The 121,896-nt window shown below is 45.1% G+C and overlaps 5 protein-coding genes and 1 long non-coding RNA gene across 8 annotated transcripts; 4 read left to right on the forward strand and 2 right to left on the reverse strand.

Annotated features, from left to right (window-relative positions):
• Window positions 1-6,954: 6,954 nt before the first annotated feature.
• Window positions 6,955-13,069, reverse strand: LOC135904457 (uncharacterized). Its single transcript, XR_010565120.2, has 3 exons — window positions 12,678-13,069; window positions 10,282-10,424; window positions 6,955-9,182 (listed from the first exon to the last, which is right to left on the reverse strand). It is a non-coding gene; the product is annotated as an uncharacterized lncRNA (long non-coding RNA).
• Window positions 13,070-42,494: 29,425 nt separating this feature from the next.
• LOC139047484 (uncharacterized) lies at window positions 42,495-43,388 on the forward strand. Its single transcript, XM_070521295.1, has one exon. It carries the CDS (start codon window positions 42,495-42,497, stop codon window positions 43,386-43,388), a length of 894 nt encoding a protein of 297 aa, XP_070377396.1.
• Window positions 43,389-51,184: 7,796 nt separating this feature from the next.
• Window positions 51,185-84,741, forward strand: LOC139047684 (adipocyte plasma membrane-associated protein-like). 3 transcript variants are annotated; one of them, XM_070521608.1, is made up of 8 exons: window positions 51,185-51,413; window positions 51,671-51,828; window positions 57,536-57,648; window positions 61,468-61,557; window positions 64,644-64,760; window positions 65,563-65,869; window positions 77,419-77,692; window positions 80,566-84,741. In XM_070521608.1, the coding sequence occupies exons 2-8, from the start codon at window positions 51,716-51,718 to the stop codon at window positions 80,761-80,763; spliced, it is 1,212 nt and encodes a 403-aa protein (XP_070377709.1). In that variant the 5' UTR covers window positions 51,185-51,413; window positions 51,671-51,715; the 3' UTR covers window positions 80,764-84,741. The 3 variants fall into 3 exon arrangements, with proteins under 3 accessions (XP_070377709.1, XP_070377708.1, XP_070377710.1); XM_070521607.1 differs by having other exon boundaries at window positions 51,186-51,449; XM_070521609.1 differs by lacking the exon at window positions 51,185-51,413 and adding an exon at window positions 51,456-51,594.
• Window positions 84,742-89,509: 4,768 nt separating this feature from the next.
• LOC135904439 (adipocyte plasma membrane-associated protein-like) lies at window positions 89,510-104,560 on the forward strand. The gene is made up of 9 exons (XM_065435248.2): window positions 89,510-89,771; window positions 90,111-90,245; window positions 92,479-92,591; window positions 92,788-92,877; window positions 94,160-94,276; window positions 94,777-94,948; window positions 96,948-97,082; window positions 98,724-98,997; window positions 101,606-104,560. Exons 2-9 carry the CDS (start codon window positions 90,133-90,135, stop codon window positions 101,801-101,803), a joined length of 1,212 nt encoding a protein of 403 aa, XP_065291320.2. The 5' UTR covers window positions 89,510-89,771; window positions 90,111-90,132; the 3' UTR covers window positions 101,804-104,560.
• A 4,119-nt stretch (window positions 104,561-108,679) lies between these two features.
• LOC135904407 (nucleolar and coiled-body phosphoprotein 1-like) lies at window positions 108,680-111,697 on the reverse strand. The gene has a single exon (XM_065435196.1). It carries the CDS (start codon window positions 111,604-111,606, stop codon window positions 108,910-108,912), a length of 2,697 nt encoding a protein of 898 aa, XP_065291268.1. The 5' UTR covers window positions 111,607-111,697; the 3' UTR covers window positions 108,680-108,909.
• A 305-nt stretch (window positions 111,698-112,002) lies between these two features.
• Brr2 (U5 small nuclear ribonucleoprotein l(3)72Ab) lies at window positions 112,003-120,938 on the forward strand. The gene is made up of 3 exons (XM_065435195.1): window positions 112,003-112,861; window positions 113,644-117,054; window positions 118,587-120,938. The coding sequence occupies exons 1-3, from the start codon at window positions 112,037-112,039 to the stop codon at window positions 120,795-120,797; spliced, it is 6,447 nt and encodes a 2,148-aa protein (XP_065291267.1). The 5' UTR covers window positions 112,003-112,036; the 3' UTR covers window positions 120,798-120,938.
• The last annotated feature ends 958 nt before the right edge of the window (window positions 120,939-121,896 follow it).

The following is a 121,896-nucleotide window of genomic DNA, read 5'->3' on the forward strand; positions in this document are numbered from 1 at the left end:
AGCCTGTTTTATGTCCACTGCGGTAAGAAGGCCTCTCCCTGCGCCAACCGATTCCAAATAGCGCCCGCGAATTTCCTGATTTCATCACTCCACCTTGTCTTCTGCCGTCCTCAACTGCATTTCCCTTCTCTTGGTACCCATTATGTAACCCTACAGGCCCAACGGTTATCTAACCGGCACATTACATTACCTGCACAGCTCGATTTTTTTCTCCTAATGTCAATTAGAATTTCGGCTATACCTTTCATCTTTCAGTGGCTGCCGGGACATTGTGGCGTCGTTGGTAATCACCTCGCCGATGACGCTGCCCGACGTGCCCAGGCTGGCGCACCGACACTCGTTATGCCTTTATCGAGAGTAGACGCTGCAAGAGAGCTTCGCATGCAGTCTCCCTCGTGCCATCATACCATCACGTTAAGTTACTGGCATACACCACAGAACTCTAAGTGTCGTTTACACAGCCTCGACCCATCACTGAAACTTACATTACCAGCGAACCTTCCACGACGTGACGCAACACTGCTGTGTCGGCTGTGGGTAGGAGTAGCATTCACCAACTCCTACAGCTATCGTATTGGAATGGCGAACTCACTAACGTGCGCTAAGTGCAAGTGTGAAGAAACCATCAGTCATCTTCTGTGCCACTATTCTCGCTTCGATAATCAACGTCAGACTCTCCAGTGAGCCTTGAATAGACGGCATGACAGGCCATTTACGAAAGCGAAGATCTTGGGAGCCTAGCCTCACGGTTCATTAGCCCAGAAAGCAGTTCGAGCGCTTTTTCACTAGCTGAAGGCAACAGACTTGAGTGCCCGACTATAAACATCCTACACCCAACTTTTCTCTCACCCTCTTTCACTCCCCATTCCCCTCCCTACATGTAGGGTAGCAAACTGGACTCAGTCTGGTTAACCTCCCGGCCTTTCCTTCTTCCCGTCTCTCTCTCTTTCTCTCTCTCTCTCTCTCGGCTATACGCGTTTGCTCTCTGATCCAAACCGCCCTCTTTCTGTTTCTTAACGTTATGCCTAGCAATGTTCATTCCATCGCTCTTTGCGCGGTCTTTAACTTGTTCTCAAGCTTCTTTGTCGGTCTCCAAGTCTCTGCCCCACATGTCAGCACTGCTAAACTGCACCTATTGTACACCTTTCTTTTCAATCATAATGGTAACCTTCCAGTCAGGAGCGGACATTGTCTGCCACATGCGATGCAAGCCATTTTTATTCTTCTATGAATTTCATTCTCATGATCATGGTTCCCTGTGATTAAATGACCTTGGTAAACGTACTCCTTCACACTCTAGAAGCTGACTGGCGATCTTGAACTCTTGTTTTCTTGGCCGGCTATTCATCATTATCATTGTCTTCTACATATTAATCTTCAAGCCCACTCTCACATAATCTCTCTATTGAGGTCTACAATCATTAGCTGTAATTCGTCTGCAGTGTCGCTGAATAGAACAATGTCATCGGCAAACTGAAGGTTGCTGCGATATTCGCCGTCGATCCTCACTTTTAAGCCTTACAGTTTAATAGATTGAATATTTCTTTCAGGCACGCAGTGAATAGCGTTGCAGAAATTGTCTCTTCCTGTCTGACCCCTTTCATTATAGGTATATTCCTGCATTTCTTGTGTGGAATTAAAGTAGCTGTGGAACTTCTGTAGAAATTTTCCAAGGTATTTACGTAAGCGTTCTGTACTCCTTGATTGCGTAATGCCTCTATAACTGCTGGTATCTCTACTGAGTCAAATTCCTTTTCGTAATCTATGAAAGCCATATCTAGAGCCTGATTGTACTCGGCGGATTTCTGGATTTTCTGATAACTGACATCGATGTGATCCATTGTAGAATGTCCCTTGCTGAAGCCAGCCTGTTTCCTTGGTTGACTAAAGTCCAGTGGTGCCCTTATTCTATTGTAGAATGTCTTGGTGAATATTTTATATAATACTAGGAGTAAGCTAAAGGGTTTATAATTTTTCAGTTCTTTAACGTCTCCCTTTTTAGGGATTAGTATAATTTTGGCATTCTTCCAGTTTTCTGGGCCACTTGCAGTCGATAGACATTTCGTACAGAGACTCGCCAGTTTTCTAAACATTATGTCTCCTTCATCTTTGATTAAATCGACTGTTATTCCATCTTCTCCTGCCGCTCTTCCTCATTTCATGTCTTGCAAGGCCCTTCTGACCTCATCGCTAGTTATAGGTGTTTCTGTATTCTGTTCATTATTGTTTCTAATTGAGGAATTCTAATTATAATTTCTAATTGTATCCTGACTCCTCTAGATATTGTACAGGTCAGTATAGATTGCTGATGATATTACCCTACTTATCTTTCAGTGCATAGATCTTGGTTTGTCCTATGCCAACTTTCCTTCTCAGTGATTTCATGCTGCGTCCATTTTTTACGGTTTCTTCAGTCTTTCTCACGTTATAGTTTCGAACATCACTTACTTTCGCCTTGTTGATCAGTTTTGACAGTTCTTCGAATTCTATCTTATCTCTTGAGTTGGACACTTTCATTCTTTGTCGTTTCTTTATTAGATCCTTAGATACTTGGGAGAGCTTGCCTACTGGTTGCCTTGGTGCATTGCCTTCCACTTCAGTTGCTTCCTCTGAAGCCAGCCTAGTTACGGATTCACGCATTGCCTCTATGTCATATTCATCTCTCTGTTCTAAGACTGCATATTTGTTTACAAGTGCCAACCTAAATTGGTCTGCTTTTACCCTCACTGTGTCTAGGTTGGCCTGTTTCTCCTTGATCAATTTTCTGTTTCTCTTTCTCTTTCTGTCTTCAAATTGAAGTGAACCCTAGACTTCACTAACCTATGATCACTGCACTTTACCCTACGTCACTTCTATATTTTGCACTATGCTGGGATCGGCACAAAGTATGAAATCAATTTCATTCCTTGTTTGACCATTACGGCTTTTCCAAGTTCACGTTTTGTTCCAACGCTTCCTGAAGAAGTAGTTCATTATTCGCAGCTTATTCTTTTCCGCAAATTCTACCAACATCCCTCCTCGAGTGTTCCTAGAATCCACGCCGCAGTTTTCAATTGCTTGTTCACCAGCCTGCTTTTTCTCCACTTTTCCATTGAAGTCACCCGTTACTACAGTATACTGAGTTTGCACTTTTCGCAGGGCTAATTCAACATCTTCATAAAACTGTTTTATTTCTTCATCGTCGTGACTGGAGGTTGGAGCGTAGGTTTGTGCTACCTTCATTCTGTACCTCCTATTAAGCTTTATTACAACTACAGCTACCCTCTCATTAATGCTGTAGAATTCGTCAATGTTGCCCGCTATGCCCTTATGGATAGGGAATCCTACCATTAAACAACCAACGGCCTATGGATGTCCAGCAGAGATTCGAAGGGGGGGCATTCGAACGTCCCTAGGACATATGTAAGGAACAGGTGGGTCATTCTTAGATGTCCATGGGATCGTCCTATGCACGCGAATTAACGTTCATAGCAACATCCCATGAACGTAATAATCGGATATTCGGGCGTCCAAGAGATGTCTAAACATTATTATTGCATAATCCCGAGTACGTCCTAAGGACATTTTTGTCAAAATGTACGTCGCTTTTGCCTAATTAAATCTCAGTAACGAAAAAAATTACTGGCGGCTACTCCACTGCACTGGAAACGATATGTACTACGTTTCTTCGAGCAACGCCAATAGTATACACTCTAAAAACAAAGGGAGTACCGGGCACTCCCTTTGAGGGAGTAGCGGCTTGTCCCATATTTCACTCTCTTTTCGAGAGTAGATCGACCCTCTTTGAGAGAGAGTAGGTCAACTCCTGTTGACAGAGTTTTGTTACTCCACCGCAAGGGATTGCTAGTACTCTTCCGCAGAGTGATAATACTCTTCCCACAGGGAGTGCTAGTACTCTTCCGCAGAGTGCTAATACTCTCACCGCAGGGGTAATGGCACTCCACCAGACCGAGTACTTCTACTCCCCCAAACAGAGTGTTAGTACTCTTCCCAATACCCTCTTAGCGATGTCCTGGCCACGCATGCAGGCAGGAAATCAGATCAAATTAGGGTCGCTGATATACTGTTCCCTAGGCGGCTCCTCAGAGTCAGTAGCCCAATTCCAAGCGGCCTACAGAATAGGCGTGAGCAAAGTTATGCAGGATTTTAAAGTCATTTTTCCTGGCTATTTGCTGCCTACCATGAGGCGTGACTGCTCGGAATCGGCCTATGCGTATGCGTCGCGAACGCCACTGCGGAGAAAAAAAAGGTAATCAACATTTAATCTGCAATTATCTTCGCACATTTCACAATCAGGAGACACATCGTCTAATTAGAACAGAATATAGTCGAGGGAATCACATAGTTATGGAGAACCACATTGCTCTATACATCACGTGGATTCGAACCCGCGTACACTCGCATCTATACAATTCAAAGCACACATCCTAACCATTACACCACAAAGCCACCACGCTCAGACGTGTTGTTTTAGGGGTTATATATATAACAAATGTATTTGAGGAATCGGCTGCGGTGGGTGGAGTTTCTCTGCAGTGTGCTGTGATGTTGTGTGCTGGAATACGTTTGCGTTTGCATCATTTCCATTCCTTGCTACGACTAACGAAGGAATACAACGTAGACGACGACGTGAGAACTATTCACGGCTTGTCGTCACCCCAGGAAAATAACAAATGTGCCGTTCAGCTCACGATCGAGTGCTTTTCCAGTCCATGCATTATATGTTCTCCGAAAATACGCGGATACAAAGTATCGTGCCAACCATCCACGTATGTGAATTTAAGTCGCGCGTATACTGGTGAGCATGTCTGTTTATTTTTTCCGCCAGTTCCATTCGTATGTGGTTAACTGCGACGCCAGTACCAGGCATTTCGACGTGCCTCACGCTGCCGTGTAGGCGTTCTTTTCAAGTGCATTAGTTTAGAGTTCGGTTCAGTCCGCTGTGAGCTGTTGTCCTGCATTAGCAGCGGATCGTTAGCGTTTTGAAGAGCATGCATTCCAGCATTTGGAGACTGCTTATGCCGATAGCCGCGTCACATGCATCGGCACGCATGTTTAAATGACTAATGTGTCCACTTGTTACGCGTGCACTGCTCGTATCCTGTGGCAGTGCTCGTTCTAAAAGCTTCGAAGACCATCTACATTCATACGTGTGTTCAATATATATGCACAGGATGGACTTGTCGGCTAGTTGGTTGAGCATTTTAGAAGAAACAGCACAACGCAAGGACGACGCAAAAACATGGACCACACCACGAAGCACTGCTGTGGTTGATGCTTTTTTTCGTCCTGGTGTTTGCGCTGTTCCTTCTTGCACGATACACGCACACCACAGGTAGGCAAAAGTTTAGGAGCATAGGGTGTTAACTTTGTTTTCCCCGTTTCCTCTCAGTGTCAATGGCACAATACGCTTACCCTCATATTCAGAAATGCATCATAACTTGAAGCCCATGCTTGACTTGATCTAAATGACGCAAGCCGTGAACGCACCAAAAGAAAGGCATTGAGCGTCTAGGGGACGTTCGCACCAGGCGTCGTTTATATAAAGTCAAGCATGATCTTTGTATTAAGATACATATCTGAATATGGGGGTTAGTCATCTACTTCTCACAGAAAATGTCGAAGAAACGCCCACCAAAACCAGGCACATTCGTAAACTTAACTAGGCAATACGAAGCTCCATAGAAAAAGAGTGGTATTAAAAGCTTTCAGTATTTTGCTTTACTCCAAAATGGTTGCGCTCTCGCGGCTTCAATGTATAGAGATAGTGCAGCGTTAGCTAAAAAGCATGAATTTCCAAACTCCGCGCCAAAATAAGCTTGTAAAATTATTTAGGTGCTAGAATCCAGGGTTTGTAGCTATCCTTGAAAACCCTTTATTTCTAAAATGCCATTTTCAAGGCATTGAAAACCCTGGAATTTTTAGAAGTACTGGTAAGTCCTTAAATTTGTACACTTGGCTAGACTTAGCAGACATTGCCAAGCGTTTTTTTTTTTTTCCTTCTGTGACACTCTTCACATGTCACAGAGAATTGTCTGTGGAGGTAATAGAAAGAAAGCGACATCCTTAAAGTTGAAATTACAAAGGAGCAGCAGATACCAGTTTTAGGCACACGGAACCGGCGACAAATGTACTTGGAGGAGCAGAAGCAGGAAGCTCAACAGTTGAGGCATTCAAAGAAAAGCCGTGATGAGTAAATCGAGAGCTACAGACACAATAAAAGGAAATTACAAACGACTTGCTTATTTGGTGGTGAAAAGCTGAGGCAACAGATGACATCACATGCACTGTCAAACCAGACAGTATTCAAAAACTGCAAATGTTGCAGGTCCAAGTAGTTAATTGTGCTATTGCAGAAAAACTTTGAGCGCTTTTTTGAAATGCTTCCTCGTGTGCGTTTAGTGTGAAAGGCAAATTAGCAGTCTTTCAAATGTTTGAAATCAGTGAAATGCGCTTTGTTTTGTTTTCTTTTGTTTGCATTAAAGTTAACGATGTTGTTGAACAAGTTATTGCCTGTCCAAACTACTAAAAAAATCGCACGAGGTCCTTGAAGTTACTGTGTCGGGGCCTCGAAAGTTCTTGAATACCATTGCATTTTTTTCTTCAATATCGCTACGAACCCAGTAGAACAACTGTCATGGAGTAAAAACCTTTGCTGAACAGGGGCTTATACGAAGAGCACAGGAAGACTAGAAATGCAGTAGTAGGCATGGAGGGCCCTGAAAGAAATGTGCCACATCTGCTCGTCTGCCTTATGTTTCCGCATTTACTGTCCCATTTTTAATAGAAGTGCACTTACTGTTCTACTCCAATAAACGCAACATTACCAACTCCAGTGTGGGGCAGTCCTTCAGCCAGTGCAGAACTCTTTCTGTACATCCCTGTCAGCCCTGTCATTTTTCCAGCATTGTAGTACAAGATTTGTTAAACTGGTTTCGCAGAATATGAGCAGTATACTCTTAAACTAGCTGTTTATTTGTATGCAAAAGTTCAGGTCCTCAGTTTGGTTGCATGACAAATTGCCATACCTCAATAGATACAAGAAAAAATGTTATTAGAGTTCAATAAAATCCAAACAGTAATAATCACAACAATATAATGACATACATTTCTTTGGGTACGTATACAGCCCATGTCTTGGCACTGTATAAATTCAACTATACATCGCAAGTACTGTGTCCTGACCACTATTATTCACATGTGTAAAACCATCACAGCAATTCTTCAACAAATATCACAGTGATTAGTGACATACACTTTGTAACTGCTTTACATGAGCATAATGTATACAAATGGTCCCTGTGTACCTACACATGACTAGTGCCACCCGAGTACTATTACTCACAGGTGTAAAACTAACAAAGCAGTTCTTTAAAAATATCACAGCGCTTAGTGACGTACATGCTGTAACTCCCTTGTAAAAGCTTAATACAAACACGTGAGCACACAGAAAGCTAGCAGTGCGCCTACATGGAAATACCACCGCCTCAATACTAATTCACAAGTGTACAACCAACCAAGCAGTTCTTTAAAGAATATCACAATGCTTAGTGACATACAATTTGTAACTAGCTTATATAAGATTTATACAAACATAAGAACATACCCAAAGCTATCGGTGCACCTACATGGAAGTGCGGCCATCTGAACACTATTATTTGCAAGTGTAAGCTCAACAGAAAAGTTCGTTATAGTGACGCCCATTTTGTAACTGCCTTATACAAGCTTAGTGCAAGCACAAGAATGCGAAAAAAAAATTAAAAACTTGCTCTATGAATACACAAACAGATCAACACAAATGGTAAACACCGCTTTGAAGACACGTGACCGTGACAAAGCGCAGTGCTGTGCCGGTTGAAACTGCCATCCACAAAAGTATTGAGCAATGCTTAAACCACACGCAATAAAGTGCTGAAAGACTGCATCTGTAACGTACCTATTTTACTTCAAATTTCTTTGAATATAGGGCTCTCTTGCAGATAAGGCATCTAATCCAACTGACCTGATTTTACACCTGCTAAATGCATACAATGCACTCAGATATAACTGGTAATAATAATTATAAAAGGCATTTAAAAACTTGATAGCATGATGAAGATGCATAACTAGAAAAGTTCTGTCCCCCTCGTACTTGTTAAAAAGGTGTAAGTACGACACATGTTCTTTTTTTCCACAATTTTTGCATTAATGGACACCCGGGAACCTCGAACCCACAAAAAAGAAGGTACTGCTGTGTTAATAGTGTTGTGAATAATTTTTTGTGAAAGCTTTTTACAGACAAGTTGCAGTCTCGTTTCTGGAGGTTGAGCTGTATCATGCAAAATAACATGGAAAGTGGTCACATGGGAGCATGACACTATGCCATAATGTTCGTTTCAGTTGACTCTCTTGCCCTACAAGTCAGTGCTCACTGTGACCAGTGATGGAACAGCAGTGTCTGTGTGATTTTCATCACACTTCTGTCCTATGCCATCTTTACCAGAGTTGGCGGCACATAGATACCCAAATTTCGATAGTGTTGCTTTCTCAGGTAGTTGTTTTTGATTTGCTCAATATCAGTTGGCACTTCAGCTGCATCAAACTTCTTTTTTACCTCTTCAACAACAACATAAACAACAATCTTATGACACCTGTGTTGTCCTTCTAGTTGCCTACAAAGACCAGTTAATCTAGCAACAACACTGAGTCTGTACTATCTTCTAATGGGGAAGAGGTGTGTCCCACCATGTGTTACACGTTGTTGTCGCTATGTGGGCTGGCTGGGGAGGCAACAACTGTAATATGTTTGCATATTTTAAAGTGATGCTTGTACTGTGTTATAACACCTAACTTAGTCTTGCACTTGCTGCACAAGAACACTGGCTCACAGTCGTGGTGAAAAGCTTTTGTATGTTGAGCAAATGAGTTGTATGCACTACAAAAAAAGTCACAGTGATAGCACACATGTTGCTCTACCGGGCCTGGTGCGGTTCCTTCTGTCACTGCTGCTGATGCTGACACACTGCTCCTTGCCTCGTACACTGTTGCAGCTGCAGTAGACATGGCCGTCTCTGTATCTATTGCTGCCGTGCCACCTGTCATGGTAACTTCTGGTGGTATCGGGCTCACTTCTGCAACAGAGATGTCGTTTGCCCCTTGAGGGCTCTCTTCATCAGGGCCAATAATTTCGTAGGCATTGTCTCCTGCATCGAAGAACCAATAAGAACAGCCTGAATTAATAAACATAGCTCTAAAAAGTACGGACATCAAAACTTAACCACAATCTTTGCACATCAGTGACCAGGCTTAAGGAATAATACTTGCAGGAGGAGTTACACAATTGTGTGCGTACATTACAGTTAAGCCTCATTAGAAGAGATACTCAAGAGGCACGGGAAACATGTCTCTCGAAACCAAAAATTTTAAAACACTGAGGAGCCAGACTAGATCACCTTATTATGCATCATCACTAAAATATGTTTAGATATATCTGAAGGAATAATTGCTCAGGGTGGCTTAAAAAGCCCCTAAACCACTTCTTGACATTTTTTGAACATTTCAAGTAAACATGCGCATCAAAATCAGAATGCCGTCACAATTGACGATGCCAAACGCCACAGTGCGTAGCACTGTGGGAGCACCACAATATGACGAAAACGACCCCGTGCGCCTCTCTGGACCTATCCTGCACCCTGCAGTTTGTACTGACATCACCAGGCTGTCTCTGATGATGTCACCAGTTTCCGGTGCTGTCGATTGGTCGAACGAAAGTGTACGACTGCCGGCAAGGCCTGCAAGCAAATACACACTCCTCCCTCGTCGCGTTGCTCGCGATGCCATTGTGGGCAGCCAATGGGGGCAAAGAACAGAAACGCCAACAGACGGGTCTCCCTATGAGGCTCTTCAACTAGAGTCACCATACAGTTCCATTGTATTGGCGAGGTCATTAGCGCCACCCCTCGCAGGATGACGGGCCTGCGCGGCAGCAACAGAGCTCGTTGGTGATGGCCTGTCCCGTAACATTTGGAGGTGTACTAGGCGAGGAAAAGACGATACTGTCCAGATGGCGTGTACCAGATGAAAGAGTAAAATGAGCGGGGACTACTTTTCGATAATCAAACACGTAGCTCCACTATTACTGCACCGTTTTGAAAAATTCTCGTGGCTACGTGTTCGTTGCCTTAACATGTACAACTGCAACTAAATTTCAACCTCGGTGGTTTAGGGGCCCTTTAAAGAAGACATTCACAGCTTTTTAGTCACAACATTTGGTCAAATGGCACACCCAATATACCCACATACTAGTTTTCTTGTCCAAATTGCATGGCAATGTATTTTGATTTTTTGGCATTGGCTCCTCTGCACTACGTGAAGTCGCCCTGCACTGGCTCTTTCACATCCTCGTGTCCTTGCAGCTGCCTTCTTGAGTTATATAAAGCGGGTGCCTGAAAAATATCATATGCAAAAGTCAACACAAGGGCATGGTGCAAAACAACATCAAGACAGTCAAGGCCATGGCAATAAAAGAAAGTCTTAGCTCTTAGTCTTTTTAGTGAAATGCATGCAAAACATCCAAATGACTGCAACAGTCAACTGCTAAATTAACTTCAATTTTAGATTTACACAAAAAAGAAATAACGGACAGTTCATCCTCGTTCGGCACGAATGTTAGAATACTCCTGCTAATGAATAGAATATTGGTCATTTTCAGACATCATAGGTCTGTGATGAGCCTGGTGTATCGCAAATACCATTTGTGACACATCCTAAGCACGTGCCCAGTGTGCCCCCCGCACCATCCCTGGTTGTGCCACTGCTGAAGCCATAATTTGAGGATTATAGCTGCAAACATGATGCTCAGTAGGGATGAAAATATTGTCCTTCAGTTCAATGGATATATGGATGTGCCTATAAAAAAGGGCAACGAGGCTTGTTATGGCAAGCTTACCCACATTTCAATACTAACAAGAAAGTTCTCTGCGGCCTGCATCTAAGCTTACTAAAAGGCATGAACTTATTTTCATGTATGAGGTGCACAATGGAGTTCATTTTTGACAGACCCGACTACTGCTGCACTTTGAAATCTAGCATTTTAGATTCCCGAAGGCATGTAAATGTTGCAGTTAAACCGCAGTTATTGGTTTATTACACCAACCTATTGTTCTGTGTACGACAGACTGGTAACACGGAATTAAAGCAACATTTTATTTTGATATTTTATTTCTCTACTAAAAATATTCAAGCGATAAACATATTTTGATCTGCCATGCAATAGCAAAATGCACACATTACGCTTGTAACCCCCAAAGGAAGGCTGATTTAGCTATTCATATGACATAACTCTGACACGCCAACTCATATTAGTAAATGCACAGGCATGTCCAAAACAATAAGCGTATGCAAAGCGCCCTTGCAATTGTGATTCCACACAGCAGCCGTTATATTCGATGCCGATGCATAACTAGCTGTTCGACAATTCACCGAGTTCGTAGACATAAGCATCCTTTCAGTTTCGCACCGTGCACGAAAACCGCAACAGGAGACAAAACCAGACCTACCTATAATCACACCATTTCAATACATGAGCAAAAACAGTTCAGTCTTAGGGATAAACACTGTGAGAGCGATTTAGTGCGCGACGGCTTCGAGCGACAAAACGGGCCGTCGCTTGAACAGATGGCTCGGTTCTGGAAATTTAGAAATCATCGCTCGTCGCCCGAAAGTGCTATGAGCGACTAGCCAATAGCACGAAGCCGGAACTAGATGTATACATCGCTCAAATACTACCGATTGTAGCGCGGAACGAGCAAATGATTCAATTTTTATACGTGCAAGGATAAGAACCAATGGCAAGACCTCCGGAAATATTTTATGCTACTTTTTTAGTAAAATACATCAACGTAAATTACTAAAGCACGCGTCACGCGATTGCAGCCCTCATGCCGGCAACACCGGGGAGGCGTCGCTCAATATCGTCGCTCGCACGGAGTACGACTTGTAGGCGACGAGCGAACGCGACAGCCATCTCCATCGCGTCGCTTGTAGCTGCCGCGCGCAAGATCGCTTATATGGGGTTCATACTCTTTTCAGCATAAAACATGGATTCCTCATGCGTTTTCAGTAAGTTCAAGATAACGCGCCCAACTGACCTCTTGCAGCATGCAGCTGAATGCCTGCGGCAAAGTTTCGAACTAGCACTGGTGCTGCACGTAACTTCAGTGGTCGCAGATTCCCCCTGCGCGAGACACCGTCAAGCGCGTGGTTTATTTATAAAAAAAGCATGCTGCCAGCAATATGACGCCTTCTGTTATGCGATTCCTTAGTTCAACAGCGTTCCGTACACAGTAGACTGCTAAACTGAATAAATTCAAAGACACAAAACGCACGCTAATCATGCTCCGCATAGGCTCGGAATCACGGGCTGGTGAACGAACCATTTTAAGCGTCCTCTCGCCTGGCGTCTTATTGAACATACCATAGTACTGGCAGCGTTTGCGATCTTTAAAGCTCTTACGGTCAACGGCAACGTGATAAAATCACATGCAGTTATCGCGACGACTGGCTTTTTCGATTGACATGGAGAGACACAGCGCGTATGCCTAGTCCTTTGTCAATCGCGTCGGCTAAGCGCAGCGACGACTTCCTGGCGATAGCATGACATATACGGAGAATGTGCACCTAAGTTAGCATTCACTTACCGTGGAGGATTTGCTGTTATATCCAAGGCATGACGAACGACTGTCGTATTTTCGTAGCGACGCGAGATGGCTGACATACGATCTCCGTTGGCTGGCCTTCGCGGCGGTGTAGCTCGCTGTACGGATCACCTTTCTCCGGTGCTGTGTTGTTCCGCGATCTTGAGCGCGCGCGCGCGGTGGAGCAAATCCGAGTGAAAAAGTAGAGCGCTCGCTACGCGTTCCTTTGAACTTCGGCGGCCTGTTCTCTTAGAAGCAACTGCATGTAATAAAGCCACAATTAGGTTTCTGGCCTCCTGTAACAAAATCCCGCCGGACAGATGTCCTATTCTGCCGTCTAAGAATAGGACACACTTTTGGCACACATAACTTCTTACACACGGGAAACGAGCCTCCAACCTGTGGTAGATGCGGGGAGAGGCTGACCGTCCTCCACGTCCTACTGGAGTGTCGGGAAGCCGAATCGGAAAGAAAAAAACATTTTCTCTTAGCATACCGGCACCACATCCCCCTTCATCCTGTTATGTTACTTGGCCCAGAACCACTCTTTGACACCAACGCCGTCCTAGGTTTTTTGAAAGATGTTGTGTTGCATATTATTAGCCCCACACGTTCGTAGCGCTTCCTCTCTTCAGAGGATGCCGCTGCGATAATTATTTTGAATAGCACATGCCTCTAGGCCCTTGTGGTTCAAGGGCTCTGGCGAGGCAGTAGTGCTGTAAGCAACTTAACATCTCGCATATTTTAAACAATGCATCATTCCTTTACGATGGATTTTAATGTTCATAGTATTCGTCATTAGTCATCGCCATAGTTTTATAGCACGTAGATTTTACGCACTTTACAGCGACTATTTTTAGGCCACTTTACAGCCAAGTCACATCTTCCATAATACATCGTTAACATTACCACTTGTCATGGCGCTCTTTGGCCAAACCTGGCCCTTGCGCCACAAAACACCACACAGCATCATCATCTTAGAAGCAAAACGATGTGTTCTTTGCTCAGCGTGCATGAATGATACATTGCCATGTTCGGGGCCAGCCACCTACAGTTGAAGCAGAAGATTACGCTACGTTTTGTTCCCTATTGCCGCAAGAGTAGTTCTACTCTCTCTCTCTGAAGGGGAGAGTGAAAAGCACATTTCACTCTCTCCTTGGTGACAGAGTGAGCAATGCATTTCACTCTCCTCGACATTTTGCGAGAGTAAAACGACGCTTTGAAGAGTGAACCGGCCGCTTCACTCCTGCGATACCCTTCCTAGTTTTTAGAGTGTATATTGATGTCTTGGTGCATGATAGTTGGAGAACACTGTATGACTCAGTCAGTAATCGAAATGAGGCTAAGCCGCATTGACTCGAAATAAGAATCAACAGCAGTCATGCGCACTAGCGCTTATACTTGGACTCACACAGGAAAGAGTGAAAGAGGGCGCCTGCAGTTTCTCCGGAAAGGCAAAGCAGTATTGGTGATAGAGAAGTATATGACAATTACATGATGGTATATTAAACCACCGAGAGATGCCAGATTCCTGGTGGTGAGAAAGGACTCAGGATGTGAAATTCAATTGTCTCCTACTATGAGCTCTTGTAAATACTCATGTGAGGCCGTCACTTATATGAGTATTTCCTGGGAAGGGAGCAGCCCCCCTCTCCTCCGCCTCGGAAAAATGAAAACCTTCCACCTATGCGTGCCAATCGGACCCTTTAGAGACCCATAAAATAAAAGAAAAAATATCCAGGCGAGGAAACTTTCCTGCATATAAAACCCCGATTTCGTGGATCCTCGATCGCCGGGAGGTTGTGGCGTGCTCCTGTAATCCAGCTACCTGAAGGCTTGCACTAGAGGACGGGTTGAGGCTGGGAGTTCTGTCCCATGTTGACCTATGTTGATTGGGTGTCCGCGCGAAGCTGGGCGTCGATATGGTGACCCCAGGCGAACCCGACGGTGGCCAGGTCGCCTAAGGAGGAGCGAACCGGCCCAGGGCGGAAACGCAGCAGGCAAATTCTCCCGCGTTCTGCAGTAGTGGGATAGCACCTGTGAATGGGCGGCATGATGTAGCCCAGCCGATAAATTCAGACCTAGGGCTATTTTTTTTTTTCTGGGCAATCAGTAGTATAGTTATGCTTTTAAAAAACATGGACGTGCGTGGCAGCCCTGTGACGCGGAGCTTAAAGTATTCACTTGGGATTGCTATCGCGGGCAAGCTAAGAGGCGTGCGGAAGTTACATTTCTCTCGCTAATCGCCTGCAAAAAATAGCGCTGTTTCGCTTTGCCAGGAGAATTTTGGGAACTGCCGGAAAATGAAAATGACGATTTCAAGGTAGGTAATGCACAAGATTCCCTATTTAACTTTCGATTTAATACCGTTTTCCGCATCCTGAAATTGGGAAAATAGATCAGGACGTTAGTTAAGTAATACCTGCTTTGAAGAAACCCAAGGTTTAAAGTGCCAGCGTGCGCTCGTACACACGTCAACAGCTTTTCTATAACTCAATAGTTAATTTTGCTGCAGCCGACGGCCTTCCTACTTCGTTAAGCGTAGATGTTTATGCATGTATTTGCATATGAGAGGTGTATGTGCGTGGTCATTAAACTATTAAACAAGAATCCTACGAACACAAGAATATCTTCAGTCGCTTTATTGTTCAGTGTTCATTTGCCTTAATTCTTACTGGTTAGGATGAACATACAGGTTCTTCTTGTCTTGTCTTCATACCACAGCAGGTGTGATGGTTTTCACAGAGGCTGCAGGATCATTATTCTTCTGGAAAGTTAGGCAATAAAAACAGTTATATCTTCAACGGGATCTTTACATCCCATTTTCAATATGACTTCTTATCTTTACACCTTTTCACGAGTACATTTCAGAGTTCAACAATTAAGTTTGTCGCTTGTAAAACGCAGCCAGTTAAGTATTCGTGTGTGGGTACATGAGTGCGTTTGTGTGTTTCTGTGTATGCGTGGGTGATGGGGTAGAGAGTGGGGCAATTAAAGGTGCGGTGAAAAAACATATCTTTTCTATTTATCTTTTTTATTTCCCCGTTGTAGTCCTCACCGCTGGGGGTTCAATTCTTAAAACAAGGCACAAACAAAATCGCTTTCGCATGGGGGAAATCTTCGTTTACAGCACATAAAGAATATCCCAAGAAACAAAAAGTTTCTATTTATCCATTTAAGGCATTCAATTAAGGAATAAAATCCATTTAAGGCATCACCCTTAAAAAGAATCGCACACGGACTTTCAATTTATCTCGTCTTTCAAAAGCATAATTGAGTAGCATAAAATACCACTCGCTATTAGTGCCGCTTTTAACATATGCATTACGAAAAAAGTTTTACGTATGAGTTCGGCGACTGTTTTCTAATTTGTTCCAATTGATAGATTCCTTTTTTCACTATCGGTCAGACTTAGCCTTCTGCCATAATTACGAAGGAAAAATGGCATCATCATATTCTGCACTTACTTTGTCTTCGAAATGAGTGGTATGGACCCCGCAAACTTATAATCGGGCGTGCACATGTGGAGGAAATGTAACTGTTGCTTAATTTTCATTAATAACCGAACTGTCTCCTTTTTAACACGACTGACGTGTTTGCTCAATAAAAGATAAGCCGGGAAAATCGCCCAGACTCTACCGCATTTTCTAGAGCAACATCGTCCGTTCTTTTTTTTTATTACTTTTAATCTCGTGTGAGTTCTTCCCCGTAAAGGTGGCCTTGCACACTTTTTCACTTTCAGGGACGACTGCCATTTATCGCACCATAACACAGTGAAATGAAAGTAATGTTTAAGAGCTTGTTTATCAAACTCAATGTATATAACTATGTATACTATATGCAATCATCAGGAAATGCTTTAAATTAGGATGTGATACCAGAATACATATATATATATATATATCATTAAAGACCTCTACATTATAATTTCTGCGGAATATTTCTGCGGAAAGGCGCCACCCGTCTTAAGCGCTGCTAAGTGCCCGGCAATGTAAGAAAAAAAAATTGCGGATGCCATATGCCAAAACTTAATTCATGATTTCCTTAAAAGCGCTGCACCACGAGTGGGGTCACTCGGATTAGCCCACACGAAAGTAGGTCGTGTTCTTTCACGCAGATATGCTGTTACACAGTGAAAAAAAGCGTGCGAAATGCACCATATCGTGGATTCTATAGGGTCCTGCGCGGCGGAAACATTTCGCGCCCAATTTACCTATACAGGCACTAGAGCACTTTCTGATTTTCTCGTCACACTCACCCTTATTTTTTTGCTGATTTTCCATCACAGTCCGTGCTATTTCGGCCCCTATAGAAACATACAAAACCAGGTCTGTTATTTACGTTGCGGTTGCTACACACAGCACGTTCAATCTATCCTACGCACAACTGGCAATCATCTTCATCACTTAATGTCACATAACTTGCAGTCTATCATGTTATTGAATTCAACTCTCGCAGCGATCGAAAATATTAAGGTACTATCGAAGTTGTGTTATACTCGAAGCACAGTCGTTTTCCATCATCTGCCTGGACTAGTTTCTGCTATAAACTCAGCATGAGAAGAAGCCAAACGAAAAGAGATAAAGGTAAAGTGGCGATAAGTCGATTTGCGTGATTGAAATTTATTAAACGGGTTTTATATAAAATGTTGTGTAATATTTATTATCCTTAAAAAGAAGAAAGGGAAACGCCTGCAGCCCTCTGAGTGTCGTTTCCGCACCAGAGTGATGGTCGAGAGCAGGGGAAGAATCAACACACTTCTATGTTTAAAGACAATGTCTTTATTGGTGAGAGAGCCCCACTCTTCCGCATCAGGTTTCAGGCATTTATGTCTCTCTCATCATTCGCGGACCACTAAGGGGATAGCGCAATCTAAAAGTGTGGGCCGGTGCCGGAGATGACGCCCTCACAAGAACTGAAGCAGCAGTCCGACACTCCTTCTATACTGCCCTCACGCGAGAATGCGCGACATGATAGAGTACAGTGCGCAATCAATCCGTTCCTTTCACGCTCTCAACACACTCTGGAAGATTGTCTTTGATCGACTTCAACTGAAGGTTCAGCGGCCTTGCAACTTTTTTTTCTTTCAATCAAGCGGCCCGTTATGGTTGTGCTGTATATCTGATCAGATGAGCGCCACACTGGGTGACCGCTGAAAAGGCGTGTCGGAGAGAAGTTTTGCTTCGAGTGACACCAAAAAAAGCTCACAAAAAAAACTTGGAACTTAAAGCAACTTCGGTTAAGAGGACAGTTTCACGATAGGGAACAGATTAAGAAATTAGCAATTGGCCCGTTTGTGACCTAGGCCCGAATGACGCCTGACAGAGCGCTTGCATTGCAAGTTACCTGTCAATGTATACTGGGAACCAGAAGACTGGCAAATGGTGTGCCGGTGGGAAACAGGCAAGGTGGCTTGCAACCCTAGGGTTTCGTTCACACTTGTGGCGTGGCAATTGAGAGCCAAAAGGCCACATCGGGCGGGAATTCCTTACACCGCATGTCCAACATGCCCACATTTGTTGTTGCCGCCGCCATATTCGTCACGTTCACTATAGAGGTCACTGCACGGCATATCTCAGTAAACCCGCAAGTGTTGCTACAGGACTCGACTGGCCGCGCTGTGGTCTGGTCCCCTGGCAACCGAGCCCTATTTTTGGCATTCATACGGATCTTCTTGTTTACGCAACAAATTCCTCAGTCGTTTTATTGTGCCTTACGACGTTAGTGAGCAGGCATTCCGTGTTACTTGCCGCGTGTCGCCTTTTCCTACTCATTCCGATCGTCGTTTCCCGAGGGACAGCCGACTAAGAGGAAGCTTTAGCTCGAGTGCCCCTATATAAATACATGTAAAAGGAGAATTCGTTTTTCTCGGCAACCACTGCACCAAATTAGACGAAGTTTGTTGCATTTACAAGACAAATTTAAAATCTAGTGACTGTTGGTTTCGAATTTTTGAGTTAGGTCGTCAATTTTTTATTAATAATTGGCAAAAATCCAAGATTTTCAAGAAACGAACCTATCAAGTTTACAGCTCTGTAACTCAACCACTAAAAATGATAATACAATTCTGTGAATGGCATCTAATAGTACATCTAAAGCGGACAACATTGATTTGTTACACATGAATATAAAAAAAATTTAATCATAAGGAAATACAACTTTTGCAAAACCGTTGTAACCAACGTAACAAATTCACGTAAGATGTAAAATGACATAATGAATTTGTCCGCTTTGAATGGTCTAATGGATGCCGTTTACAGAACCACGATATCTGTTCTTCACGCAGAACTATGAATTTGTAAACTTCGTGCTTATATTTTTTTCAAACGGTCAAATATTTGAAAATCGTTTTAAGAAAATTCAAGCCCTAAATCGAAATTCCGCTTCCAACAGTCACTATAACTTAAGTTGCTCTTTCAAATGCAACAAATTTCATCAAAATCGGTCCAGGGGTTATCTCATATAAACGTTTTTGCATTTTACATGTATTTGAATAGGCCGCGTCGGAGTTGGGCCCGAGCTAAAGCTTCCTCTTAAGCCGTACACTCAACGTTTCATATAAATACTCCCACGCTGCCATGGAGCCATTTTCGCCGTGTAGAGTTAGTGTGAGCGCAGTATGTGACTTCCGTCTACCTCACCTGTACACATCGTCATCACGCGCAAGTGTTTCTCATCTGTGCAGACCATCATCAGCACGCGTCTAGTCTGCTTCGTCGCCACAGGTTGAGCTCGGCGAGAATAAAGCGATCCTGTTCGCTTCGGTGGCTGGAATCGAACTGCTAATATTCGAGACACCGAGCATTTACTGAACAGTTCTTAAATATAATCACCAGCAACGTTCAAGTATTCAAAAAATGAGAAACGTAAAACATCGGGAGATTCGTTTCTCTAGTTTCCATCATTCGGAAAAACAGAATCTGACGTGTAGCCCAACCATTTATCAAACCACTGTGTGCTCAGTGTTCGTCGCGAGGCGGCGCTGCTCTTTAATGTTCGTATGACTCCGATGAGCATGTACCACCAGTCGGATATTACTATAATGTAGTCAGAAGATCAGCTTATCTATCACACTCCATGGCGGAGATTTCTCTCGACCATGCTGTTGTCGGTACTCTGGTTCTCTCGCCTTGCTCGTCAAGCTGCCATGTTGCTAAACGTTCCCTCAATTTTCATGCCTAAATTTCATTTCAGGGATGGTGACAGAATAGCACCTTGAATTCTATATTCTCTGCTGGATAGAAACATATCTCAGTTTACAGTGATCTGATCTTTATTTGTTGTTGGTTGAAATTTCCGAAAGCTTCAATGTAATGTTCGCGCAACTCGAGCAATGTAATAGAAGAATTCGTCTTATAGTTCCAAATGCAACTTAAAGGTACCCAATTCACGTCCCTATTCGTTTCATTGTCATTGCTATTCGATTCGTATTTCATCCTGCTTTAAATGTTGCTATTCGAACGCCCGTAATGTGTAGAGCAAAAGAAAGAGCATGCACATTTAGCTCAGAACGAAAGCAACAACATGGCAGTGTGTGATCGGAAGTAACCTGCGCTGCTGAAGCACTTCGTTGTAAAGTTATTTGCATCTATTGTAAATGACAGTGAATTTTCCTTTCGTAAGAAGGCGATCGCAGTACTCACCTGCACTTCCCAGTGAGGCCAAAGCACCTGTGGCGCCCATTCCGTAGTTTGCCGCGGCGGCGACCCCTAAGAAATAACATTTATAAACAAGCATTAGCAAACCTTGTTAGGTTGTGAATACCCTAGAGACTAGGCGCAAGAAAGATCAGTGTTGAAAAAGGCCTTAGTTATTGAAGTAAATTTTTCGACTGCAGATTCACTGTACGGCACGGTCAACGTGGCATTTGCAATGGGTGCGCTGAACTGGCTCAGCGGCTAAGGTATCGCGAGGATGCGGGTTCAACTCCAGATAGTGGAAGCCGGATTCCGATGGTAGCTGACCTCAGAAAAATTGTGTAGATTCCATGCACTGTGAGAATCGATGTAAGTGAGGCTTTCGTGCTGGATGGTTTGATTGACGATAATTAGCAGTGGTCTTGACGGCTAAAGCTTAATTTTTTTCAACGTTTACTAGTACACGAGATTGGTGAGTTAATGCTAAACGTCACCTTGCGTGCACCACTCCTGTTTGTCTGCGTAGTACACAGAACACACCGGGAGAGGTGTTTGCTTGAGGCGTTGTTGCGCGGCATATTTCATAACCTCTGCGAGGGTTGAGCGTTGTCATTGTCTCACACGGCACATCCCACCGTCGCAGGAGTATGCAACTTGAATTGAATTATGGGGCTGTACGCGCCAGAGCCACAATCAGAATATGAGACCAGCCGTAGTGGCGGACTCCGGCTTAATTTTGACGCCGTGACGTTCTTTAACGTGTCCCAAAATCTAACTGGACGTGTATTTTCGCTTTCGCACCCGCCGAAATGCGACTGCCGCTGTCGGGACCAAATCCGCCACCTCTAGCAATGCCATAGCTGCAAAGCTACCGCGGCGGGCACAGATGTGTTGATGTGACGGTCGACCTCTTCCATAGTGTAGCCTGGACCCTGAGGTGCGCTTTAATTAATGCGGCTCTGCTTCTGCACGCCCTGCGTAGTTTGTCCGCTTGACATATTTGCATGTTGTTTGTTTTTCAGAAATAGCAGCAACGTAGTGTCCCGTACCTTGAGCTTCAGCTTATCCACCTTTCACGCAACCGCTGTCATGTAGTAGGATTTCCTTGCCTTCTCACGTCACCTCCCCCCCTCCCTTGTATGGGAACTGCCTATTCTCCTCTCTACAATTCTGTCTACGTCTCCTCTGGACAAGCACCTTAGTTGAAAGGGAAGCGCTGCAGTTTCTGTAATGCTTCTGAGGAAAGTCACAAACAATTACAACTGTCAAGAGGCTAATGTGGCGATGTCCGTGGAGCTCCAGAGGGCATTCTTCACATTCGACGCGGTGGGATGAAAACTACTTTCTCGCGTCACTTTTCCTATATGACTCGTCCCAGTCATGCATACACACGCTCTGAACCACCCCCAGGACAGTAGCTGCAACAGCAGCCGCAGCAGTGGGAAAGTCGAAGGAAGAGGCAAAGAAAGCTTCACTTTAAAACGCTCGTGTTTGTGAGAATAAAAGCTCCTAGACGTCTAAATCGTTCTGGAGCCCCTTGGTGGTGCGTCTGTCGTACCCCTTGTGTCTCTCTTCGGCACCTTCCAAACCTATATTTATTGTGTGTTTTTACACGCCGAAACCGCAATCTAATTGATTAGAGACGTCCTAGTGGGGACCCTGGATTAATTTTTACCACCAAGGGATCTTTAACGTGCCCGCCAATGCACAGGACTCGGGCGTTCCTGCATTTCGCCCCCATCGAAATGCGGCCGCCGCGGCCGGGGTTTTACTCCGTGACTTCGGTCTTAGCAGCGCAGCACCATAGCCGCTAAACCACTACGGTAGGTACTTCACACACCCATATTGCAATTTTAAGATGAATATTTTTGTTTTATCCCAACGTATCTCCGCCAAAAATGCTTTAAGGACTGTTGTCTTTTTCGGGTTGGCTAGCCAGGGTGAGAGCTTCATGCCAATTTACGTCAATCCTCATGGAGGCAGTAAGCACGCTACATTACTAAAACGGCAATATCTCGGAACATGTGCTGCTACACAAAATATACTACATAACGAACACTAGGTTCTATACTGTTGATCACACAGTGTAAATGCGCCAGGATCCAGATTATCGTCGTCGCCCAGAAGTAGGGCGAACACGACGTCCTCCTCAGTTGCGCCGTCTTCCTTATTTATCATTTCGAATATTCTGGAGCACCCTTACACTCTCCGTTCAAAACTAATTGACAGCTCGTGTCCTCGAGATAAACCGACACTAAATACAAACCCTTTACCAGCTATAGGTTAATAAAAGGTTCTTTCAAAACCTGATTTGCGTCAATTTTGCGATAATGTCGGTAGATTTTTGATGTTGAAAATGAAGGTGGAAGTTTCTTTTCCTTTCCTTTTTTTCCTCAGCGCAGATCCGTAAGTGTGACGTCGCGAATCCCAAAGTATTTTTTTCAGGCCGTTGTGGCCCAATAAGTGTTCTCGAAACTTGATAATGTCAGTATTTGGTTCTCTTAGAATACAATGTCAAAAATACATTTTTATGACAACATAATCAACTACGCCCGAACAGACGCCGTCAAGTTCGATGACGTCATAGCGAGCTAGTGCGGGAACTTCAAGGCAGTGTCACCACCTGTCTTGTTTTCGTGCAGTGTTTACCTTACGAAGCCTTTTCTCGAGGTGGTCTTATTTGCACTGTAGAAACTAACGTTGATGATATAGAAAGCTCGAATAATCCCTCTCTTCAGTGCCTTTTTAGGAGGCTGTTACGTTTGTGTAAGTGGCGCCAGGGAGAGTTAGCGGTCTCCTGTAAAGGTGTCAGTTAGAGAACTTTAGCGCTGTGCTATGACGATAAGAGCACGCAGCACGCAAGCGCTTTGCGGAACGTGGCAGTGCACGTCACGACTAGGCTACATGGGAGTACCCACGTACGTAAACGTATGCAAACATGTTGTGTCATCTAGAGGACAAAAGTAAAAGCGGTTGTGGTCTACACTCAAGACAAGTCATTTCAAGCGCGCTAGCCGGATCCCTTGCAAGATTACGGCACATTAGCCTCCATTTTGCGGAAACGAAGAGTCTCGCTACAGTGTAATAGAATATAAGGGTAGTGTGCTCACTGCGCACCGCCGCGGCAGCGGGGAGAGATGAAGGCGCCGATGTCAACTGAGAAATGCAGCCATACATTGAAATCGACGGTGCGACACCTGGTGTGCCACAGGGAAAGCGCATATTGCTACACACGCAAAGAAGAGACGCCGCGAACACGCACAGCGAGCACCGCGGCGTCGAAGCACAAACGCAAAGGGTGCAAGCGCAGTCTCGGACGCTACACTGATCTTGACGGTACGACGCCGCTCTTCTTTCGATGTGTAGCAATATGAGCTTTCCGTGTGGCACACTAGGCGTCGCACTATCGATTTCAGTGTATAACTCCTTTTCCATGTTGACATCGGCAGCTTCACGCGCCCAACGGTACACGGTATAGTCTCGCGCAGTACCGAAGGAAATAGAACTGCGTGAGCAGCCCACCAGAACCCCATGTACATGCGCAAGAGTTGGGTGCGGGCGTGCACGGAGACTACCTGGGTATCGCTTACCGTTTTTGTTGCGTTCTGCAAATGCGCACTATGCAGAACGTAGCGATCTTAGGTACGCAACGTACACGCTAATAGAATTGCCTAATAAGCGGTGCCTGCAATCTTCATGGTGCCCTAAAGGTCCTGCGACAGCTCTAGGTAAGCGCAACTTAGCGTTTCCTTGCAAAGGGCTGAATAACAGCCCATGTGGCAAAGCTCTACACACAATCACAAGTGTTGTTTATGTTATATGAGCAAAGGCAATGAAAGCGCTAGCGCAGGGAACTACTCATATCATACACTAAGCATGATTGCATGAAGAGGACCTAACCGTTTTTAACAGGCTTTGTCTACCGAAAAAAAATAGCGACGTATCGGTGCAATATGTACCACATATGAGCGTTTGCTCTGAATGAAAGCGCAGCTACACATAATTACGATTTTGTCAGTCACACGCACCCGAGAAAGACCTCTTTACTCAAGTCATCGTTTCAGTTGCTAGACCTTGCAGCAAGAGTCTAGCTGTACTCACTTGCACGACTTGGTTTACGTAGCTTGTGGACTTTTGGCACGTGACCTGAAAATATAAGTGCAGCGTACGTGATTAGCTATATACAGTGCTTACGAAATCCCACATCTAAAAAGCGTCACACACTTCATAGGCAACAATATTTAGCATACTCACATAGGCTTGTCATTTCATTGTGCACATTGACATGCGTTCATTTCAACTTACAACACGACACGCCTTCATAATATAAACACTGTCTTGTAGTTGCGCTTCCAATAGAAATGGTATGCGCGCTTTTTATTTCTAATACCTAACCATTTCATCATTATAATATGGCTACAGAAATGACATGGACACTGCAGGCGAACTTTCGCCGTCGCCGTCGCCATCGCTGTTAGCTTCCGTATAAAATTCAAGTGCGATAGCATCCTATTATACCCCGCGCGCCTTGTATGCTGTGTCTGTGAGGGTGAGCCGAGAAGCATAGAGGCTTGATGGGCGCCTTTTTCCCGCACGCCTAGCGTTGGGGGTCACGTGATCGAGCATGCAATAAGCGTAACACTAGGAGGAGAGGCAGGCGAGCTAAAGCCCCTGAAACTCCGTAAAGTAGTGCCACTCTCCTCCTCCGCCTTCACTCCTCCTCGTTTCTCCTCTCTTTCACACTCCCTCCTCGACCATGGCGCCGCCTACGATGCTCGAGCGCAGCAGACGACCTTTCACTGAGTGAATGCATGCATAGCAAGGCAGTGCTCTTTAGGCGTTCACGTTGGCTTTCCAGCTCCGCGTAACTTCGTGTGCAGCATAGAATTTCTAGTCGGATGCTTATACAAATTCGGTAACGGCAGCCTTTGTTTCTTTTTTTGATAACTATTTATTAAAAAAGTATCTGAAGGAGTGTTAACGCTGTGCGTTGACGACTGCGAATGTATCGCGCGCCCTACAATTAGGTACGCAACATTTGTCAAGGGCGTGTCGCAAGATCTTGTTGCGAATGGTTGTAAATAACACGTTTACCATCGAATGACAACCTCTTGGCTTCCAGCAAGCCCTCAGCCTCAAGAATCCGCGCCACCCTTACCATGTGAATTCGCGGCGCGTATCAGCTATGGCGTACAAAGGCTGACGGAGATCACTGCTCTGGAGGTTCGAAAGTGTATTACAAGCTACAGTGCCGCCAACGTGCGTGCTTGCCAATCTAAGCGCGCGCAAAGCCTCAGAGGTGTGCGCTGGTGCTATTATGTTTCTCGTGTCTCAACGCCGACAGAAATCCCGCGGCCGATCATCGAGTCGGGACTGAGCGTACACAAGAAAATAAAGTGAGTTTGTAGCATTCGTGCGCGAAGCGGGAGCGCGATAACAATGCTTGACTCAATCTCAAACAAGACCACTGTGGCCTTCAGTAATTTTTTCAGGTTAATGACTTATCACGAATAACACTTCATCGTGCGTTGGTTCGTCCGTTTACTAAGCGACGTACTTGTCGCGAACCGAGTTGCACTGAGGTGCATGCATTGACGATGGTTGCACTCCCTTCGAAGTAACATTTGCGAGACATGACTTCATTAGTGAAGTCATGATCGCGTAAAGAATCCCCCCGCCATGACGCGGCCGAAATTGTGGCAAGTGAAATGATGTTTTATCTATAGGTTAAAATGATATGAAACGGCATTCGAGTTGCAAGTTAACAGTTTATTTTCACATAGATGCATTACAGATTTGCCTTTGCAGTCAAAAGTCCGTGTGCACCATTTATTGTCTCATTGCGTAAATAAACCCACCAGCCTAAGAGTCCTACAGCAAGCGCGTCTCAATTAGGCATAGTGACTGTAGAAACTAATAGCGGCATAGACGAGCAAGCGAACGACTATATGAGCGCGCGAACTAAACGAGCGAGCAAACGACTAAACGAGCGTGCGAACGAACGAGCAAACGACTAAGCACGAACGACGACTAAACCAGCCAGGGAGCGGGCGGGCGACCGCACGTTTTCTTTACGAGTGCTCCACCGCCGCATCTTAAGCTTCGCACACTTTAAAGCTCACGCGAATTAGCACATACGTCTCAATTACCTATGATGCGGTCGCTCGACGACGAACGCACCGCGTAACATGGTTTCGGGAGAGAACGCACGCTTTTCATCGGTGCCTCTGTATCGCAAATCCACCGGGCGACCGCCAACGAGGAACACGAACAAATGTGGCAAACAAAGCTAGTCTATCTAAAGAAGGCTAGTAAGTAACCACGAAAGGCAGAGAGCTGCTCTCCTGAGGCGCTTTTATGATCGAGACTGAAATTTTATCAAAAGGACTGCGCTGAATCTTAAAAATTTCGTAATCACGTTATCGCACGCAACCTCGCGTGCCTACGAACTCAAGCCGGTTGGCGTTCAAAACGATTAAGCGCACCAAATATGACTAACACGATCACGTAGTGCGCGTATAAGCAAAGCAGACGTTGCGTAAAAATCATGTTAAAGCGTGCCTACAAATGACAGCATGCACAGTGAAATGTGCAATATACTACTACGTTATTGCCCGCAGCACAATACGCAAGCCTGGCACATACAATACTCTGAGAGAGCCACAACTTACATCACATAGTCTCGCGGAGGAAGTTGGTCGGAAGTTCTCCCTCCCGATTCGGTGAAGCCATGTCTTTCTTCTTAACCCGTTACGCTTACCGGACGGTATCGCGAACATATTCTTGCCTTTGCTAAAACTATATTGGCATCCAAACGCGCAGCACGTCATGGTAACAGAAAATGACGTGAAGCGACGACGCACTTGCCACAAAACATCCGTCAAGGCGTTCACAAGGTCAAAACAACACAGAATAGGTACGGAAGGAATGCCGCCAACAAGCGCCGCTTCTCGAGCAAAGATGGCACTGAAGCGCGACTGTAAACAAACGAAGCCGGCGCAAGGGGCCACGGGATGCCATTAGGCCAATAGCGACGCGGCGTCGGCTTCGGGCAGAGCGCTCGAGGAGGGGGCGGCATTCTTCAAAGCGTGGCAGTACTTTACGAAGTTTAAGGGGCTTTAAGGCGAGCGTGTGTATCCTCCCCTACAGCCCGGCCGCGGCTGCGCATGTCTGCCCTCGCGGATGAACGCCTGCGCGACCCACACGCCGTATATCTTGGACATAATATCCGGGCAGGCGTGAAAATGGAGCCGTTCTGCCTTGTGGCTTCATGCGCGCTGTGTTCCTGCGACCCTATTGTGTCGGAGGTCGCCTGATTTCAACTTTCGGAGACACGATGAACCGAGAGGTAGCTCGAAGAGCTTGCGTCTCGCTGCTGTCGCTCTTCATTACGCCATCGTTGTAACAGCGAGTGTTCGTTTCGTGGTCATCGCGTAAGATTTGTTTCTGTTTGCCTGTGCGCCCGTGACACCATGCTTCTGAATTCAGATGGCAAAAGATTACTTACTGCAATTGATACTGCCAATGAAACACATGGACCTGGACCTTCCTTCGTGTAGTTTTCTGCTACCTTGCACTTGCTATCAAACAATTTACCTTTAGGGCTAAATCCGAGTTTTGTTTGTCATTTTAGCGAACGTTAAACCCACACATGTTACTATATCTGGCGCTCTACTATAGAGCACACCTACATTCGTTTTTTCAGTTGATTTCTTTTTCATGTGGGCAAAGAGAAATAAGGAACTGATACATAAGGTGTTTGACGTCATTATGTATATTCTAACCTTGCTATGATGATGACTGTAGGATCCTGCTATTCCTTCTCCCCGGCATTATATTACTACGTACTCGTAGTTATCGCTTTCATGAAATCTCTCAATTGTTTACGCATCAAGCTAGCAATAGCTGAAGAGCTAAACAAGCCCAATGAAAGCATTCAGTGTACCGCAACTAGTACATAGAGAGAAAATAAGAAAAGGACAAATCCTAAGCGCTACGATATGTGTGAGAGATTTTTGTCTGTTTTTACAAATTCCTCACTCAACTGAACTTCTATGCACGTATTTGACCAAATATGCTCAATGTATTAGGATCGTCACTTGCGATTGTAGTTCATTTTATTATAGAGAATGTTAAGCTGTGTACCATTTTGGGCCACATTTGTCTTGATAGCAGCGTTCAAGAGTTCTGCAGTTTATCCGTGTTTCATAGATCGCACTAATTCAAACGAAGCTTGCGCTGCTACGAAAGCCAAGTTTCCAGCCTGTTACATGCACGAGTTAGAGCAAGCTGCAGTTACATGCACGATTTGCAATAAGAAATCCACCAACCAATTTATCAAGCGGCTTCTCTACTTTAGATTTCAATACCAAGGTATATGAAAATTCAGTCTCAAACCCAAAAGAGAGCAAACTGAATTCTACTGCATAGGACATAAATACATTCGACACCTTTCTTTCAGACAAATGTGTCTGTTGTAACCGGCTGCTCTCGATGTCCGTATCTGCTCTCTTCACGAGCTTGTTCACCTTGGACGCGGGCATCTTCCCAAGCGAACAAAGGTCATATCGAAGCGGTGCTGGATTCAACATCCATGCTTAGCAGGACCCATTTGAACAATGGACAACAATTGCACAAACTCAATTAGTTTCATCACAGAAGGCTGCGCACGTTCATTGGATGCCCTTTTGTTAATTTTTGCTACATATGCCTTGCAGCAACATCCCTAGAATACAAATAAAGGTGACCTCATTGCTCTGCAAAGCCAGTTCGCTGCAACTCGTAAACTCATTATGCAACTCGCTGCAACTCGTTATGTTCAGCCGATTATGAGACATGTCTGGCTACTCACGGAAAGCATCATTTGCTGTGCTACAGGAAATTTTCCTCCATATTGCTTTCAAGGAATTTCCCGGTAGAAGATGGAGAAACAAAATAATGTTGCAATAGGTACAAAGAGCATAAAAGGATGACTGCGATGTTAGGCCTCAACAGTGGAGCGAGTACTGCAGAGGCTATTCGAGGAATCGGATAACCAGCTTGACGAGACATAAAACCAACAAAAACTCTGAAGAAATAACTTTTTAAGTAGATGCGCCAGAAAGCAATAATACCTAATCGAAACGCACAGAATATTACATTCATTTCTTCTTGTATGACTTTTGTCTTCATAGCGCTAGTTAGCAGGTCTCGGTCTCAAAAGTGCAGAAATTACGAGAGCTTTCAGAATCGGCAAGGAGGTCAAGAAACCTGCCTATAACCATCAAAACCAAGTGCTCCTGAATGTATTGGCGACATCCGGCGATAACACCTTGCGCCAAACCAGGTAGATGTGACCAAGCGTGTCTACACTTGCGATATACCCTGTCTTCTCGTTCCCTACTTGTCACCTCGTGCTCAGAATCTGCGCTGTGTTTGCCGGGAGCACGTTGTAGACAGATGTCTTGACCTCTGCACGACTGCATGTTTCTACACAGAGGCTGCAGCAGTACTCAGACCGTGCGCTGTTCTTATGTGACGCGTGTACTAACAATTTAATTATCTATAACGTGATTCTCACTATGTTATGTTGGTATTATTAGTAAACAACCTAGCATGTAAAGCTAGATTTGTGAATTTATGACTCGTGTGTCACGACCCATGAATCATTCGCGGGAACTCGTTCTTGGGTGAATCTTGTATCGCCACTATGGCTTCGTTCTTCTCAGGCTGTTTCTCTTTTTATCGCACGTCGAAGCAGACAAGCAGCTGCCGCATATACGAGGCGCCAGCTGCCCCTTACGTAAATTTATTAAAATGACGATAAATGATAAGTGCGTCAAGCACGTTTCAGTAGAAGCGAAAAAAAGCAGATGTACTCATGCTGGTGTTGAGCGTTTCAAGAACACGCATGCAAGCTTACTTACAGCATTCGGCCAATAATCTTTTATACAGAAACACTTGTCAAGACATCCTAGTAACGATCACTTATTGGTGAAGTGTTAGCTTTTGCAACAAGTCAGAAATGGCACTTACGATGTGGACGTGGAACCTTCGGCCGCCGGCGAATCTTCGGAATTCGAACTGCAAATAAATGAAGTGTTAGTAATAATTTTAGTATAAGTAGTAGTATTAGTAGTAATAGTAGTAGTAATAGTAGTAGTAGTAGTAGTAGTAGTAAAAGTGACATGTCATTATCTGTAAAGAAAACAGTAGCACGTTTTCTCCTGTGCAGCATATTACGCAAGGGAATCGCCGCATTCGCTTTCTGTTCATTGTGAGGGCAAAGTTGAATTGATACTTTAATTTAAAAAATATATTGAAGAATGCTTGGTATGGCTGCGGCCAACGGTTAGATGAAAATTTATTTTCATCGTCGGATTTTCCTTCATTTCAGTCGTTATTCAAGCAAGCTCTTCGTAATTTTCGGAATAAACAATGCCGAGATAAGTAGCCCCGCAAGTTTTCAGTGACAACAAGTGTTTTAATGTTCCTCGTTCATCATTTCAGCATGGTGATGCACGGCGATGTGTCTATGCGCCAAAAAAAAAATCATTAATGATTTGCCAGTTGATCTTTTTTTTTGGTCATTCACAAAAGCTTTTACAGAAATTATAACCTTCTGTTGGATGTCTTTCTCGGCCTATTGTATGGGTGTTTTATTTATTTGACGTAATTTAGTTTCCTTCACTTGTATAATTATACAAGTGGGAAAAATCTTTACTCTGTTTTCTTCACAATTCTTTTTTGGACACTAAAGAAACGCGTGTATGTACTCTCACCTTATCGCTATGACACAAGTCATTCAGGCTTCGACAGGCCCGCCTACAATGTATTTCGTATATTGTGAATAAAGTATTATTATTATTATTATTATTATTATTATTATTATTATTATTATTATTATTATTATTATTATTATTATTATTATTATTTGCGCAGCCAAATGTATTGTCGCGGGCTTTATGTAACAGCGTCATTATTTTCTTTGATATGTGATTGTTCTCCTATCTCAATGTATTGCCTTGCCAATTCTGCAAGGCCATGTCCCACAAGCCCTTGTAGGCTTAGACAGGCCTGATTATAATGCTGTATATGTGTTATGGCAATAAAGATATTATTATTATTATTATTATTATTATTATTATTGTTGTTGTTGTTGTTGTTGTTGTTGTTGTTGTTGTTGTTGTTGTTGTTGTTGTTGTTGTTGTTGTTGTTGTTGTTGTTGTTGTTGTTGTTGTTGTTGTTGTTGTTGTTGTTGTTGTTGTTGTTGTTGTTGTTGTTATCGTTATTATTATAGTTATTGTTATTGTTATTAAAAAAGGAGTGACGCGTGCAGACAGGACACAAGTGTAAAGAAGTGGACAACACGAACGCCGACTATCAACTGAAGGGAGCACTGAGGCGAAAAAAAGAAAGGACACAAAACTCATATGCCCAAGCTCTGGAATGGTGTCACCACGTGTCAGTCGGGTACATGTGCCGGTCTATGTGAGATAGCTGTTAAGGCACTTAATCTCTTCCTTATGTAAAGTAATCGAAGGCTTACTCAGGCACGCACTTCCACCATTATAGATATGCCATGCCAGGCGTGGCATATCTATGACGGTGGAAGTCAGATTAAAAGTGGATTCAAAGATATTTGTATGTAGTACCATATTCAATATTAATTTTATTGAAAACATACGGAGTTGGAAGGGGAATTACGATGAGTAAATGAAATTAACTTAGTTTTAGAATAATTGAGCACCATCAACCATGCTAAGCACCAATTGCTAATAGTGTTAAGAATGGATTGCAGCATTGCACAATCAGAATTACAGGTGGTCGGACGGTATACCACAAAATCACCCGCGACAAATCTAACACGTGAGAGCACACAATTACGCAAGTCATTTTTATAAATTAGAAAAAACAACGGACCTAGAACGCTACCCTGAGGAGCTCCTGATGTTACATCTATAGGGGAGAAATCAGAGCTGTTAATAGGTGTAAAATGTGTTCTAAGGGAAAGGAACACTTTAAGCCATGCCAAGACGTTAGGCTGCATGTCAAGTTCCGTGAGTTTCTGCAATAGCCCCTAGTGAATGAATTCTGGGGTGTTATGTGCCAAAACCACGATGTATTTATGAGGCATTCCGTAGTGGAGGTCGCCAGATTAATTTTGTCCGCCAGGGGGGTCTTTAACGTGCCTCCAGTGCACGGGACACGGACGTTTTTGCATTTCGCCCTCATTGAAAAGTCGCCGCTGAAGCCGGGATTTGATCCGGTGACCTCGTGCTTAGCAGCGCAACACCATAGCCGCTAAGCCACCGCGGAGGCGTAGCCTGAAGAAATACGATGAAAAGCTTTTGAGTACTGGATAAGAATGGTGTGTACTTGAAATACAGAATCTAGTGCAGTGTGTCAGTTCTGTATAAACCCAGCGAGCTCAAGTTTAGTTTCGCACGAATAACCCTGATGGGAATAGTGCTGTTGATTATAAATGATGATGTGCTCTACAAGGTAGTTGATGACCCGAGTGTATATGTTCCATCCCTTTGCAGATCGTGCTGGTTAACGAAATGGCAAGACAACTAATTGGCAATGAGCGATCAGCATATTTGAAGAACGGAACAATTTTAGCCACCCGCCAATCTTGAGGAATGGTGTGGGATTATAATTATCGAATGAAAAGGACACATGGAAGTGGTGCAAGAATAGCCGATATATTTCTTAACGTCTTGTTGTTGAAACCAAGCTGCTCATATGGCGAAGATAACTGAAGAGCGTTTAATAATGAGTGAATTTCGCCGTCTGTAATAATTAATTCAGACATCACTATATCACTGCGAATGTTCATGACAGGGCATGACGCTATGTCTTCGGGCGTAAAGACTGACCAGAATATATCGTTTAATAAATGAGTACTTTCTACATTGGAGAGCACGTCATCGTATGCACGTTAGCAATTACGATGACAGGATGGCTGCTTGGGTTTAGTACGCGCCAAACTCGTCATGGATTTCTAACGAGGAGCGAAGAGACGTCGCTAGAAAAAAATTGCGTCTCGTACTTCATTCATTTCCGCATATTTTGTAACGTTGCCATGAACTAAAAAGAATATTTTTTGTCAGCGTTCCTATAGAATCGCTTTTTCTTATAGCAGAGGCGTCGAAGCCGCTTGTTGAACCAGGGTGTGGAGTTGGAACATTTCACTTTGATGACAGGAATGTACACGTTAGTCAGAATAATAAGTGTGCTTTTGACTCACGTACAGTTATCTATAACTAATTTATGTAAATGATCGTCAAAGAACAGGTTAGAAAGTGCTAAGAGTTCTTAATTTATTCTGTCGAAGTTAGCTCTTTTATAACACTTGATGTACTCGTCCTTAATTTGGCGTATCCAATAGGTGAGATAGCAAGGTTACCGATAATAACGTAATGGCCAGACAGACTGTCAGTATATGGATCAAGTTTAAGCAAGAGTCGGGATTCCTTGTTAAAGTTAGATCCAGAGATGGAGCCGCCTTCCATGTAGGACACGTGATCATTTGGGTTAAAGAAAAGTCGAGACAGACTTGAAGAACACAGTGCTCTTCTGCTACATTCGTTATAACAGATAACATCGGCCAGTAAATACTCGGAAAGCAGAAATCTCTGAAAATAAGCAAGGCACGGGTTAAAAAGTGATTGAGAACAAGGTTGAGTACTCTTTGTCTTTGACATTCGTCTGAAAAGCTACTGCCCATATTAGGGGGTCGATAAATTACACCAATGAGTAATAAACTGAAATCAAATTTCACCGTTACCCACATACATTCTAAAATATGCATCAATTGGAACAGTAGTGGCAATGAACTAATTTATTTCGAAACTTCGCTTACAGTTGCCTTGAGAGCGTGTATTTCGATGTAGACGACAGTCCGGTATGGACGCGGGGCAAGAAGAGAGACCTGTTTTTTTTAAATTTGCCCCATATGCCTGCTCATATACTATTATGTTCTATTTGGCTTTGTTATATAGCTCCATGCTGTATGTACGTTGCCTTACTGCACCTCCTCACACAATGGCAAAACGGACTTACTTGGGCTTGTCGTAAACGTTGCTAAATATAGCAACAGCGAAAATGGCATTATCAGTGTCAGAAACGATCGAGGCGCTGATAGGCCTAACGCCAGAGCTTCACGAGTCACATACTGACATTATCTTTGTTCGATGTTTACCTTTCTTAATGCCTTTTTTTCTGGCAAGAACCTGGCATCCCCCTTGTCAAAAGCAAATGCAACGGTTCGCAATAGTGTGATAATTAAAAGTGATTGTTGGGGTTCCTAATGTTGTCGTGCTCTTTTTTTGAATATGTCCTGAAGATAATTGTACAGTCATCCACATTGTTAATCCAACCTTTAATTAGACAATGCATTGCTCGACACGTCCTCTTTTGCTCAAATTTATTAACAAGGTGGACTTCCGCATGGTTTAGTAAGGTAATTGGCATTTTTCACTGCCTCCTTCATGCCAAAAACTAAAGAAACAACTTTCCAACGACTAGCCCGCAGGGATACGAGCTTCTCCGAAGACGTGGACTCATCTCTCTGGACGTTAATGACTAATGACTGCAGTTAATCGGCTCTCTTTATGTAAAGCTTGCAATTACATCTTGAAGATAATTTGTACGACACATGTAACCGTGGGTCAGTGATATAGGGTGGTGCTTCTCGGCCTCGAGGTTGTGGGTTCGTTTCCCGGCCGCAGCTGGCGCATTCCGACCGGGGCAGCACGCAAGCACTCTGTTCCGCATGCAAGCTCCAACACGCATGCAAGCTCAAGCTCCATAGACTGCAAGTTCCATAACAAATTGAATGTATTTATTTGTAATTAATTGCATTTTTGTAGTTGTGTAACTCATCGATTGTTTTTGCACTTCCTAACGCACACGGTAATTCGAATATTTTATTTTTATTGTGGTAGCAATTACATGGACACTCGCGGCACATTTCTTTCATCGGCATCAGTGAGGTTCCGTGTGAGGTTCCGCATAAAGTAGAAGGGCGATAAAATTGTAGCAGCCCCCCGTATCCTGCATGGGAGAGTACGTGAACTCATGCGATAAAGGCGGATCGGAAGCGTGCCGTCTTCTGCCACTCGCGAGGCACGGGGGTTAGGCGAGGAATGGGAGGGGGGAGGGGGGGGGGTGCTGTTCTTCTCCGGCAGCTACTGCTTGCGGCGCGGCCGTGTGGGCTCTGATCTTGAAAGCGATTCATAGCAATCTGTGACGTGGCCAAAGTACTCCCCCGCGCGGGCCCCATGTTCAGAGCGATCTGCGATCTCTGCTGAGTGCGCGTAGTCCTGGTAGTTTCGTATGCTCTGTGCTCTCGACATATCGTTCGCGTTAAAACGAGAGATGCACAAAGGTAAATTCGCTCGCTGCTGCTAACGCTACTCCTCACTCCATCATTTTGACAGCGAGTTTCTGCGATCATCCAGCGAGGTATGTTTATGTTTACCTGCGCGCGCGTCACACCGTGCTTGGTAATTTAGTTAGAACACGCTGGCGGGCTAGTTGGTTCGAATCCATGATAGAATGTGTAAGTACGACTGAACGAATACGCAGAAAAAAACAGACACTCACAGACAGCGCTGTCTCTGTATATATGTTTCTTTCTACATCCTCGTTCAGTCGCGCTTACATATTCTATAATTATTAATTTAGTTAATAAGCGAATGTTTACACGTTTATACTGCTGATAGCACTACTATCCTTACTTCGCACAGCTATCTGCTACTTTGCTACCGCAATCGGTGCTTCGCCTTTCCGGCGAAACTGCGACCTTTTATCATAGGCCAATGTCATGTAGCCGAAACACACTCTAAGAGGCGACAGAACTTTGAGACTTCTAGTTTGGTGGAAAATTGCAACAAAACGCCCATGGTTATGCCGTGCCTTGCAAATGCGCAAGTTCAGGACGGCAGATGCGGCCGCTAAGTTTTTATTTCCTCTGTTTAACGCACCATTTATACAGTTTGGCCGACAAATGGAACAAACGCTGCTACGACTCGATTTCGATGTCCACTTCCGACGTTATTGTCAGGAGATCACCCACGGATTATGTTTCCCACCTTTCGTTAGTCCTGCCCGTAGCGGCATCTGCGAGCCTCATCAACAGGGAAGCACTGCGCTTCACAGAGGAGCCAGACGCAAGCATCGAGGCATCGCGTATCCGCAGTTGTGTGCGCGAGCTGTTCGTAGGTTAGACCACAGCTGCACTCCTCATTGAGCACGTGCGCAAGCTTTGTGCCACTGCGGATGTCAGTGCACGAAAACGAGAGAATATCAGCGAGAAAAATTTAGAAAGGCAATTTTTATTCGAGATTAACATCCTGCGAAGGGCCGCGGAGAACGCTTTGAAAGACCCAGGCCAGCCCGTTCTGTTGACTGCATGTATTTGCGCAACGTTAATAAAAGTTGAGAGGACCCAGTTGAAAAACACAACAGGAAATTTTAAGAGTCTGTCGTATTTTGGGACGTTGTTTCTGTAGTTCTGTTGCCTGTAGTTCTGTTGCCTGTAGTCCTGTTGCCTGTAGTCCTGTTGCCTGTAGTTCTGTTGTCTGTAGTTCTGTTGTCTGTAGTGTGACGTCCTGTAGTAGAAAGTTGTGTAGTTCTTGATCAATATTTAATTAAAAATTGACAGAGACATCCGTAAGGTTATGTAAATTTGTTAGTACAAAAAAGAAAAACATAAAAGTAAAAAAATTTAAAAAAAAACGTCTTCGCCTAGGATTCGAACATGCGACCTCACGATACCGAGCCCGGCATCTTACCACTGCACCACCGCTGACATGCTTTTCGAGTGTACGTTTTGGCCATGTGAACAGTACGACGAACCGATGTGCTGATGTTTACATTTGCATTTTGAGAGCCAAGATCCGCTATCACTCCACCGCGTCAAGTGCCGCATCTCTAGAAGAGCAAGAGTGTTCGTACCATCGACAGGTACATCTTGCAGTGCTAGAACATCGATTTTGATGTACGATATCCTTATTAAATAAGAAATTCAGAAATAGACAACGTTGACTTTTAGGGTTATTACTGCTAGTTTCGACAGTTGTATCTCGTTCTTTACACTTTTGAGCGCGCATATAATTCGTGTGTTCAATGCAAAATAGCTACATGAACATTCGTGGATGAGAGTTCTTTCTGACAGCATACTGGCTTCTCACGGCAGCACTGTACCAGATTAATGAGACCCGAGCGAGACAGCTTTTCACGCAACTTTGTGGAACAACCCAAATCTTCTTTTCCGCTTCGCATAAGCTTGTGAAATATTCCTGGGAAATTAACTAATGTGTCAATGTAACAGCACATGTAAGTCCACAGGCCTGTGTGCCACATCTTACCAAAAAAAAACGGATACGCAGCCATTCCCGCAGATGGTATGATTTTGATCAGCGGCCGATTTTGAGGAGGCCGGTAGGGCGTTGCTGGTGCCGCGTCGTCACGGCACAATTGTAACTATTCGCCACGTCGACTTTATTACCGGTGTCGGTGCCATCAGCATTGCCGGCTTCAGAGAAGCGCGATTGAATACCGCGCAAGAGAAAAGTACAGTGTACACCACCGATGCGAAAACATACAATTTTAAAGGACCGCGACGGAAAGCGCTTCTGTTGCGACTTCGGAACTCTTGGCCGTCGCGACCGAATGTTTCTGCTGCGACGTCAGAATTGGTGTCGTAACGTCGGAGTCGCTGTCAGGATATAAAGCTGTTGTTCCGACTTCAGAACTCTTGTTGTCGCGACAGAATGCTTCTGTTGCGAAATCAGAATTTCTGTCGTAATGTCAGAAATGTCTCCCAATTAAGAAATGTCAACAACTTCTGTCGTACAACAGAATTTCTGTAGTTGCGACAGGAATTCCTTTTGTCTTTTTCAACCGGGCACTACAGAAGCTTGTCGCATCACACAATTTCAGTGCACTTCTGTTGTCATCGTTGGGTACATGTTGCGGAGATAGGTTTCCGTTGTGGAACAGTTCTCTGCAGTACAACAGCAGTTTGTCCATTACTTCAGGAACACTTCCGTTATGACAACTGGGGGCCTGTTGCAATGATAGGCTTCTATCGTACAACAACATTTTTCTGTAGTACAACAGAAGTTGGTCGCATCACTTCAGGAACACTTCTGTTGTGACAATTAGGGGCCTGTTGCCACAATAGGTTTCTGTAGTATTTCAACAGCTCTCTGTAGCACTACAGAAGTTTTTCGGGTAACTTCAGGAACATTTCTGTTGGGACAACAGGGTGTCTGTAGTGATGACAATTTTTTCTGTAGTACTACAAAAATCTGTTGCAGAGCTTCAGCTTTCTGTTGTAACAACAGACATACGACAGACTGTACTTCTGTAGTAGCAACAACAAATGTCTGTTGTACATCAGAAAAGTCTGTCGCTCCATCAGGAATCTGTTGTTACTACAGAAAAATCCTGTTGTACAACAGAAATTTCTGTAGTACTACAAGAATCTGTTGTAGAGCTTCAGCTTTCTGTAGTAACAACAGACATACGACAGTCTGTACTTCTGTAGTAGCAACAACAAATGTCTGTTGTACATCAAAAAAGTCTGTCGCTCCATCAGGAATCTGTAGTTACTACAGAAAAATCCTGTTGTACAACAGAAATTTCTGTAGTACTGAACACAACCTCTGTTGTCATTTTCAACTGGGGAAAGTATCATTAAAGTAATCGATTAGTTTTTTTAGTAATTGCTGAGTTACTTTCATGGAGCAGTAATTGGTAAGTTTCATCAATTGTATTTTTGAAAGGATCTATGTAATCGTAATCCGTATATATACATTCTTTCTGCCACGTGTACAAGTCTGCCCATAGCCCACGCTGCAGCTCGGTAAAATAAACCCTAATATTAAAACTGAAGCACGCCACCTCGAAAAAATTACTAAAAAGCTGATGACAACGTAAAACAAGCTCCTGCCCCTCGCACCCCCGCCCCCACAAAAACAAAGAAACAATTATCGAGCGACGAAAGTCCTTCGTCATCACGTCGTGAAAAATGCGCGAACATAATTGACTGCAATTGCAACGGCGGCAATATACAATTGCAAGTGGAACTGACGATCACGGCTTAATGTCACGCGCCGTATATGGAGCAAAGCGGGGTGGTAGCGCGAGAGAGAAGAGGGGCAGCTTCGACTCCGCCAACAGGTGCGTAGTTTGCATGGCTGCGTGCGGCTACACGCGCCGTATATTGAAAGGGATCTGCAAACCGCTCAGACCTTTGTGCGTGGTGTGTGCTCGCCGCTCTTGCGCTGAAACGAAAGACCGTACGAAGGTGACTTCGCCCGCTCTTGCGGTCGCGCTTGCCCAAACCAACGTTTTGAGAGCGAATGCCCGCGCTTATATTGAGTGCCATGTGTTCATGCTTGCTCGTGCGACCTGACACCATATGCTTGTTAATTCAAGTAGTAAGCGAATGTTTCCAAGTTTATACGGCCGATAAAACTTCTATCCTTACTTCGTAAAGCTGTCAACTAATTTGCTATCGCAATCGATGCTTCGCCTTTCGGGCGAAGCTGCGACTTTTTTTATTCCGATAGCAATTATATAGACACTCACCTCACCTCGAGTGAATAGTGAGGTCACATCTCAGACCTGCCAGCTTGGCTGGCTGCCGACATTCAGCAAAGTTTAGTGCTTGTTCTCGTGATAGTTATCGTGAGTTGTGCTCGCAACATATTCCAAGACCCTCATAAGACTAACTGCTCGAAGTTATTAGTCTTCGTTTGGAACGTAAGATAAGATCAATGAAAACCAACACACCCTTCTCTTTAGTGGAAACACTGCGAATCAATTATGTTGCTGTTATCATAACAATACCGCCTATTAAAACTACCCAATATTACGTAAAATACACTCACTTCTTCCTTCAGCGAGCGGCAATTCCAGCCACACGAATGCAACAGCGATAAATATGAGAGCAACAACGGCGGTTCTCATTGTTCCCTGCCTTGCCAGAAAATGCGTTCACTTTATGTAGCGTTACGCAGAACCGAACGGCGCATGTCGTTGCGAGTGCAGCTTGATCTACAAAGATTTCACCAGCTAGAGATCAGCATTGTTCCATAGCAAACAATACGGCTGCGGTCCCTTTATTACTTGCTAGAAGAATGTGTTCTCTGGGGAGGTGAGGCAAGTTTCTTTATAACAATTGAAAATTAAAAAAGAAAGACTTACGGAATCATGGTTTTCGGGCTTCCAAGCAACTTTCTTACTGGTTATATCCAAACAAAGCGATGATATGAGTTCACATGAGCGCGCGCAGCCACATCTAATGACCCATCAGCCGCCCATCGCCGCAAGCCGCACCGTATATGCAGGCGGTTCGTGAAAAGCGGGTGGTCGTCGCGATCGGTCACAAGATTGCATTTACGTTGAAACGCATGGTGTGGTGCGGTTCGCATGCGCCCTCTGGTTGTGCAAACAGGTAGCCAGCGACTGGCAACATGCAACAGTGAGTAGGCAGCCTCGTGTGCTGGTGACCAGCAAAATTTCGCGCCACGCCAGGATTTTGTTATTACGTTCGCTCTCTTATTAGTTATTTTTTTATTGGATAGCTCGAGTGGTTTGCCGGTGCCGGCATCCACACTTCGATTTCGGAACGCGACTTCTGTTGAAAGCTGGCAAACGTTCGGCAGTACGCAGAGCAAAGCTGTTCAAAGTCGGCAACTATCGCCAACAGGAGACGACACTGGCATATTTTTGTCGATATAGGTTGAAGCTTCCGCGTCATGGTGAAAACGCACTGTCACATTCTATGCTGCGTGTGTGGCGCTCACGTGGTGACCCACCTTTGGAACACTGAGCAATCAGCTTACCTGTGCCGCTTTTTTTGTTTATTGCTACCGCATAATGTTGCGACAACGTACATCACTATGTACTCGGTTGTGTCCGGCATAATGGCGCACTTTTTGTAGCTCTGCTACCGAAAGCTTATGTTGTGTACAAGCGACGCACCATCGCTTGTTGTGACGCCGGTTACTTGAAGCTCGACAGGCGTTACTTTTGGGTAGTGTATCCCACCGCTGCCACCAGTTGTTGCGTTTTCCAGGGTAGCGTACCCCACCGCTGCCGACCAGTTGTTGCGACGCCTGTTTCTCGAAGCTCGACCGACGTTACCATTGGGCAGCGTGGCGTTGTCGTCGGTCTGCAGGCGTCCGGTAGAGCATGGCAATCAGGCAGGGACGAGACGTTTTCTAGTGCGAAACTTGCACGGTTTATTCAATGGTTGGCGAAAGATAAGAAGAAAAGAATGAAGTGAAAAAGCACATTGCGGGGCCCTTTAAATAGGTCCACGAAAATCGTAGCGGGATCTTGCTCCCGTCAACGTCACGTGACATGCACTGAGTCTGGGTGTGGATGGGCGGCGGATCCCTTCTCCCCGGTAAGCTGGCACGAGCCCGCCTCCGCAAGTGGCAACCCACAGGTTCGGGATCGTGGGCGCTGACCCTTTCTTTTAGGCGACGTTGGTTTGCGGTAAGCGTTCTCCCTTAGAGTTGGACAGTTCGTGGAAATGGTTCTTCTAAAGTCGCACACACACAAAGGGGCCTGTAAGCACTGCGGGACACCAGCCAGACCGGCAACCCCTCGAGACAATCATACCAAACCAGGAACCCATCCTCCGTCCCAGTTGAGCAGGGTCCCCTGAGCAACCTATTTTCCCGGGGTGTTACACGCCAACTGTAACACGCTCCTCAGCTGGATGAAGCACCTGCGCGGAAGAAACAGGAAACGACGCCATCCCGAGTCGGGTTCTGAGAATCCTCCGTCGCCCTCAGCGTCTCGGCTACCGGGCAGAGACCGAGAGTTTGCGCCCTAGAACACATGCAGCTCTCGCCTGCGTCTTTTGTGAAAAATAAACTCAGTCTGTTTTCTTCCACCAACCGATGCGCCCTCCTTTCACGCACGGTGCCAGACACCATACGTAACACTGGCGACGAGGCAGGAGTAGAAGCGCATAAGTTTTTGAAGTTGAGGCCATGGCTACGTACAGGACCAATGCACGGCGCTGTTGAGCCTTTCTTGGGTAAATCTTGGGAATCGTGGATCCAGCACCTCGACTTTTACTTCGTGGCGAGCGACGTCAGCGATGAAGCGAAGAAGCGGGCACTTCTTACGCTTCGTGGAGCCGACACCTTCGAACACTGTGTGTGCGATGATAGCACTGAAGATCCCCGGAGAAGTCAACTTCAATGATTTAGTGACACTTCCCAGCCGGCACTTCGACATAAGGACACCCGAGCTTTACAGCCGGTACGTGTTTCAAAGACGCAACCAACGGCCAGACGAGTCAATCAGCAGCTACGCTGCGGTCCTCAGAACCTTGACAGCCGACTGCAACTACGGAGCGCTTCCTCCGGCTACAATATCGACGACGTCACCTGACACCCTAACAATCGCTTCAGCATCGAACCCAACAATGCCGCCCCAAGATGTGATGCTCCGGGACAGGTCCGTCTACGGCGTCTGGGACGAACATCGTCATCAGATACTGTTCACAGAAAACGTTCTGACATTTAACCGTGCTCTGGACTTAGCTATATCAGAGGAAAGTGTGTCAAGGCATCAGCGAGGAATGAAAGGAGTAGCAAACGCAGGGGAAATTGACAGGACGTTGCAAATCAAGCCAGGAGGCAAGCATACCTCTGCACGACATTGCTATCGATGCGACGGCTTGCACGACCCTCAAACGTGCAAATTCAAGGTAGCCGAGTGCTGTTTCTGCTCTAAGAAAGATCCCGTCGAGCGTGCCTGCACCTCTAAGAAAAAGAAAAACACGGAACCACGCTCCCACAACAAGCCGCAACAGGCACACAGTGTCAACCCACTACCTGTCAGTGAGTCCTGCTGCAAGCTGCACACAGTGAGTGTACGTACACACTGCCCCAAGTTCCTCGTGGACTTGAGAGTGGAGGAAAAGCCAGTCCAGTTTGAGGTGGGCACAGCTGCGGCATGCTCCTTTATAGCGAGGACACGGACTACAGAACGTGAAGAAAAACACTGCGTGGCTTTAAAGCGAGCTGCTCCATTTGCGTACATGGTCGGGTGAAGACTTACGCGTCCTGGGCACCGCAACAAGTTCGTGTGAAGTTGAGATCAAAGGGCTATCTGCTGCAGTTGTTGGTTATGAAGGGCAACGGGTGCATCCTCCTAGGAAGAGATTGGTTTTCGGCACTTCACATTCAGGTGAAGGGGATCAACCATATTGGAGAGCCAGAGATTACAGTGGTCCTGAGATGACACCCAGATGCCTTCAAGGGAGACATTGGCAGCTATACGGGTCCTTTAGTTCGCCTGGAACTCGAAGACGGTGGTGCGACGGCGAAGTTTCGCAAGGCTCGTCCGATTTCAGCGGTGCTGCAAGCGCTTATGGAACACGAGCTCTTAATCGTGGCGTTAAAACCAACGCAGCGCACCAAATGGGCAACCCCATTGGTACTTGTATGGAAGATCGATGGTGCACTCAGTGTCTGTGGTGACTACAGGAGTACTGTTAATGCAGCAGCAAAGAAGGCATCGTACCCGCTACCAACTACAGATGAAGTGTTGACAAACCTACATGGTGGAACCCTCTTCTCAATATTGGATCTTTATCGACCACATCAACAACTGAAAGTTGAAGAAACAGCAGCACTGCTCACAGTGAACACCACCAAACGAATATTCAGGGTGGAATACCTGCCGTTCTGAATTTCCGCTGCACCACCTATCTTCCAGTGCATGATGGAGACAATGTTACCTAGAATTCCAGGGGTGAATGTTTACCTTGATGACATAATTGTCAACGGGAATGATGCAAATGAGCATGCACAGCGTCTTAATCGGGTTCTGTCGAGGCTAATTTAGAAACGCCTATGCCTCAAGAAAGAAAAGTGCAGGTTCGGAATTACGTCAGTTGAGCTGCTGTGACATTGAATTTACGCCAATGGTGTTCGCACCACCGAGAGAAAGGTTGAGGCTGTGCTTCAAGCACCCAAATCATCTGACAAGACATCTTTAAGGGCTTTTCTGGGCCTTATTTCAATTGATGACTGCTTTTTGGAGAACAGAGCGATGGTCGCGATGGAATTGTATAGGCTCCTAGAGAATAACATGCCCTGGAAATGGAAGAGCAAGCATCAAGCCGCTTTCGAGGCGCTTAAGGAGATGATCCGTGCATCTACAGTGCTCGCTCATCATGAGGAGACGAAGCCCCTTCTTTTGTCCGTGGATGCATCGCCGTACGGCGTCAGTGTCGTCCTCGCTCAGGAAGACGCTATTTGCTGAGAGGCGACCATTGCATTCGGTTCGTAAACACTGGAAAATGCGGGAAAGAACTACTCCCAGCTCAACAAAGAAAGTGTAGCAGTAATCTATGGCATCACTAATTTTCACAAGTACATAGCTGGCCGGCATGTGACCATAATAACAGATCACCAGTCATTGATTGGAATAGTGAGTGAAACAAAGCAAGTACCCCGGGTCTTTTCATCAATGGTGACACGATGGTGCCTTAAACTAGCTATGCACGATTACTAGTTGGTGCACAGGCTTGGCCTACTGTACCGAAATGCGGACGCTCTAAGCGGATTTATACTACCAGCACAAGTTGATGAACCTTATCCCCCGGGAGACTTGCCGATGTTGGCTACCATGCCCAGCTTCGAGATTTCACCGCGTCAAAAAGCATCAATGACTCAAGAGGGCTCAGTTTTGTTCCAAGTGCTGGAGGATGTCTCAAACGGCGAAGTTCATAAACTGCCAAAAGAACAGCTTTTATCGTGGCGGAAACTGGAGATTGAGCTTTCAGCGCAGGAAGGGTGCCTTGTTAGAGGCTCCCGTATGGTAACTCCAACAAAGGCGAGAAATTACCTTCTTAAACTAGCACCTGCAAACGAGCGCGCAATTGTGGCCATGAAGGCGTGAGCGCGAAGGTACTTTTCGTGGCCAGGCATTGACGCTGACATTGAACGGCTCGCTAAAAACTGTGCAACTTGTCAACACCAAAGGGCACCAGTGCCCAAATGGGAACGCACAAGAATGCCTTGGGACACAGTTCACGCAGACTTCGCTGGTCCCGTAGAAGGCAGAATGCTGCTAATTGTTGTGTACGCATACACCAAATGGTTGTAAGTGTGCTCCATGAGCAATACACAGTCTGCCATATTGACTGAGGAACTCCGGAGCCTTTTCACAGCGTTTAGGCTCTCCAAAAAGCTTGTGACTGATAACGGACCATCCTTCATTTCAGTAGAAGTTGAGAGCTTCCTAAAGAAGAACGAGGTGACCCATGTAACAAGCGCACCGTATCATCCTACAACGAATGGCCAAGCAGAAAGGGTGGCTTTTGAAACGAAACAACCATTAGCCGTAAGCAAGGGCGGAACATTCGCGTGTAGGCTGGCCCAGTTCTTGCTAACGCAACACATCACCATCTGCGAATCAACGGGTGAAATGCCAGCTGCACTTATGTTTGGGCGTGAGCCTGATCCCTATTGAAAATCCCAGCATTACCCATCATGAATTTTATGCTGGACATGGTGGGAAACATCGTGAGTTTGATGGAATTCATAATGGTCTCGATTTGGGCTCCGCAAGCTGTGCATAAAAGGTCCACGTCTTCAAATTTAGCCCTGTATGTTTTCATTCTCAAAACTTCCGTCCTAGCTTCGAATAATAGTGAGCTGTCCCGTGAGTTATCAAATAAGAGCTCTCTCTATATCTCCTGTTCTTGTGGTTGTGATTTTTGTGTTTGTGCTTTTTGTGTTTTTGTGTTTATCTTCTGTTTTTATCTTCGAATGACGTCCATCCCATGTCCGCCTGCACTCCCTCATTAGGGGTGTTCCCGTGCGCTCCTAAGGCCAACCTGCCTACACTTCTCTGTCTTGTTTCCATGCATGCCTTGCACAGTACTGATTTCTCGAATGTGAGGCCAGGTACCATAACCCCTTTCCATGCCCCTCTAACCACCTCGTACCTATTACAGTTCCATAGTGCCTTGTGTTTCATTACAGCTGAGTTCCTTTTCACTTTTTCAATCATTTTTTTCATGTTTTTTCATGTATTTTTTGCCCTCGTTTAGCCATATGCCCAAATACCTCTATTTTTCAACATGATCTATCTTAGTGCCTTGTATTTCCAATGGTTCCCCCCTTTCTTCATTGTATACGATTATCCCAGACTTCTCTCTACTGAATTGCAGTCCCAATTTTTCTCCCTCCTCTCCACATATCCTCATTAGTTCCTGTAGCCCTATATACTCGGGTGTCAGCAAGCAGTACAATATCATCTGCATGCACCAGTCCGGCTACTACTTGAGCTACCTTCTGCCCTTCCAGCTTATAGCTTATGTCGGTTCCTATTGTGCTCTGTTCTAGACTTTTTTCCACTTGGCTCATGTAAATCATAAAAAGCAGGGGCGACAATAGACAGCCCTGCCTGAGACCACTTCTTATTTTAGCTGGCTTTGTAGTTTCCCCCTCCCATGTTATCTCTGCCTCATTATCTGTATAAACTTGTTGCAGGAATCCAACCAACTTTCTATCTCGACAGTATTCCTTCAACTGGCTCCATAGCTTTTCTCGGTTTACATTATAATAGGCTCCTCTAATGTCTAAAAAAGCTATCCATAGCGGTTTCTGCCTGGCTGCCGCTATCTCTATGTACTGTGTTATAACAAATAAATTATCATCTAGCCTTCTGTTCCTTCGAAATTCATTCTGCAGCTCTCCCAAGATCTCTTCAAATTCTGTCCATTCCTCCATTCTCATTTTCACCATTTGCATTGCTACTCTTTATATGACTGATGTGACATTTATTGGCCTGTAGGAATTAATGTTGTCCTTGCTTCCCTTACATTTGTAAACTAATAACATTCTGCTTGATTTCCAGTCCTGTGGAACATCTCCCCCTACAACTATTTGTTCAATAATTTGTCGTAATTTTAATTTACTTTTTCTGGCCTAATATGCTTATCAATTTCAATGGTATGTCATCAGGTCCTGTTGCTGATCCCGGGTACCTTGTGTTCAATTCTGTCCCATTCCTTACTTGTCATCCCACTGTTCTCCTCCTCTAATTCTGTCCTGCTGTTGTCATTGTTCTCCATTTCGCTACCCTCTGGCTCTGCAAATGCTGCCTCTATTGTTAACCTAATATATTCCTGAGCTTCCTCTCCCTCTACCTTTGTTCCTTCTGGTGTGGTTAGTGAGTGCTGAACCACCCCTATCTTCTGACTCTGTTGCCTTATGTGTTCCCAAAACTTCTTAGAGGCATTTCTGTCTTTTTTTCGTATCTCTAACAACCACTGTACCCCAACTTTTGCTATCTTGGCTTGAATTAATGGCGATGCTTCTCTTTTCATTGCAAGGTAATTATCCCATTTTGTCTCCACCTCTTCTAGTGGGGCTCCCCTTTTCTTTGCTGCTCTGAGTTTTCTGCACGCATCTTTGCGTTGCTCTATGGCCTCCTTAACTTCTCGGTCCCACCAGCTTTTCGGTTTAAGTTTTCCCTGCTTACTTCCTAGTTTCCTAATTTGTCCCTTCTCTAGCTCTCGTTTAAAAATGCCCATTAACTCGTCGTATGTCCATGCCCTTTGGGGTTGCTTGGATACTATGTTTTCAATGTTTTTCGCCACTTCTTGTAGCTGCCTGTCATTCAGTTTGCTCATACCTTTCCTTTCTTTAGTTTATATCAGTGGTACTTTCCTTCCAAAACCTATCTTGATTCGTTTGTGATCACTCCCAAGGCTTTTTGGACCTTCCTCGTGAATTTCCATACCTCCCAACCGTTCATAAAGTTTGCGGGACATTACGTAGTAGTCGATTCTTGAGTGGGAGTTATTTCCTTCCCATGTTATCTTCCCGTCGCATTTAATTTCATCATTAACTATTTCAAAATTATGGGCCTCACAAGAATCTACTAACATCTGCCCTGTTGTATCTGTCAAAGTATTCCAAATGTGCATTCATGTCCCCTAGGATGAATATCTCCCGTTTCATAGCTAACTCCCTGATGTCCTTGGCCATACATTTGAAATGTTTTGCATTCTCTTCTTTCGGCTCATTCCCCGTTTTCAGATACACAACTCCCAAACCGAAGCGCGATTTCAATACCCGGGAATGACACCAGCGTCTGCTACGGACCAAAAAAGCGCGCGCTAGCACGTGACCACGGCGCTTCGACAAATAGGAGGGTCACTCTCCGGAGGCGTGGCAGGAGAGAGAGAGAGAAATAGCGGCAAAGTTCAGGGGAAGTCGTTACTTTTTTATTTAGGGGTTTTAAAACGCCCCAATATGTGCTGTCATCTATGAACCCTCCTAGAAGGCTTCGTTTTGCCTCAATCTTGGTTCCCGCGGCAGTAGCGCCATCTGGCAAGAGTACAGCAGACCTTCATGTGCAACCGGAGGCTGTTGTGGCCGTTGTGGCTTTATATGTCATGTGAACGACTTTCTCCTTACGTAGCATCGTCGATTTTGAAATGCGATTTGTGCTTATTAGACTCTTCGTAGATTAATAAAAAAAAGAAAAAACTGTAGGCAAGGACGCTTTTGTGTATATAAAACCCTGCTTATGCTCGTCCTCGACCGCCGGGGGTTGTGGCGTGCTCCTGTAATTCAGCTACCTGGAGGCTTGTGCCAGAGGACGGGTTGAGGCTGGGAGCTCTGTCCCATGTTGACCTATGTTGATTGGGTGTCCGCGCTAAGCTGGGCGTCGATATGGTGACCCCAGGGGAACCCGGTGGTGACCAGGTCGCCTAAGGAAGAGCGAACCGGCCCAGGGCGGAAACGCAGCAGGCAAAATATCCCGCGCTCTGCAGTAGCGGGATAGCACCTGTGAATGGGCGGCATGGTATAGCCCAGCCAATACATTCGGACCTGGTACTTTTTGTCCTTTTTCTTCGTGAAAGAAAGGAGTGGCGGGTGTACACTGTGTTGCAACTAATACTGAGCTTTATTCGGCGCTGTTGTTATTGTGTGTTTCAATGCAATTATTTATTACGGGCAATAATTTTCTTTTCGGCGCTGTTATTTTGTGTGTTTCAATATAAATATTCACTCGCCCTTTTCATAGCAAAAGAGTGCTTTGTACCATGATAGGCTTGGTATTTCCTCATTACCGATGTTTCCATCATTTCTGTAATCTCGCCGCACCTATATTCATTTGTGCTTTTGTTTTATGTTCTTGGAATATAAAACATTTCGCGCCTTGCAATCTATTTGATTTGTACCATATCTGCTGTATGTAACGTACGTACGTTTCACTCTGTGCACCACTCCGGTGGTCAAGTCTGCAGGGTCCTGCATATTTCGCTGCTCTTGTTCGAAAAAAGGTTTTGCGCTCACCGCTGCACTGTTCTTATTCAAATTTTGCTGAAATATCGCATTTTGGAGCCTACGTCGTTTGGTATAACAGTTACCGCAGTTAAATGCCTGGTTTTAAGAAAAAAAATTTGAATTAGTCTTCACTTATGGGGATGCGAGCTGTTGCAACAACGGCGATAGCAAAACTTGTGTCGGAGCCTGCCGGCAATTGCAGAAAACCTCCCTGACCGACTACTTCTTGCAGCTTCCGGCAGGCGACGGCACAAGTTTATGCTGTAGCCGTTGCTGCAGCAGCTCACATCTTCAGCAAATTTTCAGCGAAATATGCAGGACCCTGTATAATTGCATTGTGCGTGTTATGTACACGTCAGTGCACTCCTCGACATTGTCCCTCTACCGCTCTGGGGTATAGTAGGTGGCACACCGGGCACGTACCCCCGTCCCCGGTAAAGTGCGAGACCCACCCTGCCCCCCATCCCCGAAAATAATTTCTGGCTACGCCACTGCCGGATCATAACTTTACGGTTAATTATAGTATACTGGAATATGTTAATTGCTGCTGAAGTGCTGTGGATGCATCTGCCCAATGTCCCACAGATATCCGACGGATATCCAGATAAGGACTTCTTTCTTCACAACGGTGTACCGTGCAGCGACCTTTGCATATATTCAGCGTGCAAGTTCGTCGATACTGCCACGTAAACGTCTTATATTCTGCATACATCTGCCCGGAAGAAATTAACTAGGAAAGTTGGGGGAGGGAAGTGTAGGTGATTTTCTACAAGGGACATGAAATGTATTGCATCATGATGTTTGATAGCGAAATTACGTGACGCCTTTACGCTGCGGCACGCCATCTCGCCATGATAGTAGGTTTGTGGCTTGTCGTCGATGTGGAAGCATGATTCAATGTTCGCGCCATGTCCGCGACAAAAGCTGCTAGCGCCCTCTGTGCGAATGTTTAACCATAGTTTAACGCGCTCACTGCTGAAAATAAAGCCAGATGTAGTTCCTTCTATTTTGCTTCCACAACTTTTAATTGAGTGTATGGCCTCCTAGTGCAGAAGATTAAAATGATACTCCAATGCAATCTCTGGATTAACAACTGTTCTTGGAGAAAATAGTTTCGGTTCCTCTTCAACACACCAACTGTTGCAGGTTGTGCCACTTTCCTCGGCTGCGCACAGTTCGCTTTAACCTTGACATGAGCAAGCGTGTGACATTTTCCTGAAGAGAAAGAAAGAAGCGATGAGTGGAGTAGTGTATGTACTGCGCGCCCCTTTCCCTGCATAACATCATAGCCTCTCATGGCGGACTCGTTTCCCCTGTACCAAACTCACGAAATGTACGAGACGCAAGGGACGCGTGCGGTGGTGCGAAACGAACATTGCAAACAATATGAATGCAACCATTGTCCTCAGCTGTATTTAGCTGTGTACACACGCATGCCCGCAGCAGACGACGTGGACTTGCCGTTTTTTTTCTCCAAGGGCACGGCAACGCGATTAGCCCTCCTCGCCACCGCTCCAGCCAACTGCGACGACCGCGGGAGGCCTTGCGAGGATGAGTTTGGAGACACGAAGATAAAAACAAGAGAGTTTCGTCTATACAGAAGAAATAAGAGGGAGAAGAAAAAGCAAAACTGGGCGCTTCCACGTTTCCTGCCCCGATATCCACATCATCCGTGCGTGCGCGTGGCGTTGGCGGCGCTGTCGTAGGTTAGACTGTCCGTGCGGCTGTGTCGTGTCTTGCGCACAGTCACGCATCGCCTGGTAAGACTTCGCAGAAGAGACGGTTTTCACTGTTTAGTGAGTTACCAATTCTATATTAATTGTTTAATGTCGACCTGTGCGCGGCCTAAGCCAAGGCTACGCGAGGAGCGCCCTAGAGAGGCGTGTCAGTGCGTATACGCTCAAGGAAGCAGCAGGTGGTTGCTGCGCGAGGATCGACGTTGTACGCGAGTTGCAGACTTCTCTGGTGCTTGGCACATCCTGTCATTCCTGCTATTCTTTTTTTTTTTCATCTTCAGGTCGGCCGTGAAGGGACTCTACGCGGCGATCACAACGGCGGCATCATGTTGTTCAGGTTAATCAAGTGCGCTTTTCGATTCTTCATCTACTTCCTAATCGTTTTCCTCGCACTGCCGTTCATCCCCCTTTCCCTGGACTTCGAGCCGGTTGCATACAAGTGAGTTTCCTTCTTTTCCGCGTCTTCGCTTTCATGTGTGTCTTGTTCGTGCTATGCAATCGGGATCGCTTCCTGAAAGGATCTCTTGCTTCAATGTCAGATCATATGCATATTCTCGCCTACGACAAGAAAATGCTATGTCTGCTCTAACCGGTCTGCTTGGCTATCGTGCTTGTGCAGCATGAGTTTTTTTCCTCGTGGGATTTTATGTGTCATCTTTGACTACTGATCAGTGTCTCTTGTGCTTCGGTGTATAGGGGATCGCTTCTGTGAATTATCGCCAACACATCCGTAATCTGAGGCTCCGTACGTCGTCTGCACTTTCCTTAGCCAAAACCATTTTCTATGGCAGTTTCTGTTCTCAGCGCTGCGAACCGCTCTTGGCGATGGCGGACAGGAAAAAAGCAAGAGATCGCATAGTTTGCAGATTATAAGCACTTGACACTCAGCGCGTTTAGCCGAACTACGACCTAGCTGAATGCGGTATCGTCGTACGTTCGAAAACAGCTCACTCGGCTTATCAGTTTAGTGACACCGTATATCTCTGGCGCTTGTCTTGTTTCATTTTCTTTTTCTTTTTTTCGCTTGGGAGGTATACACGTGAAGCTGCAGGTTGGATAGTTGTTTGCGTATTGTTTCTCTATTCTTTATCGCACTCTTCGACATACAAAATGATTGTTTAACAGTAAACAACTTGAATGTTTCGTTGACCCTTGCGAAGTTAAGTGTGCACTTGTTGGGGTGTGCAAACTGAAGGTCTACAAATGGTGTGTTTTGCACTATGCAAAAGCTCTTTATTTGTACAAGCAACCGCATAACTATTCACATTCAGGAAGCCCGCAAAACGTGCTTGCCCGGTTCAGCAATGCATATATATATATATGTGTGCAATGTTGCCAACATTATTTTGCAATATCATAACACTTCCAAAAGCATTGTTCATTATGCCAGTCGACCTTGTAATAATATTGCTGTAAACTTATGCCCATTTTAGTAAAGCATTTTCCATACTGTTGTGCTTGAAGAAGCAGTCCAGCCTTGTGTAACTGCAATGCATTGATGGAGGTAAACACCTTTAATATCTTTAGGTTGTTCACTGCACTGAAGCCACTGCTTTAGGTTGTTCACTGCACTGGAGCCATTCTCATGTAATCATCCTTCACTTTATTTCCTTAAAGACCCCACAAGGGGGTGTTACATATATAAGGGGTGGGTTGTACAGAGATGCTACAAATGCCACAGGTTTTTAACAAGACAGGTATATGGATACACTTTGAATAAAACGTGATGGACAGGTGATTGAAACAATGTCATGGGGAAGGCCATTCCATTCTGAAGCTGCGCGGCAAAAGAATGATGCAGAAAAAGTAGTGGTGCCAGAACGGGGTCGGGTGACTTGAAGTGGATGGCCCGTGCGGGGGGATGTGCGAGCGGCGGGAGCGATGTAAGGTCGATGGCTGAAAGAACTGTGATAAAACTTGTGGTAAAGTGATAGTGTGGAGATCCTGCGGCAAGACGAAAGAGTGGGCAGACCAGAGTCATTCTTAAGGGATGACGCGCTGATATCATATGAATAAGAAGAATGAATGAAGCGAGCAGCACGATTTTGCACTGCTTCGATAGCGTTAATCAAATAAACTTGGTGAGGGCTCCAGATTGGTGATGCACACTCAAGTTTGGGTCGAATTAGCGATTGGTAAGCCAAAAGTCTTACGTGGTAGGGTTAGTGACGCAGATGACGTTTTAGAAATCCTAATGATCGGCTAGCCGATGAAATGATATTCGTGACATGGGTGCGCCAGGAAAGATCAAGGGTTAGTGTTACACCAAGGTATTTATAGGATTCACTTGTTTCAACTGGTATGTTAGCGATTCTATAGGGAAATTGGAGCTGGTTTTTACGGCGGTGGAAGGAAACTAATTTACATTTGTTAGGATTAAGGGTCATTAGCCAGCGGTTACACCAGTCGAACACTTTATTAAGATCATTCTGTAGGGCTGTTTGGTCAGATATGTTAGTTATTTTGCGGTAGATAACACAGTCGTCAGCGAACATGTGGATATTACATGATAAATTATTAGGCAGGTCGCTGATATATATTAGAAATAAAAGTGGGCCGAGGACAGATCCCTGCAGCACGCCGGACGTTACAGGGAGCAAGTCAAACTTGACATTGTTAAGGGAAACAAACCTAGAGCAGTTAGTCAGAAATTGGGCGATCCAGTTTAGAGCGTCGTGTGGCAGATTTAGTTGAGAGAGCTTCATTAGTAGACGCTTGTGTGGTACTTTATCAAAAGCCTTGGTGAAGTCAAGAAAAATAGCATCTGTTTGTAGGTTAGTGTCGAGGTTAGCATTCAGGTCGTGAAGAAAAAGGGCTAGTTGGGATTCGCATGAGAGGCCTTTTCGAAATCCGTGTTGAGAGGGATTAAAAAAGCTGTTAGAATCAAGGAACTGCATGACCTGAGAGTATATGATATGTTCCATGAGTTTGCAGCACACACTGGTTAGAGTTATGGGGCGGTAATTTAACGGATAGTCTCTGTTGCCTGCTTTGTGAACTGGAATGACCTTCCCACACTTCCAGTCGTAAGGGAGAATTCCTGAGGAGAGTGACTGGGAAAACAGGAACAGTAAAAATTCGGCAGATATGTGCTTAGTTTTTTTTAAGAGCTTGGAATTTATTTCGTCCGTACCAGTAGAAGATGACAATTTCATTTTTTCAATTAAGGACAGGATACCAGAGAAACTAATGCTTATGGGTGGCATTTCAGGTAAACTAGCGGAAAACAGTTCTGTTTCAGTAGGGTTAGGTTCATTTGTAAAGACAGACGAAAAGGCTATATTAAATATATTGGCACTTTCTGAACAACTTGCTTCTTGACCAGATTGATTAGTAAGGATAACAGGAAGGGTGTCATGTGGGTTTAGAATTTGCCAGAAATGTTTGGGTGAATCAGCAAGAATTTTTGGTAGCTCAGTGTGAAAGAATGAGTATTTAGCGTTGCGCACTTCTATTAAGTATGTTTTTTCTGCAATGTTGTATTTGTCCCATGCGCAAACACTGTTTCTAGTCTTGGCGACACGAAAAAGACGTTTCTTCTTGTTTTCAAGCGATTTTAATGACTTAGTAAGCCAAGGTTTTTGGTGGGTGGGACGTAAAGTTACCTTAGGGATGAAGTCATCAGCTAATCGGTTCATTTTGTTTTTGAAGAGTGACCAGTTTTCGTTAATAGGTCATTCCCGAAAACCGTCTTGAAACGATGGAAAAAAGGCATTAAGTTCACTAATGATGGTCTCATAGTTCCCCTTGTCATATAATCGAATTGTTTTCCTGCAAGCTTGGTGTATTTCGGGAACAAAGGCAAAATTAGCATGAATTACTTTGTGGTCACTTATTTCTTTTAGAAATGTTATAGAAGACGGGCTCCCTGGATCTGTTGTTAAGATTATGTCAAGAATATTGGCGGTATCGGAAGTGACTCATGTAGGTTGTGATATCAGCTGAGTAAGATTAAAGTTTAGGCAAACGTCAAGAAATTCGTTAGCTTCTTTTGCATTGGGTGCTGACGAGGTTAGGGTCATCCAATCGATATTAGGAAAGTTAAAGTCTCCAAAGAGAACGACGCGAGCATTAGGGTATTTAGTCGAAAGTTTGGTTAAAATATTATTAAGTTCGCGTGAAAAATCTGGAGTGTGTCTAGGAGGCCTGTAGCAAACACCTAAGAGCACCGACTGTGGTGCGGAACGACAGATTAACCATAATATTTCAAGGTCGGAGGATATTTTGATAACAGAGCGCGAAAGCTGTTTGTTTGCAGCAATGTTTATTCTTTCACCCTTGATAGGTCATAAAAAGGAGCCAGCTCACCTCCATGCTTCTTTCTCTGAAGAAGAGCCATTCTGAATTTGACCAGTCTGGAGCAAAGCTCATTATATCCTGCTCAATGTGTGACTAATATCGGTGTCACCTAGGCACTTTCAATCACAGACTGAGCCTGATCAGGATCTAATTTCGCAATCATGATTAGCTCTTTTGTGCAACCTGTGGAAAGGAGCCAATTGCAATTAAGAAATTCAATCACCACCGAGAGTGCCTCATGTGACGGAGTATAAGAGGCCTCACCTCGCAGCCTACTCCCCTTGACCTTGAATTTGCCAACTGTAGCAATTATGACTACGCTAATTGGTGTCACCAGCGGAAGAGGGGGTTGAAATCCCCCCCCCCAATTTTCTGATGAACCCCTCCCCTCTTTTGCACGGAACAGAAAGTTTCAGGAGGTGGGCTCCAAAAGAGCAACATGGATGAAAGGTAAAACTTGGAATGTGAAAGCAAGGCAGCAGCTAGTGGTGGTCCAAAGGGTTGGGGAGGTGTCACGGGGGCGATTCCCTCTCCCATGCACAGAACATTGCGGTCCCACCCATGGCGCGCCTTTGCCTCATGCCAGATCATGTTAACCATAACTGCTGAGGGGGGCATCAGCGCTAAATATTCCACACACAGATAAAGATGGAACGAGCACATGCATAAAACTTGGGGGCATTGTTGATTCCCACCAGGCCTTCGTGTCTTCGAAGAGCTTGTAATTTCTGGTACTTGACTGAATCGACGACCATGCTGCACAGAAGAAAACTATTCCGAAGATATTTCGACTTGCCTGTCTAGAAGATGCATAATAAGCACCCCCGCCCCCTTTCTATATCTTTCTTTCCCTTGTCTCTGGCTTTCATTATGTTAATAAACATGAGGAGAGCTTGCTGTTAGGCTAGTTTGTAAACGCTGATAAGAATGAAAACTGGACAAAAAAACGAGACAAAAAAGAAAGACCTGCCAAACGCTGATTTGCGCATGGTAAAATATATCAAGGATGTGGTTGCTGGGCCAGCGAAGCTAAGAAACTGCCACAACAAACAAGTGAGAGTCCAGGTAAGTGACTGGCCTTGAAGTCCACGCAGAAGCAGAAATATAGGAATGCTAGGAGCCAGCGCACCGTTCAGCAACCTGGTGAATGTTGAAGAGTGCAACAGTGACTAATGGAAAAGAACTTTAAGTAGGGGAGTGAGGGGATGGATAAGAGGAGTGGGGGGACGTGCATAAAAGGCATCAAGAACAAAGTTGCCAGATAATTATGGACATAGGGAGAGCATCTCGTCACTACCTGGTCTCTCAACACCAGATGGCCGTGGACAATCATTCAGCTGAGGCTCACCTACTCTGTCATAACATGTGCTGCAAAAATTTTCCACATTTTTGCTCCAATTTTGTGTTTATTTGGGTACAGTTGAATTCTGAAATATTCAAGAAGTATTCGGAAAATATTCGCATTTCTATATATTGACTATTCTAAAAAGAATGAATCGAATAGGACACTGTTGGATTCATTATTCAATTTGCACACCCCTAAAATTTGCCTTCACCAACGCTTTTCGGTTAAAACTAAATTCTGTTAAAAAATATTGGGATGTAGCTTTTGTCATGGTTTTTGAGCTGGAAATGCTGCACCATATATGCAGCTGGTTTCGTTGCTCTTGGCCTTTAGTACAAGGTCAAAAGAAGCAAAGAGAGACAGCACCATGTTTGTGTTCACTTCTTTCGTCCCTGTTTTTAGTGTGGAGTTCACTGTGGCCATTAGTTAACAAGCCACCCAAACTTTTACAGTCATTGATGAAGTGCACTGACCATCTCTTCTTACACTCTCCCTCCACTAGGGTTACACTGCCTGAATTCAAGGGTGCACTAGCCCCTAACCAGGCATTGGATGGTGTCGAGTACCTGTTCCCAAACCAACTTGTGGGGCCCGAATCTCTTGAAGCGCATGGAGGTATGTTTATACCCGTGTCTGGTTATTTCCTTTCTTTTTACATAATCTTCTTTCGATGCAGAATAGAATTGACTGCAAAAACAAGTACAGCTCGGGAGATGTTAAGTAGGTCTAGCTCTGTCAGCTGTAAAAGAGTGCTGTCTTAGGCTGGTTGGTGCATGTTGTAGCTAAATAGAATATAACAGCGCATGAGACAGGACAAACAAAAAGAGTGCTTCTGTAACAGTGCTTCGCCCATTTCCTTCTGTTGGTCCTTTCTCATTCCCTGTTACTCTTTTTCGCTATCTACTGTGTAGTCCTCTGTAGTGCACATGGGTCGGCAGAATAAGTATCTGCTCACTTATTCCCACTCACTGATATTTTTGCAGGCTGTGTATTCACTTGCACTCACGTATACTCGCACTTGTCAGAACTCACTCATATTCCTACTCACACAAACTCATACTCGTCAACAGTCACTCACATTCATATCCGCTTTATTCACGCTTACTGGCACCCACTCACATTATTATTCATGTCTGCTTCCATTCACCAGCACTCACTGACATACATACTCATGTTGATTCGCTGAGAATAACTCACGTTTGTGTTCGCATCCACTTGAACTTACTGTCTCTGACCTTCCTTCATACACCCGCTAACTGGCGCTCTCATCAGTACTCATGTTCAATCACACCCTCCGTCACTCACAAACACTCTGTCTTACACAGTGGAGCGAATGTGTACTACTAGGTCAAGTGTGAACCACTGTGCTTGTGAGTGAGTATGATAACATATGGTAGCGCATGTGTCCCGTATCCACTAAATTAGCTTCATAGCTTAGTAATAAATGTCACTAAACAATAGAGGATATAAGGCACGACTTTCCAAGGTCGAATCACTGACTGCAAAACACCTTTAAATGTGTCAGAGGCGTGGTTCAGAATGAACGTAAAGCTGGCAGCTACTGTGCGCTTCATGTCATAGGGAAGGACTGCAACATTGCACCTTTAGCCCTGTGCTTCACATGTACAAACTGCACATGTATTTAAAATATATATAGATAGCTTTCACGTGACGTCATGGACGTCACACGAAAGGATGTCAGGTCTGCCATCTTGATCTTCCTACATTGCGATTAGGGTGACGTCAGTTTATTATACAGTGAAAGCTCGTTAATTCGAACTTCAATAATTCGAATTTATGGATAATTCGAACTGTACGATTTGGTCCGGCCAAGCTCCACAGAAGTCTATGTATAAAGAAGTCCGTTAATTAGAACATGAGGAGGTTCCCTCACGGATAATTCGAACTACGCTCGCCTGGCACACGGCCAGAGAAACGCGCCTACTGCCTACACACAAGGCTGTATTGCCTCCGAAACGGAGAGAACGTCGAGAGAAGGCAAAATCGGAAAAAAATCTAACCGACGCGGGGTCAGCCAGAAGGCAGCGGCGGCTGCCGCCTCTCCGTTCTACGTAACCTCCGAGACTTCTTGCCCACTGCGAATCTCGGAGGCTTCGCAAATCTTGTACAGCTGCTAATGCTGTGCGGAGATGGCACGGCAAGCGCCAAAACACAGCGAATCAAGTACGTCGCAGCTGCGCTTGCAATCCAGAACCAACGAATCAGGGCCTTCGCCACCTTCACATGTTCAGCGTCTTTGTCTCGGCAGTCTTCATCGGTTGTGCACCTCTGTTTTCAGCTTAGGAGGCATCGGCCGTCGCGATTCATTGTGATGGTGTTAAGCCTCGGCCAACGTTTGTTTCATTGGAAATCGGTGGTGTGGAACAGTCGGACCCAGAGCTTCCACTCGAAGATGGCGTGTGCCCGCGGCACACGCCATCACTTTTTGACTCGCCAAATTTCTGACATGCCCTACTGCTTCCAAATCGCAGTGTACTGTTGCTCTCCTTCACTTTCGTTAGTTCGAACTTTCGTTAATTCGAACTGAAGCGGCTTCCCCTTGCGGTTCGAATTAACGAGCTTTTACTGTATTTACAGCTGCGGGTAACCTATTTCAAAGTTATATAGAGACCTGGTGAGAACGCTGCTGGCCTCTGTGGCATCTTAGAATAGGGACGCCTTCATGAAGCCTGTTTCGGCCAATAAAAATGTTTATTCTCTCTCTCTCTCTCTCTGTGCGACACAAACAGACACAGCTTGTCACAAAGCTGATCCTCCAACAAGACTGCTAACATGATGTCAACGCAAGCCATCTATGTATTCGTTGACCTCATTTCTAAGCTACACTGTCCACAGTACCCTCACAGAACCACACAAACATAAGCATTAAAGGCCCTTCACCAGCCCACATAGCAAATTTTGGTTACATGCTAGAAGTTGTTACACGCCCTCTAGGGAGCATTCTGCCGCAAGAATGTTTTAAATTGGTTCATTAATAGCCGAGATGTAAGTATTTCAATGCTGCGAACCTATGATTTCAGGAGGCGAGCGCCACTGCCAAGAGAGACACTCTCTCCCTTTGCCCTGTCTAGCCTCCACAAGCGAAATTCCTTGCCTGCATTCTCCCATACCAGAGCTCAAGGATCGTGTGACGCATACACCACGAGCCTGGCCTTCATTTTTTTTCCCCTCACTTTTTCGCTGCGTGGTGCACTTCCACTGAGGGCATCGCGCGCGCGAGCTGTTACCGTTTGTCTTGTTTCGCGCACCGCACAATTTTGCGCGATGTGCACGAGAACACCTGACTAGTGGTATGTCAGTGCTACACAAATACCGAGGCAGACACAAGCGGATTATAGAGCATGATTGCACGCTGGAACACGGTAGAAAATGACATAGTTTCGTTGTCAGCACACGACTGCACGACATGGGAACAAGTAGATGAAACAAAAGCACATCTCTTGCAACGGTACAGAGTAAAACAAAGACACGCAGACATTCTGTTTGTAGGTTTTGTTATTTATTGAAACTTCAATTCATCAATTGAAGCAACAGATTACACTAATAACAGATGTTGCCTTGAATAATTCTTGAAGTCACGAGTCACTAAAAGCGATGTCGCAGCAAAGACACATGTACGTAAATGCATTAGCACGTGTTTGTCATCCGCCCGGCTCGAAGGACAGCACTTGCGAGTAGAAGGGCAAACGGCGTTCAGTTTGAAATTTTAGCTCTTTCTGCAACGTGTAGTGATGTAATACTTAGCAGACACAATCATTAGCGCACATTGTATGAACTCCGCTTATCAGCTCAAAATGGTCAGACCTGGTGAGGGGCCCTTTAGGCAAACACCAGCTGTGATCTAACACCTGTGTTCTATTTCTGTGCATGTGTGTGTGGTTTGGGGTGCAGGTCCTGAGCAGAGTGATTTGGAAATTAAGACATGCAAGACATGCCGTACCAACTAGTCCCCATCTTCAAGTGGGATTATATGCAGAGAATATCACATATTCATTTTACCGCTTAAGTTTAATTCTTTAGTCTATCCCTTTGTGTGGGCTTTATGTATAGAAACAACTGCCGCTATTTCAGTGTTAAATTTTTTGCAGACTTCACTTGTTGCAAGCCCATAATCTGGGCCATGCAATCATTTAGAAGCCCTCAGAGACAATAGCAACATATAAAAAGACATGTGAAGAAGCAGCACGAAGTCAGTCTAGATGGACATATCACTCATCCAAAATGCTCTGCATTCTTTCAACAGTAAAGGCTTGCCCACTAGCTGAGAAAATTGAAAGTCAAAATATTTTTGCGTGTTTCATGGCAAAAATATCTTTTAGATAAGCCGGACATGTTGTAGATAAGTCAGTTATTGTTAAAGCAGGTGAGTCGTGCAGTGATAATTGCGCACATCTCCGTGTGTTGAACCTGCAGGCAGCATCTATACTGGCGTTGTCGGTGGACAGATCTTGAAGCTGACCGGAACAAAGATCGCCCCTGTGGCCAAGTTTGGCAAGCAGTGTGGTAAGTGGCAAACAAGCATTTGATGTGGTTACCTGCAAGATAACGAAGAAACATGAAATGGAGTTAAGGATAGTGTAGCAAGTGATAAAATGTAAAGCTACTGGTCTAATATCAGGATGTAGAAACATGGAATTATTGATTGTAGACTACACAGGTACACGATACTCCATTTGTGATTAAGAGAAAGAAATGGTGTTGGTCAGGTGACGTGATGTAATGTGAGGAACACGTTGTGGGCTACGCCATGTTACAGCATGCTCCTGTGTGAACTAAAATTCGGCAGAGAAACTTAAGACTACTTTGTAGTCTTAAGTTGCCATATACCCTTTGTATATACCATATACCCTTTGTAGACCTCGGAACGTCATGAACACGGTCATTCTATGCACTCGTGATATGGCACCACCTCGTCCTCATTGGCTGCACGTTCACATGCCCAATGACGTGCGCGCTAGGCCACAAGCTCAGTCAGCCAGAACCACAGAGCCGCCGTGACGTCGAGGAAGCGTACTCATCTCGCACCCCGGAGGCCCAGGTTCAATTCCCACCCAGACCGATATGTACCATATTTTCCTTTCAAAGACATTTACTTTGTTTACAGGAACCTCCCTGAGAAGTTTGACATCAGTCCGAGCATTTTTTATGTGTTTTTACTCTTTGCACCATCAGTCAATTTTGTCACACTGACTGAACATATTTTTGCTCAGTGGAGCATAGAATGCTTTCGCATTAATATAGCATTGCTAAAGACATAAAAGACATTGTGTAATCTAACGGATTTGGACAGTGCTCTGAGCAAGACCATTTTACGTCACAGCTTGTGGTGTCAGTCGATCAGTAGTGCACATCAACTGCCTGTAATTAAAACCTAATGAGACATGCCAAATTCATTTTAGTTATCCATTGTTCAAAGGAGGTGAGTGCGTATGACAGGCATAGGCACCTCTCAGGACTTTGTGAAACTGTTGAATTACAAGTCTGGTCAAATAACAAATGTCAAATTAGCAATGTTGAATGCACTTGACTTTCCTTTCATTTCTGCCCTATGTCAGCAAGGCTGCTGTTGTGCTGCAAGAAGTAGGGAATAATCGTAGTAAAACAGTAACAAAGCCATAAATAAGGTCTTTGAGAAATCGGCTGTAAGAGATTAATGCCTGTGTTTTGTTGAATTCATTATTGTATTTACTTGATAGTAACACAACTTTTTTTAATGATTTTCGTTGCCTGAACTCGACCTTCGTGTTAAATTCGAATAACAACAAAATTTGTTATTTTAAGACAAGTATTCTAAATTCTGTGGATTTCAATGTTACGTTGACAACCCGTGCGTTTCGTCTCGACTCAATCCATAAAGTCAACCGAAATCAAAACTTCTTTGTTGGAATCAGTCCCATTTTCCATTCCATTCCATTCCATTCCATTCCTTTATTCACTTTCACTATGCTTTTGACTGGTGTTATGGTTACGGTGCTGCATTACCCTGCGGGCTTTCACACTTTGACTACGTTCATTCATAATGTTGTGGTGATGCAGAGTAATTGGTATGATAGGCGCTTCGAGAGACGAGCAAGTTTAATGGCCGAGAAGCTGGGAAACTTTGCCGCTTCTCAGCGGCTTGACGTCAATGAGTCCACGATTCCCGGAGGATAGCACCAATGGGAGACCCTTTGTAAGTGAGGAGCTGGTCGGAAGAGCCTTGTAGTGGCCTGGTACTATCCCCGAATGAAATGGTTTTGCAGTCTTTTAAGACGTACATAATCTCAAACGAGCTAGACGGCACAGGTGACTTGATTCTCAGGTGATCACTTTTGGAAATAGTTTCGCTTTCGTGAGACTTGATTCATTTCTGCACTGAACCTCACTATATACATAGCCGGCAGTGCTCTTGGCACTGATAACGAGTTTTGCACAGCTTCAGAGACACTTGTCAGGGACGCTTTCGGTGCCGAGTAACCCGAATTTTCACAAAAGTGAAACTATTGCCCAATGTGATTGCCAAGGAATACCACCCAAGGAAAGTCACGTCCCCTTCTCGGACAATGACAAGTGGAAAGAACTTGTGCCCGAATCGAATCTTTGAGCAAAAGGTACCATTTCTCTTTCTGTTCATCTCACGTTACATTCGCAGTTTCACTTTTTTCTATTTCGCGGACTGAAAAGTCGAACCTCGTGTTACAATCATAGTCGTGTTACATTAAAGTAAATAGGGTAGGCAGTTCATAGCCTGGAATGTTTCCTGGCATTTCGTAGCTTGTGCTGTGTGTAACTGTTCGTCTTCATTTCTGAGCAAGCCAGCCTTCCTAAAGCAGTGGGCTGCATCTAGTGCTCTACCTCTGTACAAAAGAGTATTCATTTGCTTATCTTGAATGTACAGTACTGTACTTCCCACTTTTAAAGTAAGCAGTAAAGTTGTTGTCAAACCGACATAACTGCAACGATTCATCTTGGTTGAAAGAAGTGTCTGATAAGACATGTTACACAAACAGGCCAGCATAAAGAAAATATCTCTCAGCCTTCTATCATATCTTGAGCATTAGTGATGGGAGACAGCGAGCTCACTGTTTCCTCTAAGAGTCAGCTATACTGTACATATCATACATCAATTTTTTATATGCAGTTAGTTGCTCTACTTGTTGCTTCTACTGTGATCACACCCTTAGAGCACTTTTGATTGCAATCGAGCCCAATAGTATCCAATTTCCCAAACAAGGTTCGCTCCCTTTCATAGCTTGCGCAAAGGATCCAGTTTGACTTGAAAAATTTTATCCTGATCAGGCTCGATGATCAGAAGTGTCCCATGTGACTAGATGTTTAGTTGCACCATATTCAGCTGTATAGTCTTTCAACTTTTAGGAAACACCTGATGGCATTCATGGTGACTTAAATTTGGTTTTAAGGTCTGCAGGTCATTGTTTTATTTTTACCTACTCGTGTGACACGTTACAGTGCTAGCTTTTTTTTATCTTAAGGTAGAAGCTGTGTTGAAGTTGCGTTGGAGTTAATGGTGACGGAATTACTAACTAGTGATGATAATGATTACATAGGGCATGATGGAGAAATAATCTCATCTTTCATGCTTCCCACAGAGGGACCATGGGAAGAGGGAATTTGTGGTCGACCGCTTGGTCTGCGCTTTGACAAGAAGGGCAAGTTGTACACCATTGACGCATACAGCGGTGTCAGCGTGGTGGATGTTACAAAGGGTGAGTTGTATTGAAACGGAAATATAAAATTATTGATTAGTATAATTAAGTACTTTTAAGCAAAAACTACTTGCATTCAAAGTAACATTTGTTACATTCTCTGTGACCATTAAACAAGGATTGCCATCTTTTTTTATTGCAAAGGTAACAAGCATTAGCCAGAATACTGGATCCTGGTAAACAGTTTTGCGAGTCGCTAAAATACCTGTGAATAAAAACTTCACATAGAACTGAGGTCTAAATAATACACTCGCATATTAGACTATCAGAACTAGTACAATTGATGCCACAAATGCTAGAAGGTCATGCCTGAGACATACAAACATTTATGATATGCCTGTGGCATCGAGGGCAATGGCTTATTGAATACTTCTTGCAAAAATGTTTTATGCTTTACAAGATAAAATTGGTCAGAAAAATTGTATGAGCAGACATTTCACAATTACATAACAAATTAAGTCAAGCATTATGTTTTGCAAATTTGTCACATACTGCAACAAGTAGCTTCTCATACAGCTTCGCTCAGTGTAAGAAATAGCCAAACATGCTGACAGGCATGGCGATGCCAGTGATGCGAAGTTTTATCCCCCGAAGAACCTGCTAAAACAAAATTGAAAATTGACTAGAAATTACCATATACCTTTGTGAATTCATTAAAGAAATTTTGAAATCTCCTGAAAATACCTTTCTGACCTCTAAACCAACTTCATATCTGGTAGATCTAGCGGGAAATATATGAATATATGAAGAGTGTCATTGAGATGCAGAGATGTGTGTTGACTGTCCCATGTGTACATTGCAGGCTTCATCACGCCATTGGTACCTAATGGCATTGATTTGGATGGTCATCCGCTGGCATTTCCCAACGACCTTGTTATCGACGCCGATGACAACATCTTCTTCACCGAGACGAGCACCAAGTGGCCACTGAATAAGATCCTCTACTCAGTGCTCGAGCACGAGAACTCTGGACGTGTGCTCATGTACGAGGCGAAGACCAAGCGCACCCTCATCCTGCTCGAAGACCTGCACTGTCCCAACGGCATCGAGCTGGGCCCGGACGGTGACAGTATCATCATCGCTGAGCTCACCATGAACAGGCTGCTCAGGTGAGGCTGCGTCTGCTTCGTGTGCTCATTGTCCATTGCGGAGCTTTAAGGACATCTCCGGTAATTTTTCGATGTCAACGAATTTCAATTAAATTTGATGAGTGCGTTCCTCTGCACACTTCCATAATTTCTTCAAAGCGGCGGGCTTGAGAGTTGCACAGGTTTTCTACGAATGAAGTTTGTCAATTCCCTCAAGCCAACTGCCTTGCCTTTTCCTCATCTACTGGCCACATTGTGTTGTGACCTAGACGGTGTCATATGCAGAGCATGATGGGAATTAATGGCAGACAACAGCGTCAACGAGCCAGCAATCGTGAGCTGGTCTTTGTGCGAGAAGTTGATGTTGCAAGAAGTTACGTCCTCTATGGACAGGCAAGTGGTGTTGCATTGTCAGCGGCATGAACTTCAGCCCTTGCCAGCCACACACTCAGTTTGGGCTAGTGTAAATCACGTTCAGCTGAGGTTAGGCCTATCACAGTCACTAAGTTCATGCATCTACTACTGGCGGATCTGAGCAGCTTACCTGAAGTTAATTAAGCCATTAGAATAAAGAAATGTGCTTCTGTAGTTCAGTTTTGACTATACAGATTTGAAATAAACCATTCTTCATTTCATACAGTGCACACACGTAAATCGAGAAGTGATGAAATGGCATGCTATCAACATCGGTATGTTCTTCAAGGCTACCAGTCGCACTTGCAGGCCTTTCTTTAAATTAAATGTGACTATGTACGTGGGTGTATTGTTACGTATTGTGATACTGACTCATTATTTAACTTCCGAGGTGCACCGTTTGCCTGGTATCCTGAATGGCCAGCGAGCAGAGGCCCCTTCGATACAGCAGCGAAAACAGCAGGTTCTTTCAGCTGCTAACAGTGTCAATACTGACATCAGTGGTCCCGCGAAAGAACTTGCGTTCTCTAAATGAATGATTATACGCCTAATGTCCTAATCCATGTCTACTGTACAGAACTCGCAAATTGTGGGCATGAAGAGAATATGAAGAATGATAAGCAAGCAGCATAATAACGCATACTACGGTCTCCTGCTTGCTGCTTTCGAAGCCCTACTCAAAGTGATGCAGCAATGCTTGCATGCAAAACATCTTAGTGTTTTACTACGTTTTAACATTATTCGATGTCACTGATGTGCGGCTTGCATCATACTTCAAGCGAACGATGAGTGGTCACTCTATCATGCAACAAATGCACTGGTTGGTGCTTTGGACTGTCAGCGACATTCTTCCGAGGAAATTATGCACTCTATAAATCGACATAAAAATGTGGAAAGCAATGTTCGGCAACATCTTATCGTGTGTAAGCCAAACACTTGCCTGAGAAGGGGTAAAACACTTGAAATAGAAAGCAGCATGTATGGAGCCAGTGGTTAGGGCTATCCTTGGTTTTCATGTTGTAGTGCGACATCTTGCGCACGAGCACTGGCTCTTGTGTTGCCAGTTCGAATGTGAACAGTGATTCATGCTATTGGATTCAGCAGAATCATAGTTGTCACTGTTTGACAGCTCTGAAAAGCTGGTGCAGCTGACAGCTTCACCCGCAGCCATTGTGCCAATGCTCCGGCATGGTCACGAATCAGCTGAGCGTGTGCTCTTCACTGCTTTTGTTTGCCACGCTGGCGAAATTGGGATGCCTTGCGGGCATGCCATTGTTCACGTTAAACAATGGGGTTCACTTCATTGCTCGATCAGGTTTCGTTTTCGTTTTCATTTGTTCACTTTTTTGCTTATTTAAACTTATTTCCAAATTTGCGAACAACGCGCGGTCGTTCTTGAGAAAATGATTTCCCAGTTAAGGGGTTAAAATATGCCCCTTACATTGTTAGACACTTCTGATTGTACCTTTCCTGCAGACTTGAATAATATATTATAACAACGTTGGATTGACTAGGACGCGGAGCAGCACCACCAACAGATACACTTTATCAGTCGTGAAAGAAAAACCAACCCACGTCTTATTTGTCTCCAGCCTTAGCCTAAAATCTCGTGCAACTTCAACCTCGTCCCCACTGGCACATACCGCTGCCATATAGTTGTGCCGTTTGCTCCCCCGTTAGAAAACATCATCATCCCTATGATAGAGGCTTGGAAAACAGCAATAAAAAAAAAACTGCGCAGTCTTGTCCGTCTTCATAGTACGGCTTCATAAGAATCACGTGAACAACCTCGATTAAATACTGTCAGCGCTTTGAACAGTGAGAGCCGTCTGGAACGACTTCGTAGTTGACGTTACTGATGCGTCGGATAACTATGCAGCTCCTGAAGTATCTGCGCAGTAGCTTTTTCAGAGAGCCCACGCTGATGAATAGGTGTCTAGACCCACACTTTGTCACCGATGTTGTATGTTACATCATCATCATCAGCAGCCTGGTTACGCCCACTGCAGGGCAAAGGCCTCTCCCATATTTCTCCAACAACCCCGGTCATGTACTAATTGTGGCCATGCCGTCCCTGCAAATTTCTTAATCTCATCCGCCCACCTAACTTTCTGCCGTCCCCTGCTACGCTTCCCTTCCCTTGGAATCCAGTCCGTAACCCTTAATGACCATCGGTTATCTTCCCTCCTCATTACATGTCCTGCCCATGCCCACTTCTTTTTCTTGATTTCAACTAAGATGTCATTAACTCGCGTTTGTTCCCTCACCCAATCTGCTCTTTTCTTATCCCTTAACGTTACACCTATCATTCTTCTTTCCATAGCTCGTTGCGTCGTCCTCAATTTGAGTAGAACCCTTTTCGTAAGCCTCCAGGTTTCTGCCCCGTAGGTGAGTACTGGTATGTTACAGGTCTGTGCCAAAGATTGTAGTGTCTGGCATCACAGTCCTGTTGTTCGTGGATTTGCAGATGCGCAAGCTGCCTAGCCACTTCTGCGCATTGTGTGATCTCTTCGGCGCCCGTCTCGTTGGCATCAAGTTCATGAGGAAGCATTGCTTCTAATGTCGCAACCTCACGGCCCTACACGAGACTGAAAAGTGTCTTGTGAGTGGTCTCTTGACGAGCCTGTTGTACGCGAAGGCGACATAAGGTAAAACCTCATCCCAGTTCCCGTGCTTTACATCTGTATACAGTGGAACCCCAGTTATACGTCCTGCGGTTTTGTGACGACCCGGGTTTTACGGCGGATTAGTGCAGTCCTGGCGAAGTCCCCATAGAAGCAATGCATTAAAAACCCGGTTATTCGACGCAATTTTATGCCTGACCTGCATTATACGACGACCCTCGCAAAGCGCAGAACGGAACGGCGGACAAAAGAAAAGTGCCGCTGGTCTCTTTCCTCGCTCCGTCTTTCCGCATGTGGAGCGCTTGACACAGCTCGACCGGTTCACTCCAGCGCAGCTTTCTTCCCTGCCTCGTCTCATAGTTCGTTTCTCTCTCCCCCACCAGCAGCCGCCCGCGATGCTCGCTGGGCTGAAATAGCACCTTTTTTTCTCCACAATCACTTTCTCCCTTTTTTCTTGGCAGCGTCGCCTCTCATTGCATTGGAGAAGTGTTTCTCTCCTTTCAGTTTCCCAGCAGCAGATCGCCGACAAGGTAGCACGGAGAGGCCTAGGTTTATCGCACGTGTTATTCATCGTAATCCTAGCGACCAGCGTTCAGCGGAGGTTTTGCGTTGTGTGGAGCAACGCGACGCACAATGTGCTGAAAGCGGACAGTTCTGTCGCTTGGCGATAAACTGGATATTATCGAAGAAGCAGAAAAGCGGCATGGAGCCACGAAAGCCAGCATTGCGCGGGACCTTAAGATACGCGAATCTTTGCTTAAGACAATCCTGGCAAACAAAGCGGTGATATTGCAGAATGCCAACAAGTTTGGGCTCAAGCGGAAAGCGGCAAAAGAAGGACAGCATGAGGAGTTAGAAAAATTTCTCGTCAAGTGGCTGCATCAAGCACGGAGCTCTGCGATCAACGTTGACGGTGCCATTCTAAAAAAAAAGGCGGACCTTGTGGCATTGCGTCTGGGCATCGATGACTTTCAGGCATCGAACAGGTGGCTGGATCGCTTTTAAAAACGAAACAGGATTGTGTACAGCCACTCCTGCGGAGAAAGCACTTCCGTGGACGTTTCGACGGTGAACGAGTGGATGGAGTCACTGACAGAGGTGATTGCTGCATACAAGCCCTGCGACGCTTTCAACGCCGATGAGAGCGGTATTTTTTACCATATGCAGCCAGAGTAAACCCTTGCGTTTAAGGGTGACAGCTGTCATGGTGGCATGCGTAGTAAAGAGCGTGTGATGGCACTATTCTGTGCTAACGAAGACGGTTCCGAGAGGCTGCCCGTGCTCGTTGCTGGAAAGTTTGCAAAGCCACGGTGCTTTAAGAACTTGAAGACGCTGCCATGCAGCTACAACTTCAACAACAAGGCGTGGATCACGTCTTCGCTCTTCAGCAATATTTTGCACCAGCTGGATAACGAAATGGGTGCTAAGGTGAGGAAAATATTGCTTTTCATGGACAATGCACTGTGCCACCTACCCGATACATGCAGCCTGAGGAACATAATGGTTGTTTTTTTTCCGCCCAACTGCACAAGCCAGCTGCAGCCGCTGGATGCCGGCATCATTAAGTGCGTCTAGCAAGGGTACCGGAAGCGGTTAGTGCAGCGTCGGCTGGCGGCTATGGAGCACAGCGAGTGGAAAAAAAAGATCACTGTGCTCGACGCCATGCATTTTATTGCCAGTTTGTGGAATGCAGTATCGCGAAGCGCAATCGCTAACTCGATCAAGCACTTTGGCTCTAAACGAGAAACTGCCTTTTCTGGTGAGGACGCAACAACCTCGATGCCGCTTGTCGCCGATGCAGGCTTCACCGACAACGATTTCGAGGGTTTAAACCTCACCACGACCTTCGCCAAGTACGTGGAGGCCAACGACAACATTGCGATGTGCGGCGAGGTGTCGCTTGATGACGCCATCAAGGAGGCTTTGCCTAGTGCCGACACCACTGCGACATCGGACGAGGACAACGACGCCACAGATGCCATGCCTGTGCCTACCACGTTCGCCGAGGTGCTACGGCACATAGGTGGCATCCAGAACTTCATCTGTTCATGCAATGCCGCAGCGGACCTCCTTTTGGACGTTGCCCAACTCGAGCAAAAGCTCTTGGTTCACGGATCAAACAAGGTCCAAAAGAAACTGACCGACTTTTTTTTTAAAGTTCGCGCCAGCTGGTGGGAATCGCAGCAGTGAGCAGTGAAGTGCCATAAAGGTTCATTTGAACAAAGCATAATTGGTACCTGTACTGCAGCATTAATTCTTATCGCATTTACGTTTTTGGTAATTTGTGTTTCCAAGCCCTGCGGAGTATGTTAGTAGTTTACATTGAAGTTTCTCGTAAATCCATCGTGCGAAATAAGTAGTATTTTTGTAGGCATAATTTATGTTTGGATTTTACGAAGCCTGCATTTTACGACGCTTTTTCGTGGTCCCGAGAAAGTCGTATAATCGGGGTTCCACTGTACATGCTTATCATATCAGCCAGTGTCGTATTGAGTCATTTCGTCAGTCTGTTTGTCTGGTGGTGATAGGCCGTTGTCTTCCGGTGGGCGGCACCACTTAGATGTAGAATGATGTCCAAGAACTTGACCATGAACGCAGTACCTCTGTCCATGACGACTACTGCAGGAGCGCCGTGCTTTAAAATGATAAATGCGAGAAAAATCGTGCCGCTTCATCTGCTGTTACCCATTGCACAGCACCTGTCTCGGCATATCTAGTGAAATAATCCGTGGCGACGATTATCCACTGTTGCTGGTAGTAGATGTTGGGAAGGGGCCCAGAAAATCTGTGCCTACTTGTGCAAATGGTATGGCCAGTACTTGAACAGGATGCAGTAGGCCGGCTGGCTTGACGGATGGATGGTGGCTTGCAACGCTGCCAATCCAGGCAAGTCTGAGCGTAACGTTTAATGACCACAGTAAGTGTTGGCCAGTAGTAACTCTGCCGAATCCGTGCCAATGTGTGAGTGTAGCCCAAGTGCCCAGCAGTCAGTTCGTTGTGGCAGGTATGTAAGATTCCATGTCCAAGCGATGAGGGAACAACGAGTAAGAAGTTGCTGCCGCTGGGTAAGAAGGTCTTCTTGTAGAGGACATTGTGGCGCAAGCAGTACGACGCCAGCCCTCTTGCAAATAGCCTTGGCACACTGTTGGTTTGTCCTTCCAGGTAATCAGTAAGCAGCCACAATTCAATGTCATCTCGTTGCTGGCATGAAAGATTGGCAGTGTCCACGAGTCTCAGAAAGACCGTGCCATCATCATTGTCTTGTGCTGCCGGCTCAACAGGAGACCGAGAAAAGCAGTCAGCGTCTGCGTGCCGTTTTCTCGACTTGCGTGCAACAATGAAGTTGAACTCTTGGAGTTGAAGACTCCAGTGTGCAAGCCGGCTGGAAAGATCTTTCAAATTAATGAGCCAGCAGAGGAATGGTGATCGCTAACGACAGTGAAAGGCCAACCGTACAAATACGGACAAAATTTCAGAACTGCCCATACCATTGCGAGGCATTCTTTTTTCGGTGGTTGAGTAGTTAGCCTTGGCTCAGGATGGTGTTCTACTGGCATAAGCGATCGTTTTTTCGCTGTCGTCCTGCCATTGTACGACTGCCCCTAGATCGACATTACTAGCGCCCGCATGCAATATCGTCGGGGCTTCTTCATTGAACTGTGCTAGCACGGGAGGCATATGCATGTGAGCTCATGAAATTCCCACACTGGTCTTTGCCCCAAGTAAATGGGATATCTTCTCTGGTGAGCTGTGTTAGCGGCCATGCCCTATGCGAGAAATTCGCAATAAATTGCCGGTAATATGCAGAGTCCCAGAAAACGTCGCACGACCTTTTTGTCTGCTGGGGGTCCGTAAATTAGCGACGGCAGCAATTTTATCCGGATCAGGTTGGACTCCTTAGGTACTGACAATGTGACCGAGGAACTGGAGCTCTTGAAAACCAAAATTGCACTTCTCGGCCTTCAAAGTGAGACCGGCAGAGTGTATTGCTTCAAAAACACATTTCAGCTTTCATAAGTGTTCGTTAAACGTTGTGGAAAAGACAATCACGTCATCCAGGTACACTATGCATGTCTATTTGAGTCTAGAAAGCACCAGTGTCCATTACATGCTGAAATGTTGCTGGCGCCAAATGCAAACTGAAGGGAAGTACTTGAAATTCATAAAGTCCATCAGGCGTCATCAAAGGCGGTTTTCTCACGGTCTCTCTCATCCACTTCGATCTGCCAATAACCGCTTTTGAAGGCTATTGACGAAAAGTAGCAAGCGTTTTGTAACCTGTCCAAGGAATCATCAATACTTGGCAGTAGATAAACGTCCTTCTTTGTGACCTGATTGAGCTTCCGATAGTCGACGCAGAAGCACAGGCTACCATCCTTCTTTTTCATTAAAACTACAGGTGATGCCCAAGGACTATTAGATGGTCGAATAATGCCATCTTCCAGCATCGTGTTCACTTGTTTTTGTATTGCTTCGCGTTCCTTTGGGGCCACACGATAAGGGTTTTGTCGAATGGGTCTGGTGTCGACATTGGTAGTGATGCGGTGTTTGGTAACGGCCGTTTGACCAACTCTGGATGCAGATGAAAAACGGCCCTACTACTGAATGATGAATTCAAGAAGACTGTCTCGCTCAACGGCCGTTAACGTCAGACTAACGTCTGCAATAGGTGCAGCTGTGGGAATCGTAAAGGCCACCTCCTGCTCTAAGTGGCAGTCTTGTATTTGTGTTACTTCATCGAAGTAAGCGACAGCAGTGCCTCTAACAATGTGTCGATGCTCCTTACTAAAATTCGTCAGCAAGAGTTTGCCACTTCTGTCGATTACATTGATAAGTGCTCTGGCAATGGAGATGCCGCAATTCAGTGCTAGCACATTGATGTGTTCAACGACTACAGTCCCATTCTGCAGGCTGTCACAGTGCACGCGTACAAGAGAGCAACTCCGCTGCAAAAGTGTGACGTCTGCAGCAATACATAAGCGATGTTGTTGCTACTCATGGGTGACATTATCCGAACTTGTGGCAAACGTGACGCTTCTGTCACGGGTGTTAATCACGGCACCGTACTAACGTAGGAAATGCATGCCCAATATAAGTTCCTTACAACACTCAGTAAGAATGACGAGAGTGGCGACAAAGGTTGAACCAACGATTAAGAGTCGGGCCGTGCATTTCAAGACAGATGTCATCAGCTGACCTCCGGCAGTTCTTACGTTGGGCCCGTGCCATGGCGTCTTCACCTTCCTTAGTTTGTCGGCGAGTTGTAAGCCTATTATTAAAAAATGGGAGCCAGAGTGTCAAGAAGAGCGGCTACTTAGTGGCCATCAATGCAAACGGTGAGGTCAGCGCTGACGACGTCAGTTACATCTTTCATAGTTGTATCCATTGTAGCCGTCATTGCATTTGGCGTCTTCTTCGTCATTGGAGTCTTCATGTCGTCATTCGTCGATAATGATGCACGTGTAGAAGTTAGAGTACTGGCAACCTCACCCTTGGAGGTTGCTGCAGCTAGTTTCCCCGTCGTGGGCTAAGGGACCTGCCCTAGTGCCATCGGCAAAACTGCAACAAGTCAGAGAATTTTAGTGTGCTGGAGATGGATAAGGTGAATGTGATTGGGGTGCGTATTTTGCGTCTGACTGTTCACAGGGGCATGATTGCAGGTGCGTCGACCATCATATGGCGAACAGGCATAGTTGGAAGGAAAGCTTGGGTATTGAGTAGTGTGATAGTTGTTCCATTTGTGGCAAACTCGATAGACATGTCCAGCTTTGCCACAATGGTAGCACACTGGTCAATGGTTGATGGTGCACCACAAATCAGTTTACCGACGCTGATAGTTCAACGGCAGCTCTCCATGGAGCCAAGGAGTGGTGCGCACATGTCAAAGGTACGGCATCGTTTGTGCTGGCATGATCGGCGGGGTCGGTAGAGTCAACGAGGGTGACGATATCAACTCTGTTTGTAGCATAGGTGATGTTCTAGTTGTGGGTGCCAACGGTGTCGAAGTTTCATTGATTGGATGGCGTACAGCCTCTGATAAGTAAGGTGGCGCGGTACGTTCCCACAGTCTGGTGATGAAAAAGCTTGCCAGACTTGTTCCTGGACCATGTCAGCTACAAAAGATAACGCTGGCACCGGTTTCATAGGTGCATTAACAAATCCGAGCTGCCGAAGCTCTTTTCGCAAAGCCTTTCAGATAATTTCACGCAGAGGCCTGTCATTACTCGCAGCCAGTACGGAAGTGTTTGCTGCTGAAGTACTCATGTCATGCTGGGGGTATAGTTGCTGTAGGGCCCGTTCAATGGTTGTAGCCTCTTTTGTGAACTCCGCCACTGTTGTCGGTGGATTTCTCGCAAGGCCGAAAAACAGTTGCTCTTTCACTCCCTGCAAGAGATACCACAGCTTTCTTTCCTCTGGCATGTCGAGGTCTGCCCTACGGAAAAGACGGACCATGTCTTCTGGGAATATAGCAACGCTCTCATTGGATTTTTGAATGCGAATTTCAAGGAGACACTGTGCATTTTCCCCCTTGTTGATGCTTGTAAAAGTATCGAGCAGCTGTGTGCAGAAGTCGTCCCATGTGGCAAAGCTTCTTTCCCACTTGACGTACCACATACGAGCATTGTCCTTCAGATAGAAATAGACACTCAAAAGTTTGTCCTCCGAGCTGGTCTTGTGGTTGTGCTTGGCGACATGCTCGAACTGGTCTAGCCAATTTTCGACGTCTTCAAAGGACGTCTCCATGAAAGCTCTCCAGAACCACTCCGTCTTTGTTGGTTGCTTCGAAGTCATTCCTGGCCACGTGGTTTCTCAGCCTCGTTTGACTTGCCGCCAAAACAGGAAATGGCTCATCTGCCCGCTGATCGTCAGCAATGCACGAAGTTGCCAGTGATTAATAAAGGGAAAATGAGACATCCACCCAAGCGTAGCTAAGTGCTACAAAGGAAACCCATACGGGTTTCCCATATGGGTTTCCAGCTACGCTTGGGTGGATGTCTCATTTTCCCTTTATTCATAACCTCTCTCCAACTTGCTGATTTCCACAGAACTATTACGTCAGATGTTGCCAGTGGAAAGAAAGTGCATGGCTATAGATTTTTAAACTTAAGTGCTTCCAACCGATGAGGCGAGCGTCGCGAAAATGCTTGCATTAGCTAGTGATGGTGGCAGCGATGACGCGGTAGGGCAGGCTGCCTCTGCGTTGCTTGCTGGAGGCCTGGCAGATGGTTCAGTCCCTCCAGGGCTTTGTTATCACGAGGAACCACCTGCTTTACTTCGTGGAGCACCTGGATACCTTGGAGAAGGTTGTGGGCAAGCTTCACGCAAAGAAAGCTAGGCTAACGGACAGGGGATTTTCTCATGCAAGCCAGTGGGAAGTACATGGCGAGATGCTCGTGGTGATCTCGCCTCAGCATTTCTGCTGGATTTCTCAAGCTGACAGGCTGCCGCAGCAATCTACTCGCATTTTTTTTAACCAAAGCGACGCCTCAGCGGAGCTTGCATATCGCTGGATGCCCAGGACCCCTCTTCGCAGTTGTTATAGCAGTGCCATTCCTTAACGCCAACAGCTGTGGTTTGTTGCACACGATTGGAGTGCAGGCAGTTAAACGCGTGCACACAATCAGCAGCCAGATGGAGGAAGGTGGTGGGGACAGACACTGGCCTCCCTGCCATTATAGTTTTCTCACAACGGCTCTACCATCCCCTATTTTGATTTTTTTCATGCAACTCGGTTATAACAATTATCGGTTATAACAATGCAATTTTCGTGGCACTTGAATATTGTTATAAGTGGGTTCGACTGTACAGCCCACTTATAACAACACCTGTTTTAACAATATATATATCGGATAACACTATGAGCAGACGCTGCACCATCAACTTCTCTGTGTTCTATGTGCAAATAAACTACTTACTACAATGCTCCTATGCCACGTTATTGGTTATAACAATTAAATCTCGCTACTAGATATTTTCACCGTAAGAAAAGAGAAGGCAAAATGCTCCAAAATAAGAAAATGCAAGCCACTGCATCTGGCTGCGTGCTGCAACCTTCACTGCACTTGTCTGTGCTGTGCCGTGTCTGCAGCACAAAGACATTTGTGGCAAAGGTGTGCAGCGCACAGCCAGGTGCGGCTTTGGCTCGCATCATTTCCTTTTCTTCTTTCTTTTTTAGATTGTCTGTTTTTCGGCGCAGACACACAGTAGCCAGATTTTATTGTTACATCCAGTAGTGCATCATGGGAGCATTGTAGTAAGCGGTGTACTTCACCCTAGAACACACAAGAAGTTCGCAGTGTCAGGGCTGCTCATTGTTACATCCGAGATTGGATGCTTATCTCCTCTGCTTTGTTTGTGCTACCCAGTTATAACAGTTGTTGGTTATAACAATGGGATTTTCTTGGCACTTTAATACAGTACTGTTATAAGTGTATTCAACTGAGTTGATGTGACATGCTACTCAAGTAGCAGCAATGGCAATTCTCCTGAAACTTTTGGGTCCAGTTAAAATGCTCTTATCCTGTTGGCCAGGTACTACTACCGAGGTCCACACAAGGGCGACCTCAACGTCTTTGCGGACAACCTGCCAGGAGAGCCAGACAACATTCGACGCACGCCACGCGGCGGCTACTGGGTGGCCTTTGCGTCAGGCCGCTCACGCGACAAGCTCTCAGTGATGGACCACCTGTCCGCATACCCACTGGTGCGCAAGTCAGTCGTGCGTCTCCTCCACCTGCTGGGATCGGCCCTCAAGTATGCATCCACCTTCTACAACTGGGTGCCTCTAAAAGATGTAGCCTCTAGGGTAAGTATTGTAATTTCGTTTTTATAAAGAAAAAAAAAAAGACTGCAATAGCATGGTTTGGCATTGTCCTTGAACTCCTCGGGCAGTGTTCTAACTATACACAAATCTGACTGTATGTGAATGCGAGATATGAGGGTCAGCAAAATTTCTGTCATTCTTGACAGCTGTAATATGTCGTGTAGGGCCTGTAACGGCATCACACAGGTACCACTGCGCTGCCTCTAAAAAGGGATGCCAGGGAAATTACGTCACTTTCAGATTGTGAGCACTGATGCTGTTTTTCGCTTTTCAGCAGTCTGAGAAGACTTAAGGTAAAAGCTAGAAATGAAATGTTGTTTCATGACTTTTGTTTTTACACTACAATTCTGAAAAAATTCTGAGTAATTTAGTAAAGCATATAAAACCTGGTCTGAGCAATTTTGGAAGTTTATTTGGCAGTTGGCATTTGAAGGGTGGACAAAACAGTGACATATACTAATTGAGTGGAAGTCGTGAGTACAAAATCATGGTCCTGAGGCAGTATTCCTGGTGAATTACTTTAATGGCGTAAGCTGTTATGGGCTCATTCCAATAGCCGTTTTGGTTGTCGATGGTGTCCGCTGCTGTCCGCTGCTGCTGGTGTCCTTCTCAGGTGTCACCGGGAATGAGAAAAGAAATGCCCAGTTCCCGCCAGGATTGAACACAGGCCTGCTGTGCGGGAGTTAGCTACCCTACCGCTGAGCCACACCAGCGCTTGCTAGCTTGCAGCGTAAAAATGCCCTGTAATGCCAATAAATCATCATCATTAGCATCGTAGCATGCCACTTGTCACGCAATGTGGGATGCGCACCACATAGCATCTTTATGTCCAGACTTTGTATTGCAATTGCATATTACTACAGCAGGTGCCATGTCATGTAGCTGTCGCATAGGTAGCTGTACAAGGTAGATTGAGATGGTTTGGGGAAGAAAAATAAAGTTAAGGAGATGTATACAAAAATGCTAGAACAAAAAAACATATACACATACCTTTTTAAATGTGACATGCAATGTAACATGCGTGACGTGTAGCATCAATACATGGAAACTGGATTGCAGTTATGTTATCTTTCACCAGATGTCCGAACATGTAGAAGTTGCATATAGCAGATGCATGCTGCATGTAGCTGGACCTCATGAACTCGAGCAGGCTAGCTGACTATTTGTCACCATCCCGTTTCGAAGGGGTTGCCAATAAACCATCATCATCATCAACAGCATCATATCGTGCCACAGGTTCGTGGATGTGACATGTGCGCCATGTAGTTTGGATACCTATGTTTACTCTTTGGTACATGCTATGGCGCCTCCTCGCAAGGTACGAACTGTTGCTGAAGAAGCAAATCGTAGATCTACTCATGCGGCTGCAACCAGGCAATGTCGGGCTCAGCAGATTGCTGTGCTGAGAGCAGAACAAGCCACAGCTTGTTGTTGACGCCAAGCTGAAAGTTGAGATCGTTCTTGTGCAAACAATGCAAAGAGACTTTGCTACGAATACCCTCCAGTGCATGCTGCCGAGAATGAGGCTCCTATGGAGCTGCTTCTCCAGCTTACGCTGTGACTGTGCTGCATGTGCGGTGCAGGCCTGTGACTTTTCTTTTGTCTGCAAGCACTTTGGTGATATTTTGCACGACTAGTGTCTGGACACGTTGGTGCCTACATGCAATAGTGTTTGCCTGGTTCTGTGCAAGAATCGCTGTTGCTCATAGATGCCTGATGTATCAGGTGCCGAGTCACACAATATCTCGCAAAAGTGATCTACCAAAAATACCACTCCTCTTATGTTGAGCTTTTGCAAAAGGTTTAGCGGCCACTGGCACCTGTTTTGAAAGGCTCTATTTATTTATTTACGCTATTTCTTGCATTGTGTGTGTGTGGGTGGGGGACACACACACAAATAGCAATAGATTATTGTACGAGATACAAGATACAAGTGTACAATATACATAATTAAAGAAGAATGGAAACATGCAAATTATGCAAAGCTACTATACAGAATATACATAATTCACCACGAACATACGTTCCAAAGAATAGAGACCCTTCGAGAGAAAAACTACATTGCTGTCAACTTTATCATAGGGAACAGAAGAAGAGTTCATTATTAGTTTTGTTAACGATATCGTCTGAGAGTCGCTTCCATTCTTGTTTCCTTACGAAGAACAAACTACCAAAAGTGTGCATTTTGAACAGGTATTCTATTTTCATGAATTATCTTGACGAAGTGAGATGTACGTTGGTTGTGAGAGGTATTCATGGGGATTAATGGCATTCTTAATATAATAAACACTGTGAAGAAACTTGAGCCGAAGTTTCTGCCTTCTTATTGTTATTGGCTCCCATCCCTATGTCCTTTTATTTTCGATATATTTGAAAATGAATTGCAGTTATTACTTACAAACCTAGCGGCTTGATTCTGTGGTCTATGCGTGGCCAGGGGTTTGAATTCGCTTATCTCGAAAATCCTCTTATCTCGAAATGTTTCCTGCTTTTTGTAACTTCAAGTAAACTGTATAGGGGAACACAGTTTGTTTGGACCATTGGAGGCTTGGGCCCCCTATGAAAGAAAATCCTGGCTATGTCCCTGGTCTGCACAACATCCTGTGCTCAGCATTGTTTGCTTCCAAAACGTGTACAAGTTAGCTCACCTAGTTGTGTTATTGTAGCTTTGTAAAGGTTTAGATAGCTCAGGACAGAATGTTTTGAGGCCTTTGGGCATGAGGTCTCTTTAAGTGCCCAAAAGGGTTGAAGCAAGGCATGGGTAAAGGATGAAAATGTGTGCACTATTGCACTCGCATGTACTTTGCTATCAAGAAAGAGCATGCACCCTGATGACCACTCTGCTGATGTTTCAGATCGACAATGGCTGGATCTTGTATGAGGCAGTTCCCAAGTACGGTCTCATTGTGGAACTGGACGCATCGGGCAAGCCTATTCGCAGCCTACACTCACCTGCAGGCAAGATCCACCTCATCTCCGAAGTCCTCGAGCACGGTGGACACCTGTACCTCGGATCCTTCCGGAACCGTTTCATCGGACGAGTCAAAGCATAAGACTGAGACTGTTAAAAGCCACATATGCACCCAAGCCAAACCACGTGTCATGCCGGAACACGGTTCTCCAATTGTGTCACTTGTGAACGGGAAAGGAGCTATGTCTTGCAGCTTCAGTAGACGGGGCTGGAAGGTCACTTCACATATGTAAGGTCATGAAGCAGATCTTTTGGTATCCAGATGAGTGTCTTCAAAGGAAAGGCTTCTTCAACGTAGGCTGGCACATTCGAGCCTCTCTGTACCCTGGGTGTCTGCCACCTGGCTTTAACATCCGTGCTTCATTCTCCAGGCTTCTCTTGAGCAGTTGCTTTTGAACTTCTGGGGATCATTGTGAAAGCTGTAGCCAGGCCTCTAAATGCCAACAAATTTGGGCAAGTTTTTTCTTTAGTTTTGCCTTGGAAATTTAAACCAGGGATGAGGCTTGGTTGAAGGCATCATAGAAGTCACATCACTACTCGGATAGTTCTGTCATTGAAAACATCTAGCATTGTTTTGCAGACATTTGTATAGAAACCAACTTTGGTTGACCGTATCGCAAAAGGTCGCCTGACTACCTGGCCGGTTAACATGTAATGCTGTCTAATGACCCACCCAGCAGAACATTTGTAGACCGCTGGAGTTTGGAAAACTAGTGTGAAATACACCATGACTGAGGAGAGTTTTGAACATTTCAAATGATTTGAAAGCTGTACAACTCCATCAGATGCTACCATTTCAGCCTGCGCACTTTGCTTCCTTTGATTCTCATGGCTTGAAATGTGTCTAGATCTAATATTTTAGAAAGTAATAATAACAAGGCAAAGAGGTTACGTGTTACAACACTTACAAGCCATACGCCTGACTTATATGTAATGGCAAAACCTAATGCTCAGTGAAAAGCTAGAAGTGATCATCTTTAGACTCTGTTGTTTGCAGCTTACTGCACTGTCATCTAGGGCACAAGCTTAGAATCTGTTAAAGGCAGGGTTACTAAGCTTAGTTTCCCACGATTGAATTCTAAAACAATTCTTTGTTTCAAAGGCACTAAATTTTATGATGTGGCCCTGTTGCTAAAGAGACACACCGAAAGAAATTTTTTGTTCCATAGATTGTTCACAGGACCTATTTTTCACAGTGTAAGCAATCCACAAAAATTACTAGTACATCATTTTGTGGTATTTATGCTGCTTTCTCTGGAGTGGTTGTTTTTCTGAGCTGTGTAAGGTAAAAAAAAAAGGAAATGTTCAATGCAGGACAACAGCACAGCTAGTTGTTACGTGTGATGCGACTGTCGGCTTTCTACTAGTAGCTTTTCAGGGTGGAGGCATTGACAGCAGAATTGTTTCCATGTCAGATGGGCTGCTTTTGTCAAGTCAAAGTTTGATCCAGAAAGAACCAAGACCTATGTGTCAACATCTTAACGCAATACTTAGTAGTACATAAAACTGACAGCACATTCTCGCCACCTACCAAGAGTCTTAAGAGCTCTTGCTACTGTAGCTAAATTTCAAGTGAAGTCCCACCACACTAAACTGTCCTTATAATCAGTAACTGGTGGTGACTGTTACAGGCTAGGCCTGATCACAGCTGAGAGCTTTGCAGAACTGTGTGCGCCGTCACTCTAAACATTGTTTCCTTCCAACTCTTCACAAAATGTGCGAACGACAAAAGAAGAAGAATGGAAAAATGTGCTTGGCAGTTCCAAGCTTCCTTTTTGTGTGTGTGTGCATGCTGTACCAACTGCCTGGTCACACTGAGTTCGAAATACGTAATCATGGTGCTCCTCATCTCGATTTTTTTGTGACGTTTCGATTCTTTTATTTGAAGTTTCTCATCTCTGTTTGGCATCTGTTTAACGATCACTGTTTACGGCTCTAACGTTTGTACGATCGTAGCAATGGCCTCCTGAACTTGATGTAGTCAGTCAGCCTGACCGTTGCTTTATGGAGACGTGCAACAACTGTGACCGCCGCCATTGGTTAGTTGGAGTTTCACATACCAGGTTTCAATTGCAAAAGCAAAATGCTTAGTTTTAGTTTCGACTCAATGTGTTACAGACTATTTGTTCTGTGCATCTGCAAAGCAGTAAGCAGTTAATCAACCTTCAGTGAAATCGCAGCTGCAAGTGTCCCTAACTTTATTACTTGACAAGTATTGATGACATATTGTATCACTGTAATTTACTAATGTCTTCCCTACATGTGCTGGCTGTTGCGAACAGTGAAGCTGGTTTGTTGTGACAAATGTGTTGGAGATGATGTTGTCAAACCAGCCGACCCTTCTTCCATTTCTTAGCTGTCAGCAATTAGTAAAACACACAAATGCATACCTTCCTGCTGCCTCATAGGAGAGATAGGGGCTCCATGTGACTACGCCTTTCATCACATACTCCGTGTCTTTGTACTAACATGTTGTTAAGCTTAAGGCTAGTACACGAGCAGTTGAATTCCTTGTTCTTAGTTTTACATAACTGCAGTTTTACAGCAGTGCATGTCATGGGCCATTCCACGGCTTGGAATGAGGCTCGACACCTTGAATGTAGCCAAAGGCCAAAAAGAAATCCCACTCCACCTCAGGATTTGATCCTGGGTCTGTACATTACCCCAGAGCTATGTTGGCTGCTTCAGACATGCCAATTTAAAAAGAGCTCATGATGCCGCTGAATTCCTGAGACTTCCACAACATTAAAAAATACAACACTATCATGCACGGCTCCTAGTACACCCTATGTGAAGCACTGAAACCAAGAAAAAGAAATTCTAAAGACGTCAGTGTAGTTTTCTTGCTTTTCATGTAATGCAAAATGAACGCTACCCCTGTCCGTCTTTTCCCAATTACCAACCTGTCCCTGTGGAGAGGACAAGGGAACGTGATTAAGTCATAACAAGATGACAAAGTTTGCGCCATTATTGCTGTGGTTACCACTGTGAATGTACCACGAACTACGAATTGTACATGACCATTTTTCTTTTTCTTCGCTGTCTTTTGCTGCGTAATATGTCATGCATCCATGAACGCCACTCACTGGTGGAAGACATTCCAAATGCTTGCTACTGGGCATTCTCTTCATGGTGATATAGTTGTAGTGCGTGTTTTTATTTTGCATGTTTAATATCAAACTTAACAAAATTAACACCTTCTTGGTTTGTCGAACATTCATGCTTTTCATTTCTCTGACTGGAAGTAGTTTATGGGTCACTGATCATTCCACAATATAGTTTTTTACAAATTGCCTTCACTATCTACAAAGTTTATCCTTTTTATGAATACCGTATATGACATTGTAAAAAAAAAAACAGTGTTGTGGAAATAAGATGAACGCGGTGAAAGTCAAACCTTTACTTACTGTGCATTGCCAAAATGACTTTTGTGTTTACTGTAGTTTGTCACTTATTTAGTTGCTGAAGGACGTTTGCTCATTAGTCATTTGGTTGTGCACACAAATTGATGACGAGCTGTGTGTGGTGATTGTGATATGCAACACTTTGTAACTGACCTCTCATCCATGGACATTATATTTTAATTTTTTGAACTGTTGTGGTTCAACAAGGCACACTAAGGTGTGACCTTTGTTTTCGAAGTCTTATTTCTCTTGACGAGGCAGAAAAGTGAAGTCTTGTTAAATGTGCACTTGATTACCTCACAATGCCCTCTAGATTATTTCGGTTATTTGTTATATGGCATTACATGTGTCAGGTACAGTGAAGGTATTGTTTTTAGGTACTACATAGATTGTTTAATTTCAAAAGCATTCAGCACATAATAAAGTATTGTGCCGATTTGCTGAGAAAGAGTGTTTGAGCCATATGTGTACAACTACTTTTGTGCAGTAGTCATGTGGGCATTGCACGTAGCACTGCATCATAAACTATGTATGTGGGTTTCTTTAACGCACTGTTTTCTACTTTGTGTGTTCCACTCTGAAAGTGAGATTTCGGATTCAAAATTTGTGTATTTACAGTCTGAAAACAAAGAAAAATATACATATATACATTCTTACGTGTGTGCATTCTTGTGATTCAGCTTATTTTGTTTGAACTGTTTCAGTCAGCCAGTTGAAACCTATTATGGCGTGATTAACATGCACATGTTAAGATAGTATAGGTGCTGTGCAAGAAGTACATTTGCTGAGTTAGGCAACTGTCGTGCTCACAAAAGAAGTTTCAAAATTGTTAAATGTATCAAACACCTGGACACTTTAAACCATCTATCTACACTTTAATTCTGGTGACTGCACTGATCTACCGAGCACCAAATGACAGGACATTATCTAATATGTTTATGTCTGTGTTGCAAATCACGTAATGCAAAAAACCAAATGTGATCATTTTTGAAGGGGCGAAGCATTAAAATGACAGCAAGGTCTAGGACTGCATTGAAGCTCCTCAGATGGTGTTCTGATATGCAGGTGTTCTAATAACAATAGCATCTGAGGGAACTGCTGCTGCACAGCAGAAACAACCCCACCCTGGCAGTTACCAGGTGTCTCAGAACGCCAGTGGCATTGTAGGCATTGCACCTCTATTGCACATGTGATGTGGATGAAGGGAAACCGTCGGCCTGACTGTTTTCCTTCAGTCTCATCTCATGCACCATCGACGTGCGGCGCCGCAACACTGCTGGCGGTGTTCCTCATGACGCCAGCGTTCTGAGAAACTCGGTAGCCGCCTGGGCACCTTTTCTGTTGCGCAGCAGCAGTTGCTTCATGGGCTGCGTCGCTCCAATGTGCCGCCTCCACATACCAGAATACCATACGAGGAGATTCAGTGCAATGCTAAACCTTCAGGCAGAACTGCCAAATTGAAGTTTACTGTCCATTCCATTCAGACCAATGTATACACACAGAGGATGTTAGTGTTCGTGCACACAATGCTCATGCCAGCAGTGGAAGGCAGAACGTTGCCCTGGCTGTTCTGCAGGGCATGACGGTGCATCCATTTATTTGGCTTCATTATTTTTGCAGCCAAATGCACTGCGTGTCACGTCTGGAGACATTCTAATCTGCCACATGTGGTCTTGAGCATGCGCCTTCGATACCATGACGGCATGATGGCGCGAGCAGCGAGAATGCAGCTCAAATGTTTGTATAATTGCTGTCATAATAGGTAATATCAATATGGCGATCATTGCTGGTGTTCACTTTAAACACATGTGCATGGACAGATTGTCAGGTGATGTGCCGGCCTGGAATTTAGCTAGCAGACACTACCTCCACTCGCCGTCCGCTGACATCATAATGTGGTCATTAGGGCCACATCAACAACACTTCTGTCAGTCAAAAGCACAAAATTTTACATGCAAAAGCTCGTACTGTAGCTTTTGCTGTGATGACTGCAGAAGTAAACTAAAGGGCCTGTGTTGCCAAAGGAATTCATCACTGCTCAAGTATTCTGTGCTCGCAATTTTTTTTTTCAGAAACAACTATATGAAAGCTACAAGTGAAGTTTGGGCAACATTGATGTTTGTACGAAGCCAAGCAAAGATATTGTTTGCTAGGAGGCGTCCGAAGATTGCCTAGAAATATGTAAACATCCATCAGATAGATGACCTATGAATAGAAGGAGTAACATTATTGATGATGCAGTTGCACACTTTGAGATTTTAATGCAGTTTTTTATTGAAAGACATACGCTTGACAATTCACAAACAGTGCAGCTTCATTGCCTGGCCCATCCAGTTTTAAAATGAATGGCTTTATTGGCTCTTTTGCCCGTTCTCGTGGTAGTCATACTTTCACCACCGATATAAATTAAGGCACCGTTGCAAAGGGCCCAAGCCCTTGCAACCTTCACCCTGTGGCAGCTGTGAGCGAGGAGAATTGCAGTCATCTTTCACGTGGCACTCGTACCACCACATATGAGGAATCGGCTCATAAGAATAGCCACCTGTGACTGTCCGACTCTGTTCTCTATAAAATTATGAAAATGGACAAGTGCTACCTAAGTATCCTCTCTGCAGCAAACATACACCTTCAACCACACGTTTCCTTTAATAAAGCGAATAGTTTTCCGGAAGCATTCGGCTATTTGCTTACATTGATGATGATTATCAGTGGTTTCCGCACAATTTTTTATTATTTTTATTGCTTTAATTTATAGGGGCACTTGCCTCTCAGCCTATAGTTGTAAGTGTAGCAAGAATGTATACAAGAATAAACAGTTATCTGTTGTGCCGAGAATGCAGTCAAACATGCGTAAATGTTTCGAACTTTCATTTCATGGGTTGTGGGGCCTGCTTTGTTTCAGTGATAGACAGAGCATGCTTGCAGCTGGCAGCTGGCTTGCATTCTTTACATTTCAGTTTGTTCGATGGCGGCAAGCGTTTTTCTTGTTTTTGTTTAATTATTATTAAAGAGCGCAGCTGCGTCGTCAGAGTAACCGAGCGAACGAGCAGGCGAAAGATAAAGAGCCAACGCGGCGCGTAGCGGGGGATCAGAAAAGCGGCGAGTGCGAAGAGGCGCAAAGAGGTGGAGAGGAGGCGCGGAGAGGTGCGAGAGGAAAGCGGAGAGGAAGGTGCAGCGGTACCATGAGGCGGAAAGCGTGAGAAGGAAAGCGTAGTGCGGCGACGATGGCTACGACATGGCGCCGGAGTAGCGCGCGTCGTTAGAGGGGTCCTGTCAGCGGTGGCTGCTGCGAATCGGGCCCACGCGTCACCCACGCGCTGGATCTCGCGATCTACAGATTAGTTAAGATTAGTGAGTCAGCCGCGCCACATTTCACTCCGTTGACAACGTGCCGCACGAGGCGGTTGTCTGTATAGAGTTGCGCTCAAATTTCGCATTAGCGAGTGAATCGTCGGCGAAATTTTTTTTTCAGGCATTCACAATGCAAGGCTATAGCTGTTTCATATTCCCACGTTTATCATGTTTTTTTTTGATAAATTGGTGCAACAGTTCCATGTCTGCCTTCTTATAATATGATAAGAGCAAACTTGTGCTAGAAGTGCTTTTTATCGTTAGCATGAGTAACTGAGCATAGAAAAGGTTATAAGGCTATAATAGTATCTCGTTTTTGCACACGACGAGCAAGAAATAACAAGGTATGGTTATCTTATTTGGTGAAGCACAGACTTTTTGTCGACATCCGTACCAGTATCAGGTGGCACAGTTTTTCTGCGAAACATTATATATGGACAGATTAAGTTTCGGTCAAAAAGTGCTGCTATATCTGAGAGCAAACTTAGCAAAGTGGTCGGAACAGCCTCTGTGGAAGTTTAGCAAATTATTTTGCTGTTTGCATTAATGGTACACAACAACTGGTGTATGCCTACGAGGAACGTTCAGATCTGTACAAAATATATAACACGATATCTCACATTAAAAGTGCGAATGGTTTCAATGACAGCATGCTTATATATACCGGGTGCTGTTGTTGCTTTGTTTTTGTAGATCGTGCAAAAATTTGAAAAACTGCTTGTGGCAAATAGCATAGTACCTCATATGTTTGACGACGCATACCTCGAAAAATTACCGGTATATTCGCTCCAACTGCGTATGCCTATAGCAAACTCGCCGGCTGAAATTTGCAAATTGCAATATGTGTCGTAAAGTAACTAATTAAAAAGGTCATTAATAATGTTTGTTAAATAGCCGATGACGCATTTCGATTTCTCGTGCGCGCAATGCCCGCGACTTCGAGTAATCCAGCGCAAGGACTACAATTACGCTATCTGCCACCGATTCTGTGATTAGAAAAAAAAAAAACAGAAGAGAGGGCACGGATATAGGCATAGGTCAAGCTCGCGTTTTTATCACCCACTTGAGCGACGGCTGGAAGCGCCTGCTATAGACGCGCGCGTGTGCTAGAATTTCCCCGATAGCGCTCAGAACGCCGTGCCGAAAACAAGTACTTGTGTTTAGCGGATTAGAAAACTGCAGGATGAAATCTCATAAGGCTGTTCTTCAGCTGTGTCCGGTAAATATTTGAATCAGCCGGGCCGCGCATGGGTTATTCGTATTTGGGTGTTTTTGTTTACCAACAGCGCGTGCGCGCGGTTGTGGGCTGTCTGGTCCAAGCACTCCGTACAGAAAAATAGTTAACCAGCGAAGCTGAACCGTGCGGCCCCGGTATTTATCACTGGGTTAATCCCGACGGTTCATTAAACGGCGGCTTGGGAGGCCGCCGGATCATCGGTACACAGTTGCTGCTTGCGCTTGGCTGCACGAGCTTGTTCTTGTGCCCGGGCTGCAGCATCGGCACGGCGTAGACGAGCTCGTTCCAGGTTCTACTCGCGGCGTTGCTGATCGAAAGCTGCCTGCCCCTCAGGAGTACGTATACATGACGCTTGACCTATCCATTTCACAGCCGGCAAGAAATTGCTGCGTGCATGCTCGGCTGCGACGGAGTGCAATGACGTCACTACTGGAGCAGCCGGTCGCGCGCCTCTTTTTTTTTTTTTCGCATGCGCATCGGGTAATTGGGCCGGATGAGTTTTTGGCTTTTGGCGTACACCTAGGCGACAGACGGACGGACGGACGAATCGGCTAGCTATAACTATACCAGGCTCGCTGTAAAAAAAAAGAAAAAAAACGAATGAAAAATGAAGTGCGCGGGAAACGCACTTAATTGTTACCCAAAGAGAGATAAAGTGTTACATCAGACTGCGCGTGCGCAATCGGTCACTATAGGACGATGACCGGCCGCGAGCCCGCACGTCTGCCAATAAGCTTCGCGATACGCTCAATCCTAGATAGTTGACAAATTAAAAAAAAAAAACGCTTGTCAGTTCCGCGTCGCGTCATCGCTATGGTTGGGATGAGTTGGAGCATATAATACGCAGTGGAACAAAGTGCGTGCGCATAGCGAGGGACTCTGTACGTGAGCGAACGCCTCGGGGCGTTGTGAAGGATCAGTTTTCCTTCCTCCAGCGCCGCTGCGGTGTTATCTCTCGCCCCTCAAACCGGTCGCTGTAGCACATCCTCACCTCACGTACTGCGCGCGCCACGCCGCCCGCCGCATCGCCGGTCTCACGGTCAAACGCCAGAGCGACAGCCGCAATTGCGCTCAAGGTACACGCACGGAGGAATCAAGGCAAGTTCGCGGAAAGTCTTTCTTTTCTACGCTCCGTAAAGGTCTTGTGTCGTGTCGATGACGGCCCGAGCTGCCCGTTACTCACAGTCCAGCGGCCACCATCTTTGAAAGCAGACACCCCTCGAGCAGACGACAGTGCGAAGCGAGCAGCTCGAGGGATTACAAGTTGCTGGCGCGCCTTGGCATACTATAGCTTCGACAGGTTAACGACCTTTGCTGAACTGCGTCAAGGATAATTGAAATTTAGCTTAAATCCTTGCGCAAGAGTCGAAGGAACTTTCTTTTTCCTACGAGTCCATTTTGTGTTTTTATTAACTTTCGTTCCTGTCCGCGCCGCAGTGGTTGCTCAGCCGCTGACAAGATGGTCACGCGGACTTTCAAACCGATATTCAAGATCACCGTGTACGTGGTAACGTTTGCCCTCGTCCTGCCCTTGATTCCTATGGCGTTGGACTTCGAGCCTAACGTGAACACGTGAGTATGTATGAAGCACTTCGCGCCGCAATTTTTTAGCGCTGTTTACCGGGGACGCCGCAAAAGTTCACGGGTGAGGAGGCTATGAATGTGCCGGGGGTCATGTGCGAACGCGCGCGCCTGCGTGGTGTGCCATTGCGTGACAGTTCCGAAACTGGTAGATGGGCGTTCCCGAAAACCTGTCGCGCGAGATTGGACTTGTATTACGCGTCGTGAATAGCAATTTCTCCGTTGCCGGCAGGACGTTTAGACACACGAAGAATGCACTGCGGTTATGTAATTAAGTTCGGCTCGCCTGCTGAATCCACTATCCATTTGCATGCGTCGTGGACTGCGACCCTGTACACGGGCTCGACGAATGAAAAAAATGCCCGCAACCGTTGCGAAAATTCTTGTCCAACGCAATAACGAACGTGTTCATGTTACATTTGCATTCAGGGAAGCGTTAAATTCCGTGTCTTGTCATTTTCCTGCGTGAGAATACATGTATCCTACACTTCCGAGATATATATATATATATATATATATATATATATATATATATATTGCGCTATTAAGAACACGTATCAGGGATCAAAAAGACATGTGGCAGAGCATCCTACATCTGGCAGTAGTCTGCAGCTACGAGGGTCATTTTAATGGGATTGTTAAAGGGAATGTCAAACTCACTGTCAAGCTGTGCAAGTGTTTTAGCAAGTATGAAGTGCATGTGAAATATATAACGACTTAAATTTACAAAAAACCTTTGAAACGTCTGGTTTAAACCTTTGCCTATCTACCAAATGTGTCCCCCACATAATTTGTGCCAAAATAAAAAAATAAGTGCCACATAGCTGGACAGAACCAAGGTAATCTTGTTTGCCATCGCTTGGAGCAAGTCGGACTATTTTTTGTTTTGCCTAATTACAGAATTGGTTATACAACCAACCTCTCAAATATTATATTCAGAGCAGTGTCAGACAAAATTGTAGACCATCCTGAAAGATACCAGATCCAGCTTTCTGTTACTGAATATGTGCTGCATAAAGATTATTTCCAGAATAAGCCTGAAAGAAGGCCTGCATGAAAAAGTGCTGCGCAATATAGTTGTGTGGCAATTTTTTTTGCAACGCATTACCTCAACACAACAATGTACAACAATGTGTTGCACATTTGTACAACACATTTAATGCAACATTGCCTTGGTTCTGTCCAACTACATGGCACTTGTATATTTTTAAATTTTGGCACAAATTATGTGTGACGCATGGTACATAAGTCGACATGCATTTCTGTAGCTATAGCACATCATATATACATAAGTAATCAAAGTAAAAAGAAAAATGTGGTGAAACATTAATTTCTTGCATTCCTGTACAAGAAGCTTTTGCCTCTCATGAAAAGGTCTGCTTGTTCAGATTAGTTATGCAGAAATCTGCAAAACGTAGGCAGACTAGTAGAAGTCAAAATTGGTTAACATAGCCTTGCTATGTACATGGATGCTAATCTTTCCATTTATGAAAACTTGTCATGTGAATTTGACTAATCTTGCAAAAAAAATTAAGTGCGTATATAGCAGATATGTTTATTTAGATCATGCAGAATTTTTATTAAATTACCTCTAACACATAGCACAATTCTAGTCCTTGAGCTGGTTTACTTGAAGAGGTGGACATTATTTGTATGGGAAATCAAAAGGCATTATTGACTAATGAAAAAAATTAAACTGGTTTCAACAGGTTACATAAGTTGTTGCACTTTACAAATTGTAGCTGGCAAATTTGCAAGGCATATCCACATGAAACAAATTCTTAGGATGACACCGGTATGGAGATATTTCTAAAGTGAGCAACAAAATACCTTGTCAGTCCAGTTATATTTGTGCTTCAAGAACAAAACTGCGTTTTGGTAAAGTGGAACAGTGCATATGTAATTACTGCAACATTGGCACTGTATATCTTGAAACTGGTGCCATCTTCACATTTTGTACCAATTGGATACACTTTGTGAACTGACTGGCTACAATCAGTAAATTGCATTGTGTTGTATAATAATTAGTTAAAAGTTAATTAATGAAATTGTGGTAATTAGCCCATTATGCATTTCAATTCATTGTGCAAGTAATGTCTGCCTCTTCGAGCGATCCAGTTCAAGGATTAGAATTGTGGGAACCACCACAGGCAATCTTTAAAAAATTTTGTACAGTCAATGAAAGGAAAGTCCATTTGTACGAGGCCACACCTTGCTATTTCAGGGCTGGTGTGCAAGACCTAAAAGGGCCTTTAGAACCGAACGATAAACTAGACCATGTTGAGTACCTCTTCAAAGATAAACTTCGTGGACCTGAATCACTGCCCGTGCACAAAGGTAAGGCAAATATACAGCATTTTCCCTGCCGCCTCCTATAACTGCTCTTTTTTTAAAGTGTAGCACATGCTTTTATCTTACGAAAGCTATGTCTTTGACTGATAGCCATGTACTGTTCTCTACAGGAATGTTCTTTGTCCAGGAAAGTGTGGCAATTATTGCTAACCTTTCTACAATTCAATTCCTTCAATCACAGGTAGCATTTACACTGGGACTGAGGGAGGCGAGATTTACAAGATCACTGGCAATAAGGTGACACTCGTCACCAAGTTAGGCAAAAAATGTGGTAAGTTGTTCAGGTTGTGCACCAGGTTTATAGCACTTGCTTTTCTTGCATTGCACATTTAAGCACTGTAGTAGATAACAAAGGGCGTCTAATTACTGTTTCTGCACCCCTTTTTGTTCTTTGAATGAAAAATTGAGTAAAATATAGTGCTGAATACCTGCCGTGGTGACGTAATGGTTTGGCATTGTGCTGTTAAGCCAGAGGGTGCAGTATCAAATCCCGGCTGCAGTGGCCACATTTTGATGGGGGCTAAATGCAAGGACACCCATGTACTAGGTATTGGGTGCACGTTAAAGAACCCTGGATGATCAAAATTAATCCAGAGGTCCCACCACGGCATGTCTCATGACTATATTGTGGTTATGGCAGGTAAAAACGCCGTAATTTTAATTCTAGTGCTGAATATTTTAGTTATTTGTATTAGTCGTGCAACATTCTAGCTTCTGATTTGATGTATGACTTCTGATTTGATGCATCTGATTTTATGTACAGTAAGGTCCAACCTTAAAGTGAACACTTTACCTGCACTGACTGGGGATCACATTTCACATGAAAGCCTACAAAATAATGCTTGCTCAATGCTTCACAGCAGCCATGTTTTTCCTGAAAAAGTTGATGTGTACGATTAAGTTAATTAGCTGTTTGTTTTAACAGTGGACGGTACTGCACATTCTGGCCTTCCTGGCTCTGAATTTCCAGTTGCTCTCAAGGTTAAATCAATGATTTTCCTGAACATTATTCATAATCATGCAGATGCAAAATTTGTCTAAAATCTCTGAAAGAACCGAAACCTGAACAAGTTGCTGCACTCATCATCAGAACAAAGTGCCAGCAGACAAAATACAAAGTGACGAAACTGAAGTGCCACTGTTTGTCTCCTTCAATTGATCTTTCGTTCACTAAAGCATTATTCTGTGGATGATAGTGTGACAATTGCCTACATGATTTAAATATGTTACCATCTTTCTAATGTAACTTCGAATAACATATTGCAATTGCAGAATAGAAGAATCTGAGTGTACAAAGCAATTACTCGGTTCTTTACCGTCCATTTAAAATGGAGTTAATTTTAGTGGTGCATTTTACTCTGCACTACATCTACTGGAGGAAACCTGCATCCCTCAACAACAAACAATAAATACGTACTTCAAAGTACTCATTGTTTGCACTGAGACATCATACTTACAAAGTGCAAACGTCATGCACCTAACTAATGAGTAAGCAGCGTTGCTAAAGAAGTCTAGAATTGGCTGTTTATCTAATCTTTCCTGTCATTCCACAGAGGGCTTGTGGGAAGAGGAAGTGTGCGGTCGGCCACTCGGAATGCGGTTTAACAAAGACGGACGTCTTTTTGTTATCGACGCTTACTATGGACTGTACGCCGTCAACGTGGAGACTGGTATGCACAACTTCATAGACAATTGACACTGTGCTGCTGTAACTTGCGGGTTTCCGCAGAACTATTTCGTGAACTTCCATTAATTTTTGTTTGTGCTAGTTGGTGCAAAGAAATTGTCGCAATATGTTTGCAATCGTCTTCATTTTTTTGTTATCGTATCATTTAATCCAAAGTGTTTCGAGCTTCTTCTGTTTTACTTGTAACGTTGACTCATGGCAAACATTGTAAGTGCTGAAATGTGAAGTCCACACAGTCCATCCATTCATTGGGGATGTGAAGGAGCCTGCATGAAATTGTTTCACTCTTCTGTTTGTGCTATATTAAGCTGTCGTTTGTGCTGCAAGTGACAAACATGAATTTTGCAAGCCTCCCTTCATAAATCTAAGTGTCCATTATGTTATCTTTGATGTATTGATCTGCTTGTCAAAATACCAGTTAATGCTCTGCAGCTGGTTAAGCTCAAACTGAAATTTCCCGATGGCATCCACTTTCCTGAAAAGGTTCTGTTCAGCACCTTCTGCCGTCTAGCACTGAAATTGAAGGAAAGAAAATTGTTTTCGGCGATGACATTGATATCGATGATGACGGCTCTGTGTACATCAGTGAAGCGAGCAACAAGTGGCCCCTGAAGAAGATCATCTACACTGTCCTTGAGCACGAGAACACTGGCAGGTAATTCTGAATTTATTGTTGCATTTGTTTTAACTTGTAAGGGAATTTGTAGTGACATGAGTTGTATGTACAAGTAGTGTTACTGTGATATGAGAGCCGTCTTAAAATAGCAGTCAAAGCTCATTAAAAAAAGTTGCATCCGACACAAAAATACTTTCAGTATATCAGATATGCCATATAATATTTATTTTCATGACATGCTGATAGCGATGTGGGAATTATTGTTTAATTCATTATATCAGTGTAAATGAGGTTTGATAATGCTATTGTCAAGCAGTGCTGCAAATTTGACTAACAGATGCTGCATTGCAGGCGCCTTATAAAGTCCTAACACAAGATGGGATGCTTTCGTATCTCCCTGCTCGCTTGTGTTTGTGGAGAATTCATTACCAATAAATGAGATGTTGAGGTCTCTACCGAGGGCTTTTCTTTATAAAAAGTGTCCCAGGAGGAAACAATTTGAGTATTTAATCTACATTGCAATCGCTACGAAATGTATGCCGAAATTTATGTTCTATGGTTTTGCCACGTAAAACCCCATAATCTAAATTTATGTTCTAGAATGCCTTAACAGATTTGTCTTGTAAACATAAGCATTAAGACCCATTGTGGTGACTCTGTGGCTGTCGCATTGTGCAGATAAGCACGGTGTTGCAGGTTCGATTCCTGGTCTCGATGGTCATATTCGCGTGAAAGCAGATTGCAAAATGCTCATGTACTGCACTTTTGGCGCACGTTAAAATATCCCCTGGTGGAATTATTGATGTACATTCAGCCACAAAAGCCTATGGGACACAGGATTTACAAAGACTATTTCTGTGAAGCCACATTGCCTTGAATTCAAAGTTTAAATCTGCAATATAACTTGGGTAAACTACAATGATTAATTAAAGTAGAAATGCCATGTGTTAACCGAGCAGAAAATCTCATGTCATGGAACATGTATTCTGGCCAGCTGTCCATACATGCCCACTGATGTCGTATCATATATGCACATAGCTACAACTAGCATAGGAACACGTATGCATTAAATCAATAAATTATAAACGCCTCAATAACAAAGCTGTTCAGAACACCCAATAAAGCGTGAAGGTTACGGCACACCACGGGTGCCAGGTGCTATTGTGCGACCATTCGTCACCATGTGACATATTCCTCATACAAAGGTTATTCTTGCCAGAGGCTACATGGGGCATTAAAAACAAAAGAATATCTGCAATACCAGCTGTTTTGGAGAATGTGACAGCAGGAAAAGAAATTATAGAGCTTGAAAAGCTGCGATGGGATTACGAGGAAGATTCACTCCCTTCACTAGAGCGACCTTGATCACGAGGAAGGAAGAAATTAAGACTCTTGGCTCATCCATACGTTCCAATGGCCTTTCATGATGACGTGTGTGTAAGCATTGCGTGCCTCTTTCCTTACTGAACTCTTGGAAGCGTGCCAGGCATGCGTGTATATAATGGGGCTTCCATTTTTTTTTTTTGGCATCTGACTATATATTTACTGTTTTTGTTGTTGACTATTTTTTTCCCATTTCTGACCTTGTGGCTGACTTCCTTCCAAGAGCTATTTTTTTTGGCAGGTGCTGAGGATGCTTTCTGTGAATGAATAAGGTTAATTGTAATAGTTAACAAGAAAAATCTGTTGGCAGTGACTTTAAACACTTTCTGGTAATTCAATATCTTGTAGAAGTAAAATGTTATTCACAACCTTCAATGAGCAAAATTTACACTGCAGTTGTTTCTGCTTTCCCACATTTTTAACTGTTAATTTTGAAGTTAAGATATTCACGAAATGCCACAAGTGCAACCTGAGCAGTTTTGCTTTATTCTCAACATCAGCTTCAGTTATGCAGCTTGAACAAGATGTACAGAAAAACTTTGTACTAAACCCCATACCAACACAAATTGCCGAAAATTGGGCTTTTCATTTTCAATAATCCATGCAAGCGAGTGTGTTCTCTAATCTTATTGCCTTCCCCACTTTTCAAAACAAGGATTCTCAAGTTTGATCCCAAGACGCAGAAGACGACTGTGTTGATGAAGGGCCTGCACCTTCCCAATGGAGTCCAGATTTCCCATGACAAGAAAAGCCTCTTGGTGTGCGAGCTGTCCATGAATCGCATCCTAAGGTAATCGAGCCTAGCTGTCGGCGTAAGCGCTCTAAAGAATTTTCTCTGGAATGCACAGGAATGTAATATCTGTGCTTGTGCATGCAACCTGGTTGTATTTATCATCACACTTTTGGCCTACTTCAGGGAAATGACAGCGTGCCATACTCGCAAAAGGTTCATTTTTGAAATTTCTAGATCTTTGTTTCTTTCATGTTGTGTAATGACTGCCTCCACGCTTAGGCTGCTTTCCTGATTGAGTTAGTTTCAGCTGTGTCACAAGGCCCAACAGGTGCTTTAATTCATTCTATATATTTTGCAGAAAGATTTTGCAGAAATATCAGCAAGACAAAAAATCTCTATCAGGTTTTCGCTTAAGAAATGCTAGCATAGAAAAAAAAAGTGAGGTCTATATAAATTTTGTTGGTCCATCAGCTGCTTTCTGTGCCATTACATGGTGTGAGAGCAATGCCAAACTACAGACGTGCTTTGCACTGGTACTCGTGTAACAATGCAGTGTGATTGTGTGGAATTGGCATGCTGGCTGCAGGCCAGCCAACTCGAGCCACTGGACAGTTGAGTTTATTGTGTGTGTGTGTGTGTCACGCAGACTGGTGTAACTAATTACATGCAATTTGTAATCAATTACATTTTTGTAATTGAATTACTTCATTTACTCAGTAACTCTCATTGTAAATTACTTTTTCAGTAACCGGTTACATGTAATCAGTTATTTATTGACGAGACAAGCTTTAACATGTGACGCAGCTTCGCGAACCTTAATTTCGCAAAAACTACAATAGAATGCCAAGATCGTGCCGCGTAGCACTCATAAGTACACATGTTCAGACAGGCAAACCCAGGGGCTCAGCATTTGTTTCCTCATTGAACCGGTGCTGGTATTTCTCGCTAGCGATCTAATGCTGCTTAGGACGTTAATGCAAAGAAATCGGACAATTTTCCAGCTTTTCATTTTTCATTGGCACAGCTGGGGAGCTTCAAGTCCCAGCAACAATGGAGCACTGCAGTGTATAGATGATTTGGATGGCGGAGTAAGCACATTGTTGTCCTCAAGATTCATATAAGTTGCAACACTGTCCTACATCCCAGAGCTTGCAGTGAGCGAACTGGCTAACCTCCCCGTCTTTCCCTATATTTTCCACCTCGAACACGTTTTTAGTGCTGCTGCTGATGTCTTCAGAACAAAATTGAGGTCCAATTACCGACAAAATTTTTAAAAAGAAATTGTTAGTGCAGATAATTCAGCAATGTATGAGGGGCTGCAGAGGATGCACTGAAAGTGCCAGGCCAGCTCTTTCGATTTAGGCACTGTATCTATGCAATGCTAACAAATGCTGCGAGGAAAGCAACAAAGTAATCAATTACTATCATGGGGCAGTAATTGGTAACTGTAATCAATTACATTTTTTAATAAAGTAATTTTAGTAGGTTATTTTGTTTCTGTAACATGTACAAGTCTGGCAATACATATTATAATATTGTAATATTGTTCAAGTTATAACTTCAACAATAAAGCTTGGAACAAAACAGCTACTGAACAAAGCAGTTTCCTAGTGCAACTACAGTGTTGACTCTTCTGTTCGTATAGCAGATTGTAGCATTGCCTACAAATTTCAAGCCTGTCTACATCCCTTCTTTCAGGTACCACCTCAAAGGTCCAAAGCAAGGTCAGACTGAGGTGTTCGTTGACAACCTTCCAGGCTGGCCCGACAACATTCGGCCAAGCAAGCGAGGTGGCTACTGGGTGGCATTTGCGACGGGCCGCTCCTCCAATGACACAAGTGTCATTGACTACTTCACCCCCTTCCCATTTATCCGCAAGGCAACCATCCGCTTTGTCTATCTTGTTGGAACAGCATTGAAGACGGCCTCCCGATTCTACCCTATTCCCTATATCAAGGATTGGGCAGCTCAGGTTAGTCTATGTAGCACACATTGCCAGTGCTACCAGACTTGTTTAATGTGTCCACTGTACAACCTAGGCGCCTCCCAGCAATCTCCAATCACCCCTGTCTTGCATCTGCTGATTTCGTCCTGCAAATTTCCTAAATGTTTAACACACGCAAGTGTGCATAACATGGTGTACGTAACATGGTGGCTTAGCGGCTATGTAGTTGCACTGCTGAGCATAAGGTCGCAGTTAGACTCCTAGTTGCCGTGGTTACATTACATTAGGGGTAGAATGCAAAAACTCGTGTGGCCATGCTTTGGGTGCCCGAAGTGGTCAAAATTAAACCCGAGCCCTTTACTTCGGTGTCCCTCTTAGCAGTGGGTTATGATATACCTTTGAACAGTCGCCCACAGCCAGTTTCACTGCAGTTGATCATTAAAAGCCACCTATTGTTTTAAAGTGTGAATGGTTTTAATAAGGCTTGCTATTTCATTAGCTATTTGATTTTTTTCACCCGCCTTGGTTGCTCAGTAGCTATGGTGCTGGGCTGCTGAGCACGAGGTCGCAGGATCGAATCTCGGCCATGGCGGCTGCATTTCGATGGGGGTGAAATGCGAAAACACCCGCGTGCTTGGATTTAGGTGCACGTTAAAGAACCCCAGGTGGTCGAAATTTACGGAGTCCTCCACTAGCTACGGCGTGCCTCATAATCGGAAAGTGCATGGTTTTGGCACGTAAAACCCCATAATTTAATTTTATTTATTTGATTTTTCACCCCATTTTGTCCTATGCATGTCGGTGCATTAGAAAGTTGGGAGACAAATGGAGAGCTGTGTTAAGAAGCACATCTTCGGTAATGGTGCCTTTACAACGACTGGTAATCGACACTGCAGGGTCTTTGTAGCTGAGTGGATCAGGGTAAAAATGCTTTTTGATGACTGTCTACTCCTGCGACAGTGCTTTTAGCTGCCTTGTGTAATTATATCTTGTAGCACATAGAACGATAATTAATGAAAATGTAAGAGCAGCTGTGCTCTGTGGTAGTAGAACCTCGTCGTGATAGTTGTATATGACACAAAGAATGCCTTCATTATATTCCATATTCGTTACACAAGTATATTATATTCATTACATGCTGATATCAGTAAGAATTTTATATTTACTTCATGTCTGTGTTGTACAGAGTTTTGTTGCATGTTACATGAAGTTTTTTTTCTGGAAATGAGCCAGCTCCAGAAACCAAAACTAGGTTAAATTGTGCTCCAATGGCAAGCACATATAATCAGCTTTCCTCTAAAAAGCCTGTTGGAACAAATTGCTTCAGATAGCACCAGCAGCACAGATACTGTTTCAGATCGAACATTGGCCAGATCCTGCTGGTGTACAGATCAAAATGAGTCAAATCCACTCCTCCTATAGGACTTGCCACACAGTGTGATCAAGGCTCTATGGCAGTCTCTTTGGGAGTTGTGTCCCTGGTTTCGTTACAGCCTTCAATGTAGCTCCAGAAAGAGATCCTGTGAGACATTACAAATGAGGCTCTCTGTGGTTTCAAGCAGACGAATTTAGTCTCTCCAAATATTATTCTCAGTGTTCATGGGGCATAGCAGTGCCCCTAATTGCCAATGTTCCAATAGCTTTTCTACTACAGTAACATCACACTGTTCTAAAAGTCATTTTCAACAATGTTTTCTGACCAAAACCGCATCAAATCAAGCATTTCAAATCCTGACTGTAAATGCTAATATTGGTCAAATGTGCTGCATAATTTTTCCTTGTCGCTGTGAAGTTGCCCTAGCTGACATTAAATTTGCTTTCATAGCATTGCATTTTGGTCCGATAACAATTTTTTTCGTTTTTCTCAAGTTCTGTTTAGGCGGATTTGACTCATTTAGAAAAAGCTCATGTGCCTGGAAGCAGTGCAGTCATTAGCTTTTGTGAAGCACTTTAAAATTTTAATTTAATTACGATGTTTTACGTGCCAAAACCACTTTCTTTCTCCATCACTTTGAAATGCAACACTTCACTGGGGTACAGAAAGTGTCAGGGCTTTGCATGGCCTCTGAAGTAGTGGTGCTCACTCTGGTGTACTGCCTGTACAACATACACAGGTAAACCTCATCGAATGCAAATGTTTCGGCAAAATGAGTTCATTGATACTTGCCATCAGAAAAGCGGAGTATCTTTTTGATGAACTAAAGCGGGGTTCCGTGCACTGTGTAAAGTACTTGTCTAGCATCAAAGTAGCAGCTACAAACGAACAGACAGCCTTCCGCCCCCATTTCCGTTTTACGTGGCAAAACCATACAATTATGAGGCATGCCATAGTGAGGGACTCCGAATTTTGACTACCTGGGATTTTCTGATATGCACCTAAATCTAACTACAGGAGCATTCTTGTACTTCGCCCCCATCGAAATGCGATCACCAAGGTTGGGACTGAACTTGCGACTTCCAGCTCAGCTACGCAATGCCATAGCCACTAAGTGGTTTAGTTGCCAAATGCTATACTTATAGTAGCGCCTGTGATATCACTCTCTGCGCAGTGTGCCTCATCATTCAGTATGTCCCAGCCTATTCATGGCCCATTAAGCCATTTCCATCTTTCCATCCTCTTTTTTTTCTTTCCTAGTTTGAGAATGGATGGATTCTTTTCGAGACTGTGCCACAATATGGCCTGGTTGTCGAGCTGGATGCCGATGGGCGCATCCTGAGGAGCTTCCACTCGCCCAAGCACAAGATTCACTTGTTGTCCGAGGTGCTGGAGCACGACGGCTACCTCTACCTGGGCTCCTACCGAAACCCGTTTCTGGGCAGGATCAAGCTCTAGTCATTGCGCTGCTTAACACACCTGCCCATCATCACACCTTCACTCACTCTCCAGAGACACTGGCAACAGCAGTACCAGCATCCTCCAACACATGCACATACTCGCACCAGTAACTCTGGCACAACACACCTCTCCAAATATAGGATACTGGTGCCATCTACAGGGACACACGTACACAAAAATGAGAAGCTTGTGATTAACTAACCAAGTTCATAGCAGCATTCAGATGTTTCAAAGGTGCCTTATGCTCTTTCTGATAGTTTTTCATAATGCTTCCATCGTTGATCTAGCTTGGCACAGGTAGTTTGCGTCATGGGAAGGCCACTGCATTAAGTAGACTGATCTAGTAGCCATGTAATTGTAGGGAGCTTTCAATGTTTCCTTCCTTCTCATCTACATTTGGAGCTGTTTACAGTTACTCAAAGCAACTATCTCCCTCAGTGTGAGAAACAGTAAACAAGGAAAACTCCTTCAATTTCAATCCTTTTTATACTGAAAGTGCAGGATCATATGACAGTTGCTTCTGTCAATACTGGTGCGACGATCTTCCTATCATGCTCGACTAGTATGCTTATACCTTTATACACCATGAGTGGGAGTGTGAGCAACAGAGTGAAGCACGGATGTTAGAGATCAATAGTAGTGCTGCTCTCGACTAAACTAGTCTTTACAGGCTAGTCAAGTCTGATGCAGTGTTACGACTGTAAAGTGTAAAAATGAAGAAAGCAGCAGTTGAAGTTTATGGTGTCTGCCAACACCCTGAAAGATGCCAGCTAGTCAGTTGAGATGCCTGACGGCATCGCCATTCGGTCGTCTTGACCTTCAATGAATTTGCTTACATTGCTGACATATTACACGATACTGACATTTACAAAGTAGCTCTTCCAACTTGCTTTGTCACTGTTCTGCCATTGTTCTATTTGTGAGCTCAAGAATGTATGACCAGCAATGCTGCGTGTAGCGAAGCTCAAGTTTCAGAATGGACTGTCATGGCAATCTTGTTCAACCATGACATGAACACCCATGCTGCCACAATGTAAAGCTTGAAGCAGGCAGTTCCTGATGCTTAGCTCAAATCTCACTTAGGGGGTATAGGCCATGAACTCCTGCACTTGGAATACACTTTTACACTACAGTAGCGCAACTCTAACAAAGCTAAACTAAAACTGAAATGCTCGTAACATATTTTTATTAACTGGTTAAGCTGGTTACATGTGGTGCATAATGTTACGTATGCTTGGTCTATGTTCTCGGGTCAACTTTCGGGTACTTTGTTTCATTTGGAGGCATGTCTGCAGTGAAGTGGAGTTTATTCAATATCTACAGCAAAACCTCTCTAACACGTAGTTGGCAGTGAATGTGGATCAGGTACGCACTAAGCGATGTACTAATTAACTAACAATGGCAGATGAGTGGCTATAGACTTGCTGCCCCGCCCCAAAAAATGTTCTCACTCAAACACACATGCAGAAAAGTTTAATATGCGAGCAGGCAGCACATAATCTGATTTTCACTTGCCGCCGTGGTAGCCTTGCAACAGTGATGTCATCCTCAAACATGGCAAGGCTGCGAGTCAGTTCCTCCATCAGGCCCCACTTCTCTGTGGACGCCCTCATGACGGTCAACGCACTAGCTGCGTCAGGTATAAAAGGGCCATCATCCACGTAGAAGCGCTACTAGCTATGGGAGCAGGAAACGAGTCATGGCTGCCATGTTTTGATGTTGCCATCAGTGGCAGCTGCAGTCTGGGAAAGGCCTGTGCATTGCGATTTTGCTATTTATGGTATGCGCGCACTACATTTTGCCGATTCCATGCTTGTGTGTGCCAACAAATGAAGTAAATACTACGCACTAACCGTTTGGCATCTGTTAAGCGACTACGGCTTAAGTGGTCCGCCAATACATAAGGTTTAGTGGCGACATAGCGGGGACTCACCGCTACTATATTTGAACCGAAATTACTTCTTGAGCGGGTATGCATTAACAAGGTTTCACTGCATATGGTGGAACCGTACTTCTCACAAAACTGTATACTGAAGTAATATCCCTGAAAGTGATTACCTGAGAATACAGCTCCTGAACTACCTGTTGTCGCTAGTGTTACATGTAAATACAGAAGCTTTTGGAAAATGTGACTGTTGTTCTATTACTTTTTGATGTAGCTCTTGTGCCTTTCTGCCAAAGTGGCGTACGTCCATTGCTTGTGACATCGCCATTGAGCAAGTTTTTTTAGAGGAAGGAGCAATTGCCTGAAGCGTGAACATGATAGGCTTGAATGAAATGCTGCTCTTGTGTATATGCTATGTATTGTTTATTGAGAATGTTCCTTCTAAAACTATTTCAAGTTTAGAAACACTTCTCAGAGGGCTGTTGTATGTCCGCACTTCTGTGAAAGGCAAGAGTTTACCAAATAAAAAATGTGGTTGATTAAATTTTTTGAAAGCCATACTACACAAATTATGGAGAAGTTTCAAGTCTATCGTACTGCATATTATAAGGAGACTTCCTTAACATGGCCTGTACATATATGGGATATAGTGATAGGGAAGAGGGTGACATAGCTTAGTTACTGGGCATTTTGTAATGGTTAATGGTTGTTTGCTAATTTCTGAACAGGCATTTTTCTGTGTGCACTTCAACCAGGGCATTATACATACCAGTCGTTTTCAAATTTTTTTGCGACTGTTTCACAAAAAGTTCTGGGTTGTGCAGTTTACGGGCAGATGTTGCAATAAAAGCATTCACTTGTGCCAACAATTTGCTTTCTTCTTACTTGGTGTAATGACCCTGAGTATCCGGAGCTTTGGAGTTTACGGAGTGTTCCAAAAAGTTCATGGTAAGCCCTCCCCCCCCCCCCTAATTCTGTTGGAATGCCATTAAACTTTTTCAAGTTGAAACTGGTAAAAAATAACAGCACATGGAGTAGACTTTGCCACTGGTAGAGCTCTTGAGCTGTGGGAACAGGAAAAAGTCTGCTGGGCTCGCATCAGGGCTGTATATGGTGGCAAGGCTGCAACTCCTATCTGGGTCAGGTACCCTCCAGGAAGCACCAGTTGTGTACTAGCTAGCTTGATACAACTGGAGCAGGCTAGAAGCAGCTACAGCTGTTTCAATCCTCGTGTTAACAGCGCAAAATGTAGATGGGACACGTGACGAGAAGACGCCACACACGCCGACTTGTAGTGTCGTCCTCTCGTCTCGTGTCCCATCTACATTTTGCACTGTTAACACCAGGATGGAAAACCAACAAGCCCAAGCTGCTATTCAAACTATTTCAAGTTTAGACATCTTCAAGATGGCTCTTGGTGTCTCCAAGCCATGTGCTTCTGGCCGTTGTGAAGACAATTACAAAAAAAATGTAGGAATTTCGAATGTAGGAATTTTGTGTTTCTTCTGACAAGAGAGTACTTAGTTTATTTAGTATGCCACAAAATTTTTTTTTCGTTTCTGTAGTACCAAGAATGGATAGCTGTAAACTATGTAATTATGCTATGGAGCCTCAATTACTTGTTTAATGATACAGAAAGATTGTTAATTAGTACATTATTTTTTGTGTTGCAGCACAAAACATGCACAAAGTGTAGTGTGGCTTTGGACGTGAAACAGATGTCTATTCTCGATGTGGCAGTCTCATGGTACCAGACAAAACTGACGTATACACATAAACTGTGACCATGCTGTGCAAACGGAGATAATTGCCAAAATTACCCTACCAGTTTTTGTGAAGCTGAGGCATTCCCTCTGTCGCATCAGAGTGGCCTGCCTGAGTTCATCGAAAATATAGTGTACTCCCAAAGCTAGCATGCGCTCCGTGGAGGTGCATTTAGGTAGGCCCAGAGCCGTCTTGAAAGCGATTTGAATTATTGTGTTGGCCTGCCTTTCCTCTTCCCTGTTCAGGATTTGGTAAGGTAAGCCATACGTGATTCGACTAATTACTATGGCCTGCACAAGCCTCAGGGTATCGTCTTCTCGCATGCCCACCTTTCGATACGTCACTCGATGCATCATTGGAGCTATACTCTGGGTTGTGGATTTGAGGGTGTTGAGCACCTGTGCTGCTCTCCTGTCGCTCTGAAGCCACAAACCCAGGACTCGCATCGTGGATACCTTTCGGACCGTGTGGCTTTGAACCACAATATTAATTGACCCTCTGGAACCTCTGGCCTTTCGCGTGTATCAGGATGACCTCAGATTTTTCGGGCGCACACTTCAGCCCGCTTCCTCGGGAAAATTTATCCACCGCTAATACTGTGCTTTGGAGCGCATATTATTTATCCCCTAGAGAACCTCTGCTCGCCCACAGCATGATGTCATCCGCGTAGAGCGTGTAACCTAGGTCGGGTATCTGATCCAGATCACATATGAGGCGACACATTGCCATGATCAAGAGCAGAGGTGATATTATCGCTCCTTGAGGTGGTCGTTTGCTAGGCATTTCAAATGTCTCCAATGTGATTTGGCCAATACTGATGCATGCCTCGTGGTTGGAAAGAAACACCCTTGGTTACGTAATTGTAGGTACACTCGCCACAACCCGCGTGTGCGAGTTCCTCAAGCATTGCGGCATTAGAGACATTCTTGAAAGCTCCTTTGAGGTCTAGTGCTAGGGCTAGTCTCTCATTGCCGTACGGTGTATTAGAATTTCGTCTCCAAGTAGGAGAAAGGCGTCTTGACACGATAAACCCCTGCGAAATCCTATCGTGCAGTCCGGGAAGCAGTTCTGCTCTTCCAGGTATCGCTGCAGTCTGCTATGGATCACCCTCTAATAGAGCTTTACCAGGCAGGATGCGAGCGATACCGGCCGGAGTGTATCGATCAAGGAATTTTTTTTTGGTTTGGGGATCATGATTATTTTAGCCAATTTCCTTTCCTGGTGCAAGTCACCCTTGACCCAGTACTCGCAGTTGAAAATCTGTTATTTAGCTAATATGTTAATATGTTATTTAGGCTTGGCTTCTCCTGCGTGTGGTCTCGTCGTGTAGAGCGATTCCGTCGCGGATGACAGTCCTATGTATTTGTTCTGAAGGGGATCAAGTATGAGAATGACAAGAGACATGAATTTGGACCTGTGGCACCTCATGCAGTAACCACTGCGATGCACACTGGTAATGGCTGCTGTGTGTGTAAGCACAAACTGGAGGGCACAAGTTGAAATTTTCCAGTTATATACGGAGGAACAGACTACAGTGGCCATAAAGTGTATCTTGAATCTTGCTGTCTAATGGAAGGGAAAGTTTGCACTGTTTGAGACGACGAACTGCTGCAGCAACTGCAAGATGTTGGATTACCTACAATTGGCCACATACACTGGCTATGGTGGTGATAAAATGTCTTGAAACTTGCTAATGAAAAGGAAATGTCACATCTTCCAAGATCACCAAGAGCAACAACTACAAAATGTCGGGCTGCCTACAGTTGTCTATGTGCACAAGGCAACTTGTGCAAAATGCCAGTATCCGCAAACAAAGTGCAAGTGTGTTTCCATTTGAACAAATAGCATCTAGAGTCTAAATCTGGGTGAGCAACAGAGGGAGGATCACATAACACAACAGCTGTGCTGTTGTCGTGTGTGTTCCTTTCACTGTTTGTCCAAATTTGTACTCGAGATTCCTGTTGCTCAATATCACAACTAATCAGCCCAGTTTCACACCCTTTTGTGCATTCGAATTTTAGCACCATCCTCTGCGTAACATTAAAAAGCTTGTGGGCCATAACACGCTCCTCAATGTGCACAGGTTGTTCCAGTCACCAGTAAGCGCAACTTTAGCAGCACTGATTCTAAAAGCACTTATACTCTTGAAACATCTAACTGGCTCTTAGCTTTCATTGGAAGCAGGCTCCATGCACGTCATCTACACAAGCTTGTGCAGTGAACTATGAAGTGTAATATTCTACTGCATTTTGAGTTGTAAAAGATATTCATTAAATGTAATGTGCAACATCACACAGCAGAAAGTTCAGGTGATGCTTGCCTCCTCCTTATAACCCCAATGTGAACACGAGGGGAAATTCAAGGTTGGGTACAGAAAGAAGTATGCTACCACAGTCCTTTGACATTTTTTGATGGTCATGAAGCTTCTATGGAAGAGTTTGGCACACTGCCGAAGATAGCTATGACGTGGTACATCATCGTTTGGAGGGCTCTACAGCAACCGGTCAAGTGGACAAGGCTAATGTGCATGCTCGCGCAAGATGTGAAAGGTTACATAGACAGTGCACGTAGCGCGCTTAATCGACAGCCAGAAATTGTAGAATTCATTGAATCCAAAAGCTGCTAAACAGGAAATAAGTAAAGCTGAATACAAATAGACTGAAACAAAGCAAAAGAAGGGACACAGTCTTTGAATATCTTGCACTCCGCTTTACTCATACCATTATACATACCAATTTGCCCAACGTACAGTATGCGAATAGAAGGGAGTGCATTTAGTTACAATCTTTTTGGACACACTGTCATGTCACACAAATTCGTCAGTGTCTTTGGTAACTGGAAACCTGTTAAATGTACTGACAGTACTGCAAAATGTTTTGTTTATATGGCAAAGTATGCTGCAAATGTACTTTACTATACAGACAGGAGCAAAAGTCCAGAGACCCCAGCATGAGTGAAGAGTTTCAATTTCTTCTAGCACAGATAGGCAACATGAGTCTCAATGCACTGCATCTACTGAACTGAAACACGTAAGCTGTACCACTTTATTTCAGCCTGCGTGTCTAGGTTGCAAAGAATTTTTTTCATGGCATCAGTGGTCTCCAAACTTATGCTACAATAAAATGTGAACTTTTGACTAATAAAATAAGTGTAACCAAACTGGCAAGTGGCAACGAATGTTGCTCCCGTGAAGTCAGGAGCAGGCAGTGATTACAGAAATGAAGTGACCGCCTGAAACAATCCTTTAATGACAGTATGTGATGCTCGTGCCTCCACAGGTTATCATATGGGAAAAAAAAAGTATGCAGATAGCCCAGTACAGTGCCAATCTTCCAAGTGTGCCTAGTCAATCTGGAACTGCACACAGACGCGAAGAATGCCAACCCCGGGGTAGATTAAAAACCATGTGACAAATGACTTGCCCTGTACAGTTGCTGATGAGGTGTGCAGCAGATCAGTCATCAAAGCGTATCGAGTTGACACCTGTGTCAATGCTTCCACCAGAGTATGTTCCCCGCTTCTTCTTCGTCTTCTCGTGCCTGAAGTCCCTGCCCTTGACGTTTTTCAACACGCTGTAGGCCTTCTCTCCCCATGATCCTCGAGCACCAGCCTTGGCTTCGAAAGAATTGTCGCGTAGCTTGGGGTCTACATGGACTTTGTCAGATTTCACTCTCCTAAATGGTGAGCTTTTCCTTCCTTTGTCAGGGGAACCAGGGTTGCCAGTACCGTTAAGCATCGGCGTACTCTGCGCATTCTTGCTTTTACTCGACTCTTCCTCACTTTCGTCCTCGCTGGAGTCTTCTGCGTTGTTCACAGCCACTTTTGGCGTTGATGTCTTGGCTTGTAAAGGTTTCCCGCCTTTCTTGGCTGCTGGCTGTTCATCTTCACTGTCAGAAGATGAGGACTCCTTCGCAGCAGGCTTCTTCGGAGCAATCTTCTGCTGTCTCACCAGCGACGATTTTGGAGGGGCTTCTTCATCACTGTCTTCAGACGAGGAAGATTCTTGTTTCTTTTGAAGCTTCTTCTCTGAAACAGGTGTTGCCTTGGGTGTTGAAGCTGGAACATTCTTTGGCGTCACTACCGGTTTCACCGCTGGCCATCTGTTGTCGTCATCATCGCTGTCAGATGAAGAGGAGTCTTGCTGTGGCTTAGCGGCAACTGGCGTACCTTTTCCGGGAGGCTTTGGGGGAGGGGGCGTCTTAGTCGCTTTCGCTGGTTTTGCTGTGGTGGCGGGACTCTTACCCTGAGGCTTTTTGGTTGCTTCTTCCTCACTGCTGCTGTCAGAAGATGACTCCTCTTGCGGCTGCTTCTTGGCAGGAGTCTGCTTCTTTATGGCGCTTGGCTTTGTCATGGCAGGTTTGGGGTGCGCTGGCTTTGCGTCATCCTCAGAGTCACTTTCTGAGTCTGAAGAACTGTCTTTCTTTGCTAGGACTGGCTTCTTGCCCGGTGTTGGCTTTGCTGCTGCCTTGAGAGGTGCCGGCTTTGACTCCTCAGAGTCGCTGTCAGAGTCCGAGGAGCTTTCCTTTTTTGCCTGAGCTTGTTTTTTTGCTGGCATTGGTTTCGCAGCTGCTTTAGCGGGTGCTGGTCTTGACTCTTCCTCAGAGTCACTTTCAGAATCTGAACTGTCCTGTTTGGCCTGTGCTGGCTTCTGTGCCAGCTTAGTCACGGCTTGTTTTCCTTTAGAGACAGTCAACTTTTTTGCTGGCTTATCATCGGAGTCACTTTCGGAGCTGGAGCTGTCCTTGGCTGCTGGTTGTGTCTTTCCTTGCGCCGGCTTGGCAGCTGCTGACTTGGCCAGCGTCTGCTTCCCAGTCACCTGTTTGGCAGGAGTTGCCTTGGTTGGAGGTGCTTCCGAGGATGAACTGTCGCTTGACTCTTCTTTCTTAGCCGGTGGAGCCTTCTTAGCTGGGCCGATGGCCACCTTCAGCACAGTCTTCTGGTTCTTGGCGGCAGCGGCCGCAGGCTTGGCGACTTTGTGAGGCTGATCGTCCTCGTTTTCTGAAGACGAGCTACTGTCCTTCTGGCGCTTGGCCGGTGTTGCTTTCGAGGCAGCAGCCTTTCCCGTTGTCGCCTTCGGTGCAGCGGATTTGCTGGCCGGCGTAGTCGCGGCACTTTTGGGTGTCACCGGCTTCTTCTGTGGCTCAGACTCTTCCGAACTGTCCGAGCTTGAAGACTCTTGGGCGGTCCGCTTGGCAACAACCTTCTTGGCCGACGATGCCGCGTTCTGGGCCTTTGGCGTCGACTTCGCGGGTGCCTGCTTTTTGGCGGGCGGTGGCTTAGACGCTCCATCGTCGTCAGAGGAGGAGTCGGAAGAGCTCTCCTGTTGCTTCTGCGCCGAAGCCGGTTTCTTGGGCGCCGGCTTGGCCTGCGGCGTGGCAGCGGCAGGCTTGTTCAGCGCAGCCTTGTTCCTGGGATCATCATCTTCGTCGTCCGAGCTGCTTGAGCTGTCGTCCTTTGACTGCTGCGGCTTCTTGGGAGCCGCCTTAAGCACGGGTGTTGGCACGGCGGGCTTCTTACTCGGCGGAGCAGCAGCTTCAGAGTCCGAGCTCTCCGACGAGTCGGTCTCGGGTTTGGCTCGCTTTGCAGGAGCCTTCGCTTGAAGCGCTGCCGGCTTCGGTGTAGCAGCCGGCGCTTTCTTGCCCTTCAGTGCTGCGTCTTCTGATGAATCGGAGTCCGAGTCGGAGTCCTCACTGTCCGCCTGTGCAGCGGGCTTGGGCTTCTGAGCCGAGGCTGGCGTTTTGGGGTTCACCTTGGCAGTGTTTCCCTTAGGTGTCGTGGAGTTGACTGGATTTGCTGGCTTGGCCTCTTCCTCGCTCGAAGAATCCTCGGAGGAAGACACGTCGTGCTTTGCCTTTGACGTAGCGCCGGGAGCAGCAGCACATGGCGCCTGGAGGAGCTTACGCTGTTGAGGCTGCCCTTCGAAGTACGAGCTCACGACCTTGTCGAGCTGCGGAACTCCTTTGGGCAGGGGTTTCGCGCTTCGTTTCTTTTGGAACTGGTTGGCGAGCGCCTTGTCGACGCCACTCAAATACTGAAAAACGAGGGATGCTGTTGCTGCTTGCATGCTGTCGGCCGCCATTACGCCAGTTGAAGAGGGAACGCTGGGAAGCTCGGACGCCAACGGCTCCACGTGGGGTCCGCAAGCCTGCATCACGGCCTCAATGTATGTTTTTTAAAGAATCTGAAATTTCAAACAAATTATTTTTGAAGTAAGATAGACTATAACTTATTTTGTACGTAGTTCAAAGTATTTTTGACGAATGCTTGCAACAATAAAGTGTCTCTGCTCGCGGCCGCTTTTTAGCCTCCGAGATTAAGCAACGCACACGTATTGGCTGCAATCTCGAAGATCTCAAGGCCATATATTTACATACATACTTCTGTGAATACTAGTTTCATTATAGGAAAGTTAAACTTAATTAAATATAAATTATTTGTGAAAGGTAAATTGTGGCAAAGCGGTATTCTTAAAGGGTATATTTGTAACACAAAAACCGTTTTTGCGGCTGTTACCATCATCCGTGTGTCGTCGCGAAGCTAGCCGAGCCAAGTTTTCAAACGCAAGCGAATCGACGAGAAACATGGCGGACGTCGCCGCACGTTCGCTTCAGTACGAGTACAAAGCAAATTCTAACCTCGTCCTCCAGGCCGACACTCGTCTCATCGAGCGTAGGCCCCGCGATGAGGCGACTGGCGAAGTCGTATCGCTCGTCGGGAAGCTCGAGGGCTCCCGCATGGGAGACCGCTACCAGCGCACCAAACCCAGCAAAGACGAACGCAAGTCCAAGAAGCAGCAGCAGCAGCAGAAGAAGGCGTCCGACGAAAGTCGGTACGACGCCGCCAAGCTGAAAGGGCAGTCCCTGCTCTCGGAAGGCGTCGAAGACGTCGTCGGCATCCTGTACCGGCCCAAGACTACAGAGACCAAGCAGACGTACGAAGTTCTGCTAAGCTTCATCCAAGAGGCGCTGGGCGATCAGCCTCGCGACATCCTTTGCGGTGCCGCCGACGAGATCCTCGCGGTGCTAAAGAGCGACCGCATCAAGGAGGGTGAACGTCGCAAGGAGACCGAAGCACTGCTGGGATCCGTCGCGGAAGAGCGGTTCGCGCTGCTTGTGAACCTGTGCAAGAAGATCACCGACTATGGCGTCGACGAAAAGCAGCCCGTCGTCGAGGAGAACATCGACGAAACGTACGGCGTTAACGTGCAGTTCGAGGAGTCGGACGAAGAGGACGACGAGATTGTGGGCGAGGTGCGCGAGGACGACTCGAACGACGAGGCCGAAGGAGAAGAGGCCCACCTGGACACCACACTGCAAGCGACCAACCTGATAGCCGGCCGCGAAGGGGGCCGAAAGGGCTCCAAGGCAGGGCTGCACCCGCGAGAGATCGACGCCTACTGGTTGCAGGTCGGGTGAAATTTGCTTCCGTCCGTTTTATTACAAAGGTTTTTGCAGTGAACCCTCCTGAGAGTGAGCCTTTGAGAGTGCTGATAGCTACGGGACGAGTGGTTGACAACCGTTTTCTTACTTTTGAATCACCACCGTACTAAATTGACAGATGTGGAACGGGGCCATCTCCCCTGCTCCACTATCAGGAACAGCCATAAACACTGCTGTGCTTCGTGCTTCTTTTACCTTTGAAGCTGATGCCTGCACTGCACCAAAACTGTCCATGAACATTGCTTCACTTTTTATGCAAATGTAGCATACTGTGCATTAATAACCAGTTCAAAGATTACTGCTGGACCACCATGGTAGAAAATGCAGAAAAGTCTATGGTTAACAGATTGTTTTCAGCATGAGGCACTATTATCCATTACAGTTCATGACGCCATGGCAACATTTTTCAGCATGAGGCACTATTATCCATTACAGTTCATGACACCAGGGCAACATGCCATACAATGGAAGTGTGGGTTTTTATAGGGACCTCGCAGCTGAAACTACCTTTAGTGTGTTGCCTGACAACTGATATAACACACAAGCACAAGGAACTTCCAGGCTTTTCATTTCATATCTGCAGAAAAGATACTGCAGCAACAGCACAGTTTGCCCTATACATATCGCACCACACTGTACGTTATAGTTCAAGGCATTCTCTGTGGCCATTCATATTTTGAATAGCTGTTTGTCTGTGGGTACAATTTTTCCTTGCAGTAAGAGATTCTCTCTTCTTTTTTTTTCTATAGCGCAAGCTGAGCAAGTTCTATGATGACCCTGTCGTGGCTCAGACAAAGGCCGGAGAGGTCCTGGACATTCTCAAGACAGCTGTTGATGATCGTGACGTCGAGAACCAACTGGTGCTGCTCCTTGGCTTTAACCAGTTCGACTTCATCAAGGTTCTGCGGCAGCACCGGCAGATGATCCTCTACTGTACTCTCCTAGCATCATCCCAGAGCGCCACCGAGCGATCCAAGTTGCGCGACAAGATGCAGGCCGACCCGGAGCTGGAGCGGATTCTGAGGCAGCTTGAAAACACCGATAAGGATGACATGGTGCAGGAGGAGCGTGAGCGGCGCGCCCAGGCCCGGCAGGCACGAGTCAATGCCGAGCTGGAGCCCATGGACATGGACGAGGACAGTGCCGTTCCTCAGATGTCTCAGTGCAAGATGCTCGACCTGGAAGACTTGTCATTCCAGCATGGAAGCCACTTCATGGCCAACAAACGGTGCCAATTGCCCGATGGGTCGTTTCGTAAGCAGCGTAAGGGCTACGAAGAGATTCACGTTCCTGCCCTCAAGCCCAAGGCTTTTGACGCCAGCGAGTCACTCGTGTCTGTTGACAAGCTGCCAAAGTACGCTCAGCCCGCTTTCGAAGGGTTCCGTAGTCTAAACCGTATTCAGAGCCGCTTGCACAAAGCTGCGCTAGAATCGGACGAAAACCTCCTCCTCTGTGCCCCGACAGGTGCTGGCAAAACCAATGTAGCCCTGCTATGCATGATGCGGGAGATTGGCAAGCACATCAACCCAGATGGGTCAATCAATGGGGACGAGTTCAAGATCATCTACGTCGCACCAATGCGTTCCCTTGTGCAGGAGATGGTGGGCAACTTCAGCAAGCGACTCAACTCATACAACATAACGGTCTCCGAGTTGACGGGTGACCACCAGCTGACGAGAGAGCAGATCAATGCAACCCAGGTGATTGTGTGCACACCGGAGAAGTGGGACATCATTACTAGGAAGGGAGGTGAGCGCACCTACACTCAGCTCGTGCGCCTCATGATCTTCGATGAGATTCACTTGCTTCACGATGAGCGAGGTCCAGTGCTGGAGGCCCTTGTGGCGAGAACCATTCGAAACATCGAGATGACTCAGGAGGACGTCAGGCTCGTTGGTCTCAGTGCCACCCTGCCAAACTATGAAGATGTTGCCACATTCTTGAGAGTTAACCCGGCCAAGGGACTTTTCTTCTTTGACAACAGCTTCCGGCCCGTGCCGCTCGAGCAGCAGTACATTGGAATCACAGAAAAGAAAGCCATCAAGCGGTTTCAGCTCATGAACGAAATCCTATATGAGAAGGTAATTGACAACGCCGGAAAGAACCAGATTCTCATATTCGTCCATTCACGGAAGGAGACTGGAAAGACTGCCAGAGCTGTGCGAGACATGTGTCTTGAGAAGGACACACTGGGACACTTTCTTCGAGAGGGTTCTGCGTCCACAGAAGTGCTCCGATCTGAAGCAGAACAGGTGAAGAACCTCGAGCTGAAGGACCTTCTGCCATATGGCTTTGGTATACATCATGCTGGCATGAGCCGTGTGGATCGTACCCTCGTGGAGGACTTGTTTGCTGACCGTCACATTCAGGTGCTGGTGTCGACGGCTACCCTCGCCTGGGGTGTCAACCTTCCTGCCCACACAGTTGTCATCAAGGGAACCCAGATATACAACCCTGAGAAGGGACGCTGGGTTGAGCTAGGGGCCCTAGATGTTCTCCAAATGCTTGGCAGGGCTGGACGACCCCAGTACGACACTAAGGGTGAAGGCATTCTGATCACAAATCACAGCGAGCTGCAGTACTATCTTTCCCTTCTCAACCAGCAGCTGCCCATTGAAAGCCAACTGATCAGCAAGCTTCCCGATGTGCTCAATGCAGAAATCGTCCTTGGCAACATCCAGAATGTGAAAGATGCATCCACTTGGCTGGGGTACACATACCTTTACATTCGTATGCTACGTGCGCCGACGCTGTATGGCATTTCACATGATGAGATCAAGTCGGACCCATTGCTGGAACAGAGGCGTGCTGACCTAATCTTCACGGCTGCAGCGCAACTAGAGAAGAGCAACCTTCTCCGCTTCGACAAGAAGTCTGGGAACATGCAAGTGACAGAGCTTGGTCGGATTGCCAGCTACTACTACTGCACATTTGAGACCATGGCCACCTACAACCAGCTGCTCAAACCCACTTTGAGCGAGATTGAGCTGTTCAAGGTCTTTTCACTCTCCAGTGAGTTTCGGAACATCACCATTCGTGAGGAAGAGAAGCTCGAGCTCCAGAAGCTGATGGAGCGTGTCCCAATCCCCATCAAAGAGAGCATGGAAGAACCAACGGCCAAAGTGAACGTTCTCTTGCAGGCATACATTTCCCAGCTGAAACTTGAGGGACTTGCCCTCATGGCTGATATGGTGTATGTGACCCAGAGTGCCGCGCGCCTGATGCGTGCCATCTTTGAAATTGTGCTTCACCGTGGCTGGGCACAGCTGACAGACAAGGCGCTGAGCTTGTGCAAGATGATTGACAAACGCATGTGGCAATCCATGACGCCACTGCGACAGTTCAGGAAGGTCCCCGATGAGGTGATCAAGAAGGTTGAAAAGAAAAACTTCCCTTGGGAACGCCTTTACGATCTTGGCGTCAGTGAGATTGGTGAGCTTCTGAGGATGCCCAAACTGGGAAAGCTGGTGCACAGGTACGTGCACCAGTTCCCCAAACTGGAGCTGGCCGCCCATATCCAACCCATTACGCGATCTATGCTGCGGGTGGAACTGACCATCACGCCAGACTTCCAGTGGGATGAGAAGATCCACGGCACATCTGAGGCCTTCTGGATTCTCGTGGAAGATGTTGACTCGGAGGTCATCCTCCACCATGAGTACTTTCTGCTCAAGAGCAAGTTTTCCCAGGATGAGCACCTCATCAAATTCTTCGTCCCTGTCTTTGAGCCACTGCCGCCACAGTACTTCATTCGCATTGTGTCAGACCGGTGGATCAATGCAGAAACACAGCTTCCAGTATCATTCCGCCATCTGATACTCCCCGAGAAGTACCCTCCGCCTACGGAATTGCTAGATCTGCAGCCCTTGCCTGTGTCTGCTTTGCGAAACCCAACGTTTGAGGCTCTGTACAAGGACAAGTTTCCTTTCTTCAATCCGATCCAGACACAAGTCTTCAATGCCATATACAGCAGTGATGACAATGTCTTTGTCGGCGCTCCAACAGGAAGCGGGAAGACAATCTGTGCAGAGTTTGCCATCTTGCGCCTGTTCTCTCAGGTGTCAGAAGGCCGCTGTGTGTACGTGACTCCAAATGAAGCTCTTGCTGAGATCATATACGCCGACTGGACTCAGAAGTTCTCCCTGCAGTTGAACAAGAAGGTGAGGGTTGGTCGTTACTTATAGCTTTAGTAAGGCCTGCAGCAGCACAGACATTTAATTTATTTATTAAATACATACTGCGGACTCAAGGTCCAAAAGGATAGGCATCATAATAAACAGATATGCGGACTCAAGGGCCAAAAGGGTAGGCATCATAATAAACAGATACAGTTAAACGTCTATGTAACGAAGTCAGTAAAATCGGCACTTTGCTTCATTATATTGAAATTTTGTTTCATTTAAATTTGACCTTTTGTGTGAATAAGCACAGTCAACGATGGATCTTTGTTACGCGGAAGGGGCCGCGAAATTTACTGAATTATCAGGCAATCAGAAAAGGCAAATTTCAATGAGAAAAAAATTTAATTTTGTTGGATTTGGGAGACTGCGACAGAGGATACGGTTTCATGCCGTGTCAACAATATCTTCACATCTGTGGTATGAATTGAAGCCAGCCACGCTTTCATGTCCATTCTGCTCCCTTGGCTGATAATGTCACCCACAGTGGGACAGCACTTTCATGAAAAGCACCTGCAGTGGGGAGTGAATGCTTCGTCTGCCTCTCGCTTCAACGCATCTCTGAAAATTGAGATTACGCACCCGGCAGTACTAAATGCACAGGAAAACAACGCACATGATAACAAGCTATCTCGGCGTACCTACCCTTAGCACACATGGTTTAGGTTACCTCTAAAACAGAATGCACAGGCTGTGTGTGTACTCAGCTGCGCTGAAAGCCATGTGCATCCACAGATGAGTGAGTAAAAAAGATGCATGCCAAACGCACCCTCCCCTCCCCCCCCCCCCCCCCTTTGCCAAACAACAGTACCACCTCGCACGCGCTTTATCACAATACCACAAGCTCGTTCCACTTTCCTCTTGCTCGCTTGGGAGGGCGGCATTCGTCAGACCACCATACTTTTGAGTTCACCCTCGCATGGTTTCACTCGCACCCAAAGCATGCAGCACACGGGGCATGATTGGATATTATCATACCTGGACTTTATACAGGACATGACGCTGCTCCGTTTCTGTTGAAATTATTCATTAGCAGTGTCATGCAATGTGTCATGACCACTGAAGTTTAATTACGTGTCAGATTTGACCATTTTTTACAGACATCACTTACTGAATCTTCAAATAAAACATTAAAACATAGGCGCCAAAAATGAGCACATTTCTAACAGTAATGAAAGCGTTAAATTGAACTTTTGGGTTATTCTTGAATTAATGGAAAAGGAAAGCGTGGCATTTTCCATGCTTAGACATTGTGAACTGCTAGTAACATCAGCGGATATGTAGTGTATGTTTCCTTACTTGCCAAGGAAGACCAAACAAACACCTTTGCTCCAGGCTCCTTCGTTGCATGTGTATACTATGAGAAAGAGTTGTCCATGTAAACACCAAACTCTTCACAGTGGCACACTGCCTGCACTATTGGTTTCAGTAGCAGCATAACAACACTCTTACCATTTCTTTTAATTTCTTGTCCCTAATTTAGTACCTTAAGTAACGAGTGCTGTTCTTCTCAGGTCGTGATCCTTACCGGCGAGACTGGCACAGACCTGAAGCTGCTTGCCAAGGGCAACATCATCATTGGTACACCAGAGAAGTGGGACGTCTTGTCACGGCGGTGGAAGCAACGCAAGAATGTCCAGAACATCAACCTGTTCATCGTGGACGAGCTGCATTTGGTTGGCGGAGAGGATGGCCCCGTGCTCGAGGTGATCTGCTCCCGAATGCGCTACATCTCCTCCCAGATAGAGCGCCAGATTCGCATACTGGCACTCAGTTCCTCCCTGGCGAATGCTCGAGACATTGGCCAGTGGCTCGGAGCTAACGTCAACTCAACCTTCAACTTCCATCCCAATGTGAGGCCCGTCTTGCTGGAACTGCACATCCAGGGCTTCAACATAACTCACAATGCCTCACGCCTCCTGTCCATGAGCAAGCCGGTCTACCAAGGCATCATGAGGCACTCCCCCCGAAAGCCAGTCATTGTCTTTGTGCCGTCACGAAAACAGACACGTCTGACTGCAATCGACATCCTCACGTACTCTGCCTCAGAAGGTCAGGCCTCCAAGTTCTTGCACTGCACCGAGGACGATCTTAAGCCTTTCCTGGACAAGATCACAGACAAGACACTAAAGGAGACATTGAGCAATGGAGTGGCGTACCTTCACGAAGGCTTGAGCCCAGCTGACCAACGCTTGGTGGAGCAGCTTTTCGACAGCGGTGCCATCCAGGTTGTGGTGGTCTCCCGAAGTCTCTGCTGGGCTTTGTCTTTGGCGGCTCATCTTGTCATCATCATGGACACACAGTTCTACAATGGTAAAATCCATGCCTATGAAGATTACCCTGTGACGGATGTCCTCCAGATGGTTGGTAGGGCTAACCGGCCTCTCGTTGACGAGGATGGAAAGTGCCTTCTGTTGTGCCAGTCATCGAAGAAGGATTTCTTTAAGAAGTTCTTGTATGAACCCCTCCCAGTAGAGAGCCATCTTGACCACTGCCTGCACGACCATTTCAATGCCGAGATTGTGACCAAGACCATTGAGAATAAGCAAGATGCAGTGGACTACCTTACATGGACATTCCTGTACAGGAGGATGACGCAGAACCCGAACTACTACAATCTCCAAGGTGTCACTCATCGCCACCTTTCAGATCACCTGTCGGACCTCGTTGAGAACACATTGAACGATCTCGAACAAAGCAAGTGCATCAGCATTGAAGACGAGATGGATGTTGCGCCTCTTAACTTGGGCATGATTGCTGCCTACTACTACATCAACTACACAACAATCGAGCTCTTCAGCATGTCACTGAACTCGAAAACCAAGATCCGAGGCCTTCTGGAGATCATCAGTTCAGCTGCAGAGTATGAGAACATACCCATTAGGCATCACGAGGACAACATCCTGAGGCAGTTGTACAACCGACTGCCCCACAAGCTGACAAATCCAAAGTTCAGTGACCCGCATGTGAAGACCAACCTGCTCCTGCAGGCACACTTGTCTCGGATGCAGCTGTCAGCTGAGCTTCAATCTGACACAGAGGACATACTCGGCAAGGCCATCAGGCTTATACAGGCCTGTGTAGATGTGCTCAGTTCCAATGGATGGCTGACCCCAGCGCTGGCTGCCATGGAACTGGCGCAGATGGTCACACAAGCACTTTGGAACAAGGATTCTTACCTCAAGCAGCTGCCGCACTTCACGGCTGAAATCGTGAAACGCTGCCAGGAGCACGGTGTCGAGACCGTCTTTGACATCATGGAGCTCGAGGATGAAGACCGCAACAAGCTCCTTCAGATGACTGACAGCCAAATGGCAGATGTCGCGAAGTTCTGCAACCGGTACCCAAACATCGAGCTCACATACGAGATCCAAGGCAAGGATCACATTCGGTGCGGCTCTGCTGTCAACGTTGTGGTCCAGCTGGAAAGGGAAGATGAAGTCGTTGGACCAGTGATTGCCCCTATGTTCCCTCAGAAGAGGGAGGAAGGTTGGTGGGTGGTGATCGGCGAGTCCAAGAGCAACTCACTCATATCCATTAAGAGGCTCAGTTTGCAGCAGAAGGCCAAGGTAAAGCTCGACTTTGTGGCTCCCGCACCTGGTGACCACACATATACGTTGTACTACATGAGCGACTCCTACATGGGGTGCGACCAGGAGTATAGGTTCACCATTCACGTTGGCCAGATGGAGTCAAGAAAACGGAATGACAGCGACAGTGACTAATTGTTACCTGCTGGCAAGAACTGAGCTGGCCTCAGCATGTTCATCGGTGTTTTGTTTTCACCTTCTTTTGTTTTCTGTCTCATGTGACTGTACATAGAATATCTCAGCATCATTGTGAAATAAAAGGGGAAATCTGTATGACTTGTTGCGGGTTGACTGTAATTGTCCAGTTCACTGACTCTGAAAACCGTCACAGACACCTTTTTGCTCACAGGCTGTTCAGGAATTTCTTTAGGCATCTATACCAAAAAAAAAATGCAGGCGACTGTGCCATGCGGGAACCATATAACAGAACTCGCTGCGGAGGCTAAGCGGCTATAGTGTTGCTCTGCTGAGCACGAGGTCACAGTATGAAATCCAGCTCCGCAGCCACATTTCGACGTGGGCGAAATGCAAAAACGCCCGTGCCCCATGCATTGGGAGCACGTTAAAGATGTTGGTCAAAATTAATCAGGAGTCGCCCCACTTTGGTGTGCCTCATAATCAAATCGTGATGCTGGCACGTAAAAACCCCAGAATTTTATTAAACCATATAACGGAAAGTGTTTTGAAATACATTATCTGTGGTGTGCATTGCGGGTAGGTCACGGCAGTTGTGCTCTCTATGTGGTTCTTCAGGGCTTTCTTTCAGTGCACAAGCGACATCTTTCCTAGAAATGAATGGAGATTAAAAAAAATTGTTGCTTCTGACGTGATGCATCATGGCACCATTTCTCTGCACCGTGAAAAAGATTTAAAGGCGCACTACTCCATACTGACTTACCGATGGACCATGACGCACCAGAAGACTATGATTAGGGACCCATCGGTGGGTCACCATGCACAGAAATCGGGACCACAATAAGTGCTGCCACAGTGAACATGTTAAAGGAGTATTACCATGGTATTTTTTACTTGTAATTTTCTCTGTCAAATGGAGGTTCTAACTCTCTATACCTTAGAAGAAATACTGGCAAGAGTCAGTGTGTGCTAAATAGTTGAGTACAATCTTAACCGGGTGGTGGATGCTTCATATTGTCATGACATTGACTCACACTGTTCCTGTGGTTGTTGCGACTGGTACAAGCAGATACAGGCAGCACACTTCAATTTTTTTTTA

This window comes from Dermacentor albipictus, chromosome 7 (genome assembly GCF_038994185.2).
Source record: "Dermacentor albipictus isolate Rhodes 1998 colony chromosome 7, USDA_Dalb.pri_finalv2, whole genome shotgun sequence".
NCBI lineage: Eukaryota > Metazoa > Arthropoda > Arachnida > Ixodida > Ixodidae > Dermacentor > Dermacentor albipictus.

Coding starts and splice junctions, on each gene's coding strand:
- LOC135904407 (XM_065435196.1), bottom strand. CDS start 111,606: ATGCAGGCTTGCGGACCCCACGTGGAGCCGTTGGCGTCCGAGCTTCCC.
- LOC135904439 (XM_065435248.2), top strand. CDS start 90,133: ATGGTCACGCGGACTTTCAAACCGATATTCAAGATCACCGTGTACGTG. Junction 90,246..92,478: donor TTCGAGCCTAACGTGAACAC/GTGAGTATGTAT, acceptor TTGCTATTTCAG/GGCTGGTGTGCAAGACCTAA. Junction 98,998..101,605: donor TCAAGGATTGGGCAGCTCAG/GTTAGTCTATGT, acceptor TTTCTTTCCTAG/TTTGAGAATGGATGGATTCT.
- Brr2 (XM_065435195.1), top strand. CDS start 112,037: ATGGCGGACGTCGCCGCACGTTCGCTTCAGTACGAGTACAAAGCAAAT. Junction 112,862..113,643: donor TCGACGCCTACTGGTTGCAG/GTCGGGTGAAAT, acceptor TTTTTTCTATAG/CGCAAGCTGAGCAAGTTCTA. Junction 117,055..118,586: donor CCCTGCAGTTGAACAAGAAG/GTGAGGGTTGGT, acceptor TGTTCTTCTCAG/GTCGTGATCCTTACCGGCGA.
- LOC139047684 (XM_070521608.1), top strand. CDS start 51,716: ATGTTGTTCAGGTTAATCAAGTGCGCTTTTCGATTCTTCATCTACTTC. Junction 64,761..65,562: donor CGTGGTGGATGTTACAAAGG/GTGAGTTGTATT, acceptor TGTACATTGCAG/GCTTCATCACGCCATTGGTA. Junction 77,693..80,565: donor TAAAAGATGTAGCCTCTAGG/GTAAGTATTGTA, acceptor CTGATGTTTCAG/ATCGACAATGGCTGGATCTT.
- LOC139047484 (XM_070521295.1), top strand. CDS start 42,495: ATGATAGCACTGAAGATCCCCGGAGAAGTCAACTTCAATGATTTAGTG.